Below are 144,179 nucleotides of genomic sequence, written 5' to 3' on the forward strand. Positions count from 1 at the left end.
AGTTCCATTGAGAAGTTAAATTTAACCAATAGTGAGACGAATCAGTTATTCCGTATGTGGTTACCTCAGCATTTCTTTAGACAATTGGCATTAAAAAAGTCTTCTGACAATGAGACATTTGATTGTTCAAATGATAACGAAATCATAAAGCTGAAAAATCTCATCTTCTGTGCAAGGAATGAATCTGATCCAAATTATGAGATGTTAAAGGAATTACAAATTGAACAGAATGAGAGTACGTTCTCATTTATGTCCGTTTTTGAACGTTTGTTACTGGAGAGACAATTTGTATAGGGCGGTCATTCCAAATGTCAGATTGGATGGAATGATACGTTTATTCATCAAGAAATTTAATTTCCTTGATAATGCAGCCTGTGCGGTGGCATTAAATAAAAAGTCCCTATTCGAATGTACGACATTTATCGATTTTGTTAGAAGTCGCCAAAGTCAATCAAAACAGAAATTAATTCTGAAAAACCAACACATAAAAGGGAGAGTTTCCGTGAAAAACCAACAGTGTCTCCCAGATCCAGATATTTCTGCGACAGGGTGTATGAAATTCGGAGGAAGATGCATATGTGTTACAAACCATACAATCCACCCCAATTTTTGTCATCTAAAAGTCTTTTTCCACCGGAAAAACCCTTGTCACCAGTGACGGGATCGGTCACTGGGATTGAGGATTCCAGACAAATGATGAGTAAAAGCTTTGAAAGACAGAAACAGGTGTCTTGTGGAGATCCTCTCCCTGGGTTAGGATCTGATAGTCCGCGACAGCTGGGTGGTCTTTCAGAGAGAGACATTCTCTCTCATTTAACAGAAAACCTTGAATTACATAAGTTCCGAGATTCCTATAAGTTCAAAGTGAATTTAATAAAGCGAATCTTTGAAGAAAAAATTAGGTATGGTCTTCAGTTAAATAAAGTGGATTTCTGGGTAAATTAATTTTATTGTTTGATAAATATGTTTATTCATATACAGTGAATCTATGCATATATATATATATATATATATATATATATATATATATATATATTAAAGGTAGTGACAGTAAATTAAGGTCATATTTTCATTTAGTAAAATGATAGTTTAATGTTATAATTAATAATTTGATCTCTGTATATGAATAATAATATTTAAAATAAAATAATAAGAGAAAGTAACAGATTTTAAGTGTTTCATTTTTATCATAAATATGATAATAATTTTATTCTTTTATTTCCCTCAGAATTTATCAGTAAAGCAGATTGATGAAGTATTAACTTTTTATTTATACATTTGTTCTTGTCCTCAATCAGGTAACATATATTTTATTGGGTAAGGTTAATCGCGAAAGCACGATTAATAATTTTATTTTCTCAGGTACCAATTGCCAGAGAACTATTACTTTAACGTTTCTTTTATGAATATGCATACATCTTCTTTAGAGTTATTAGAAATGTAATCTGAGCTTTGGAGTGTAGTAAAACTGCTTGCTGTTTTGGAATGGTGTTCCTTGCACGTACTAGAGCATGTGACTTGGTACTAAAGCTAATAATAAATGTTTGTTCCATGGTCATATGTACAGTATGTAATACATTGGAATTTGTATTTTTTTTTTTTTCGAGAAGTACTTCAAATTAGTAACATAATTTTTGAAATGCGCATAGAATACTTGGAAAAAAGGGATATGAGTCTGTCAGTTTCTATGTAGAAGTATATGTTAAAGACCCATGACAGTCTTGTGTGCATAGATGTGTCTATGAATGATTGATTGTCTGAGCAGCTGCTAAAGTCAAAGTACTTGGATCCAGAGAAGAAAAAAAAAAAGGGAATTTTTGTTTTAACTTCGAGGTTATAATATATGTATGTATACTATTAGATAATAAGTTATAGTACATAAGTATAAATGAAGGAATTTATACCGGATATATATATATATATATATATATTATTCTTAGACATATTTCTTTAATATAGAGATGTTAGGCTCTTTTGTGTTAGTCACTTCTTTTACTGATACATAAATTGGTAATCATTTTTCTTTTCAAATATGGAAGTGATATTTATAATATGGTCTTGAAGATATACCACACAAATTTTAATTTAATTTAATCTAAACATATTAATTTTTATAATATCATATTTCATGATATTGAAAGGGAGAGGTTTGGTCTCAATCACACACATTTATATTTGATAATATATGTGTTTACAGGATACTTTAATAATTAATATTTCAAGTACAAAGGAAGAATTGGGAATAAAAAAATATATTTGAAGTATATCATAATGCATTTATATACTAAGAGAAGTGTATTATTTGCAAGGTTACATGACTTAATTATTTTTATTGGTTACTGATAGGTTTGGTAATCTTATAAGATACTGGTAATATTAAGGTTATCTGGTAACATTAAGGTTATGTATTATTAAAGACATAGGTGTTATATACATAGAAGGCCTTATTTTTATTTCAAGTTTTATTTTTATTCCGATTTTCATTTTTCTTTTTAGTCCTTTTTTTTATATTAATTATTATTTAATATTCACATTTTTAATCAAAACCTTAATTTAACAATTTTTATTTTTTCTTCAGATTTTAAATATCTCAATTGAGAAAACATTTTAATATTTAGTTCAGTAATATCTAATATAAGAATATTACTTTATTAAATATGAATCATATTAAAAGGGAAAAGTTCCATTTTTTGGAAGAAAAGATACTTCCTTCATCAATATATACAATTGTTTACTTTCTGGTAATACATTATTTTTATATTAGTATGTTAACACAATAAGGATGAAATATTACTTATAGTTACACATTTTCTTATAATAGGTTCTTTAATAAATAATAGACAAATCAAATGATTAAATTAGAGTAATAAAGATGGAAGATCGAGGTACATTTAGGTTTACCTTTCTAAATTTACAAATAATATATATTATATTTTTAATCAATAATAATTTATAATGGGTATTATTGTGTTTTGATGAAATCATCCAGTCTTTTCTAAAAAGGTTATTTGCTTTGGTTTATAATTTTATAAGTGATCTAACTAAATAAGCCACATTGTTGCCTTTCATATTTATAATATGATACATGGTATAGGTACACATTACATTATTTCATATTTTATATTATATTTCGGCTACATTCAACACATTGCCACCTATGGGTTTGGAAGGGTAATGCATCAACGACAAAAAGGTCATTACAAGAAAATACTATTGTCTATACCATTATGCAGTATTTTATCATTCTGAGTATCAATTATATTAATACTTCTACGATAATAATAATGACATGGTATTATAGTATTAGAGTTATGATACGCTGTGACATTTATTAGTGATAGTTATTGCCATATTTGGTATTTAGATTATGGAATGAAGTCTTCAATCAAGATTACAGAAGATAAAAAGACTTTATAATTATCCTAAAGTTAAAAGGGTTTCTGCAAAAAGGTCCAAAAGGTAACGTCTCAAATAAGACTGTGAAACATACAAAATACACTTACCGCGTTTGCACCTCAAACACAGTAATCTAATGGTTCAAGGATGGACAATGACACATGGTCTGTGCATTAAGACCTCCCTAAAGTTACTAAGAAGAGCAATGACGTGTTAAAGTTAACCCCTGTCGTGCTGACCAAGAACGTCTTAACATCTGTTCCAGGATTTGACAACAGGCAGCATGAAGGATAAAAAGGTGACTAATGTAAATTACACTGCACAGACATCAAAGACTTTTGCTATTCTTCTACACTCATGAACTGTGGTTTATCAACATTGGCTATGGACTTTGTAATAAAGAATAAAGTTTATGGACTTTGATCTAACGATGATAAACGCAATACGGGACTGTATAAATTGGTAACCATTCATTTTTATCAAAGGATTTATTTCTAAGAGACTGTGTTTATGCCGGATTACATCGGAGATAAGACGACATCAACTCAGAGGACATCATATGGTGACCGGATTTGTTTTTTGCATTTCTTTTTAGGTCTAGCGAAGTATAGTTTTATATTTTTATATGATTGATCAGTCATGGCCTATCATAACATGAATCCACATTATTATATTATTGAACTTACAACATGAATAATGCAAATTAATTATTATTCATCATTATTATTGATATTAATCCATTATCACCAAATAAGGAAAGAAGATTTGTTATTTTAATGATGTATTAATTAATTTTCGGGGTTACACCACCCGCTTCAAGGGGGGTTTGTAAAAACATAAAAATTAATACATCTAGTTATCAAATATTTCATAGTAAGACATATACGTTCACAGTTCTGTTTATGTTGGAGGGCATCGTTTATTAATTAAGTTTTTAAGGAATAAGTATTAAAATATCTATATTGAGTATACTTGAGTACTGACGTGGAAGGATATATATAAATCCTTCCCGAAGCTTCCAGAAGAGTATGTCATATGGAACTATACGACTAAACCACCCTATATGGACTGAACAGCTGGTATATAATACACGATGGAGGGGGCCACTGCTCGCTCCTACACATTGCCTGCTTTCAGAAGACTCGAGTGCTGCAGGACAAACATACGCTGTCCGGCCTAAGAGATGACACCCCCTGCTTTGCCATTCAGGACTCAAGGAGAGATGGGTAAAGATTTCCCATTGATCAGTATGGACTAAATGAACTCTTTTTACCTAAGCTAACAAAGTATATTATTTTTCCTTTCTGTAACTGAACCCTGGCAACCATTTTTAAATAGATAAAATACATTTATTTTTTACATTTTTGAACTTCTTTCTTTCATGCGCCTTTACGTATTTGAAGAAAAATATATTTAAGTGTATATTTTTTAACAGATGTTCGTCCCGCTTATCTCCGCCCCTCCACTTTGATTGGGCGGCCGCTTAGTGACATCGCTGTGACGTTGCAGTGACACCGAACGCACCTCCCCCTTGAGGGAGGGATTGTTCGGCACTCACAGCGACGTCGCAGAGCAGGTATGTGCGTGTGAAGCTGCCGTAGCAATAATGTTCACTATGGCAGCGATCACCACATATCGTTACAACGACGGGGGCAGGTGCTATCGCGCTCGGCATCGCTAGCAATTTCTAGCGATGTCGTTGCGTGTAAAGTGGCCCTAAGTACCAATGAAAGAAAGTCTCAATGATTCTGCATTCTATGACATTTTGGAAAATTTTAGCTTCCAAGTTTTTGGTAACAGTTTTGGAAAAGCCCTTTTCTGTTCCCCATGAGGATGCCCCAGTGCAAAAAGCAAGGTCCATAAAGACATGGTGTTAGGATGAACACTCTGTGCTGTTCACAAGTTGCCTGCTCCTGACCTAATTAGTGTGGATCAAGTGCATGATTGAAATAATAACATCACACAAAGGGTCAGATGTAACCTGCCCTTGATCAGAGATTGGCACCAAGAGCCTTATTCCAGCTGAACACATAGACTTATATAAACTAGGAAAAGGGGCGTGGTCAGCTCTACAGTGGGCATGTCCAGATGTGTCCATTGATCAGTGGGTTGGTCATTGGGCTAGTCCATGGGCTGATCCATGGGCTGGTCAGTGTGTTGGTCCATGAGGTCATCAATGAGGTTGTTCAATGAGGTCATCAGTGGGGTGGTCCTCTAGGCTGGCCAGTGGGTCTTTTTCCTTATATAGTGATTCTTCTTACATCTGGTCATTCCCTGCATACCAGGGCAGGGTGTGTAGAACAGGAAATGGCGGCCATCTTACATGTGTGTCACATGATGATATATCTGAACTGATTATGTAAGATGAAATAATAAGTTTCATCAGTGATTTCCCACAACCCCCTACATCTCAAGGTTAAGTATTTGATCCAATGGCCCTCCTCAACAGTCCCCCCTAAATACTATATTAACCTTCTGACCCTACCGTGGTCTCCTAACCCATCAACTTCTAATACTTCAATTGCAACTCTTTTCCTTTTGCTGCCCGTTAGATGAACAATGCTAAGCCTTTGCCCCCCTTGGTAGAGACTGTTGATCAGAATCTGATGTACTCGCCCTACTCTGACTGCCTAGTTGGGGACTGTAGAAGACTGGAGGGGGCCTAGCTGTTCTATATCTACAGAATAACTAACCTCATGAGCTAAGAAAGTGGTAACTGATGTCTCTATTCCTTTCTCGATCATCTTCCTTACACAGGGAAGAACAGTAGAAACAATAATAGCTGTTCAAACTTATAAACTGATCACATCCCGAGCACATAGTTCATAAAGATATAGTTAACTTCCCAGTTCTTGGAACAGACTATTTAATGCACAATAGCTCGCCTAGATTTTTGAGATTACTCAATTAGAAGAGTAAGGAAATTGTAAGAATAAGCGTCTTACCGTTATGCTGCAGCTGTTAGCATTACTGTTTCGGAAAGACTGATTCTCAGTCGATATCCAAGTGCTATCCGCATCCTCGGGACTTTCCTACCTGAATACACATAATTGTATCACCACACTAATGGATCTCTTCTTGTCTCGGGTGACGTATTCCATGACTAGAAGTTCTTTTATAGGATTTTCCCTTACATATGAACCTAATTACCTTCAGTAACACAAAGTCGCACTTTTACGGCTTCAATTACCAACAAATAAGACAATACCAGTTATATACAGGTGTGTGTTATCCTTGAAAGTCAATTTAACCCTCAAACTAATAGGTTGCTTCAGGTCAGATAATGTTTTTCCTACTATGAGTCCTTATTTGTGTAATGTTCCTGTAACTATCTGTCACGAGGTCCTTCTCCCATATCACACAGTCAACAGAGCAAGAGATGGGTGAACAATCCAAAGATCCTTTATTCCATGCAATCCAGAAGGTTCAATCCAAAAGAATCCACCACACAGAGGGCAAAATAGGCCAGGAACACAGATACAGTCCAGTAAGCTGAAAATGGCAGGTCTCTCTGGGGAGCCTCAGTTTCTCCTACACAGTATAAGTCTTCCTGCTTCTCTCTTCACCTTCTCAGACAGACTAAATAATCCCCCAGGTAAGCAGAAAATTTGGGTGGATTCCAGGCCCCCTCCCCCACACCTAGGGACAGAAGCACTGCAGGGCATTAACCTGCAGACAGGACAAATAATACATAGAATTGACAGAGCAACATGAACCTACACAAAATTATGCACAACCCTGATGGGTTTTCCCTCAAGCTTCATGGAAGTTTCTCTGGTTGGGAAAAGCTGGATCGGCCCATCTGATCTTAACTCATGGCTCTTTTTTCACTTGTCTTTTTAAGATCACCTAGTTTCCCTGGCTTGAGACCACGTGCTCCTGACACTGATTTAGGATTTGGAATTAGAAAATACACGTTTATCACACTGTATAAGCAGTTGTATAAGGCTCGTACATCACTGGTCAGAATATCACACTATCTGAAGTACCTGTGGGAAATATAATCACGTTCTAGGTGCTAAACCAAAAAGTATCTTATATGGAGATCTATTTATTAAGAAAAAGGAAAACAAGCATCTGCTACATGATTTGCCAGCATCCACCATTATCTTATGGATTGTTACATTTTGATGTTCATTAGCCCTTCCACATTCTCACTGCCTTGTGGATGGTGAGGAGTGTGGAAAGCTGCTAATCCTTAGATACTGGAAGATCTCTATATTGAATCCTCCTATAAAATATGTACTTTTTGCCACTTCAGGAACCCCATTTTTACATACCACCACCATCATGAGTTTTTCAGCACTAACATAGTTTTCCGCACTCGATATTCCTCGGATCACTCCTGAAAAGAAATTCACACAACACGCACAAACTCATATAAACCTACTCATGGTAGATGTATATGATTAATCTGCAATCTCTGGAGCAGTAGAACAGATGAAGGGTGTGTTTCTGCGAGGTCTTTACAGTTTTTCTACCTTGTATTAAGCACACGTCTTACAAGGCTGGGTGAGTCTGGCCACCTGGGTACTGAGCACTGGTGCCACCCATACCTTGTCCAGCACCACATTGATAACGGTCTTTGTCAGATGTATTAGTGCATGGGTTACCTGGGCCATCAGTGAGTAGAGAGCTCATGGCAAAAAAAGCTTACCGCCCTTTTTCCTTAGACCTTCCTCAGTCGCTGGCTCTCTGCATCTCTGTTCCTTGTTGAATCGCTTGTTCCTGTAGGGATTTAAGAACAAGAGGAGTGACAAATGTTATGGATGTGACAGGTGCCACTGAAGTGCAGGTCTGTATTGGTAAAATACGCTCAATTCTAGGCCCATTCGCTACTTCCTCATCAGCTGCATATGTGAAAACATCTCGTCTGGCTCCATCACTCAGCTCAGGTGTGAGTTTTATCTCCACTGTGCCAGGCTCATTTAATAACAGGAGAGCCCCCACCTGGGCTCATACGTACTCTACGGTCTTTATAGGTTTATCATGTCACACTAGGAAAGATCTGCTGCCTATGTACACATTTTACCATCTTACCCCTTTCCGCTCTACGTACCACAGTAATTGCAAATCTTCATCTCTTTCTCCTATTCTGATGGGAGAAGAGCGAGTGGTTCAGCCTTTGTTACCTGCTATTGCGTAACCTCAGCATATCCAATGTAGAATCAACCAGCATCTTGGTATCTGGATCCATCTATGGAAAAACTCAAAATCTGCATTAGCAATGGGCTCATCTTAAGACATGTTCAAACCCTGACATTTCTTGTTACAGAGAGCAATCATGGGATACAGTCATATGAAAAAGTTTGCTACGGGGAGATAAGGTATGCACACCAGTGACTATGTAAGGGGAATACATGAAATAGCAGAAACTGCTGTGTGAATACTAACTTGAAAAATCCAATAGCTATATGTAAGAGTGAAAATGTGAAAAATGGAATCTGCATTACTGCCATGAACATATGAATCAAGAGAAATTTAGCTACTGAATTGATCAATGCAATAGAGCCCCAACACTAAGCCAAAGTATTTCTCTACTTTGAAATCTCACAGATTTTCAATGATATTCAGCTCTGGGGATTGGGATGGCCATTCCAGAACATTGTAATTGTTCCTCTTCATGAATGCCTGAGTAGATTTGGAGCGGTGTTTTGGATCATTGTCTTGCTGAAATATCCATCCCCTGCGTAACTTCAATTTCGTCACTGATTCTTGCACATTATTGCCAAGAATCTACTGATACTGAGTTGAATCCATGCGACCCTCAACTTTAACAAGATTCCCGGTGTCGGCATTGGCCACACAGCCCCAAAGCATGATGGAACCTCCACCAAATTTTACTGTGGGTAGCAAGTGCTTTTCTTGGAATGTCGTGTTTTTTTGCCTCCATGCATAATGCCTTTTTGTATGACCAAACAACTCAATCTTTGTTTCATCAGTCCACAGGACCTTCTTCCAAAATGTAACTGGCTTGTCCAAATGTGCTTTTGCATACCTCAGGCGACTCTGTTTGTGGCGTGCTTGCAGAAACGGCTTCTTTCTCATCACTCTCCCATACAGCTTCTCCTTGTGCAATGTGCGCTGTATTGTTGACCGATGCACATTGACACCATCTGCAGCAAGATGAAGCTGCAGGTCTTTGGAGTTGGTCTGTGGATTGTCCTTGACTGTTCTCACCATTCTTCTTCTCTGCCTTTCTGATATTTTTTTTGGCCTACCACTTCTGGGCTTAACAAGAACTGTACCTGTGTTCTTCCATTTCCTTACTATGTTCCTCACAGTGGAAACTGACAGTTTAAATCTCTGAGACAACTTTTTGTATCCTTCCCCTGAACAACTATGTTGAATAATCTTTGTTTTCAGATCATTTGAGAGTTGTTTTGAGGAGCCCATGATGCCACTCTTCATAGGAGATTCAAATAGGAGAACAACTTGCAAGTGGCCACCTTAAATACCTTTTCTCATGATTGGATACACCTGCCTATGACGTTCAAAGCTCAATGAGGTTACAAAACCAATTTAGTGCTTTAGTAAGTCAGTAAAAAGTAGTTAGGAGTGTTCAAATCAAGAAATTGATAAGGGTGCCCATACTTTTGCACCGGTCAAATTTTGTTTAAATGCGGATTGCACAATTTCTGTTAGTACAATAAACCTCATTTCAATCCAGAAATATATTACTGAGTCCATCAGTTATTAGATATATGAAACTGAAATAGCTGTTAAAAAAACAATTTGTTATAAAGAAAAAAGGTTAACATTAATAAGGGTGCCCAAACTTTTTCATATGACTGTATATGTATGTCTGCTGTATCCTGCGTTAGAGATCAAAAATATAAAGACAACTTTAAATTTTTTTTATTAAAAATAGGTGATTGTGACTTTCTACATCCTCTTTCCCTCCTTTTTGAATCCATTATTCAAAGCATAACTGGATTCAAAAACTGTGTGGCACTGGAGTTCTACATTTGGTGCATAAGAAAGTCACACTGTGTCTAAATTGTAACTGAAAACACTATAAATATTGTGTTATATGTAACTTTATAATGGAAAACCATTTCAATGGCTTTTCAACCTTCGCTTGAACAACAGAAATCTGCATTACAATTTTTCTTTCTACAAAATGAAAGTAGATGATTCAAGACATCAAATATAAAGACAGAATCCCATAAATCAGCCACATACCTTTAACTAAATTATTATAATTATTACTGAACTAGATTATTAATAAAGATTATTATAACTAACGCAACACAACCTCTGGATATAGAGATGTCCGTATTTGCAAAAATTGAGGACATTATCATTGAATTGTCGGCATCTTTGTGATATATACATCTACTATACTATACTATAACATCTTTATGTCCATGGAGGGAGAAAAAAAATAGAAGAAATAAATACTGGCCATCTGGGAACAGATGTATTAAATAAAATTGAATTTTCTAAGCAAATCAACATAAAATGCTGATTTGCCATAGAAAACTATCTTAATAAACAAACTTCTATGCTCCAGTATCTATCAATAAATCTAAACATGGCCAAAATTAATTTAATTCTTTTGGGATAAAATTAGTAAAATAAAAAACTATTGTCAATTACTTTTTCCAATATCCTAAAGTGATGGGAAAATCATTTACAATGAATTTGTAATACTGTTGTATGTTCTGAGGATTTCGATAGCGTTAGGGCAATGACAACCAGAGACGAGTTCTTGGTACAAATATGTTTTATAACAGGTAACCACGATAGGTACACAACGGAACAAACACAATAGAATAATAATACACGAAATACCTTCCCGAATCGGAGCGGAGGGAATTCCCGGGGCCACGCACCGGACTCCCCCAGGGAGACCACCAAGAGCGAACCCCTATACAGGGACTGTCTGGCAATCACCCCGGAAGGCCTAAATGCGCAGCAGCCGGGACACAAGGGGCAAGTAGTAAAGTCCAGAAGTGTCCGTACGGGATGATTGTCCAGAGTGGTTACAAACCGGAAGGTACCGGGCAGAAGTGCTGACCAAAGATGGCAGAACGGAGTCCGGGCACAGCTTGAAGAAACCGGGTACGGTCCAGAGACGGTGTCGGTAGTCTTTCAGGAGGATCCAAAGGCAATCAGGAAGTTAGGAGCAGCAAAGCAGGAGCACACAGCAAGCAGTATACTCAGGCACTGGACTAGGCTTAGAGGCGGCCTTTTAAGCAGCTGGACAGGAAGTAGGGCAACAGAACAGTAACCTCCATGTTAACCGAGGGCAAGCTCTTTCAAAAGAGAACTGGAAATCCCGGAAACCTGACAGAATTGTTAAATGTCGGGAAACCTATGACACATTTGAATCCTATTCCTTCCCCCTACAGCCAAAAATCCTGCTCTACAGATTTGGGAATTTTAAATGCTGCCCCTCCCTCCTGCAGCCAAGACAAAACTTAAGACACAAGCCAAGGTCACACTCTACAAAATACATCTCTCAGACCCATTCACTCCATGGAAATATATATACAGTATTATTATTTTTATCATCATATCTTTCGTTAAGGTACGTTTATTTAAGGTTTTATTTTTTTATTGCTCTTTCCATTTTTTTTATCATATTCAATACTGCAATGGAATTTACTTTGTGTTATTCAGTGGTTGCTGTTTTGTCAGCTTCACTGAGGGCTATAAATGTGAAAAAGATGGCCCCTACAGAACATGGTTACTTTGCTAGGACTGTAGGAGCATGTGGGGGGAAAGGGAAAACTGACATCACATTTGCTCAAACAACAAGTTGAACAACATCTAGTCAAAATCTTTCTCGCCTAATTTCTGTAGTCTGTAGTTTATACATATATATATATATATATATATATATACACACATATACAGTCAGGGCCAGAAATATTTGGACAGTGACACGTTTTGTTATTTTAGCTGTTTACAAAAACATGTTCAGAAATACAATTATATATATAATATGGGCTGAAAGTGCACACTCCCAGCTGCAATATGAGAGTTTTCACATCCAAATCGGAGAAAGGGTTTAGGGATCATAGCTCTGTAATGCATAGCCTCCTCTTTTTCAAGGGACCAAAAGTAATTGGACAAGGGAATCTAAGGGCTGCAATTAACTCTGAAGGCGTCTCCCTCGTTAACCTGTAATCAATGAAGTAGTTAAAAGGTCTGGGGTTGATTACAGGTGTGTGGTTTTGCATTTGGAAGCTGTTGCTGTGACCAGACAACATGCGGTCTAAGGAACTCTCAATTGAGTGAAGCAGAACATCCTGAAGCTGAAAAAAAAGAAAAAATCCATCAGAGAGGTAGCAGACATGCTTGGAGTAGCAAAATCAAAAGTCGGGTACATTCTGAGAAAAAAGGAATTGACTGGTGAGCTTGGGAACTCAAAAAGGCCTGGGCGTCCACGGATGACAACAGTGGTGGATGATCGCCGCATACTTTCTTTGGTGAAGAAGAACCCGTTCACAACATCAACTGAAGTCCAGAACACTCTCAGTGAAGTAGGTGTATCTGTCTCTAAGTCAACAGTAAAGAGAAGACTTCATGAAAGTAAATACAAAGGGTTCATATCTAGATGCAAACCATTCATCAATTCCAAAAATAGACAGGCCAGAGTTAAATTTGCTGAAAAACACCTCATGAAGCCAGCTCAGTTCTGGAAAAGTATTCTATGGACAGATGAGACAAAGATCAACCTGTACCAGAATGATGGGAAGAAAAAGTTTGGAGAAGAAAGGGAACGGCACATGATCCAGGGCACACCACATCCTCTGTAAAACATGGTGGAGGCAACGTGATGGCATGGGCATGCATGGCTTTCAATGGCACTGGGTCACTTGTGTTTATTGATGACATAACAGCAGACAAGAGTAGCCGGATGAATTCTGAAGTGTACCGGGATATACTTTCAGCCCAGATTCAGCCAAATGCCGCAAAGTTGATCGGACGGCACTTCATAGTACAGATGGACAATGACCCCAAGCATACAGCCAAAGCTACCCAGGAGTTCATGAGTGCAAAAAAGTGGAACATTCTGCAATGGCCAAGTCAATCACCAGATCTTAACCAAATTGAGCATGCATTTCACTTGCTCAAATCCAGACTTAAGACGGAAAGACCCACAAACAAGCAAGACCTGAAGGCTGTGGCTGTAAAGGCCTGGCAAAGCATTAAGAAGGAGGAAACCCAGCGTTTGGTGATGTCCATGGGTTCCAGACTTAAGGCAGTGATTGCCTCCAAAGGATTCGCAACAAAATATTGAAAATAAAAATATTTTGTTTGGGTTTGGTTTATTTGTCCAATTACTTTTGACCTCCTAAAATGTGGAGTGTTTGTAAAGAAATGTGTACAATTCCTACAATTTCTATCAGATATTTTTGTTCAAACCTTCAAATTAAACGTTACAATCTGCACTTGAATTCTGTTGTAGAGATTTCATTTCAAATCCAATGTGGTGACATGCAGAGCCCAACTCGCGAAAATTGTGTCACTGTCCAAATATTTCTGGACCTAACTGTATATATATATACACACACACACACACTGTATATGTCCACGGTGCTAGTCCAATTATAGATAAAAACATTTCTGTCTAAGTATGTAGTAGTCCATCCAGTCCTTTGTTCAACCATTCACACAACACATGGTCTTCTTCACACATCTCCTACTTACTTCCTGTCTTTGTCTTAACCATGCTTCTGCCACCATTTTGGATTTGAATACAACTACATGATCTGTCGGCCATTTTAGATTTGGACATATGTGCTTCACCCACCATGTTAAATTTAAACACCAATCTTTCGACAGCCATTTTAAATTTCAAAACACACTTAACATTCTCTGACAATAAATTTCTTCACATTATCTGTCGCTTTCTGTAGCTTTTAATCAGTTCCTGGATCCTGGATGAAGGTATATTTGACCATTCCTCTTTACAAAACAATTCCAGTTCAGTTAAGTTTGATGGTCGCCGAGCATGGACAGCACGCTTCAAATCATCCCACAGATTTTCAATGATATTCAGGTCTGGGGACTGGGATGGCCATTCCAGAACATTGTAATTGTTCCTCTTCATGAATGCCTGAGTAGATTTGGAGCGGTGTTTTGGATCATTGTCTTGCTGAACTATCCATCCCCTGCGTAACTTCAACTTCGTCACTGATTCTTGCACATTATTGCCAAGAATCTACTGATACTGAGTTGAATCCATGCGACCCTCAACTTTAACAAGATTCCCGGTGCCGGCATTGGCCACACAGCCCCAAAGCATGATGGAACCTCCACCAAATTTTACTGAGGGTAGCAAGTGCTTTTCTTGGAATGTCGTGTTTTTTTGCCTCCATGCATAATGCCTTTTTGTATGACCAAACAACTCAATCTTTGTTTCATCAGTCCACAGGACCTTCTTCCAAAATGTAACTGGCTTGTCCAAATGTGCTTTTGCATACCTCAGGCGACTCTGTTTGTGGCGTGCTTGCAGAAACGGCTTCTTTCTCATCACTCTCCCATACAGCTTCTCCTTGTGCAATGTGCGCTGTATTGTTGACCGATGCACATTGACACCATCTGCAGCAAGATGATGCTGCAGGTCTTTGGAGTTGGTCTGTGGATTGTCCTTGACTGTTCTCACCATTCTTCTTCTCTGCCTTTCTGATATTTTTCTTGGCCTACCACTTCTGGGCTTAACAAGAACTGTACCTGTGTTCTTCCATTTCCTTACTATGTTCCTCACAGTGGAAACTGACAGTTTAAATCTCTGACACAACTTTTTGTATCCTTCCCCTGAACATCTATGTTGAATAATCTTTGTTTTCAGATCATTTGAGAGTTGTTTTGAGGAGCCCATGATGCCACTCTTCATAGGAGATTCAAATAGGAGAACAACTTGCAAGTGGCCACCTTAAATACCTTTTCTCATGATTGGATACACCTGCCTATGAAGTTCAAAGCTCAATGAGGTTACAAAACCAATTTAGTGCTTTAGTAAGTCAGTAAAAAGTAGTTAGGAGTGTTCAAATCAAGAAATTGATAAGGGTGCCCATACTTTTGCACCGGTCAAATTTTATTTAAATGCGGATTGCACAATTTCTGTTAGTACAATAAACCTCATTTCAATCCAGAAATATTACTCAGTCCATCAGTTATTAGATATATGAAACAGAAATAGCTGTTAAAAAAACAATTTGTTATAAAGAAAAAAGGTTAACATTAATAAGGGTGCCCAAACCTTTTCATATGACTGTATATGTATGTCTGCTGTATCCTGCGTTAGAGATCAAAAATATAAAGACAACTTTAAATTTATTTTATTAAAAATAGGTGATTGTGACTTTCTACATCCTCTTTCCCTCCTTTTTGAATCCATTATTCAAAGCATAACTGGATTCAAAAACTGTGTGGCACTGGAGTTCTACATTTGGTGCATAAGAAAGTCACACTGTGTCTAAATTGTAACTGAAAACACTATAAATATTGTGTTATATGTAACTTTATAATGGAAAACCATACGCTGTCCGGCCTAAGAGATGACACCCCCTGCTTTGCCATTCAGGACTCAAGGAGAGATGGGTAAAGATTTCCCATTGATCAGTATGGACTAAATGAACTCTTTTTACCTAAGCTAACAAAGTATATTATTTTTCCTTTCTGTAACTGAACCCTGGCAACCATTTTTAAATAGATAAAATACATTTATTTTTTACATTTTTGAACTTCTTTCTTTCATGCGCCTTTACGTATTTGAAGAAAAATATATTTAAGTGTATATTTTTTAACAGATGTTCGTCCCGCTTATCTCCGCCCCTCCACTTTGATTGGGCGGCCGCTTAGTGACATCGCTGTGACGTTGCAGTGACACCGAACGCACCTCCCCCTTGAGGGAGGGATTGTTCGGCACTCACAGCGACGTCGCAGAGCAGGTATGTGCGTGTGAAGCTGCCGTAGCAATAATGTTCACTATGGCAGCGATCACCACATATCGTTACAACGACGGGGGCAGGTGCTATCGCGCTCGGCATCGCTAGCAATTTCTAGCGATGTCGTTGCATGTAAAGTGGCCCTAAGTACCAATGAAAGAAAGTCTCAATGATTCTGCATTCTATGACATTTTGGAAAATTTTAGCTTCCAAGTTTTTGGTAACAGTTTTGGAAAAGCCCTTTTCTGTTCCCCATGAGGATGCCCCAGTGCAAAAAGCAAGGTCCATAAAGACATGGTGTTAGGATGAACACTCTGTGCTGTTCACAAGTTGCCTGCTCCTGACCTAATTAGTGTGGATCAAGTGCATGATTGAAATAATAACATCACACAAAGGGTCAGATGTAACCTGCCCTTGATCAGAGATTGGCACCAAGAGCCTTATTCCAGCTGAACACATAGACTTATATAAACTAGGAAAAGGGGCGTGGTCAGCTCTACAGTGGGCATGTCCAGATGTGTCCATTGATCAGTGGGTTGGTCATTGGGCTAGTCCATGGGCTGATCCATGGGCTGGTCAGTGTGTTGGTCCATGAGGTCATCAATGAGGTTGTTCAATGAGGTCATCAGTGGGGTGGTCCTCTAGGCTGGCCAGTGGGTCTTTTTCCTTATATAGTGATTCTTCTTACATCTGGTCATTCCCTGCATACCAGGGCAGGGTGTGTAGAACAGGAAATGGCGGCCATCTTACATGTGTGTCACATGATGATATATCTGAACTGATTATGTAAGATGAAATAATAAGTTTCATCAGTGATTTCCCACAACCCCCTACATCTCAAGGTTAAGTATTTGATCCAATGGCCCTCCTCAACAGTCCCCCCTAAATACTATATTAACCTTCTGACCCTACCGTGGTCTCCTAACCCATCAACTTCTAATACTTCAATTGCAACTCTTTTCCTTTTGCTGCCCGACACAAAACTTGTGTCACTGTCCAAATATTTCTGGACCTAACTGTACAGTCAGGGCCAGAAATATTTGGACAGTGACACAAGTTTTGTTATTTTAGCTGTTTACAAAAACATGTTCAGAAATACAATTATATATATATAATATGGGCTGAAAGTGCACACTCCCAGCTGCAATATGAGAGTTTTCACATCCAAATCGGAGAAAGGGTTTAGGAATCATAGCTCTGTAATGCATAGCCTCCTCTTTTTCAAGGGACCAAAAGTAATTGGACAAGGGACTCTAAGGGCTGCAATTAACTCTGAAGGCGTCTCCATCGTTAACCTGTAATCAATGAAGTAGTTAAAAGGTCTGGGGTTGATTACAGGTGTGTGGTTTTGCATTTGGAAGCTGTTGCTGTGACCAGACAACATGCGGTCTAAGGAACTCTCAATTGAGGTGAAGCAGAACATCCTGAGGCTGAAAAAAAAGAAAAAATCCATCAGAGAGATAGCAGACATGCTTGGAGTAGCAAAATCAACAGTCGGGTACATTCTGAGAAAAAAGGAATTGACTGGTGAGCTTGGGAACTCAAAAAGGCCTGGGCGTCCACGGATGACAACAGTGGTGGATGATCGCCGCATACTTTCTTTGGTGAAGAAGAACCCGTTCACAACATCAACTGAAGTCCAGAACACTCTCAGTGAAGTAGGTGTATCTGTCTCTAAGTCAACAGTAAAGAGAAGACTCCATGGAAGTAAATACAAAGGGTTCACATCTAGATGCAAACCATTCATCAATTCCAAAAATAGACAGGCCAGAGTTAAATTTGCTGAAAAACACCTCATGAAGCCAGCTCAGTTCTGGAAAAGTATTCTATGGACAGATGAGACAAAGATCAACCTGTACCAGAATGATGGGAAGAAAAAAGTTTGGAGAAGAAAGGGAACGGCACATGATCCAAGGCACACCACATCCTCTGTAAAACATGGTGGAGGCAACGTGATGGCATGGGCATGCATGGCTTTCAATGGCACTGGGTCACTTGTGTTTATTGATGACATAACAGCAGACAAGAGTAGCCGGATGAATTCTGAAGTGTACCGGGATATACTTTCAGCCCAGATTCAGCCAAATGCCGCAAAGTTGATCGGACGGCGCTTCATAGTACAGATGGACAATGACCCCAAGCATACAGCCAAAGCTACCCAGGAGTTCATGAGTGCAAAAAAGTGGAACATTCTGCAATGGCCAAGTCAATCACCAGATCTTAACCCAATTGAGCATGCATTTCACTTGCTCAAATCCAGACTTAAGATGGAAAGACCCACAAACAAGCAAGACCTGAAGGCTGCGGCTGTAAAGACCTGGCAAAGCATTAAGAAGGAGGAAACCCAGCGTTTAGTGATGTCCATGGGTTCCAGACTTAAGGCAGTGATTGCCTCCAACGGATTCGCAACAAAATATTGAAAATAAAAATATTTTATTTGGGTTTGGTTTATTTGTCCAATTACTTTTGACCTCCTAAAATGTGGAGTGTTTGTAAAGAAATGTGTACAATTCCTACAATTTCTATCAGATATTTTTGTTCAAACCTTCAAATTAAACGTTACAATCTGCACTTGAATTCTGTTGTACAGGTTTAATTTCAAATCCAATGTGGTGGCATGCAGAGCCCAACTCGCGAAAATTGTGTCACTGTCCAAATATTTCTGGACCTAACTGTATATAATATATATATTTCTCTATCGTTTCATTGGGGGACACAGGACCATGGGTTATGCTGCTGTCACTAGGAGGCTGACACTAAGTAAACATAAAAAAGTTAGCTCCTCCCTAGCAGCATACACCCCGAGCCGGAGGCGGGCTCAGATCAGTTTTTAGCTTAGTGTCGTAGGAGGCTGATGTGGGCCGTCTCGGCCCCCCTCAGCCATGTATTTTTTTGCGCTTTTTTCTTTTATTTCGGCGCCGCTCATCACTCTCATACCTGTCGTCTTCTTCTCTGCAGGTATTCGCTTCACTCATTCTCCGCAGCCCCGTGGGTACCGCTCCCCAGGGTCGCAGGGGCTTGAGACGTCGGGGCCCTCTACCCCGCCCGTCCCCGTGGTACCACTCCCGGGGGTGCGCGTGTGGGCAGGTTGTTTTGTGGGCACCCCTGATTCGCCCTGAGGTATCACCCCAAAGGGCGTACAGGGGAGTACAGCAGGGATGGATCCTCCGCAGCGTGTGTGATAGGGGGCTGTCTACCCCCATCATGATGTCCACTACCCTGCCTCAGCACGCTCTCCCCCGGAGCCTTCCTGGACGAGCAGCGCTGTTCACAGGCAGGGCAGGGAGCCCTGCCTGCACCGCATCCATCGCTGAGCCGGCGCCGCCGATTGCAGGTAGGACCGACTACCCTGCTCTTTCCCCCGGCCCTCTCCATAAATTTAGTCCCCGGTCTCGGCCTAGTCGCTCCTGCGTCCTAGCCACGCCCCCCTGCAGCGCTATTGGCCGCCGGTCGTCTCCCTCTGTACCTCCCACTGCTCTGCCTCCTGGCTGATGGTGGGGGCTGTAAATCCTCCTGGCTTTTTCGCGCCGGAATCCTGCTCCTCCCCCAACCTCCTCCAGCGTCCCCTCTCCATTTTAGCCTGCCTCTGGTCCCCTGAGGCTGCAGCACGCCGGCGTTCTGAGTTTTCTGGCCAGCTCACTCCTGGACTCCTCTTCTGGACTGGTGGGCAGCACGCAGGACCTGGGTAAGCTCTGCTCCTAAGGAGTAGCCCTCACTAGGTAGCATTCTCTGAGTTTAGGGACGAGTTAACCCTCTCCTGTCTCCTTCCTAGCAGCCACCAGGGAGAGTACCTGTTTGCACCATGCCTAAGGCTAAGCCCACCCAATCCAAGCAGGCCCCCTTTGCACTATTTTTTGCATGCTCCTCCTGCAGCTCCAAATTTTCCCAGGGTCAGGACGCCCCACTATGCTCCGTCTGTTCTACAGACGCGCAGCCTCCGCAGAACTCCGCGGCCGACGTTTCTGATACCGCAGACGCCACAGCGCCATATGCTGCAGGGCCCTGCGTCCCGCCCCCCCCCGACTGGCTAGCGTCCCTGTCCCAGTCCGTAGATTCCCTTTCTGAGGCTTCTCGGACCATCGCGCAAGCTCTACGCCTGCTGCCGACGCTCGCCCAGATTCCCGCAGACCCGGCGCAATTGCCTCCGGAGCAGGTGAGCCCCGTTGCAGGGTCCTCCTCTGCTGCTCAGAAACGGACCCGCCAGGTCTCGTCCTCAGACTCTTCCCAGGTTTCACCTTCATCCCCAGGTCCAGACCGTCAGTCCTCCAGGGAGGCTTCTGACTGCTCCGAGGATGATTCCGATGCGGTACCCCTGCAGGACTCAGAGCAGGCGGCCGATATCCGGCACATGGTAAATAGCCTGATAGAAGCAGTAAACCAGACCTTGAAGGTACAGGTGGACCCAGTCTCCTCCCAGAGCACCCAGATCTCCTTTAAGCGGGTGAAGCGGGCCCAGAACACATTCAGCGGACATCCAGAATTCGCTGAGTTACTGCGCAGCCACAGGCAACAGCCGGACAGGGTATTTACCAGCGGTAAGTCCATCGATTTGCATTATCCCTTTCCTGAGGGTCTTAGAAAGGATTGGGCAGGTTCCCCTGTGGTCGACCCCCCAATCTCCCGCCTGTCTTCTCACACAGTCCTTCCACTCACTAACGGTACGTCTCTCAAAGACCCTACGGACCGTACTATTGACAGGTTGGCCCGTTCCGCCTTCGAGGCAGCGGGCTCATCCCTCTCTCCGGCCTTCGCCTCGGTTTGGGTTGCGAAGGCCCTGATGTCCTGGGCGGACACGCTACGCTGCGGTCTCCGCGCCATTCCTGCCAATCCGGACCTGGTTCCCATCGCCTCGCAGATTTCCCTCGCGGGTGAGTACTTGCTCAATGCAGCCCTGGCGTCTGCAAGTTGCGCGACCCAGGCCGCCAGCAACAATGTGGCCATCCGTCGAGCCCTTTGGCTCCGGTCCTGGAACGCGGATGCGGCCTCTAAGAAGTCACTAACTTCTCTGCCCTTCCTAGGGGAGCGTCTCTTCGGAGATAGGCTGGACCAGCTGATCTCCGATGCAACGGGAGGAAAGAGTACATCTCTCCCCCAATTGCGTCCCAAGCGCTTCCAGAATCGGCGCTCCACCGCTCGTTTCCGGCCCTTTCGCAGCTTCAGCTCCAATCCCCAGCCGCGGAAAAGCCGCTCTCCTCCGAGAGACAGGAAGACCCCGTCATTCAAGGCCAATCCCGCCTGGCGTTCACGCCCCCGCCAGTCCACGAGATCCTCTTCCGGTTACCGCCGTCGTTCATCCAAGTGACTCGCGGTCGGCGCGCAACAGCGCCAGACTTGTGGGAGGGCGTCTGTCTCGTTTTCAGCATGTGTGGATCCCCCTGACCGCCGATGCCTGGGTCAGAGAGATCATCACATCAGGCTACAAAATAGAATTCGAGGCAAAGCCACCGAGACGTTTTTTCCTATCTCGCCCTCCCGAGTCTACCGCGCGGGCTCGCGCGTTCTTTCACTCCATAGACTCCCTCCTCCGAACCGGAGTCGTGGTACCAGTCCCTCCCGCAGAGCGTTTCAAGGGGTTCTATTCCAACCTTTTCGTGGTCCCCAAAAAGGACGGCTCTGTCCGTCCCGTCCTCGACCTAAAGCTTCTGAACAGGTCGGTGAGACCTCGGCCGTTTCGAATGGAGTCACTCCGGTCCGTCATCGCGTCCATGGAGGTAGGCGAATTCCTGGCATCGCTGGATATTCAAGACGCCTATCTTCACGTCCCGATAGCCACCTCTCACCAACAGTTCCTCCGCTTTGCGATAGCGGAAGATCACTTCCAGTTCACGGCTCTTCCCTTCGGCCTCGCATCCGCACCCAGGGTCTTTACGAAGATCATGGCTGCTGCCATGTCCGTCCTGCATGCCAGGGGTGTCATGGTCATCCCGTACTTGGACGATATGTTGATAAAGGGCTCTTCCTTCGAGGACTGTCGTCTTGGGGTTCAGGTCACGATCGACACCCTTTCACGGTTAGGGTGGCTGATAAATCGGAAGAAGTCCTCTCTGATCCCGGCCCGTCGGATCACCTTTTTAGGCATGGTATTCGATACCATCCAAGGGCGAGTTTTCCTCACACAGGAGAAGATCTCCTCCCTACAACGAGGACTCCGCGCTCTCCGGCGTCAGCGCCAAGTGTCCATCAGGTTCGGCATGCGAGTCCTCGGTCGTATGGTGGCGGCGATGGAAGCGGTACCCTTTGCACAGTTCCATCTCCGACCCCTCCAGCTGGCCTTGCTGAAGAAGTGGGACAGATCTCCCTTTTCTCTGGACCGCAGGTTTCATCTTTCGCCGGAGACCCGCCACTCCCTCCGTTGGTGGCTCAATCAGCGCAACCTCGCATCAGGGAGGTCTTTCCTCCCGCTCCACTGGAAGATAGTGACCACCGACGCCAGTCTCCAGGGCTGGGGAGCAGTGTTTCGACATCACACAGCGCAGGGCCGATGGTCACCGAGAGAGAGTTGCCTCCAGATCAACATTTTGGAGATAAGAGCCATCCGGCTAGCCTTGCAGCAGTTTCGGCACCTCGTACAGGGTTGCCCGGTCAGGATCCAGTCGGACAATGTGACGGCGGTGGCGTACATCAACCACCAAGGCGGCACAAGAAGTGTCGGGGCGATGCGAGAAGTCAAGAAGATCTTGCACTGGGCCGAGTGTCATCACTCCCTGATCTCAGCGGTACACATCCCAGGCGTGGACAATTGGGCGGCGGACTTCCTCAGCAGGGAAGGCCTCGCCTCCGGAGAATGGTCCCTCAACCGGGAAGTCTTCAACCAGATCTGCGACAGATGGGGAGTTCCGGACGTGGACCTAATGGCCTCCCGGTTCAACCGTCAGGTTCCGCACTTTGTAGCACGGTGCCGCGACCGCTTGGCTTTAGGAGTCGACGCCCTCACCCTGTCATGGAGCCAGTTCAGTCTCCCGTACATCTTCCCTCCGCTCCCTCTAATTCCGAGGGTCCTCAAGAAGATCAAGGCGGAAGGGATACCGGTCATCCTAGTGGCTCCGGACTGGCCCAGGCGAGCATGGTTCGCGGAACTAACTCAGCTCCTCGCAGACGCTCCGTGGCGCCTTCCAGACCGTCCAGATCTCCTACAGCAGGGGCCTCTCTTCCATCAGAACTCACAGGTCCTAAATTTGACGGCCTGGCCATTGAATCCTGGGTTCTAGCTAAGGCTGGTTTTTCCTCAAGAGTGATTCAGACAATGATTAGGGCCAGGAAGCCATCTTCATCAAAGATTTACCACCGCACGTGGAAGGTTTTCTTCAGGTGGTGTGAAGAGCAGAATATTTCTTCTCCTCTCGCCTTCTCCCTTCCTTCCCTATTGGCATTCTTGCAGTCAGGCCTAGATGCGGGTCTCTCGCTCGCAACACTAAAGGGCCAGATATCGGCGTTATCAATCCTGTTTCAGAAGCCACTGGCCGCTCGTTCACAGGTTAAGACCTTCATCCAGGGAGTTGCCCACCTGGCACCGCTGTACCGGCGGCCTCTAGAACCGTGGGACCTTAATCTAGTCCTAGGGTCACTTCAGGGCTCCCCATTCGAGCCCTTGCGAGAATCTTCCCTTTCTCACCTGTCATGGAAGGTGGTGTTTCTTGTTGCCATCACTTCTATTCGCAGGACGTCAGAGCTGGCAGCTCTCTCTTGTCGTTCCCCCTTTTTGATTTTTCACCAGGACAAAGCGGTTCTCCGGCCAGATCCCGCTTTTCTCCCAAAGGTGGTCTCCCCGTTCCATCTTAACGAGGAAATCGTCCTTCCGTCCTTCTGTCCTGGCCCCTCTCACAGCTTGGAGAGGTCCTTGCACACCCTGGACCTAGTGCGTGCACTTAGAATTTATGTCTCCAGAACCGCGCCGTTCCGTAAGTCAGATGGTCTGTTTGTTCTCCCTTCTGGTCCCAAGAAGGGTGAATCGGCATCCAAGGCCACAATTGCCAGATGGATCCGTTCCGCCATATCAGAGGCCTATCGGATTCGGGACAAGTCTCCGCCGCGGGGGGTAAAGGCGCACTCTACCCGCGCAGTGGGAGCCTCTTGGGCGAATAGGCATCAGGCGTCGGCCGACCAGGTCTGCAAGGCCGCCACCTGGTCTAGCCTGCACACCTTTACTAGGTTCTACCAGGTTCACACCCAAGCATCGGCAGATGCTATTTTTGGGAGAAAGGTCTTGCAGGCAGCAGTTGCACACCTGTAATAGGGTGGCAGCATTCAATTATAGTGCAAGCCCGCCGAGGGAGGTTGTTGTTTTTCTTCCTCTGCGGGTTTTTCGGTATTCCCACCCAGGGACTGCTTTTGGACGTCCCATGGTCCTGTGTCCCCCAATGAAACGATAGAGAAAGTAGGATTTTTGTGTACTCACCGTAAAATCTCTTTCTCTGAGTCTTCATTGGGGGACACAGCACCCACCCTGCTTGGTTTTTTGGTTGATTCAATTGCATTTGCTGGCTATTTTTTCAGTGGTCTTATGTTCATAGACCTCTTGTTTGCACGGCTGCATTGTTTTAGTTACAACTTGTGTTTATGTATGGTGATTCTGGTACTCCTCCTACTGCTTGTGCACCAACTGATCTGAGCCCGCCTCCGGCTCGGGGTGTATGCTGCTAGGGAGGAGCTAACTTTTTTATGTTTACTTAGTGTCAGCCTCCTAGTGACAGCAGCATAACCCATGGTCCTGTGTCCCCCAATGAAGACTCAGAGAAAGAGATTTTACGGTGAGTACACAAAAATCCTACTATATATATATATACACACACACACGCACACACACACACACACACACACTGTATATGTCCACGGTGCTAGTCCAATTATAGATAAAAACATTTCTGTCTAAGTATGTAGTAATCCATCCAGTCCTTTGTTCAACCATTCACACAACACATGGTCTTCTTCACACATCTCCTACTTACTTCCTGTCTTTGTCTTAACCATGCTTCTGCCACCATTTTGGATTTGAATACAACTACATGATCTGTCGGCCATTTTAGATTTGGACATATGTGCTTCACCCACCATGTTAAATTTAAACACCAATCTTTCAACAGCCATTTTAAATTTCAAAACACACTTAACATTCTCTGACAATAAATTTCTTCACATTATCTGATAAACAAAAAGACGGGGGAGATGACTCACAACTGAGATACTAAAGAAAACTTTTAGTCTGCTGCACACACTTCCTATCCGTCCCTGTCCTACCACATGGTCTCTGTCTGATTTCCATGTTCCGTAATTTAACTTAAGGCTAATCTAAGCCTCTTACTAGGCCCTGCAACAACAGGTATCAACAACTTTGAGAGACCGTGGAAACACGTGTCTAACCTCACCAATTAAATCAGTGCTATATCTTGTGTCATTACATACCAGCCTCTTTACTATGCCTTGTACCAAACCTTATCAATAATTTTGAGAGCTCGTGGAAAATACGTTACTAACCTAACCAATTAAATCTGCGTTATATCAATTAGAGAGCGCGTGATAAGCACGTGCCTAACCCGACCAATTAAAACTGCGCAATATCTTGTGTCATTACATACCAACCTGTTTACTAGGCCTTGTAGCAAACCTTATCAACAACTTTGAGAGCCCTTGGAAAACACGTGTCTAACCTGACCAATTAAAGTCTGCGCTATATCAATTTGAGAGCCTGTGGAAACACGTGCCTACCCTGACCAATAAAAAGCTGTGCAATATCTCTAGGCCTTGTACCAAACCTTATCAACAACTTAACACTAGAACTACTGGACTCGTGACACCTATATAGAAATACATAGTGCAAAGTAGTCAAAATGACTACCTCAGTAGTTCTAGTGTTAAGTCTCCACTAGAACGACAAACCGTATCACAGGCGACAACCACAAACCATACCACAGGGAGCATCCTCCACGCCTCCCAATACCACTCAAAAACCTACTTGATCTCCTAACTACCACTCAATCTCACCTCTACACAACAGGCAGCAGGCAACTGAACACGTGACGTTTCTTCTGCAATCAATATGGCCAACAGTGGAAAGACCCTTCTGCTGTCACAGATACCATGAAAACCAGACACGGTCAGGCAATCAGCGCAGCACACCCCGACAGTCACAGGAAAGACTACAGATTATGAATAAATCAGCAGACTTACCGTGTTCTCGTTAGAAGTTGATCAGGCTCCGTGATGGGGTGTGACGGGGTCCTTCTCTCATATCACACAATCAACAGAGCGAGAGATGGCTATACAATCCAAAGAGCATTTATTCCAAGAAACTCAAATAGTCCATAACATAATCCACAAAACAGAGGGTAAAAGTAGTCCAGAAATATGAATATAATCCAATAAGTGATTTTCCAGGTCTCTCTGAGAAGTCCCGGCTTCTCCCAGAGGTTCAATCCTTCTCACTTCAATATCTCCAAACAGACCTCTGCTTACCTGAATCTCCCAGGTAAGCAGATAGTTTACAGTAGGTGGACTCTAGGCCCACCTCTCCCCACACCCAGTGACGGAAGTGTGACGCCCCTGGACTATCAGGTCATCACAGGGTACTGCACAAACTGCCCTTCCGTGCAGTATTCCACCTCCCTCTTGGTTTTGGGTTCCTACTTAAGTGTTGTTGCCTCCAACAGCAAATCAAATCCTAGAGACACCCTGCACCACACCCACCAGACACACCAGTGGACGGCTTGAGTAGAATAGAGTCGCCCACCTGGGTGGGTCATGGAGGGGAGGTGAGGAGTGTAGAGTGAGGATTTGAATCTGAGAGTTGAAGGAGAGAGGTTGAGAAGTAGCCCTCGAGCTCAGAGGAGCTCACAGGAAGTCGGGAGTGGTGACACCTGAAGTAGCTGCCTAGGTTACAGACGGTGGTCTGGGCCTAGAGGAGCCTGACCCCCGGTCGCAGGGGATTTTGGCGAGGTGCTCAGACCTGTCGAAGAGGACAGCCGGCAGCCTAGCACTATCACCGGTCCGCGACCGAAGGCACAACAGGGTACACGGACCCTAGGTCGGGAAGTAGCTTCAGGCAACCCGATAATTCACCTGAAGAGAACGGAGCCTTTATGATTCGTTCCCACCCGCTCCAGAATCGGGGCACTAGCTCAGCGAGGGGGATAGGACTTTCCAACCCAAAACGGTCCAGAAAATCCCAAGCCTGAGCCCTGAGAGCAAGCTCCCATACTTAGCCATAGTAGGGAGTGGGGCCCGGCTAGTTCCATGCTACCGGGCCATCAAGTTGAAGTCAAACTAAGTGCCAGGAGGCAGGTCACAGATCACCAGGTAGCAGCACTTGGGGACGGGACCCGGATGAGCTCCCCTTAGCGGCAGCAGTACCCAGAGACTTGGTTTACACGGGTGTCAGTGTCTGCTTATGAACTGAGTGAAAAACAAAAACGTGAGCCGGAGTATGAGATTTTATACATGGAGCTTGTGAGCTCATGTTCACACTGGCCATAAGACAAAGAGAAACCAAGGGAAAAATTGTGAAAACATACCCTGCTGTAACTAAATAAAAGCATAGTGCATATAAACATAGGGTACTTAGTAAACACTGTTTATGATCAAAAAAAGCATAAAGCTATCCCACCAATGACAAGGTGTACCCAGTTGGGATAGTACCTACACTCTCTAATATTAATACCTTACCATGGGTCTAAAATAGACCTCAATGTGACTAAGGGCGGAGAGTGACCGGGTCCCAACAGGACACACAGTCAGGGGATGCACAGAATTAATTGCCCAGCTCACTGAGAAGGGGGCCACACCCTATTTGTACTGAATAGAAAAAAAACTACATAAAAACAAAAAAAACAAAAAAGTGAGCCGGATCAAAAACAGTCTTTACTAAGTACTCTATCTTTATATGCACTATGCTTTTATTTAGTTATAGCAGGGTATGTGTTCACAATTTTTCCCTGTGAGAGTATGCGGTCTGATGCGTGAGTGTATGCGGTCTGATGCATGAGTGTATGCGGTCTGATGCGTGAGTGTATGCGGTCTGATGCGTGAGTGCTTTTTTCGGGTCAAAAAAAAATATAAGATCGTGTCTTATTTTCGGGGAAACAGGGTATAAGGGCTGCACTTCAGGGTTGTTTTTTTTTATCTGTGTCATCAGAGTTTTCTAGGATGGAAGAACTGTTTGTTAATGAGATTGTCCACTACTAGGACACCCCTTGTCGTTCTCCATTAAATAGCAAAAAACCCTTATTCTCCCCCCATGCCAGCGCTGTTCCAGCGGTGTCGGTGCTCATGTGAAGTTGTTGTGTCACGCGAGCCCTGAGACCAATCAGTGACAGCTTCTCTCTCCGCCTTTACAAGTATAAGTATGTAACGCTTACATACTGCGCCGGCGCAGCAGTCAAGGGGTAAAACGGAACAAAGCTGTGAAAACCACAAAATAATCTAATAGAGTCTAGAAAATAATAAATGGAAAACGGAACAAAATTACAGAACTAAACAAAACCAGGAATACAGGAGACTGCAACCGGGAGCTGGAAGCCGCTGGAGAACACGGTACAGAGATGCTTGCGGGTGGAGACAGGCATCAGATGACCGCTGACAGGTGGCAAGATGACTGGAGACCGCAGGCTGACAGGCAGCAGAGTTACGGACGTGCAGACACAGGATGACTGGACACCACAGGCTGACGGGTGCAACGTAGCCAGGGGCAGTAGTCGAAGATGAGGGCTACAATCCTCAACCCGCCCCGGTTCACTACAGACACAGGGGGCACAGTGGTGTATGGAGTGGGTGTGGAGGTGGTACCTGATTACAGCTGCACATCTTGAGGTTCAGCCGGCTTTCCTGGATCCCATTCACACTGTACAACATCACACGCAGCACTACCAGTGAGGAGTCCACCACGGGTTGAAACTGTAACAGCTTTACTGTAAGCTTGCGTTAAAACTACTTCCATGTACGAAAGACAGGTTTGACACCACAATCTTCACCAGCAATTATTCCCATGTCACATCCCGGCTCTTTTGTCACGGCCACCAAGGAGTGGAGGGATGGGCACCTTATCTTCCTTTTATTCTCCCAACCAACAGTCGCTATGGTTAGACTAACGATCCGGTTCCGCAAAATCTAGAGGACTCCTAAAGCCCTTGCTCCCACCGTGCCAGTGACCCTGCCAGTCAACTATCCGCACTGAAAACGGCCGCCAGCCTAGGAAGGGGCGCTCTCCTCTTCTTCCTCTGGATTTATCTTCCGTAGCTGAGGGGTTGTCACTTGCTTCAATCTCCTTGACTCCCTCCTGCATGTTCTTTCCTTACTAACTTGAACCAGGAAGCTATCTCCCCTATATTCCCCTAGCTGGGGACTGTCGTCCCCCTTTTCAAGGACTCTGTCACCACTTTGACCTTTTTTTACTGTTAATATGGGGATACAGGTTATAGACTGCTGACAATAGTCTGACCTTTATGTCTCATATCAGACGACTTGTTGTATAAATAAATAAATCATCTTTCATCACTTTATGTAAATGAGCTCTTCCAGGCTATGGGGCAGATGCTGCCTAGAAGATACCTCCACTTCCAGAGATTATTTTAAATAAAAGGGGTGTTACTAGTGTGAGACAAGTAACTGACATAGAACAGAAGTGAAATTTGTCTTCTTTCAAACACATTTTTTAAGGTTATACCAAGTTGTCTACAGACAATTGTTAGCGCTTGACCCTAATAACCATTAAATCTGCAGCTAGGTTTATAAGCAAAAATCCCCTTTAATTTGCCTGGAATCAGAAATGAATTTTAATTGAGATTTTTTTGGAATTAAAAAATCCCCAATAAACCAGCGCTGATAAGAGGTTTTTTTGTTGTTAATGTTTTATACTTTTTATTGCTATCCTTGTTTTAGACACAGATTTATTCAAAACAATTCACACAATAGAAGAAAAGAAAAAAAAAAAGAAAAATACACCACATATGGTAGAAATAAAAATAAGTTAAAGAATAAGTAATTAATAGTGCAGCAAACAGATAACAGGTGTCTGGTTGCAGTACCCCGGCTGGTAGTAGAGCAATTATTAAACCTAGTATAGTGTATTAAGTGATGTTTCAAGGCATATGATATTTAATGCCAATTGAAAATATCACTGCAACCTGATTTTTCAGATACCTGTAGAATTTTTCTTCAATCCATAAGCACAAAAGTTTTTACTAGAGGCTGAATATATTATAAGCAGGAGGAAGGGGACCGGTAACGCCCCCGAAATGCGCGTCGGATTGGACATTTGCTCAGCTCACCCTGCAAGGTGCCGATAATCTAGCAGCCTCTCTCCCCCTTGGGAATATCCAGCCCTGTATGTGGCGAACGCCCGGGCTGTCACTAAAGGAGCAGGAGAAGCTGCGTGCCTGATTCAACTACCATCCTGTGAACTAGCACGGAATAGTGCTGTGTGGCTCTGCTCCGTTTAAACTAGGAGCGCAAATAGGAGTCCCTATCACGGAAACTACTCTATATCTCCAGGAGGAGAAAGTTCCGTACAGTTACCCAGCTTATGGAGGTTGATGTCTGAACTTGACTGTAGGAGCGCAAATAGGAGACTCCTGCATGGAAATGACTTTATATCTCTAGGAGGAGAAAGTATCGTGCAGTCACCCAGCATGTGGAAGCTTGATGCCTGAACTTGACTGCAGGTAAACTATTGGAACACTTAATGAGCTGGGGCTCTACCTCATCCTCACTAAAATCTTGAAGTGCAGTTTCTTCAACTTCATTTAAAGGCACTTGGAACGCTAAAATTGCTGCTTATAATATATTCAGCCTCTATTAAAAACTTTTGTGCTTATGGATTGAAGAAAAATTCTCCAGGTATCTGAAAAATCAGGTTGCAGTGATATTTTCAATTGGCATTAAATATCATATGCCTTGAATCATCACTTAATACACTATACTAGGTTTAATAATTGCTATACTACCGGCCAGGGTACTGCAACCAGACACCTGGTATCTGTTTGCTGCACTATTAATTACTTATTCTTTAATTTATTTTTATTTCTACCATATGTGGTGTATTTTTCTTTTTTTTTTTCTTTTCTTCTATTGTGTGAATTGTTTTGAATAAATCTGTGTCTAAAACAAGGATAGCAATAAAAAGTATAAAATATTAACAACAAAAAAACCTCTTATCAGCGCTGGTTTATTGAGGATTTTTTAATTCCAAAAAAATCTCAATTAAAATTCAAACACATTTTTTGCAGCTACTTGAGCTCTGCTTCATTGCAAGAATGTTGCAACACAGTCTGCCTGTGAGATGGAGGCTGAAGCTGAGAGGACCCTGCAGAAGTGTCAGTTATAATCACACACAGCTGTGCAGTGAGAGCAGAGAGCGACCGTCACACATCACACTGGTAACGCCCCTTTTATTTAAAATAATCTCTGGAGGCGGAGTTATCTTCCAGGCAGCATCCACCCCATAGCCTGGAACAGCTCATAAAGTTAAAGATGATATGCCACAACAAGGCATCTGATATGAGACATCAAGGTAGAACTATTGTCAGCATTCTCTAACCTATCTGCTCATATTAACAGTTTAAGGCCCTGTGCGCACTGGAAAATGGAATTTTCTCAAGAAAATTCCGCAGGTATTCAAAGATTACCGCACCCGCGGTAAAAAACCGCGGCAAACCGCACCCGAAAACCGCATGCGGTTTGCTGCGGTTTTACCGCGGTATTGTTCGCGGTATTGCCGCGGTTTTGCTGCGTGCGGGTTGGTATGTGCTTTATTGCATTCAATGCAATAAAGCACATTGAAGAAAAAAAAAAAAGTAATTTCATTCTGAGATAGAGAAATAGACAGAAGAATAGATAGAAGAATAGATAGATAGACAGAGGGATAGATAGAAGGATGATAGATAGATAGATAGATGGATAGATGGATAGTCCCTGTGAGCACACTCTGCATTTCTCACGGTCGGCAGTGAGTTCACATTACCGGCCGTGGGAAATGCCCTGTGGCTACCTCTGCTGTCTCGCTGCGAGGCTGCATTCAGCAGTGTCTGTGTCAGTCGCGGCTGGATGTAAGCATCGCAGGACGCCGGAGCTGTGGATTACGTCGGAGCTTTGTTTCGGGGGGGGGTTAATAAAAGGGTGAACGAGGCTTGTTTGCGTTTTATTTAAAATAAAGGATTTTTCGGGGTGTGTTTATTCACTTTACTTACGGGTTAATCATGTCAGCTGTCTCATAAACGCTGCCATGATCAAGCCTGGAGTTTATGGTGGTGATCCGCCACCATTAACCCCTTGTATTACCTTGACTGCCACTGCTACACGGCAGCAAGAAGAGCCGGGGACACTCCGATACTGCCACATAATGCATGCGACAGTCCTGGGGCAGCTGCAGCTGATAATACTCGGCTGCAGGAGGGGGAGTGAGGCGGGGGACATTAACCCTGCCCCTCGCCCTCCCCAGCCTGGAAGGTAAATATGCAGCGGAGCCCACGTGTTTTGTTTTCTATATTTCCGTTTGAGTTCTATGTGTATTCTATGTGTCTGTGTTCTGTGTCTGTGATGTCTATGTCTGTCTGTGTCTGTGATATGTGTGTGTTTACTCTCTGCTCCGCTTCCTCTTCCTGTAATGACATCACTTCCCTGCAAAACCGCAGGCAAGCGATGTACATTACCGGAGGTAAACCGCGAAATACCGAAGGGAATAACGCAGGAAAACACAGTGAACCGCACAGAATTTGCTGCCTGCATTATTCCCTGCGGGATTTCACGATTACATTGGAGTCAATGGAGTGAAATCCCGCAGCGACGTGCGGAAAAGAATTGACATGCAATTGTTTTTGCTGCGGGAATCCCGCAGCAAAACATGCAGCTGTCAAATTCCGCTTAGTGCGCACAGGATTTTTTTTCCCCATAGGTTTTGCTGGTGATTCACTGCAGAGATGTTATGAACATTTTCTGCAGCGAAACATGCAGCGAAACCGCAGGAAATCCGCGGCAAAATCCAGTAAGTGCGCACAGGGCCTAAAAGGTCTAAGTTGTGACAGATTCCATTTAATTCACGCAGTCCTGCCACTTCATAACTCTAGACTTTCCCCTATCACTAAGGGACCAGGGACAGGTGACATCTAGTGGCAGCCAGCAAACATTACCAGGCGCCCTGCGCCCCATATACAAGCATAATGCCTGTGCAATTTTAATACTGAGCAATCAGCCCCTCCATGAATTGGTAGGTTGTGAGTGGTTGTCTCATCAGTATTTTGTCACTGTGCTGCCCTCATCTTTATCAAGGAGGGCTGCTGCATCCTGTTAGTGCATCAGTTTCTGTGACCTGGGCAGATAAATACGGTTGCCTTTTCGTTTGCTACGTTTAACTTATTGTTGAATCAACCACTGGCCTCAAGCTCGCTCCTCCGGCCAGCAGCTACTCTGTAGATGCAACCCATTGCCTGTGGTAAGTCTCTATCTCTGTACAGGGGTGTAAAAGTGAAGGCCAGGGTTCCTTTGGAACCTGTAGGATAGAATGGCAAGTCTGTCCTAGGAAGCCTTTTTGAGCCGACGGCCTCAGACAGGTCCTAACAAGAGAGTCGCAGTAGACAGTTTTCTCATTTAGGGTTGATTCAGCCACTCTAGCCTCAAGCTCACTCTTCTGGCCAGCAGCTACTCTGTAGATGCAGCCCTGGACCTGTGGTGCGTCGCAGTAGCAGAGGGGTGGGGGCTGCAGTGCCAGGCTCAAGCAGCAGAGGGAAAGGGGACCATTGCCAGGCGCAAGTGGTGTGCTGCCAGGTGCAGTAGGAGAGGGGTGTGGGCTGCAGTGCCAGGCTCAAGCAGCAGAGGGAAAGGGGACCATTGCAAGTGGTGTGCTGCCAGGTGCAGTAGGAGAGGGGTAAGGGGCGGTGGGGCTGTCAGGCACTGCAGCAGAGTGGTGTGCTGCTAGGTGCTACAGCAGAGAGGCACACTGCCTAGTGCAGTAGCAGAGGAGCACGTTCTCAGGTGCAGGCGCAGAAAGGCAAGGGACATGCCGCCCAGTGCAGTAGCAGAGACGTGCTGACAGTTGCCACACCAGAGCGAAGGGGCGAGGGGAATGCTGCCTGGCGTAAATAGCGCAGGGGCAAGGGATGCCCTACCATACGCAAGTAGCAGAGGGGCACCCTGCCAGGCGCAAGTAGTGAAAGATTGGCACATTGCCAGGTGCAGTAGCAGAGGAACAAGGGACACAATGCAATGTGTAGTAGCAAAGGGGTAAGGGTCACAATGCCAGGCACAGCAGCAGCGGCACAAGGAGCACAATATCAGGGAGAGTATCAGAGGAGCAAGGGGCACAATGTCAGGCGCAGTAGCAAAGGGGCACAATGTCAGGCGCAGTAGCAAAGGGGCATAATGACAGGAGCTGTAATCAGGGCCAGACTGGCCATCTAGCAACTCCGGCAAATGCCAGATGCAGGGCCGGCTCCAGGTTTTTATGGGCCCGGGGGAAAGATTCCCAGTGGGCCCCTTTAACAGATACCATGATTCATAATTAGAATATAGAGGTAGCTAGGGGTTCAGCTTGGGGGGGTGAAACATCAGAGTGGGCCCCTAACCAGGTAACCATGATTACTACAGTAGCACAGCCTATTCGTGTGTATAGTGGAACCTCAGCAGATGACACTGATATTACCGCCATATGGTGACTATATAGTGGTAGATATCGGTGCTGCAGGACATACAAGAGATCACAGTGCAGTTATAGATGGTGACTTACAGCTGACGTTCTTTCGGATGGAATTGTTCACTTTTCCCATCTTTTCCATCTGGTTCAGACCGACATAACTTCTTCCAGGAACAACTCATCTGCAGAGATTACAAAAAAAAGACACATTTAACCTCATATTTACGACCCCGTCCCATCTATTCCCAACCTGCACAAACTCCTCATCCTCCTGATACCCCAATACTGAGCCGCTGCTGCGGTATGTGTCCTTATTACTGCCCCAGCTGTGTGGCACAAAAACCGTGCTCCTCTTACTGCCCCACATACCGTGTTTCCCCGAAAATACGACACTGTCTTATATTTTTTTTTGCCCCGAAAAAAGCACTAGGTCTTAATTTTGGGGGAGGTCTTATTTTTGGGTGACATGATTTGGGGTAAGTTTACCCCCCAGGAAATGCAGAGCCCCCTTCCCATTTATGCAGTGTAATGGACACTTATACAGTGTAGAGGGCACTTATACAGTGTAGGGGGCACTTATATAAGATGGGAGCTAATGTGGAGGGCTGTCATATAATGTGGGGACTACTTTGGGGGTTCTCTCACAGTGTGGGATGTGGAGGGCTGTCATATAATGTGGGGACTACTTTGGGGGTTCTCTCACAGTGTGGGATGTGGAGGGCTGTCATATAATGTGGGGACTACTTTGGGGGTTCTCTCACAGTGTGGGATGTGGAGGGCTGTCATATAATGTGGGGACTACTTTGGGGGTTCTCTCACAGTGTGGGATGTGGAGGGCTGTCATATAATGTGGGGACTACTTTGGGGGTTCTCTTACAGTGTGGGGACTACTATAGAAGCCATTATACAATGTGGGGACTACTGTTGGGACAATCAGTGTGTCGGCTACTGTGGTGGCCATTATACAGTGTGTGGACTATTGTTTTTGGCGGAGCTGTGGACCCATCAATGGATAGATAGATAGATAGATAGATAGATAGATAGATAGGATAAACAGACAGACAGGATGGATGTGCCGACAGACAGATAGGAGGGACAGACAGTATACACAGACAGTATACACAGACAGTACACACATACAGACAGTACACACATACAGACAGTACACACAGACAGACAGTACACACAGACATATAATATACACAGACAGTATACACAGACAGTACACACAGACAGACAGACAGACAGTAAGTACACACAGACAGACAGTGCACACAGACAGACAGTGCACACAGACAGACAGTATACACAGGCAGTATACACAGACAGTATACACAGACAGTATACACAGACAGATAGTATACACAGACAGACAGTATACACAGACGGTACACACAGGCAGACAGTATATACAGACAGTATACACAGACAGATAGCGTACACAGACCGTATACACAGATAGCATACACAGACAGTACACACAGACAGACAGTACACACAGATAGTATACACAGACAGATAGTATACACAGACGGTATACACAGGCAGACAGTATACACAGACGGATAGTATACACAGACAGTATACACAGACAGATAGTATACACAGACAGATAGTATACACAGACAGACAGTATACACAGACAGACAGTACACACAGACAGACAGTACACACAGATAGTATACACAGACAGATAGTATACACAGACGGTATACACAGGCAGACAGTATACACAGACGGATAGTATACACAGACAGTATACACAGATAGACAGTATACACAGACAGACAGTATACACAGACAGTACACACAGACAGATAGTACACACAGACAGATAGTACACACACAGACAGATAGTATACACAGACAGATAGTATACACAGACAGATAGTATACACAGACAGACAGTGAACACAGATAGTACACACAGACAGATAGTATACACAGACAGATAGTATACACAGACAGATAGTATACACAGACAGACAGTGAACACAGATAGTATACACAGACAGATAGTATACACAGACAGATAGTATACACAGACATATAGCTACATATTGCACACTATACAGGACACACATACCTTATACATAACACGATTCACATTATACTCACCTCCTTCTTGGCCTCCTGGAGTTCAGGGGGTCTTAAGAAGCAGATTCTCTGGCCGCAGCAGTGCAGGCGCCCCTCCCCCCTCTCTGTGTGGTGAAGACGAGACCAGACATGACACAGAGCGCACACAGGAGGGGAGGGCGCCCTGTGCTGGAACCTGTGTACCGCAGGAGCAGCAAATGAGTGATCTCAGGGGCCCCATCTGCTGTCTTCTGGAAGGGGCCCTGTGCGACTGATGGCCATGGTACTCACCTACACTGCGCTCCCCTGGCGTCCTCCTGCGACGCTGGCATGCCGGCAGTGACCAGCGTGTGTTAAGCGGGCTTCACACGATACGATCTATCGTGCGATTGCACGAGCGATCGTACCCGCCCCCGTCGTTTGTGCATCATGGGCAAATCGCTGACCGTGTCGCACAAAGTCGTTAAACCCCCGTCACATGTACTTACCTTCTAAACGACCTCGCTGTGGGCGGCGAACATCCTCATCCTGAAGGGGGAGGGACGTTCGGCATCACAGCGACGTCACACAGCCGCCGGCCAATAGAAGCGGACGGGCGGAGATGAGCGGGACGTAAAAATCCCGCCCACCTCCTTCCTTCTGCATAGCCGGCGGGTGCCGTGGGACGCAGGTAAGCTGTGTTCATTGTTCCCGTGTTGTCACACGGAGCGACATATGCTGCCATGGGAACGATGAACAACCTGCGTTATTAAGAATAAACGATTTTTTAAAAATAAGCGACGATTACACGATCAACGATTTTTTGCTGATTTGCGATCGCACATAGGTGTCACACGAGACGACGTCGTGAACGATGCCGGATGTGCGTCACGAAAACCGTGACACCGACGATGCATCGCACGATAGATCGTCTCATGTGACGCCCGCATTAGTGTCACGCGCAGCCTCCGACACATCTATCTGAATCAGTGGCTGGGGCCAGCGGGCCCACTGCACCCCGGGCCTGGTCGCAGTGGCGACCTCCGCGACCGCGGTCGTTACGCCCCTGCCTAAGACATTTTGGATAAGTGATATCTAGTTTAAGAATCCAATATGCTTCTTGTTTGAGCAACGCTTTAGTCCAGTCACCCCCCTCTGGTAGGGCGATTAATTCTTTCAATTCCAAGAGAAGTTGTATCACCTTCATGTTTTACCAAGAATATGTTTTAATAACCCATACACAGACCGTTTAATCTTCGATGGATTGGGAATAGCATCATGGGCGTATCCTACTATCCTTAGTTTATGTCGAACAGAATTTTGGCAATATGAGTAGCATTGGAGGTTATAAATGATACTATATTATAAAAATATGTGGAATTGTAAGAAAAAACTTGGATGCTTTTATCCTAAATCTGCATAAACTGCATTTGGATAATCCACATTTAAAATTCACTTTGAAATTTAGCCACGTTTTGGAATCATTAGCGCTCGCCTCTCACAGAAAAAGGCTTGGAGAAAGAAGATCTCCTAATGACTTAGCTTTACAAGCGGAATGTTTAACACCATAGCTAAGAATGTGTGCCAATATATCATCTGGGTAAAAAAAGGGAAAAATCTTCTTTAGGCTATGTGCGCACTTACCGGATTTTGCCGCGGATTTTCCGCGGATTTGCTGCATGTTTCGCTGCAGAAAATGTTCATAACATCTCTGCAGTGAATCACCAGCAAATCCTATGGAGAAAAAAAATCCTGTGCGCACTGGGCGGAATTTGACAGCTGCATGTTTTGCTGCGGGAATCCCGCAGCAAAAACAAGTGCATGTCGCTTCTTTTCCGCACATCGCTGCGGGATTTCACTCCATTGACTCAATGTTAATCATGAAATCCCGCAGGGAATAACGCAGGCAGCAAATTCTGTGCGGTTCACTGCGTTTTCCTGCGTTATTCCCTGCGGTATTTCGCGGTTTACCTCCGGTAATGTGCATCGCCTGTCTGCGGTTTTGCAGGGAAGTGATGTCATTACAGGAAGAGGAAGCCGTGCAGAGAGTAAACACACACACATCACACACATACAGACATCACAGACATAGAACACAGACACAGACACATAGAACACACATAGAAAGAAAACGGAAATATAGAAAAAAAAGAACGTGGGCTCCGCTGTATATTTACCGTCCAGCCGAGGTAAGCACACAGCGGCGGCCCGGTATTCTCAGGCTGGGGAGGGAGAGGGGCAGGGTTAATGTCCCCCGCCTCACTCCCCCTCCGGCAGCCGAGAATATCAGCCGCAGCTGCCCCGGCACTGTCGCATGCATTATGCGGCAATATTGGCGTGTCCTCGGCTCTTCTTGCCACCGTGTAGCAGTGGTGGCAAGGTAATACAAGGGGTTAATGGTGATGGGGGACCACCGCCATTAACTCCAGGCTTGATCATGGCAGCGTCTATGTGACAGCTGATATGATCAACCCGTAAGTAAAGTGAATAAAACACAGACACCGAAAAATCCTTTTTCCCAGTGCGCACAGAGCCTAAATATGGAAAGAATAGCCTGATAGTCAGTACTATATGAAGTAATGAATGTAACTCTCTCAGAAAGATTATTGTGCGTATATGATTTTTTAAAAATTATATTTAATAGTTGTTGGTGCGGTTTAGATGCGGCTATTGATTGGGCTTGATTTACTATTGATTTGCTATATCCTCTGGACATTAATCTATTAATAATATTATGACATTCTTTTTTCAAGCTTGATGAGCCCTGATGAACTCCACTACTGGTAGGTTTTTAGGTCCTGCCATACAGCTCCGTCAGCAAAAAAATATAAAAGCTATAGCTCTCAGAATAGAGCAATGAAAAAACAAGTTTTTTTCTTCTAGAAAATTGTTTAAAAAAATATATAAATGTGGTATTGCTGTATTTGTACTGACCTGAAGAATAAAGCTGTCATCACTTTTTAAGACATGCTGAATGGTGTAAAAACAAAAAAAGCAAACAAATCCTGTTTCTTCTTGATTCTGCCTTTACAAAAAGCAGAGTAAAAAGTGATCAAAAAATAATATATGGCTCAAAATGGGACCAATAAAAACTCCAACTCATGTCGCAAAAAACAAGCCCTCACATGACAGTCATCAGAAAAATAAAAAAAATATACCCTTCAAAATTTGATGATGCAGAAAAAACTTTATTTAGTAAAAAAAAAAAAACTTTTTAGTGTGATAGTAGCCACAAAAAAACACTATATAAGTCTGTATCGCTGTAATCGTAGTAACCTGAGGAATAAAGCCACCCTATCACTTATACCGCAAGGTGAACATTGTAAAAAAGAGAATTTTGTTTACTTACTGTAAATTCTTTTTCTTATAGTTCCGTATTGGGAGACCCAGACCATGGGTGTTTAGCTTCTGCCTCCGGAGGACACACAAAGTACTACACTTAAAAGTGTAGCTCCTCCCTTTGAGCTTATACACCCCCTGGAGAACCAGATCTAGCCAGTTTAGTGCAAAAGTTGAAGGAGAATAGCCACCCACAAGTAAAACAGAGCAAGAACCGGAACAACCGGAGACTCTGTCCACGACAACAGCCGGTGATAACACGCGGAACAAGAAATTGCCAACAGGCAACAGGGAGGGAGCTGGGTCTCCCAATACGGAACTATAAGAAAAAGAATTTACGGTAAGTAAACAAAATTCTCTTTTTCTTTATCGTTCCTATGGGAGACCCAGACAATGGGACGTCTCAAAGCAGTCCATAGGTGGGAATAAACAGAAAAACTAAGAAGTAGGCGGAGCCTAACTTCACAAATGGGCGACAGCCGCCTGAAGGATGCGTCTGCCCAAGCTTGCATCTGCCGAAGCATGAGCATGCACTTGGTAGTGCTTTGAAAAGGTATGCAGGCTAGTCCAAGTGGCAGCCTGACAGACTTGTTGAGCCGTATCCTGATGCCTGAAAGCCCAAGAGGCACCGACAGCTCTGGTCGAGTGTGCCTTGATCCCCGGCGGGGGAGGCACCTGAGAACACTGGTAGGCATCCGAAATGGTCGACCTAATCCAACGGGCTAAGGTCGGCTTAGAAGCAGAGAGGCCCTTGCGCCGACCTGAGGTTAGCACAAAAAGAGAGGTGCACCGCCTAAGAGCAGCGGTGCGAGACACATAGATCCGGAGAGCACGCACCAGATCCAGAGTATGCAACGCTTTTTCAAAGCGATGAACAGGAGCCGGACAAAAGGAAGGTAGGGTAATGTCCTGGTTAAGGTGGAAAGGAGAGACCACCATAGGAAGAAAGTCCGGAGTCGGACGGAGAACCACCTTATCTTGATGAAAAAACAAAAGAGTTGACTCCGAAGAGAGCTCAGCCAAATCGGAGACTCTCCTGAGGGAAGTTATGGCCACTAGAAAGACCACTTTCTGTGAAAGACGAAACAAAGAAACCTCCCTAAGAGGCTCAAAGGGGGGTTTCTGCAAAACCGTGAGAACCAAATTGAGGTCCCAGGGGTCTAAGGGCCGCCGGTAAGGTGGAATGATGTGAGACGCGCCCTGCATGAAGGTGCGGACCTGAGCCAGCCGGGCGATACGCCGCTGGAACAGCACTGACAGAGCCGAGACTTGTCCCTTGAGAGAGTTGAGGGACAGTCCCAGCTGCAGACCGGACTGTAGAAAGGACAGAAGGGTCGGCAAGGAAAAAGGCCAAGGAGGATGGCCGGAAGAGCGACACCAGGACAGGAAAATTTTCCAAGTCCTGTGATAGATCTTGGCGGAGGAAGACTTACGGGCCCGAGTCATAGTGGAGATGACTTCAGGAGGGATACCAGAAGCTGTCAAGATCCAGGACTCAAGAGCCACGCCGTCAATCTGAGAGCCGCAGAATTCTGGCGGAAAAACGGACCTTGTGAGAGAAGGTCTGGACGGTCCGGAAGATGCCACGGCACCTCTACGGACAGATGGAGCAGGTCTGGGTACCAAGTTCGCCTGGGCCAGTCCGGAGCAATGAGGATGACTCGACGGCCCTCCATTCTGATCTTGCGCAGGACTCTGGGCAAGAGAGCTAGAGGGGGAAACACGTAGGACAGACGAAACTGGGACCAGTCTTGAACCAGAGCGTCCGCGGCAAATGCCTGAGGATCGTGGGAGCGAGCCACGTAAACGGGAACTTTGTTGTTGTGACGGGATGCCATTAGGTCCACGTCCGGAGTGCTCCATTTGCGGCAGATTGACTGAAAAACTGCCGGGTGCAGGGACCACTCGCCACTGTCCACGGTTTGACGGCTGAGATAATCTGCCTCCCAGTTTTCCACGCCTGGAATGTGGACTACGGATATGGTGGACTTGGAGTCCTCCGCCCATTGAAGGATGCGTTGTACCTCCAACATTGCCAGGCGGCTGCGTGTCCCGCCTTGGTGATTGATGTAGGCAACCGCTGTCGTGTTGTCTGACTGGACTCGGATGTGCTTGCCCGCCAACAGGTGGTGAAAAGCTAGGAGAGCCAGAAGCACAGCTCTGGTTTCTAGCACATTGATCGAAAGGGCTGACTCGGACGGAGTCCAAGTGCCCTGCGCTCGGTGGTGGAGACATACCGCTCCCCAGCCGGATAGACTGGCATCCGTGGTGAGGATCACCCAGGACGGGGCCAGAAAGGAGCGCCCCTGAGACAGAGAGAGGGGCCGAAGCCACCACTGAAGAGAGCTCCTGGTCTGTGGCGACAGAGCCACTAACCTGTGCAAGGAGGAAGGCCGCTTGTCCCAACAGCGGAGAATGTCCAGCTGCAGGGGACACAGATGGAACTGGGCAAAGGGAACAGCCTCCATTGACGCCACCATCTGACCCAGCACCTGCATCAGGCGCCTGAGGGAATAACGGCGGGGCCTCAGCAGAGAGCGCACCGCCAGTTGGAAGGACTGCTGTTTGACTAAGGGCAACTTCACAAGTGCCGGCAGAGTCTCGAACTGCATCCCTAGGTACGTGAGACTCTGGGTCGGAGTCAGAGTGGATTTGGGAAGATTGACAAGCCACCCGAATTGGGCTAGAGTGGCGAGAGTGAGCGAGACACTCCGCTGACAGTCCGCGCTGGATGAAGCCTTGACTAGAAGGTCGTCCAGGTAAGGAATCACTGCCAACCCCTGGAGGTGCAGAACCGCAATCACTGCTGCCATGACCTTGGTGAATACCCGAGGGGCCGTGGCTAACCCGAAGGGGAGAGCCACGAATTGGAAATGTTCCTCTCCAATTGCAAAACGTAGCCAACGCTGGTGTGAAACTGCAATTGGCACATGCAGATAGGCATCTCTGATGTCGATGGATGCCAGGAAATCCCCTTGGGTCATTGAGGCAATGACTGATCGCAGAGACTCCATGCGAAAATGCCGCACCTGAACATGCTTGTTGAGAAGCTTGAGATCCAGGATGGGCCGGAAGGAACCGTCCTTTTTGGGGACTAGGAAGAGATTTGAGTAGAAACCTCTGAACCGTTCCCAGGCGGGAACCGGTACAATTACTCCGTTGGCCTGCAAGGATGCCACGGCCTGAGAGAAGGCGGCGTCCTTGGAGCAGGGGGGAGTTGACAGAAAAAATCTGTTTGGCGGGCTGTAAGAGAATTCTATCCTGTAGCCGTGGGAGATGATATCCCGCACCCACTGATCGGAGACGTGTTGAAACCACGCGTCGCCAAAGTGGGAGAGCCTGCCACTGACTAAGGATGTTGCTGGAGCGGGCAGATAGTCACGAGGACGCTGCCTTGGCGGCAGCACCTCCTGCGGTCTTTTGTGGACGCGCTTTTGGGCGCCAGTTGGATTTCTGGTCCTTGGCTGAGTTAGTGGACGAGGCCGAGGGCTTAGAGGACGACCAGTTGGAGGAACGAAAGGAACGAAACCTCGACTGATTCCTGCCCTGGACAGGTTTCCTGGTTTTGGTTTGTGGCATGGAAGTACTCTTCCCGCCAGTAGCTTCCTTAATAATTTCATCCAGCTGTTCATCGAACAGCCGGGACCCAGCAAAAGGGAGTCCAGCAAGGTAATTCTTTGAAGAGGCATCTGCCTTCCACTCTCGAAGCCACAAGATCCTGCGGATAGCGATGGAATTAGCCAAAGCCACCGCAGTGCGGTGAGAAGCCTCCAGCATGGCAGACATGGCATAGGATGAAAAAGCTGAAGCTTGGGAAGTTAAGGTAACCATTTCGGGCATAGATTCCCTGGCGAGGGAATGCATCCCCTCTAGAGAAGCAGAGATGGCTTTGAGAGCCCACACTGCTGCAAAAGTCGGGGAGAACGAGGCCCCTGCCGCTTCATATACAGATTTGGCCAGAAGGTCAATCTGGCAGTCAGTGGAATCCTTAAGAGAGGTGCCATCAGCCACCGATACAACGGTCCGGGCTGAGAGTCTAGACACCGGGGGGTCTACCTTTGGGGAATGAGCCCACTCCTTGACCACCTCAGGTGGGAAGGGAAAACGGTCATCAGAACCACGCTTTGGGAAGCGTTTGTCAGGACAGGCCCTGGGCTTGGTCACAGCGGCCTGAAAACTGGAGTGGTTAAAGAACACACTCTTTGCCCTTTTAGGTGAGGTAAACTGGTGCTTTTCTGCCAGAGAGGGTTGTTCCTCTGATACTGGCGGATTGAGATCCAGTACAGAATTAATGGACGCAATCAAATCACTAACATCTGAGTCACTTTCGGACAGATCAATGGGGTACATGGAGTTAACCTCCGAGCCCCCCGTAAAGGCATCCTCCTCGTCCTGCGAGTCAGCTCCTGAATCAGAGCTGCGGGACGAGGAAGGAGAGGGAACCCTGTGTCTCTTCTTAGAAGGACGGGGTCTGGGACCAGATGATGAATCCTCTGTGAGCTCCGGTCCTGAGAGACCCCTAGCAGCAGAGGCACCCTGTGAAGGGGGCTGATGCATATTCAGCAAAGTCCTGGACAGAAGTCCCATGGAGTCGGCAAAAGACTGGGAGATAGACCTAGAAAAGGATTCTACCCAAGCCGGGGGTTCAGCCACAGGAGCAGGAGCAGCCTGAGAGACCACTGGGAGTGAGACTCCATGCTGAGGCACCGTCAGGTTTGAGCAGGCGTCACAATGTGGATAGGTGCTCGGTTCAGTCAGTAGGAGCTTACATGCAGCGCATACTGAATACAGCTTTGGAGCCTTGCTCCTCGTGTGAGACATGCTGCTGGAGTGGGGGCTCTGCCAGAGAATGACACCCAGAGAGTATATACAGAGGTCCACAACCAGAGGTTGTGGCTTACCAGACCGCTGGAGCGGTGTTGTGTGCCCTCCAGATCCCGAAGCCCGGACCCCCAAGCACAGCACCTCAGCAGGGATGCTGCAGACCAGCGCTGCAATGACTGATCGCAGGGGGAACGCTGAGAAAATGGCCGCCGGAGCGAAGAGAGGGGGGCGGGACTTGCTTGGGAGCGGGATCTGGAGGGCCATAGAGACCTACAGGGGAGGGGACATACACTACAGTGAAGAGTGTCCCTCCCCTGTGCAGAACGGCCGCCGGGCGGAGCCGAGCCTGTCCCTCTGCATGAGTGACATGCGAGGGCAGAGAAACTGAAACTAGGCCTCTGGCGAAGCCGGGGCCTAAATTTGAGCGGTGCGGCCGGCGCGCAGGCACCATCGGAAAAGGTTCTCAGGCGACAGCAAGAGAATCCGCCGGAAATGTCATAAAACACAATCAGCACACTCTCCCACAACAATAAAGTACAGGGACCCTCAATATATAAACGCCTCAGGTACTTAGCTTGCTGAGACGCAGGGTTCCAAGTCCCTGGGGATGAGTGCTCCGGTCCAGCAGGATCCTGAAGGGCTGCGGATGGAGACCGGTCTCCTGCCAAGCATGGAGAACCGTGCTGGCTCCCACTTCAAGCCAGAGCCCAGGAGGGATGGTGAAGGAGCGCGGCATGTAAGGCTCCAGCCTTGGAATCAACCTTAACAACACCGCCGACACAGTGGGGTCAGAAGGGACATGCCGGGGGTCCAGACTTGGACCCGCTTTTCTTCAAACTCTTTCCAAAAATCAAAAATCAGATGAGAATACATGTGTGGATGTATGCCTCCTGAACACAAAGCGATAAACTGGCTAGATCTGGTTCTCCAGGGGGTGTATAAGCTCAGAGGGAGGAGCTACACTTTTAAGTGTAGTACTTTGTGTGTCCTCTGGAGGCAGAAGCTAAACACCCATTGTCTGGGTCTCCCATAGGAACGATAAAGAAAAATAGTAATAAAGCCAATTATTCATCTGCTATTAATTTGTTTATTCTGCCTCCCCAAGATCGCAGTAAGGCTTCGCTCACATTTATCCTGCGCTCTACTAAACCGGGAATTTTGTGTAATCTCTGAAAAACATGATTCAGGCAAAATTCCCAATGGAAAGTTCACCGTAATTAGACAGAGAGAATCACTTTGAATTCCTGTCTGGCCTGTGGTCCAGCGGTATCCATGTTTTTAGGTATGAACAAAAGTGTCGCCAACAACAGTTTTGTGCACCTTTGAAAAGAAGGACACCGCTGAACTAAGGCAGAACAGAGTTCGGAGTAACTCTGCTGCCTCATTAAAATGAGAGAATCCGTCTGGGTTTCACTTAAACCACATATAGCATTTCGGAGATGTAGATGGAAAAAACCCTGATATAAGTGCTCAGCATAGAGCACAGGATAAATGTGAACTGATCAAAAATGTTCTGTACTCAAATTCTCACTAGCTTTTAATTCAATCCACAAAAAACAAGTCCACAGTCATGTCCGTCATCTCTTAATAGAAATGTAGGGGGTCTTCACGTTACTAGTATCATGAAGGATCTGGAAAAGCACAATAGCAAAATCTGAGCTCCCAAAACCAAATGCCCCCCTACGTTCTGAGCCTCACAGTGTGTCTAAACTCGCGTTTATATCGACTTATTTGGCATTATTGTAGTGACGAGAGCCTACTTAATTTATGGGGTGTGTGTCTCCAGAAGCACAAACTGGGCACAATGTACGGGCACTAGAATGTACTGGACATGACAAGGATTGATTTGCAATTTTTTATTGTGCAAAATTCACTGAATTCGCAGAGGGGTGTAATTTAAAAATGTGGTCACTTGAGGGTGTTTCTGCCATTCTGGCCCTTAAGGGTTCTGCAAATAATAGAGTCCGCAAACTAGTCTAGAAAAATCTGTACTCCAAGAGTCAAATGGCGCTCCTTTTCTCCTGAGCCCTGCCGTGTGGCCTAACAGTACTGTACAGTCACATGTGAGGTATTGCCACATTCTGGAGAAATTGTGAAACACATTATGGGGCCTTTTTTACCTATTCCTCTTGTGAAAATTGGAAATCTGAGGTAAAATCAACATTTTAGTGGTAAAAATGTAATTATTTTTGTTCACCGCCCAATAGTATAACATTTTTTGATGCACCTGTAGTGTCAATATGCTGACTGCACCCCTGGATTAATTCATTGAGGGGTGCAGTTTGTAAAACGGGGTCACTTGTGGGGGGTTTCTGCTGTTCTGACACCTCAAGGGCTCTGTCAATGTGACATGGCACCTACAAACCATTCCAGGAAATTCTGAGGTTCAATATGGCGCTCCATCCCTTCTCAGCTTTTCCCTGTAACTATGAAGTAGTTCCCAATTACATGGAGGGTATTCGCGAACTCAGGAAAAAATACACAACAAACTGTGGTTGATTATTTTTTTTCTTATTAGTCCTTATAAAACTTGGGGCTAAAATTTATTCTTTCTTCATCACTTACGGTAATTGTGTAAAATTCAGTGTGACACGTGGTGTTAATATAACCCATCGCAGTTCAACATGAAACATTTGGTGAAACAACCTCTTATAATTTGTCGTAGGCCTTTTTCACACATCCGTGAAAATTACGCACGTTTTCACGGACGTGTCAAAGGTGCGTATTGTCCTCCGTGAGCCGTGTTTATGGCACAGGTGTGTTCTGCGCGGATTAGCCGTGATAACACACGGAAAACGGGAACTTTCTGCTCACCTGTCCCTGGCGCTGCTGTCCGTGGTGCTGATCTTTGGTCTCCGGTCCTGCCGACTCCCCGCTGCTGCTGCTTCCGACCACAGTGGAGTGAATATGCAATGAGCATAATGAGCGGGGGTCGGAAGCAAGTGACAGCAGCGGCAGAGACAGCAGGGCTGAAGGTGAGTATAGAAATTCTTTTTTTTTTCACAGACACGTGTGTTTTCTCAGGTGCGTGTCACACATCCGTGCGGTCAGTATGACACCCGTGATGCCAGAGAAAAACGGACATGTCTACGTTTGGAGCACACAGGCACCACACAGACCATGGCAAAACACGCATGTGTGCGCAGACCCATTGATTTTAATGGGTCTACGTGTGCCCGTGTCTCCGGCACATGAGGAAACGGACCAAACACGTACCGGAGACACGGACGTGTGAAGGGGGCCTAACAAAGTAGTGATGTGTCGGTCGCGAACAATCCGACACAAAGATCCGGCTCCCCGCTGTGACCGACAGGAGCCGGATCACTAGTGTGAGGCACTAAAATAGCTAAACGGCTCTTTTCGCTGCTAAAACCACGCCCACCCATGGCTAAACTCCGCCTACTCAACAATCTAATTCATCAGTTGGAAGTGGGCGGGGTTTAGCAGCGGGTGGGCGGGGTTACTATAAACTTAAGTATGTGTTCACCTGGTGTGAACACAAATTTAATAAGGAGCTGAGAACGATCTAAAAGATCCGGCTCTTTTTGGTGAGCGGAGCCATGGGAACCGGATCACCAAAAAGAGCCGGACTGCCTATCACTATAACAAAGTGCATAAGTGCAGCATAAAGGTGCCCCTGCCCTCCTGTCCTTTTCTGCCCCCCCCCCGTCCTTTTTCTGACCACCCCCTTGTCCTTTTCTGACCACCCCACTGTGCTGTTCTGCCCCGCCGTCCTTTTCTGACCACCCCATCATTTCTGACCACGCCGTTGTCCTTTTCTGACCCGTCTTTTTCTGACATCCTTCCTGTCCTTTTCTGACCACCCCCGTCCTTTTCTGACGACCCCCATGTCCTTTTCTGACCAACCCCCCTTGTCCTTTTCTGACCACCTCCCTTGTCTTTTTCTGACCACCCCCGTCCTTTTCTGACCACCCCACGTACTTTTCTTACCCCCCTTGTTTTTTTCTGACCATCCCGTCTTTTCTGACCCTTAAAGGGGCTCTCCAGTGAGCACGGGTTTAGCACCCAAAGTGTGAGTTACAGATTGGCGGGGATGTGACCACAGGGACTGTCAGTGACGGGCAGAGCTGGGGGCTGGCATGCTCCATTCATTCTCTATGGGGCTGCCCAGTGCTGCGCTCTCTTTTTCCATAGGAGTGAAAAAAGCAGTGAAAATGCAGATGCATTCAGAAATAGGGGATCTCACAAGTCCCTGAACGGGGTGTAAAGACCAGTGAGTGAATGCAGTAGTGCTGGGCGTGTGGTCGCAGTGCCCCTATACACAGGTAATGGGGTGGTATTTGCACGGGCTCACTGGTGCTCCATTCACACAGCGCACTCTGCTGAGTCCCAGCGGTCAGACCCCAGTGGAGACCATAGAGCCGCACACGTGCTCTCAGGCTGGTGCACACTGCTGCTTCCTGTAGATCAGAGTTTTTTCTTTCGTTTGCATGGAACAAAAAACCGCATGTGAGAAACCAGACCTTAGTGGGAGGAGCCTCATACTGGTGCACGCCCCCTCCCTGATGTCCTGTCCTTCCGGTGTGCAGCCGCTAGGTGGCAGCGCTGCTTACTGGACGGCTGTGATGGAGGCTGTGCGGCTGGTGACAGTCCTCACTACTTCCGGGTGACGAGCAATCGCTTCCCGAGCACAGGACAGGGAAGTCATCCGCCTGCAGCCTGCGAGTGTTCTGCCGTACGCGCGGTGTGCTCTGCTGACACTGTACGAGCGCCGTGACGCAGCATCTGGTGCTGTGCGCTGCCCGTACCGCCAGGTCTGCTGCATTGTACGTGCGCCGCCCGCCCACATCACCTGTGGACACTCCTGCAGGTCAGCCATATAATACCGCTGTGTCGGGGGCCCTCTCCCTGTCCTTTTCTGCCTCCCTGTCCTTTTCTGCCTCCCTGTCCTTTTCTGCCTCCCTGTCCTTTTCTGCCTCCCTGTCCTTTTCTGCCTCCCTGTCCTTTTCTGCCTCCCTGTCCTTTTCTGTCCCCATCACCCCATGTCCTTTTCTGACCCCCCCCCTTTGTCCTTTTCTGACCCCCCCCCCCTTTGTCCTTTTCTGACCCCCCCCCTTTGTCCTTTTCTGACCCCCCCCCCTTTGTCCTTTTCTGACCCCCCCCCCCTTTGTCCTTTTCTGACCCCCCCCCCCCTTTGTCCTTTTCTGCCCCCCCCCTTCTTGTCCTTTTCTGACCCCCCCCCTTCTTGTCCTTTTCTGACCCCCCCCCCTTCTTGTCCTTTTCTGACCCCCCCCATCCTCCCTGGCGTGTGGAGGACATGCCTCCTGCGGTGAATGGCCAGGTTCTCCCCACTTCTGCAGCATGTGGAGAAGATCCATGTGTTCTGGAAAATCTGCATGAAGAAAACGCGAAATGCGTGTAGTGTAGATCCGCAGTGCAGCCCCCAACATTGCAGGGAGGATTTTGTCCCAAATTGCCCAATAATCCCCATCTATTGTGCACCCCACATAATTTGGCCTCAATTCATCACCTGTTTTTTTTTTTTCTTCATCTTGTGATATTTGCTGACCTTTCTTGCGTCAGATCTTAAAAAAAGGCACAGGCGGTTCATGAATTTGGCACTTTCTTTTTGTCTTTCATTGTGGGGGTGGGGGTTTAGTGGAGCATATGTGCGCAAAACACCAACTTTAAAGGGAACCTGTCACCAGGCTTGTCCCCTGTAAGCTGCGGCCACCACCTGTCAGCCCTTCTATACAGCATTCTAGAATACTGTATATAAGAGCCCAGGCCACTGTGTATAACATAAAAAACACCTTTATTATACTTACCAATGGGTGTTGCTTGTCTCGGTCTGGCATCTCCTTCATCTTCTGCAAAATCCGCCCTCCTGCCCAGCCTCATGCATGACGCGTCCTTCGTCATTCACACAGAGGCCTCCATTGTGGTCCTGCGCAGGCGCACTATGATGTGCCCAGCTGAGAGGGCAGAGCAAAGTACTGTAATGTGCAGGCGCAAGAAAGCATCAAAGACCGCATCCGCACTACAATACTGTGATATGCCCTCAGCCGGACAGACCCAAGTGTGCATGCACCGGAGCGCAATGGAGGCCTCTGTGTGAATGATGTTGGATGCGTCATGCACACGGGGCTGGGCAGGAGGACGGTGATCGCTCAAGATGGAGGAGGCGCCAAAGAGAGAGTGGCAACACACATAGGAACCGGACAGCGCTCTAGGTAAGTATATAGAGTGGCCTGTGCCCTGATATACAGTATTCTGGAATGCTGTATATAAGAGTTCACTGGTGGCTACAGCTCATAAGGGAAAAACCTGGCGACAGGCTCCCTTTAAGGCCCCCTTCACACGTCGGTGAAAAACACTGACGTTCTTCACTGACGTGTAAAACACGCACATGTCCCTCCGTGATTCACGGCACACGTGGGTTGTCCATGTGCGATCCGTGATCCGTGATTGCATATGGACATTACTCACCTGCCCTCGCTCCTGCTGTCCATGGTGCTGAACTCCTCAGCTCTGCAGCGTCCACCCATTGCTCTCTGCAGCTACTTCCGGGTCGGCTGTTCCTGCTTTCATGAATGTTCATGAGCCAGGCATTAGCTGCAGAGAGCGGAGGCTGCAGAGCGAATCGCAGGCAAGGTAAGTTGAAAATGTTTATTACTTAACCCCTTCAGCCCCGGGGCACTTTCCGTTTTTGCGTTTTTGTTTTTTGCTCCCCTTCTTCCGAGAGCCGTAACTTTTTTATTTTTCTGTCAATCTTGCCATATGAGGGCTTGTTTTTTGCGGGACAAGTTGTACTTTTAAATGAAACCATAAGTTTTACCATATGGTGTACTGGAAAGCAGGAAAAAAATTCCAAGTGTGGAAAAATTGCAAAAAAAGTGTGATGGCACAATAGTTTTTGGGATGTTTTATTCACGGTGTTCACTATATGGTAAAACTGATGTGTGGGTATGATACCTGAGGTCGGTGCGAGTTTGTAGACACCAAACATGTATAGGTTTACTTGTAACTAAGGGGTTAAAAAAAATTCACAAGTTTGTCCAATAAAAGTGGCGCACGTTTTGCGCCATTTTCCGAAACACGTAGCGTTCTTATTTTTTGGGATCTATGGCTCAGTGACGGCTTATTTTTTGCGTCTCGAGCTGATATTTCTAATGGTAGCATTTTTGCGCAGATGCTACGTTTTGATCGCCTGTTATTACATTTTGCGTAAAACTTGCGGCGACCAAAAAACGTAATTTTGGCGTTTGGAATTTTTTTGCCACTACGCCGTTTACCAATCAGATTAATTGATTTTATATTTTGATAGATCGGGCATTTCTGAACGCGGCGATACCAAATATGTGTATATTTATTTATTTTTTAACCCTTTAATTTTCAATGGGGGGAAAGGGGGGTGATTTGAACTTTTAGGTTTTTTGTTTTTTTTTTTAATTTTTTAAAACTTTTTTTTTACTTTTTTTATTTTATTTTACTAGTCCCCCTAGGGGGCTATAGCAATCAGCAATCCGATTGCTGATCGCTATCTGCTGATTACAGCTATACCGCTGTAAACAGCAGAAATAGTCACTTTCTTTCTTCCTCTGCTCCGTGCCGAGGAAGAATGAAAGTGAAACCTCATAGCATCAGGCGTCATCACATGACCCTGTGCTACGATGGCAACCACCGAACGTCACGTGATCACTCACGTGATGTCCGGAGGGGGCGGCGGTAAGAAAAAAAGATGGCCGCGCGCATATAGATCTCGCTGCCAGACTTTGGCAGCGAGATCTAAGGGGTTAATGTTCCGGGTGGAATGCGATTCCACTCGGAACATGTAGGCACACATGTCAGCTGTTGAAAACAGCTGATATGTGTGCCGATCCACGCCGCCTGCCCGCGGCAGGGGGCGGGGCTTACCGGGACACGATCCATGACGGATATATCCGTCCATGGTCGTGAAGGGGTTAATATGTCAGTGTTTTTCTGGTACGTGTTTCACGGATCACACCATAGTGTGGTCCGTGGGTCATCAGTGATGCCAGAAAAAAAACGGACTTGTCTTCGTGCCGAATCACGGCCAAGGGTGCACGCTGCACAGAGACACGTTCAGTGAAAAATCGCTGATGTGATTTATTTGTCCCAGCTGCAGATAACATCCATTATGGTCTTTTTTTCCCAGCAATGATGGTGTTTAATTGATTGACTAAAGCAATTGTTAAATTTCAATTGATGAATGTTTAGTGAACCTTAAGCGGGCTTTACACGCAACGACATCGCTAACGAGATGTCGTTGGGGTCACGGAATTCGTGACGCACATCCGGCTTCATTAGCGACGTCGTTTTGTGTGAAACGTACGAACGACCGCTAACAATCAAAAATACTCACCCAATGGTTGATCGTTGACACGTCGTTCTAATCCCAAATATCGTTGCTTTTGCAGGACGCAGTTCGTCATTCCTGAGGCAGCATACATCGCTACGTGTGACACCCCAGGAACGAGGAACAACACCGTACCTGCGTCCTTCAGCAACAAGGTGGGCATCACTTTCTTTTGGCTGCTCTCTGCCCCTCCGCTTCTACTTGACTGCTTCCGTGTGACATTGCTGTGACGCCGCACGAACCGCCACCTTAGGAGGCAGTTCGTCGGCCACAGCGACGTCGCTAGGAAGGTAAGTCCATGTGATGGGTACTAGCGGTGTTGTGCGCCATGGGCAGCGATCTGCCCGTGACGCACAACCGACGGGGGCAGGTGCTTTCACCAGCGACATCGCTAGCGATGTCGCTGTGTATAAAGCAGCCTTTAGTGTATGGCAAGGCAATGTGGCACCATTGTGAGACAAATTCAGAGGTTCAGTTGTACCGTGAGGCCCAAACACTCATAGTTGAACTTAACAATATTCAACGACTTTAGTCTAATTTGAAGGGAATCTGTCAGCAGGATTTCACCCTAAACTATATGTGCATGTAGCTTTTCCAGCGTTTGTACTGATATGCAAATGAGGCTGCAGAGCTATTTGTAGATCTGAAGCCTCTGCCGCTCCAGCTCTGTTCTCTGCCCAGTGTCGCCTCCTCTTGCTTCACTGGCAGCCTCTATGTTGTGTGACTGCAGGCAAGAGAGTCATCAGTGAAGCAGGGGGAAGTGTTGTGGGTGGGTAATAGAGCTGGAGTGACACAGGCTTTAGCTCTATACTACTGGTAGTTCTTCAACTTCATTTGCATATTAATTAAAATGCTGAGTTCTCAGTAATGGAGGAGCGGACTGGCCATGTAAAAAGGTGTTGCTGGACTTGTCTTTGAAACAGCTATATGAACATATAAATTGTCGGTAGGATCTCACTATCAAACTGATTGCTTTTGAAAGGAATCGGTCACCAGATTTTTGTCACTTAACCTGAGAGCAGGATAATGTAGAGATGGAGATCTTTATTCCAGCGCTGTCCTATATTTTGGGGATATATTACTTGACATTTAATTCATATTATTATTTTAGTACATATTAACCCCTTAGTGACGGAGCTAATTTTCACCTTAATGACCAGACCAAATTTTGCAATTCTGACCAGTGTCACTTCATGAGGTTATAACTCTGGAACGCTTCAACGGATCCCGGTGATTTTGAGATTGTTTTTTCGTCACATATTGGACTTCATGTTAGTACCAAATTTAGGACAATATTTTTTGCGTTTATTGAAGAAAAAAATTGAATATTGGCAAAAATTTTGAAAATTTAGCAATTTTCAACTTTTGAATTTTTATACCGTTAAACCAGAGATTTGTGACACAAAATAGTTAATAAATAACATTTCCCACTTGTCTACTTTACATCAGCACAATTTTGGAAACAAAATTTTTTTTTGTTAGGAAGTTAGAGGGGTTCAAAGTTTATCAGCGATTTCTCATTTTTACATCAAAATTTACAAAACCATTTTTTTAGGGACCACATCACATTTGAAGTGACTTCAATAGGCCTAGATGACAGAAAATACCCAAAAGTGACACCATTATAAAAACTGCACCCCCCAAAGTACTCAAAACCACATTCAAGAAGTTTATTAACCCTTCAGGTGCTTCACATGAACAAAAGCAATGTGGAATGAAAAAAAGCAAAAATTAAATTTTACCTAAAAATGTTGCTCTAACCCAAATTTATTCACTTTTAGAAGAACTAACACAACAAAATGGACCCCAAAACTTGTTCCCCACTTTCTTATGAGTGCGCCGATACCCCACATGTGGTCAGAAACCTCTGTTTGGACAAATGGGAGGGCTCGGAACAGAAGGAGCAATATTTGAATTTTGGAAAGCAAATTTGGCTGAAATAGATTGCGAGCACCATGTTGCATTTACAGGTCCGCTAAGGTACCTAAACAGAAGAAACCCCTCACAAGTGACACCATTTTGGAAACTAGACCCCTCAAGGCTTCTATCTAGGGGTATAGTGAGCATTTTAGATCCACAGGTACTTCACAGATTTTGTTAACGTTACGTTGTCATATTGAAAATTTTAATAATTTTCTCAAAAATGTTGCTTTAGCATCAATTTTCTCACTTTTTCAAGAGGTAATTCCAAAAATTTGACCTCAAGGTTTGTTACCCATTTTTGTATGAGCGCGGTGATACCTCACATGTGGTCTGAAACCTTTGTTTGGACAAATGGGAGGGCTTGGAACGAAAGGAGCAATATTTGAATTTTGGAAAGGAAATTTGGCTGAAAAAGATTGCGGGCACCATGTCACATTTGGAGGACCCCTAAGGTACCTAAACAGCAGAAACCCCACACAAGTGACCCCATTTGGAAACTAGGCCCCTCAAGGAATTTATCTAGATGTTTGGTGAGTACCCTGAACCCCCAGGTGCTTCACAGAATTTTATAACGTTGAGCCATGAAAAAAAAAAAAAAACATTTTACCACAAAATTGTTATTTCAACCAGGTAGCTTTTTTTTTTACAAGAGTAAAAGGAAAAAATTCAGCATAACATTTATTGTGCAATTTCTCCTGAGTTTGGCGATACCTTATATGTGGTGGAAATCAACTGTTTGGGCGCATGGCAGGGCTCGGAAGGGAAGGAGTGCCATTTGACTGCAAAATTGGCTGGAATCAATAGCGGACGCCAGGTTGCATTTGGAGAGCCCCTGAGGTGCCTAAACAGTGGAGGTCCCCCACAAGTGACTCCATTCTGGAAACAAGACACCTCAAGGCTTTTATCTAGGTGTATAGTGAGCAGTATGAATCCACGAATACTTCACAGAATTTGATAAGCTTAGGTTGCCATATTGAAAATTTTCATTTTTTTCACAAAAATGTTGCTTCAGCATCAAATTTCTCACTTTTTCAAGAGACAACAACAAACCGTGGACCCAACAGGTTGTTATCCAATGTCTTATGAGCACAGGGATACCCCACATGTGGCCAAAAACCTCTGTTTGGATAAATGGGAGGGCTTGGAATGGAAGCAGCACCATTTGAATTCTGGAAAAGTTGAAATAAATTGCGGGCACCATGTCACATTTGCAGGGCCACTTGGGTACCTATACATCAGAAAACCCCCACAAGTGACCCCATTTTGGAAACTGGATTTTATTCAGGAGTATAATAAGCATTTTGAATCCACAGGTACTTCACAAAAATGTTGCTGTAGCAACCAATGTCTCACTTTTAGGCTATGTGGCCATGAGCCAGCGACACGGCGTCTAGTACACAGTGTCAGCCTCCTGCAGAGATGTGAGTGTTGTCCACGGGAGAACGCAGCTGCCCATGCCCACGATTTGGGTTCAGGCCGCTGTGGAGCTCTATGCTACCTGCAGAGAACACTCATCTCCGCAGCATAAATTGACATGCTGAGGCTCGGGAAGCTGCGCCACAGGTCGGTTTATGTGGCGGAGAAAAGAAGCACTTTGGGCAAGCACATTGGGCATGGGATTTCTAAAAATCCTTCCACTGTGCTTCTACTGCACAATGCAGCGTTATGGACGCAGGGAAAACACTCTGCGCCCAAAACGCTGCAAATCCCGATTGTGGGCGCACAGCCTAAAATGCTACAATGGATGAATGGATAGATGTCAAACAAATATAACGTCCCACCCCCTGCATATTCTAAGCTGGCGCCCTTTAGTGCCTTTCATGTGGCACTAAAGGGTGCCTAGCCTTGTATTTAGCCCCCCAAAAAAATAATTAAAATAAACGACGTGGGGTCCCCCCCATTTTTGATAGCCAGCTAGGGTAAAGCAGACAGCTGTAGCCTGCAAACCACAGCTGACAGCTTCACCTTGTCTGGTGATCAATTTGGAGGGCTCCCCAGGCGTTTTTTTTTTAAAAAAAAAAAAACGTGGGGTCCCCCCCAAATTAGATCACCAGCCAAGGTGAAGCGGACAGCTGGGGTCTGGTATTCTCAGGGTGGGAAGAGCCATGGTTATTGGACTCTTCCCAGCCTAAAAATAGCAGGCCGCAGCCGCCCCAGAAGTGGCGCATCCATTAGATGCGCCAATCCTGGCGCTTCGCCCCAGCTCATCCCGCGCCCTGGTGCGGTGGCAGACGGGGTAATATATGGGGTTGATACCAGCTGTAATGTCACCTGGCATCAAGCCCTGGGGTTAGTGATGTCACGGCATCTAAACAGATACCCGACATCACTAACCCAGTCAAGTAATAGACAAAAAAAAAAAGACAAAAAAAAAATTTATTTGAAAAAAAAACTCCCCTAAACATTCCTCTTTCCCCAATTTATTGAAAATAAAGAAATTACGGTCGCTGTAATCCGCTGTAATCCGTGAGGTCCCACGCCGACTCTGGATCTTCTAGAATATGGGGGGCACGTTCAGGGAACGTATCCCCCATTTTCTGGAAGAGCAAGCTCTCCATGAGCAGTGTGGGTGCAGTAATCTGAGAATACTGCACTCACACTGCCCCGGTCCAACTTAGGGCAGAGTGACCTGCAGTAACCTCATTCCAGAATATGAGGGGCACGCTCACAGAACGTACCCCCCATTTTCTGGAACAGCAGTCTCTCCATGTGAGGACCACACTCCTCACATGGAGAGACTGCTGATTACTGCACTCACTCTCCCCCGGTCCACAGTGGAGCAGCCTGTGCATCAGCGACGTCAGCGTCCCTGCAAGACTGACGTCGCTGATGCACAGGCTGCTCCACTGTGGACCGGGGGAGGAATCCAGCTGACAGCCGCTGTCTGCGCATGCGCCGTCAGCATTCAAGAAGGAGGCGGCGTGATCGCGGGACGGATCACCAGACAGGTAACGTATGACCGGGGGCTCGGGGGCTGGGGGGGGGGTGATGGGGGGTGACCTAGTGGGACCTGGGGGGACCTGGGGACACCTTTCTGCCGCATGTGACGTGTCACATGCGGCAGAAAGAGCAGAATGAATGCGGGGGAGGGGGGTGGCTCTGGAGACCCGGAGGGGGCTCCGGTGACCAGAGGGCTCCGGTGGACCGGAGGAGGGGTCAGGGGGAGGACATTTCCCTCCGATGTGAAATGTTTGATCATTTCAGATCGGAGGGAAATGAATGCAGAGGCGGCGGCGGCGGGAGTTTTCAGCGCGCGTCGGCGCCATCTTGGATTTTCCGGAGGGGGGGGGGGGGTTGGATGGATTTCTCCGGTACCGGGGGCTTTGGGGGCACTAAGGGCTCACATTTATTTCTCATCTGACATGTTTGATCACGTCAGATGAGAAATAAATAAATTTTACCAGCCATTTTTTTTTTTTTATGTTGTCGCCGGTATACGGTGTATACCGGCGATCGCATTAACGGGGTGCATACAAAACACCCCGATTCATAATCTGGGGGGTCTCAGCTACCCCCGGTAGCTGAAACCCCCGAGATTTTTCGTCACTGGGGGGCGCTACAGGGTTTTTCCGGCCTGACGTCTCAAGACGTCGGAACAGAATAAGTACCCTGTTTTTCCGACGTCTTGAGACGTTAGGCCGTCGCTATGGGGTTAAAACTACAAAACACATGCTGGTTGATGACCCCTGTCACCCACAGTCTGTGGTGAGAGCGAATGTTGAACAATCACATTTCCAGTGACTCCTAATCTAATGTGACTGTCTAGAGCAATCGTCTGTCACATTTAGAGGAAGCTGTTACTGATGTAAAAATCACCTTCCCACCGTGCAATAATCTCCTGTGTCCCTGCGCAGTATCTGATGTGCAGTAGCCTCCACGGGTCGCTGCGCAGTGCTGCTGCGTGCATTGCTGACACCTGGTGACAGTCGGAGCTGCTGGCAGCTGATCGGTGCGGTTGCCAGCCTGCAGACACCCACTAGTGTGATATTGATCCTGAGGATAGGCCATCAGTACCATATACCCAGAAACCCCTCTATTTAATGCATATCTCTCTTGATAATTATGATTTAATTGTACAGTCATTGTAACGAACACTACACTTAAACCTAGTCTGTAAATGTTATGTTAATTTGTGAGTCGGTTAAAGCACCACTCCAGAGTTGTTCTTTTTTTCACCACTGGAGTGATGCTTTAAATCTAAGTCTCCTGACCCTAGTGTTATACTCGCCTTCTGGTGGCTTCACCTTTTTTTTTAGCGTCACTCCAGTCTCACGGCGTCATTTTGTGCCTTAAAGGGGTTGTCCACTACTTTGACATTGATGGCCTATCCTTAGGATATGTCATCAATGTCTGATTGGCTGGGGTCCAAAACCCCACACCCCCGCCGATGAGCTGTTCTTGGTCTCGGTGGCGGCAGCAGGCAGCCAGAAATGCTCAGTTCCGGTGATGCTACGTCTTTTGATAGCGGCCGGGTACTGCACATCCCTCTCCTATTGACTAGAATGGGAAGCGGATGTGCAGTACCCGGCCAAGACAACTATCAGAAGATGGAGCAGCTCCAGAACTGAGCATTTCCGGCTACCTTCTGCCACCGCCAGGAATGAGAACAGCTGATTGGGTGGGGTCCGACACCCTGCACCCCCGCCAATCAGACATTGATGACCTATCATAAGGATAGGCCATCATTGTCAAAGTAGTGGGCAACCCCTTTAACTTATGACTGATTGGAGATTAGAAGTTATATCACAAGTTCTCAATGCAAATGTAGGAGAGCAAGAATGAGGCTCTCATAGACTTGTATTGAGTTGTGACCTCCAGCACTCCATGAAAAACATTGGAGCTGCCGGGAGGTCACAAATCGCCGAAGACCAGCGGGTGCAGCGGTGATAACAGAAGACGCTGGTAGGTGAATATAAGATGGGGGCAGGGGGCTTGGATTTAAAGAACCACTTTTGATGTTTTTATTTGTTTTTTTTAATTACTATTGTAATATTGCACTTCTCTTACTGTAGATAAACCATCCTTTCCAGAGGACATGACATGTCACTGCCCTAAAGTGTCCGATGGTGCTTGCGACATGGAAGTGAGCAGTGACTACTCTGAGGAGCCCAGGCGATTGGCATCATTTGCAGATTTTCCAAGCACCTGTCCTATCTCGGCAGCAGCCCTGGCCCGTGCCGGCTTCTACTATACCGGGGTAGAAGACAGAGCAGAGTGCTTCAGCTGTAAAGCGATAGTAGAAGGCTGGCAACATGGAGACACCGCGATTGGCAAGCATCGGAAAATCAGCCCAAACTGTAAATTTATCAATGCGTATAACGCGAGAAGTGAAAACATACAAACTCAGGCTCCCGTCAGTCAAAACTTGGGTTCTCACATAGGAAATAACTGTGCCCCCTATGACTTGGGTCAGAGCTCCAATTGTGATTTTGACGCGGATTTCTTGTTGAGGACGGGAAGGGTGGTTGATGAATCCGAGCCGAATTTCCCCCAATATCTAAATATGTGCAGTGAAGAAGCACGACTAAAGACTTTTAAGAACTGGCCTTGCTATGTGCGCCAGACGCCAAAAGAGCTGGCCAGCGCAGGTCTCTTCTACACAGGAAAGAATGACATGGTGAAATGCTTCTGCTGCGGAGGAAAGCTGATGAACTGGGAGCCCAGCGACGTGGCGTGGACCGAGCATCGCAAACATTTCCCAGACTGCTTCTTTGTGTTGGGTCGAGATGTTGGAAATGTATCTTCTGAGCCGAGCAGCAGTGCACGAAGAGACTCCGAAGTCCCAGAAAATCCCACCATGAGTCAAGCGAAGGCTCGGCTGGAGAGCTTTTCTAATTGGGCATACGCCATCAACAAGGAGCTGCTGGCCAAAGCCGGCTTTTATAGCACTGGTGAGGACAAACTGCTACTTAATAGTAAACTATAAGCCACATTTATTGGGCAATTTTAGTTGTATTTTTTCTGCATATGTGACACTGCTGTACCCGGCTAGTAGTCACACCAGTCCATGGCCGGACTGGAGCTCAGGAGCTGGTTTCCCTGTATAGATACCATACGCAATACATTAATGTTGGCCAAACTTGCTTTCAGTATGAAGGCCAACAGTAGACTCATGTATGGGGGCGTCTGCGCTCTTCCACATCAGATCATATTGGTGGGGAGGGGACCATGTTAAACTTTAACGCCCAGTATGTTCGATCACATTTGGGGTAAAACGCCCCCCTGAGGAGCAGATAGTGAAGTGTTTCTGCTGTCATACACCATATTTATCGTGAAGAAAACTAAAACTGTGCATGAAGACATTGGTCCCTCTACATCGAACAGACCACCGTCTTGTCAGTGTGTGTCTGCACAGGTCCTTATAGAGAAGTGTGTTTTCCCCATGCAGAAGGCCATAGCAAAAATAGTATACTTTTTTAATTATATCATTGGATCCTATAGCAGACAGATGCCATCCATGAAAACCTGCGGCCACTGGCAGACATATTCTTTATAAATGTCTATGCCTTCCGTAGGTGCAAAAGCAATGTACACTTTGCTAAAGTCTCCTTTCTGCATTAAAAACACATGCGTGCTCAGCCAAATCGAATGTGCGTATATAGCTATTTCTGGACAGTTTTTGAAAGTATATAGCCAGATAGAGACGCTTACAAAACGGCCAATCATAGAATGCCAATTATCCGATCATTGTTATCGAAGTGTGGAAAGAACCTAGAGTATCCAGAAAACCGAAAGTGTCGAGAGAGCGTAAAAAACACTTGTGTGTGAGCACGATTCAGTCCCAAGAGTCCAGAAATCCCATAATAGATGTCAACGCCCCTTTAGGCTTTTTTCCCCAGGTTCGTATAGTTTTAATGGGTTACAAAGTCTTTTCATTCTGCTCCAGTGACCAATTAGATACTACAATAATCTTTTGTCCGTCTTATTGTATGTCCTTATATAAATGTTGATTTTACATGCTTCTAATTGCTTTTGCAATGCAATAATCACAGTAAAACTGCATATATTGTTTTCAGATACACTTTTTCGTGCAGCTTTTATTTTTACTGTATGAGCAAATAGTGCATTTTCCATAATCTGCACATACCCAAAGAGTAGCGACTTCCAGGTCTTTGTTCACACGTTGCGTGTTTGCAGTTTTTGTTTATGACAGCATAACATGCTCTCGGCAGTAAAGAAGCTGCTTACAAAAAGCAGGTTTTAGGCTATGTGCGCACTTACCGGATTTTGCCGCGGATTTTTCGCGGATTTGCTGCATGTTTCGCTGCAGAAAATGTTCAGAACATCTCTGCAGTGAATCACAGCAAATCCTATGGAAAAAAAAATCCTGTGCGCACTGGGCGGAATTTGACAGCTGCATGTTTTGCTGCGGGAATCCCGCAGCAAAAACAAGTGCATGTCACTTCTTTTCCGCACATCGCTGCGGGATTTCCCTCCATTGACTCAATGTTAATCATGAAATCCCGCAGGGAATAACGCAGGCAGCAAATTCGGTGCGGTTCACTGCGTTTTCCTGCGTTATTCCCTGCGGGATTTCGCGGTTTACCTCCGGTAATGTGCATCGCTTGTCTGCGGTTTTGCAGGGAAGTGATGTCATTACAGGAAGAGGAAGCCGTGCAGAGAGATCACACACACACAGATCACACACACACACAGACATCACAGACATAGATCACATAGAACACACATAGAAAGAAAACGGAAATATAGAAAAAAAAGAACGTGGGCTCCGCTGCATATTCACCGTCCAGCCGAGGTAAGCACACAGCGGCGGCCCGGTATTCTCAGGCTGGGGAGGGAGAGGGGCGGGGGTAATGTCCCCCGCCTCACTCCCCCTCCGGCAGCCGAGAATATCAGCCGCAGCTGCCCCGGGACTGTCGCATGCATTATGCGACAATACCGGCGTGTCCTCGGCTCTTCTTGCCACCGTGTAGCAGTGGTGGCAAGGTAATACAAGGGGTTAATGATGGTGGGGGACCACCGCCATTAACTCCAGGCTTGATCATGGCAGCGTCTATGTGACAGCTGACATGATCAACCCTTAAGTAAAGTGAATAAAACACAGACACCGAAAAATCCTTTATTTTAAATAAAACCAACAAGCCTCGTTCACCATTTTATTAACCCCTCCCGTACCAAAGCTCCGGCGTAATCCACCGCTCCGGCGTAGTCCACAGCTCCGGCTCCTGCGTCCTGCACTGCTGACATCCAGCCGCGACTGTCACAGACACAGGCTGAATGCAGCAGACAGCAGAGGTAATTACCGGTCATTTCCCACGGCCGGTAATGTGAACTCACTGCCGACCGTAGGAAATGCAGCGATCTGTCATCTATCTATCTATCTATCTATCTATCTATCCCTCTATCTATCTGTCCTCTATCTATCTATCCCTCTATCTATCTGTCCTCTATCTATCTATCCCTCTATCTATTCTTCTGTCTATCTACTATCTCAGAATTAAATGACTTTTTTTTTTTTTTTTTTCTTCAATGTGCTTTATTGCATTGAATGCAATAAAGCACATCCCAACCCGCACGCGGCAAAACCGCGGCAATACCGCGAATAATACCGCGGTAAAACCGCGGCAAACCGCATGCGGTTTTCGGGTAAGGTTTCCCGCGGTTTTTTACCGCGGGTGCGGTAATCTTTGAGAGCATGCGGAATTTTCACAAGAAAATTCCATTTCCCAGTGCGCACAGAGCCTTACGGGTTTTTTGTGTACAGATTTTCATTTCTTTATTGTCCATATTTAATAAAATTAGTTTTATTCACCAAAAATGCAGCAATAACGCATGGTTGTGTTATTGTACAGCGTTTTTGCACTTATTGCTCCCTATGGTGAAAAAATAAATGAATAAATTCGGAAAGAATTGACATGGTGCAGATATAAAAAACCGCAGCAGGTTTCCGAGGGGGGAGAGCAACCATGTGCATGAGGTTCCTGAAATCTCACAGCTATTGCTGGTACTGTAAAAAGCGGCTTTTAAAGGGAACCTGTCACCACTTTTTTGGCCTATAAGTTGCAGCCACCACCAGTGGGCTCTTATATACTGCATTCAAAGATGCTCTATATAAGAGCCCAGGCCACTGTGTAGAACATAAAAATCACTTTATAATACTCACCTAGAAGGTCGCTCCAGTGCACATCAGTCGGATGGGTGGTGCCGTTCTCTGGGACTGGCGCCTCCTCTTTCAGCCATCTTGGTGTTCCTTATTCTGACGCCGGGGTGCATGACGCGTCTACATCATACACACTTGCTTGCACTGAGGTCCTGCGCAGGCGCACTGTGATCTGCCCCTTCTCAGGGCAGATCAAAGTATTGTAGTGCACCTGTGCAGGACCTCAATACCAGCCTGTGTACATGACATAGGACACGTCATGCACCCCGGCTTCAGAAGAAAAAAATGTTTGTAATGAGTACAGCATAATTAATATTAATACATTATAGTATACTAGCTGGTAATTTATGAACTGGACTAGTCATAGGACATTTACAACAAGGTAGACAAGAAAAAGAGAGAAGACAGCGAACAAGGTCCTAATAATGACTTTATTATACAAGGAACAAGTACAAATATGAATACAACGTATATAGATAAGGTGGCGAACACTTACTCAATGTATTCATATTTGTACTTGTTCCTTGTATAATAAAATCATTGATTATTAGGACCTTGTTCGCTAGCTTCAGAAGAAAGAAGACCAGGATGACCGAAAGAGGAGGCGCCGGCACCGGAGAACGGCACCACCCATCCGACTGTTGTGCACCGGAGCGACCTCCTATGTGAGTACACTGGAACCTTGGCTAACGAGAACAATCTGTTCTGGGAGTGTGCTTGTTAACCAAGTTACTCGTCTAGCAAAGCAAGATTTCCCATAGGAAATCATTGCAATGCAGACAATTCCTTCCACAACTTGTTAAATGTCCCATCCTGGTCCCCTATTGTGCCATTCCACACACGTTCAAACATGCACACACACGCACAAGCACGCACACACAAATATTATGCTCACCTTACCTTCCGTTCCATCACCGACCTGCTGGATCTTATAGCTCGCCGGTACGTGCTGTGTATCGGGTAACCAAGATGACCAATGTGGGACCTTCAGCGCCCAGCGCACTGACGTCAATGGCAGGAGCCGCTTGTATCTGATTGGCCAGCGTGCTGCCTTTGAGTAGTGCCTGACAGGGGAAGTTCCTTCCTAGTCGCTGATGGTTACCGGATACACATCCTGGAGCGGCGAACTACAAGAGCCAGGAGGCTGGCGATGGAACGGAAGGTAAGGTGAGCGTAATGTGTACCTTCCGTTCCATCGCCGGCCTCCTGGGTCTTGTAGTCCGCAGGTACAGCATGTGTATCGGCAACCATTGCGACGAGGGAGGACCTTCCCCTGTCAGGCGCTACTCAAAGGCAGCGCGCTGGCCAATCAGAGGCAAGCAGCTTCTGCCTTTGACGTCAGCACTCTGGCAGCAGAAGGTCCCGCATCGGTCGCCTTGGTTACCCTATACAGAGCCCGTACCGGCAAACTACAAGATCCAGCAGGCCGGCGATGGAAGGTAATGTGAACATAGTGTTTGTTTGTTTGTGCGTGCTTGTGTGTGTTTGTGTGTGTGTGTGTTTGTGTGGACTGCAAGAGTGGGTTAGAGTGCGGTGGATGTACGGAACCGGAAGTGTGTGCGGTGAGTATTTGCTCGTACAGGAAAGCTTGCTCTTAAATCGAGCTACAAATTTACAGCAAGTTTTGCTCGTTAGGCGAAATACTCGCTAACTGGGTTACTCGTTAAGCAAGGTTCCACTGTATTAAGTGTTTTTTATGTTCTACACAGCGGCCTGGGCTCTTATATACAGCATGTTAGAACGCTGTATATAAGAGCGCCAATGGTGGTGGCCGCAGCTTATAGGTCGAAAAAAGTGGTTCCCTTTAATTTGCACAAGAAAATGCAGCAAGAAAAGTAACGTGAACATAACCTAAAGAGGTTTCGGCCATTTTTTTTTTTTTTTTTTTTTGCATTCAAAAATTTTTTATGGCAGGGCTTGTAATTAACTGGTTATTGTCTGTGTATCATAGGCGATCGTGACTCCGCAAGATGCTTTTACTGTGGCGGGGAACTAAGGGATTGGAAAGTAAGAGATGACCCGTGGGAATTACACGCAAGATGGTATCCAGGGTAAGATGATGTGATAATAAAACAACTAAACAATGTATTCCCCAGCCCCCTCCTATTCTCCATGTTATAGATCACATTCACTAAAGGATTAGAGATGAAAAACAAATAGAAGTTATTTTTATACTTTGGAGGGAAAACAGGTGAGACTAGCGCCCCACATACACTTTACATAGCAGTTGGCTAATGGCGGAGCGCCGCGCCAAGCTGACATGTTTGGGGGCTTTTAGATCCTGTGCAGTGTAGCACAAAGCCTGATGACCCTCCATATTATTTCAAAAGGCATCACACTTTCCTCCACAAGTAATGTGACATCTTGGAGCTTGCGGCAATAATTTTTTTTCTTCTGAAGCCTCTAGCAGATCTGGGGGCCATAGTTGAGCCCCCTTCTGTCAAAGTAAAGCACTGCTTATTTCTGCTGCATGAATTTCGGTCAGAAAAGTCAAACTATTGTCTAAGAAGTATCCGTTTTTTAGCGATTGCGCCCATCCTCACTGGCTGTCATTGTGACTGCTTGTTGCGGGTGGGGAGAGAGCTATGGCACTATTGGTGTTGAACCTGCGGGCACCTTTCTTTAACCCCTTCAGCCCCGGGGCACTTTCCGTTTTTGCGTTTTTGTTTTTTGCTCCCCTTCTTCCGAGAGCTGTAACTTTTTTATGTTTCCGTCAATCTTGCCATATGAGGGCTTGTTTTTTGCGGGACAAATTGTACTTTTAAATTAAACCATAAGTTTTAGCATATGGTGTACTGGAAAACAGCAATGAAATTACAAATGTGGAAAAATTGCAAAAAAAGTGTGATGGCACAATAGTTTTTGGGATGTTTTATTCACGGTGTTCACTATATGGTAAAACTGATGTGTGGGTGTGATGCCTGAGGTCGGTGCGAGTTTGTAGACACCAAACATGTATAGGTTTACTTGTATCTAAGGGGTTAAAACAAATTCACAAGTTTGTACAATAAAAGTGGCGCACGTTTTGCGCCATTTTCCATAACACGTAGCGTTCTTATTTTTTGGGATCTATGGCTCAGTGACGGCTTATTTTTTGCGTCTCAAGCTGACGTTTCTAATGGTACCATTTTTGCGCAGATGCTACGTTTTCATCGCCTGTTATTGCATTTTGCGTAAAACTTGCGGCGACCAAAAAACGTAATTTTGGTGTTTGGAATTTTTTTGCCACTACGCCGTTTACCAATCAGATTAATTGATTTTATATTTTGATCGGGCATTTTTGGACGCGGCAATACCAAATATGTGTATATTTATTTATTTTTTAACCCTTTAATTTTCAATGGGGTGAAAGGGGGGTGATTTGAACTTTTAGGTTTTTTGTTTTTATTTTTTAAAAATTTTTATTATACTTTTTTTTTTTTTTTTTAATTTTACTAGCCCCACTAGGCGGCTATAGCGATCAGCAATCCGATCGCTATTATCTATCTGCTGATCACAGCTATACAGCTGTAAACAGCAGATACAGTCACTTTGTTTTTCCCTCTGTTCCGTGCCGAGGGAAAACGAAAGTGAAACATCATAGCTGCAGGCGTCATTACATGACCCTGTGCTACGATGGCAACCACCGATAGTCACGTGATCACGCACGTGACTTCCGGTGGGGGCGGCAGTAAGTAAAAATCATGGCTGCGTGCATTTAGATCTTGCTGCTAGACTTTGGCAGCAAGATTTAAGGGGTTAATGGCCGCGGGTGGAAGCAATTCCACCCGCGGCTAGCAGGCACACATGTCAGCTGTTGAAAACAGCTGATATGTGTGCCGACCGCCGCCGCCTGCCCGCGGCAGGAGGCGGGGCTTAACGGGACACGCTCCATGACGGATATATCCGTGGATGGTCGTGAAGGGGTTAATGTCCTAATGGAAAATGGTGCTTCCATTACAATGTGAAAGGTGGTGTAGTGATGAGAAGCAGTTAACCTATTATATCCTGCAGTTGATAGACAGCACCATACTGCACTATCCACAGTATAGGTGATAACTTATTGATTTTGGGTGGGAGGGGGCGTTGGATGCAACCACTGCAGCCTGCATCGATTGTTAGAACAGGGAACTTTTACGGCCATTTGAATGTTTTGGTAGTGTTCATGCTTGTGTGCCACTCTATTCATTCTCTAAAGGGGTTGCTGAGTGCCGTGCTTACATTTTTTTTTACGCCAGCTTGTAAAGAATGAAAGGATCGGTGATCGTGCAGCCGACCTTATTCTTATAACAAAAATAAAAGTTCCATATTCTATGAAATAGAGGGTCCCAATGGTCAGAATCCCACCGATCAGTAAGGGCTTTTTCACACGTACGGCTTTTCGCCTGTTTGCCGGATCCGGCGCACTCCAGTACAGTGTGATACAGTACAATGGCAGCGCGGCAACTTCCGGGTCACATGCTGCGGTCACATGACAGCATGGGACCGGAGCTTGTCGCGCTGCCATTGTACTGTATCACACTCTACTGGAGTGCGTCGAATCTGGCGAAAAGTCGGACGGGTGAAACGGCCCTAAGTTCTCATCTATCCTGCTGATTAGTAATAACTAGAGATGTGAGAACTGATTCACGGGCACGACAGGTCCATCCGCTATGTCAGCATTGTGTCCGCTGGACGAGAAGCCTGTGAATTTCCTCACCTGGCATTCCTGGCTCTTCTTTGGATTAGCCAGGCTCGGGTGACGTCAGGTATGCTCCGAGCTGCAATGATGACTTTGTTTCAGCCTGGCTAATCAAAAGAAGAGCCAGGAATGCCAGGAGGTGAGGAAATTCACAGGCCTCCCGTCCAGCGGATAGACCAGAGTCCTGCAAATCCATTCTCCATCTCTGTTGATAACTATTGATAACTAGAGATGAGCGGACCTGAACAGTAAAATTGGTGTTCATACCAAGAAATCAGTGTTCGAGTTCAGGTGCTTCGTGTATGCAAACCACTTGAGTGAGCATCGCTGTGCTCAGACCAGTGCAAGCCGCTCGCTTGTTTGACTGGCTCGCATTGGGGGTAACGAGAGTGTTATCAGATGTAGTATGCACAAAAAACAAAGGAACCCCTCCCTCCCCCGGAAGTGATGTGTGTATGGCTGGCTGCATGTGGGCAGAGACCCGAACTGCTTAATCAGTGATATCCATTGGAGTTCAGGTCAAATTGTGGTCCAGAGCAGAACTTTTTTCTAAAGACTGGCTGAACCAAATTTCAATGGGTTTGCTCATCTCTAGTGATAACTTGTTTTCTCCAGACAACCCCTTTGATATAAAAAGTAACCAGCAGCTTTCAACGTGGTGTCTCCATCACCTGCTGTTGGTGTGAATCACTATCCAGTTTGTCCACTAAAGTATTTTTAGAGTAATATGTCGTGTCAAACACAAAATTCTATAATAGCATGGGATTTGTATGTAACTGATCCTGGAAAACTCATTATAGATGAGCGGACCTGTAGATGTTTGGTTCGGTGGGTTCAGCCAGACTTTAGATACAGTGCGGTTTGGGACCCGGATTTGACCTGAACCCCAGTGGAAGTCACTGATTGGGCAGTTTGGGTCTTTGCCTACATACAACCAGCTATAAACAGATCACTTCGGAGGGCCAGGTTTTTTTCCATTTTTTTTGTTTGGTACACACTACATCTGGTTGTTACCATCAGTGTGAGCCATTTAGACACTGCAAGCAGCTTGCACTGAGCCGAGTACCGAGCGTTCCCGAGCACAGGGATGCTCCAGCGAGTGGTTTGCATACATAAAGCACCAGAGTCCAAATTCAAACTTTGTGTTTTTGTTTTTTTGTAGAGTTTCTGTTCGGAGTGAGCACCAAACTTAGGGTTCACTCATCTCTACTCACTACAGTTCTGTTTAGCTAGAGGGCATGTCTATAGACTCCTGCATGATCTGTTGGGTTTTCTTTGTGCCTCTCCTTGACCTCTTAGATATGTAAAACCTCAACGAAGTGTGACCAAAGCTCAAGGGTACATTTCTGCATGTTTAATCTTCTTGATGTAAGACGCCTTTCTCTCTATTTTTCCGTCACTGTAGGTGCAGATTTCTAGTTGATGAGAAAGGGCAGCATTTTATTAACAATGTGCAGCTGACCAGGCCCCTGCCAAGCTGTCCGGTAAGTCTTGTTTCCTCCTGACTAACCTGGATGCCTGACAGCGGAGTCACTGACAGTCACACGTGTGATCGCTGTCATTATGTAGGCAGAAGGACGTGCCCAACCTTAGGGCGTGCCCGCTTTGTGGATACAGCAGTTTATGCTCGACAACAGCTGACTTTTTTTTTTTTTTTTATACTGTCGGATTAGCAGATTTTACCATTTTTTTTCATATGCAGGCATTGGATGTCCATTCTTTCATACCTGACCATCTAGTAGATGTGGTTACATGGAATCACCAGATTTCAAGGGTGCAATTTTTTTATTCCCATGGAAGATATGTATCTGTCGGTGGTGTCTAGCAGCCACTTCTTCCCCTGTCTCTACCTATAGACGTAAACATGCCCGCTCTGCTCAGAGTCCACAGAAAGACGTCTGATGGGTATGTGATGACAGTCTGTATATGCAGCAGGTTTCCTGGATGAGAAATCAGAATATTTCCGCTGCATTTTGAATGAGACTCAAGAAAATCCGCTGCATAAAATTGACCGGCACTGTGGATTTGCAATGCAAAGCATGGAATGTGCTGCAAATCTGCTACATCTCATGAAAACATACCATCAGTCTATGAAATGCTGCCAAAATATCATTTTATATTCCACATTTAGATTCTGCTTCATTGCTTTGAAATTTATTAACATCTCTCCCTTGTGGGATTTATAACCTAGATTCATTGCCTCACCCACATACATAATTACTAGATCCAAATTTATAGACCTTCAATTAAAGGAGCACTAATATAATGGAGTATTTTTTTTTTTTTTGTTAATTTATGACTTGCACCGTAATTGTCATGTGTTGTCGTTACTTTTTCCTCCTTGTCCGATAAGTGAGCATAGCTTCACTGGAATGGGTTGTGGCCTGAATCTAACAACCCGCTCCAAAAATGATCGAAAACTTGGGTTCAAGCCAAGCTAATTGGTGTAAATTTGGGCTAGACAGTCTGAAGATCCATCAGATTTATGAAGCACCATGTGATGCTGTGATAAATTTGCTTTTAAAGGGAACTTGTCAGGTCACATATGCATTCTGACCTACAAGCAGGGTGATGTGAGGCCTAGTTAACCCTTCCTACCCATCCCTGTGTTGTAATATTGTGTAATATGAATGTATAAAAAGAAGTTTTATTACTTGTGTTCCCTATGTAAATGAGCTGAGGTTCTAGCCCCCTGGGCGCTGCATTGCCCTGTGGGCGTTTGCATGCTTTCCGTGGTATTATGCCCCAGTGGACGTTTGCATGCTTTCCATGGTATTATGCCCCAGTGGGCGTTTGCATGTTTTCCGTGGTATCACGTCCCCGTCGCCCCTTGAAATCCCGTGTGTGTGCACTTGCCATTCCCGCAGCCTTGTTATCTGGGTGCTTGCTTCTCGGCTTCAGACACGCACTCCACATGCTCAGAAGACTCCTGCGGTTCCAACCAGGCGCATAGCGTGTCTGAAGCAGTGAAGCAAGCACCCGGATAACAAGGCTGCGGGAATGGGATCTCAAGGAGCGACTGGGACGTCGCTCATGTAAATCCATGGTATGACGCCCACAGGGGCGTGATACCATGGACACCATGCAAACACCCACAGGGCGATGCGATGCCCAGGGGACTAGAGCCTCTGCTTATTTATATAGGGAACATGTAAGTAATAAAACATTTTTATACATTCATATTACACACTATTACAACACAGGGATGGGTAGGAAGGGGTTACTAGGCCACACATCACCCTGCTAGTAGGTTAGAACACATATGGGACCTGACAGGTTCCCTTTAAGTGTCGTGCCCAGTAAAAAAACTTTTGGAAGACATTTAGTCATTGACAATGGTATCATGAAATGAGATTTGTACAGTTGCTATTAAAATTTAACAATGGGTTTCTGGGTACAGTAATGTAATTATTCAATATTTTTTTTTTCTTTAGGAAAATGACATCCCACCTGCTTTACCTGAAGGTAACAAGACGGCTTTTGTATACAATTACTACCAAAATTGCTTTGGCCTTGAACGTACAGTGTATGCATCCGGTATCCTGGTTGCATTACTTTACCTCAGATGATTGTGGGGTCCTGTGGTATTCCGAGAGTAAAGAGAAGTGACAACTAAGGATGAGTGAGCATGCTTGGCACTGCTCGGGTACTCGTGATGCTTGGCCGAGTATCACGGGTGCTTGGATGTTTCGTCCATGAAACGATAAACACAAAGCACAGGCTAGCGTCATTGTATGGTGAGAGCCAGGCGCAGTCTCTGAAGGACTCGCTAGGAGTTAAAACAACATTTTTGGATGTACTGTGCCGAGAAAAAAAAAAAAAAGCACTCCCTCTCCTCGGAAATACTCTGTATATAGTGTAATCTGTATATAGCTGGCTATGTAGGCAAAGAGCCAATCTGCCCAATCACTGACTTCCATTATCCTAGTTACTCAAGCTGAGCCCTTTCAGAGCGTCTGAGCTGCCCGGCTCGAGTAACGAGCACTCGCGCATTTTAGTGCTCGACCATCACTAGTGATAATCTTTGCTGTAAAGACTCCCTTTGGCAGGTGATTCTTGCGCAGGAGCAGGAATATACCATTTAGGCTAGTAACTTGGATCTGGCATGAGAACGCAGTATTGGTACATGAGACAAGGACTATTGCTGCTTGGCACTGGTTTGGGGTTACACTGCTATCTTTACAGTCTTGCTCCTCTCTTGATGCAGCCATGCAATGGATTTTATTAGAATGACTGTGTATGTTCACTATAATGGAAGTTTTCAGGCTACATTAATTTGTGACCGCTTGACTCTTTCCCTCAAAATCCTCTACATGCCCATTGCTAACATGGTTTCTGCCCTTGCACATAATGGTGATGGCAAGGCCTGTGTGATCATGTGCTGGAGCGTGGCTATGATTGATGGCTCATGTCCTATCAGCAAGTTACTTAAGTGAGGAGGCACCTATTAATGTCACTGTACTAAGACGGGGATTGTACTCAGTTAATATTGGATCTTCATGGATCCTCAGATCTGGGATGGGTGTCTGGCGTTCACCCTTATATAATATAGTATATAGTGACTGGAAGCGGTAAATGTTAAATAGCGCCGTGAGGGCAAATAAGCGCATGTTGTCCTGGGCACTGTGACCTTCCCTCACATCCTCTATAGTAGACCTGGGCAAAATGTGGCCTGTGGGTCAGACTGGAACAGCCAGAGAGCTGGATGTGGCCCGAGACAGCTGATGGCCTGAAAACAGTGGCCGACCCGTCTTGCCATGATCTACGCGTCCTGATATCAATATCGGCATCCTCTTTCTTCCACCAATTAGCATATGCAACTGAGAAAGCAGAATTAATGACGTCACTACATTATGTCTGCTGTACCAATAGTCCTTTGCCGCTATATTGAGGGATGTGTTAGGGCTCATACTCAATATAGGGAGGCTATGTAAGGATTCAGACTGTATATAGGGGCTATGTGCGGGCTCATAGTGTATATAAGAGGCTATGTGGGGGTTCAGACTGTATATAGGGGCCTATATGAGGGCACATAATTTATATAGGGGGCTATGTGGGGGCTCAGTGTATAAGGCTACTTTCACACATCCGGTTTGAGCCGTGCGGCTCAATCCGGCTGTGAAACCTATGCAACAGATGCGGCGAAAACACCGCATCCTTTGCATTAGTTTTTACATGGGGTCGGTCCGTTTTTTTCCGGTTGCGGCACGCTACTGAGCATGCGCAGTGGATAAAACCGCATGCGGCGGCCGGATGCGTTTTTTTTCCGCACCGCGCCGCATTCGGCATCCATAGGCATGCATTGAAAATGCGCTGTTGCGGTTTTTCTGCAGAACGCCGTATTGTGCCGCAGAGCAAAAATCCGGATGTGTGAAAGTAGCCTAAAGGGGACTATGTGTGGGCCCTCATAGTGTATAAAGGAGGCTATGTGTGGGCTCAGACTATATAATAGGGTATGTGAGGGGGCTTTATACTGTCTATAGAGGGCTGTGTCTGGACTCATACAGTGTATAGGGGAATGTCAGTATACTTTTGCACAATATTAAGTTACACAATTAATATCAAATAATTATTATGGTAATATTAATATTGAGCAGAATTAAGCCTATTGATTTGACCCTCCACAACAGTCGCGTGTCTTATGTGGCCCCTGCTAGATAGAATCCACATATACCAAAATTATCATCATAAATGCATCCCCTGGTAATCGATGAGTTAAAAGCAGATCTAAAACCATCCCTTCATTACTTTCCCTGCATTTTAATAGATCTGTGTCTTTCCAGACAGTGAATTAGTGAAGAAACCCTTAGTGATTCATGCTCAGCAAATGGGATTTCATTTAGAAGAAATTAAGAAATTGATGTTGAAAAGAATAAAAAACACCGGACAAAACTACGCATCTGTCGAAGTTCTGGTCTCAGACTTATTAAATTCTCAGCCTGCGAATGGAAGTGCTAAGCCAGCAGAAAATGGTAAGGAGATATATATAATATATATATGGGGAATTGGCAATTAAAATCTGTTCTTGGTACAGAGAACCAATCTACAGATTTGTAAAGGGCTTATCCAGCCATATCTAAGCAGATGACTAGTCTGCCATATACAGTTAGGTCCGGAAATATTTGGACAGTGACACAATTTTCGCGAGTTGGGCTCTGCATGCCACCACATTGGATTTGAAATGAAACCTCTACAATAGAATTCAAGTGCAGATTGTAACGTTTAATTTGAAGGTTTGAACAAAAATATCTGATAGAAATTGTAGGAATTGTACACATTTCTTTACAAACACTCCACATTTTAGGAGGTTAAAAGTAATTGGACAAATAAACCAAACCCAAACAAAATATTTTTATTTTCAATATTTTGTTGCGAATCCTTTGGAGGCAATCACTGCCTTAAGTCTGGAACCCATGGACATCACCAAACGCTGGGTTTCCTCCTTCTTAATGCTTTGCCAGTCCTTTACAGGCGCAGCCTTCAGGTCTTGCTTGTTTGTGGGTCTTTCCGTCTTAAGTCTGGATTTGAGCAAGTGAAATGCATGCTCAATTGGGTTAAGATCTGGTGATTGACTTGGCCATTGCAGAATGTTCCACTTTTTAGCACTCATGAACTCCTGGGTAGCTTTGGCTGTATGCTTGGGGTCATTGTCCATCTGTACTATGAAGCGCCGTCCGATCAACTTTGCGGCATTTGGCTGAATCTGGGCTGAATGTATATCCCGGTACACTTCAGAATTCATCCGGCTACTCTTGTCTGCTGTTATGTCATCAATAAACACAAGTGACCCAGGGCCATTGAAAGCCATGCATGCCCATGCCATCACGTTGCCTCCACCATGTTTTACAGAGGATGTGGAGTGCCTTGGATCATGTGCCGTTCCCTTTCTTCTCCAAACTTTTTTCTTCCCATCATTCTGGTACAGGTTGATCTTTGTCTCATCTGTCCATAGAATACTTTTCCAGAACTGAGCTGAGTTCATGAGGTGTTTTTCAGCAAATTTAACTCTGGCCTGTCTATTTTTGGAATTGATGAATGGTTTGCATCTAGATGTGAACCATTTGTATTTACTTTCATGGAGTCTTCTCTTTACTGTTGACTTAGAGACAGATACACCTACTTCACTGAGAGTGTTCTGGACTTCAGTTGATGTTGTGAACGGGTTATTCTTCACCAAAGAAAGTATGCGGCGATCATCCACTACTGTTGTCATCCGTGGACGCCCAGGCCTTTTTGAGTTCCCAAGCTCACCAGTCAATTCCTTTTTTCTCAGAATGTACCCGACTGTTGATTTTGCTACTCAAAGCATGTCTGCTATCTCTCTGATGGATTTTTTCTTTTTTTTTTCAGGCTCAGGATGTTCTGCTTCACCTCAATTGAGAGTTCCTTAGACCGCATGTTGTCTGGTCACAGCAACAGCTTCCAAATGCAAAACCACACACCTGTAATCAACCCCAGACCTTTTAACTACTTCATTGATTACAGGTTAACGATGGAGACGCCTTCAGAGTTAATTGCAGCCCTTAGAGTCCCTTGTCCAATTACTTTTGGTCCCTTGAAAAAGAGGAGGCTATGCATTACAGAGCTATGATTCCTAAACCCTTTCTCCGATTTGGATGTGAAAACTCTCATATTGCAGCTGGGAGTGTGCACTTTCAGCCCATATTATATATATATAATTGTATTTCTGAACATGTTTTTGTAAACAGCTAAAATAACAAAACTTGTGTCACTGTCCAAATATTTCTGGCCCTGACTGTATCTCTAAGCAGACGACTAGTCTGTCATATATCTCTAAGCAGACGACTAGTCTGTCATATATCTAAGCAGCATCAGATGGGTATAACCTTCTCCCATAGTGCATTCTGTTTTTTGTGCTTTAGTTTTTTTCCTCCCTGTCTTCCAAGAGCCATTATGGGTTTTTTTCCCACCCACATAGTTTTGAGAACTTGCTTTTTGAAGGACAAGTTGTAGTTTTAAATGACGCCATTCATTTTACCATTCAATGTACTGAAAAGTTGGATGAAATTGTGACAAGAAAACCCAATTGATTTTTGTTTGTTTTATTTTTTGTTTAAACTGTGCTCATTATGAAACCTGACCCGGCAATATGATTCTTCAGATTAGTTTAATTAGTGGTACCAAATACCTTTTCTCAGTGTCATAACATTTAATTATTCAATATTTGCAGAGGTGGGAGGGTTTAATTATTGCACTGTAAGGTAATATTAATGGTACCATTTTGGGGTTTATACATCATTTTTGATATTTGCTTTCTATTTCATTCTTTTCTTCTTTACTTGTGTAGTACCCCTCCATGGCTACTCGACCCTGCGATAGTTTACTCACTTGTTGCACATACTGCAGTACCGTAGTAGAATTCCTGTATGTTTAGCAAATGACGTCCTCCTTTGAATCCCAGCCACACACTGGATTTCACAAGAGGATGTGGGTGGCATCTAGGGGGGCATTCAGAAGGCCCCAGCTGCCATGATAAAGCACTGGTGAATTGCGTTATTTGAATGCCGCAGTATTTGAGTGACAGCGGCATTTCTTCATCGTTCCTTATGGGAGACCCAGACCATGGATGTATAGCTTCTGCCTCCGGAGGATACACAAAGTACTACACTCAAACGTGTAGCTCCTCCCTCCTAGCATATACACCCCCTGGTAGCCAGTCCTAGCCAGTTTCAATGCTTTGTGTTCAGGAGGTCACACACACACATGCATTCTCTGATTTTTGATTTTTTGGATTTCAAAGATTTGGAAGCAAAGCGGGTCCAGTCTGGACTCCCGGCATGTCCCTTCTCACCCCACTGTGTCGGCGGTGCTGTTAAGGTTGATTTTATAAGGCTGGAGCCTTCACATGCCGCGCTCCTTCACCATCCCCTGGGGCTCTAGCATGAAGTGGGAGCCATCACGGTTCTCACTGCTTTGCAGGAGACCGGTCTCCATCCGCAGCCCTTTCAGGATCCTGCCGGACGGAGCGCTCACCTCCCAGGGACCTGGCACCTGCGTCTCACAAGCTAAGTACTGAGACGTTTTTACCACAGAAAGTGGTCTTTCCAGGGGTCCCTTGTACTTTATTTATTGGGGAGAGTGTGTTATATGACTGTGTTAACATTTCCGGCCGGTTCTCCAGTTTTCACTGGAGAACCGCGCCGATGGTGCCTGCACGCTGGCCGCATGTTTAAATCTAGGCCCCGGCTTCGCCTGAGGCCTAGTTTCGGTTTCACTGCCCCTGCATGTCAGTCATGCAGAGGGACAGTGCGGCTCCGCCCAGCGGCTGTTCAGCACAGGGAACGGACACTCCTCACTGAGGAAAGATTCCCTCCCCTGTATACCTCATTTGCCCGCTCTCAGAGTAGGCCCCGCCCCCTCTCCTCGCTCCGGTCGCCATTTTCTCAGCGTTCTCAATGTCTGCATAGGCACAGAGATACCACATTGTGACAAATGGGGGCCTGGGCTGGGGGACTGGAGGGCACAGAAATGTATGTTAAACGGTCTGGCAAGCCACAACCTCCGGTTGTGCAGCTGCTTATATTCTCTGTTTATATACTCTGCTGGGGGTCATTCTGGACAGAGCCCCCACTTCTGCAGCATGTCTCACATCAGAGCAAGGCTGTTCTTAATATGCACTGCATGTAGACTCGTACTGCCTGTACCGAGCACATAAACACAGTGGTCCCTCAGCCTGGAAGCTCATCAGTGGTCCCTCCAGCTGCTCCGGCTCCGGTGGTGCTGAGCATGCATTAGCCCCCTTCTCAGGGCGCTTCTGCTGCTACGGCTCGCTCAGCAAAGCTCACAGAGGACTCTTCATCTGGTCTCGTACCCCGTCCTCCTAAAATGGAGACGCAGGGTCCCCCGTCCTTCCCCGTCCCGCAGCTCTGATTCACGAGCTGACTCACTGGACGAGGAGGATGTCTTTACTAGGGGCTCGGACGCTACTTCATGTACCATTGATCTGTCCGAAGGTGATGCAGATGCTAATGATTTGATTGCGTCCATTATATTTGTACTGGACCTCAATCCGCCTGTATCAGGGGAGCATCCCCCTCTGGCAGAAAGGCATCAGTATACCTTAAAGAGAACAAGGAGTGTGTTCCTTAACCACTCCAGTTTTCAGCCCACTGTGACCAAGCCCAGAGTCTGTCCTGACAGACGCTCCCAAAGCGTGGTTCTGATGACTGTTTCCCCCTTCCACCAGAGGTGGTCAAGGAGTGGGCTCATTCACCAAGGGTGGTCCCTCCGGTGTCTAGACTTTCAGCCCGGATAGTTGTATCAGTGGCTGACGGCACCTCTCTAAGGATCCCACTGTACATTAATTCTGTACTGGACCTCAATCCGCCAGTATCAGAGGAGCAACCCTCTCTGGCAAAAAGGCACCAGTTTACCTTGCCTAAGAGAACAAGGAGTGTGTTCCTTAACCACTCCAGTTTTCAGGCCACTGTGACCAAGCCCAGGGTCTGCTCTGTCAAACGCTTCCCAAAGCGTGGTTCTGATGACAGTTTTCCCTTTCCACCAGAGGTGGTCAAGGAGTGGGCTCATTCACCAAAGGTGGTCCCTCCGGTGTTTAGACTCTCAGCCCGGACCGTTGTATCAGTGGCTGATGGCTCCTCACTTAAGGTTTTGCTGTCCGCCAGGTTGTCCTTCTGGCCAAATCTGTATGGAGGCGGCAGGGGCCTCGTTCTCCCCAGCTTTTGCAGCAGTGCGGGCTTTCAAAGCCATCTCTGCTTCTCTAGAGGAGATGCATTCCCTCACAGGGACTCTATGCCCGAAATGGTTGCCTTAACTTCCAGACTTCAGTCTTTTCATCCTATGCCATGTCTGCCATGCTGGAGACTCTCACCGCACTGCGGTGGCCTCGGCTAATTTCCTCGCTATCCGCAGGCTCCTGTGGCTTCGGAAGTGGAAGGCAGATGCTTCAAAAGAAGTTCCTTGCTGGGCTCCCTTTTGCTGGGACCAGACTATTCGGGAACAACTGGATGAAATTATTAAGGAAGCTCTTGGCGGGAAGAGTTCTTCCATGCCACAAACCTAAACCAGGAAACCTGTCCAGGGCAGGAATCAGTCGAGGTTTCGTTCTTTTCGTTCCTCCATCTGATCGTTCTCTAAGCCCTCGGCCTCGTCCACTAGCTCAGCCAAGGATCGTAAACCCAAATGGCGCACGAAGCCGCGTCCTCAGAAGACCGCAGGAGATGCTGCCACTAAGTCAGCCTCCTCCTGGCTATCTGGCCACGCCAGCAACGTCCTTGGTCGGTGGCAGGCTCTCCCACTTTGGCGACGTATGGTTTTAACAAGTCTCCGATCAGTGGGTGCGGGATACCATCTCCCACGGCTACAGGATAGAATTCTATCCAGCCCGCCAAACAGATTTTTTCTGTCAACTCCCCCCTGCTCCAAGGCCGCCGCCTTCTCACAGGCCGTGGCATTCTTGCAGGCCAATGGAGTAATTGTACCTGTTCCCGACTGGGAACGGTTCTGAGATTTCTGCTTAAATCTATTCCTAGTCCCCGAAGAGGGCGGTGCCTTCCGACCTGGATCTCAGGCTTCTCATCAAGCATGTTCAGGTGCGGCATTTTCGCATGGAGTCTCCGCGATCAATCAATGACCCAAGGAGATTCCCTAGCATCCATCGACATCAGAGATGCCTATCTGCATGTGCCAATCGCAGTTTCACACCAGCGTTGGCTACGTTTTGCAATCGGAGTGGTCCAATTCGTGGCTCTTCCCTTGGGGTTAGCCACGGCCCCTCGAGTATTCTCAAGGTCGGGGCAGTTGTGATTGCGGTCCTGCACCTCTAGGGGTTGGCAGTGATCCTTTTGTCCTGGACGGCCTTCTAGTCTGGGCTTCATCCAGTGCAGACTGTTAGCGGAGTGCCTCGCTCACTCTCGCCACTCTAACCAATTCGGGTGGCTTGTCATTCTGTCCAAGTCCACTCTGACTTCGACCCAGAAGTTCACGTACCCAGGGACGCAATTCGAGACTCTGTCGGCACTTGTGAAGTTGCCCTTAGTCAAACAGCAGTCCCTCCGCTGGCGGTCGACGTCGTTCCATCAGGCACCTAATACAGGTGCTGGATCAGATGGTGGCGTCAATGGAAGCGATTCCCTTGCCCAGTTCCATCTGCGTCCTCTGCGGCTGGATATTTTCCGCTGTTGGAACAAGCGGACTTCCTCCTTCCACGGGGTGGTGGCTTCGCCACAGACCAGGGGCTCGTTTCAGTGGTGGCTTCGGCCCCTCTGTCTCAGGGACGCTCCTTCCTGGCCCCGTCCCGGGTGATCCTCACCAGGATGCTAGTCTATCCGGCTGGGGAGCAGTATATCTCCACCATGGAGCGCAGGGCACTTGGACTCTGTCCGAATCAGCCCTCTGGATCAATGTGCTGGAAATCAGAGCTGTGTTTCTAGCTCTCTAAGCCTTTCACCATCTGTTAGCGGCCATGCACATTCGAGTCCAGTCAGACAACGCTACAGCGTTTGCCTACATCAACCTCCAGGGCGGGACACTCAGCCGCCTGGCAATGTTGGAGGTTCAACGCATTCTTCGGAGGACTCCTAGTCCACCATATCCGCAGCCCACATCCCATACGTGGAAAACTGGGAGGCAGATTATCTCAGCCGTCAAACCGTGGCTCCACGATCCTCAGGTTTTTGCGGCACACGCACTGGTTCAAGTTTGGTCCCAGCTCCGTCTGTCTTACGTGTTTCACCCTCTAGCTCTTGCCCAGAGTCCTGCGCAGGATCAGAAAGGAGGGCCGTCGGGTCATTCTCATTACTCCAGACTGACCCAGGCAAGCTTGGTACCCTGACCTGCTCCATCTGTCCGTAGAGGTGCCATGGCATCTCCCGGACTGTCCAGACCTTCTCTCACGAGGTCCGTCTTTCCGCCAGAATCCTGCGGCTCTCAGATTGACGGCGTGGCTTTTGAGTCCTGGATCTTGACGACTTCTGGTATCCCTCCTGAAGTCATCTCCACTATGACTCGAGCTCGGAAGTATCCTTTGGCCTTTTGGCCTTGCCGACCCTCCTGTCTCTTCTACAGTCCGGTCTGCAGCTAGGACTATCCCTCAATTCCCTTAAGGGACAGGTCTCGGCTCTGTCAGTGTTGTGCCAGCGACGTATCGCCCGGCTGGCTCAGGTGCGCTCCTTCATGCAGGGCGCATCTCACATCATTCCGCCTTACCGGCGGCCTTTGGAGCCCTGGGACCTTAATCCGGTCCTCACGGCTTCCGGAAACCCCCCTTTGAGCCTCTTAGGGAGGTTTCTTTGTTTCGTCTTTCACAGAAAGTGGTCTTTCTAGTGGCCATAACTTCCCTTAAGAGAGTCTCTGTTTTGGCTGCACTCTCTTCGGAGTCACCCCTTTTTTGGTTTTTCATCAAGACAAGGTGGTTCTCCGTCCGACTCCGGACTTTCTCCCTAAGGTGGTTGCTGCTTCCACCTTAACCGGGGCATTTTCCCTGCCTTCCTTTTGTCTGGCTCCTGTTCATCGCTTTGAAAAGGCGTTGCATACTCTGGATCTGGTGCGGGCGCTCCGGATCTATGTGTCTCGCACCTCTGTTCTTAGGCGGTGCACCTCTCTTTTGTGCTGACCACTGGTCAGCGTAAGGGCCTCTCGGCATCTAAGCCGACCCTGGCTCGTTGGATTAGGTCGGCCATTTCCGATACCTACCAGTGTACTCAAGTGCCTCTCCCGCCGGGGATCAAGGCACACTTGACCAGAGCTGTTGATGCCTCTTAGGCTTTCAGGCCCAGGCTACGGCTCAGCAGGTCTGTCAGACTGCCACTTGGATTAGTCTGCATACCTTTTCGAAGCACTACCAAGTGCATGCTCATGCTTCGGCAGATGCGAGCTTGGGCAGACGCATCCTTCAGGCGGCTGTCGCCCATTTGTGAAGATAGGTTTCGCCTACTTCTCAGTTTTTCTGTTTATTCCCACCCATGGACTGCTTTGGAACGTCCCATGGTCTGGGTCTCCCATAAGGAACGATGAAGAAAAAGAGAATTTTGTTACTTACCGTAAATTCTTTTTCTTATAGTTCCGACATGGGAGACCCAGCACCCTCCCTGTTGCCTGTTGGCAGGTTTCTTGTTCCGTGTGTTTTCACCGGCTGTTGTTGTTGTAGACAGAGGTTCCGGTTGTTCCGGGTTTTGCTCTGTCTCTACTTGTGGGTAGATGTCCTCCTTCAGCTTTTGCACTAAACTGGCTAGGACTGGCTACCAGGGGGTGTATATGCTAGGAGGGAGGAGCTACACGTTTGAGTGTAGTACTTTGTGTGTCCTCCGGAGGCAGAAGCTATACACCCATGGTCTGGGTCTCCCATGTCGGAACTATAAGAAAAAGAATTTACGGTAAGTAACAAAATTCTCTTTTTAAATGTTTAAAAGGCATCTATTTAAATGGCTCAACACAATTTTTTTAGTACTTAGTAGAGCACATTTTGTCTGTTATGATCTGTTGCAAACATGAAGCATTGCCAGACACCAACTTTGGGCAGTATTCCGAAGGTCTCTTGCAGTCATTTCAAGGTTTCTTTTTTTTTTTTTTACGACCTTTGGTCTTCAGGAATGATAAACGTCCAATCTGTCTTCTCTGCATTCCTTAGTGACAGTTATAACGTCACTACATAGTAGCGCAGCTGCAGGTAGCAGGCTGTGAGACACAGCCAGACTTTCCATAGAGAAAGCAGAGATGGTTTATTACTGTCTCTGCCTTCCCTATGACTGTATACACACACTGATAGCACTTCCGCCTTCAGACCCAGTGGTCATGCCAGGAGGAGGGTGTAGTAGCTGCTTGGTCCTAGGAGACCTAATAAGCTCTGTTATGCAGCCTTGAAGCTGAAATTCCCCTGTAATTGAGGATGTACCTAATGGATGTAATGTACCAGCCCAAGTTACAAAAAAAATCTGATTAAAAAAAAAAAAAGTATTTAACTGTTGCTCTCCAAAGGTCTTGTGTGACCTTATTGGCAGCATAATGTGTAAAATAAATAGCATTACATAATCAATAATAAAGCAGGAAAAAATATTTCCCTACCAATAATACCCTATAATGGCAGAAAAATAGGCAAATATGAAAATAACAAAAATTTAGGCCTCATGTATCATAAAATAGATTCAAAGACTGTGTGCATTTCCAAACACAAAAAAATACAGCCCTTTCAAGGGAAGGTGCCGCGATTGTAATTTTGTGTTAATATTTACTGATTATGGAATAAATTTAATTTTTTATTAAAAATTAATTGTTTATTTAATTCTATGTTTACTCAAACACTGGGGGCTGCCATCTTGGATTTGCAGTGTGTAACGACCGTTACACACCTCAAATACGGCAGCTCCCCGTGCATAGAGATATATCGGCATCTGACCCTATCTCCTGCACTGTAGCTGCTCCTTGCTGTAATCTGGCTTGTCGAGATCACAGCTCTGGGAGGAGGCCCCCGCAATCTCTGGAGCCCACAGCATATAATGTGCGCTCTACTTTCTCCCGGAGCATGAGGCCGGCAGCAAGCGGTGATCTGCAGTCTGGTATTGTACTATAGATGTCACACTGCGATCATCGCTCCCCCCTGCCTCGTACCTCCACTCCTGGCAGTTCCTCCTGTCACTGCTCCGCGCGTTAATAGGAGGAACTGCCGAGACACCAGGCTGACAGGAGGAATTGCTAGGAGCGGAGGTCCAAGGATAGTTACATGGGAGGGGAGCGGTGATTGCAGCGTGACATCTATAGTACAATACTAGGCTGCAGATCATCACCGCTCCTCGCTGCATATACTCACCCCGGACCTTCACTCCTAACAGGAGGAGCTGCTGGAATCTGAGGTGGTACAATAGTATATGGGCACATTATATAGTGGAGCACTATGCCAGCAGTCCTCAGTGACTCTTTACACCGTTCAGCATCACTTTGCAGTCACTAACAAAATGGCTCCGCACTGTGATCCTAAACTTCAACTTCCCTCATCCTTTTTGTAAACACCCAGAAGGGAAGGGGAGGTGTGACATCACACACGAGAAGATTCCGCCCACTTTTACTGCAGTTGTAATGTGAGCTAGTTCTACACTTGGTTTTCAGCAGCTGCCCCCCTAGTGTTTAAGAGTGGAAAATATCAAACTTTTTAAATTATTTTTTATATTTTGTTCATTTAAAAACAAATGATAATATTGAAACAAAACTTTAACACTTTACATTTTTTCAGTTATTGAAACTTTTTTTTTTTATGGCACCTTCCCTTTAAACCGCATGTACAAAAAAACACCCCCGAAAGTGCCTGGTCTTAAACTGGTTGAAGTGTCATTTTGAGTTGAATTTGGAGAAATCGCTTGTTATATTAGTTGTGTTGAGCGATTTTATATTGTTCTTGTTTGATTGGTTTATTGCAAACAAAATGTTGGTATATTTTACTAATGAACTTGCTTGCGGTGAGGGTTGAATAATTTTGAGTGTATCTATAGCTCCTATGCAATTTCTCACAATACATTATGTTTTTTGCAGAGAACAGTATAGAAGAAAAGTTGAGAAAACTGGAAGAGGAGAAGATATGCAAAGTGTGTATGGACAAAGCGGTGTGCATTGTGTTTATCCCCTGTGGCCACCTCGTTGTGTGTGCTGACTGCGCCGGGGTCCTCGATAAATGTCCTATATGTTGTACTTTTATAGAAAGACGGCAGAAAATTTTTATGTCCTAAAAGTATCTTTTAATCTTAGATTTTAGTCTAAAGGTTGAGTTTTCTGCTGTTTAAATTTATTTTATTTTTTTATAACATTTTAATATATAAATGATTTCAGTCCCCTCTTTGCACTGCATAATATGGAGAATCCCAAAGATGTGTCCTGTTATGCAGCATATATACAGTAAACAAGGAAAAAACTTTGATCATAAAGTGAAAACGACTTTTAGAATTATTTTCACCATTTTACCCCACCACAATTTGAACATTGCTGATGTATAAAAATATTTATATTCAGTGGAACCTTGGTTAGCGAGAACAATCTGTTCTGGGCGTGTGCTTGTTAACCAAGTTACTCGTTCAGCAAAGCAAGATTTCCCATAGGAAATCATTGCAATGCACACAATTTGTTCCACAACTTGTTAAATGTCCCATCCTGGTACCCTGTTGTGCCATTCCACACACGTACAAACACACACACAAGCACGCATGCACATATTATGCTTACCTTACCTTCCGTTCTATCGCCGGCCTGCTGGGACTTGCTGTTCGCTAATACGGGCTGTGTATCGGGTAACCATGACGATGAGGGAGGAACTTCCGTACCCAGAGCGCTGACGTCAAAGGCAGGAGCCTCTGATTGGCCAGCGCGCTGCCTTTGAGTAGCGTCTGACAGGGGAAGTTCCTGCCTCGTCGCTGATGGTTACCGATACACAGAGTGGAGCGTTGAACTACAGGACCCAGGAGGCCGGCGATGGAATGGAAGGTACACATATTATGCACACCTTACCTTCCGTTCCATCGCCGGCCTCCTGGGTCCTGTAGTTCGCCGCGAGGATTCCTCCCTCATCGCGATGCACCGGCAGACTACAAGAACCTTGAGGCTGGCGATGGAACGGAAGGTAAGGTGAGCATAATACTGTATGTGTGTGCGTGCGTGTTTGTTTGTGCGTGCATGTGTGTTTGTGTGGACTGCAAGAGTGGGTCAGAGCGTGGTGGATGTACGGAACCGGAAGTGTGTGCGGTGAGGATTTTGCTCGCACAGCAAAGCTTTCTCGTAAACAGTTACAAATTTACAGAAAGCTTTGCTTGTTAAGGGAAATTCTTGTTAAGTGGGTTACTCGTTAAGCGAGGTTCCACTGTATTAATTTATTTTAATATTTAAAAGGCTTGTCCAGTTCTTTCATATTGATGGTGTAGGTCTAGGATGGTTCGTCAATCTCAGATAATTGGAGGTGCTACACCAATAAGCAGTTACTGGTTCCCGCAGGCTGGATGCGATCAAGCTACATAGCTCTGTCAACTGCACAGTGGACGCTAAGTGATTAGTGCAGATCTACTACCCTGTTTTTCCAAAAATAAGCTCTCCCAAAAAATAAGCCTTAACTTGATTTTTAGGGATTTTTGGAGAAGGCGTTAAATATAAGCCCTACTCCAAAAATAAGCCCTTGTTAGTCAGCGCCTCCAGCGTTAGGTTATGTCACGTGATGCTACGCTAACATCACTATTATGTCATGTTATTATTATTATTTATTATGACAATATTATATGTCACGTCACTAACATCACAGAGACATAATCTAGTGCTGGAGGCACTGGGAAAGGGATAATGTAGCTCCCAAATCGTCCTGCCGCTTTTTCCTACCATGGCAGGGTAAAATCTACTTACCTGCTCCTGAGTACCACCTCCTGAGTGTTGTCACCTGGTTCCCGCCACCTGGACGCTACTGCACTATGATGCTCATTTAGTTGCTGCTCCAGAGTCCTGCCTCCCAAATGCTGCCTCCTGGGTACCACCTCCTGGCCACTACTGTGCTAGTAGTGGCTGGGTGGGTCCTGCTTCCCGAGTGCCACCACTTGGATCCTACTTCCCGGCCGGCCCTGCTCGCTCCCGCAGAAGAAGCCATGTGTGACCTCACAACCACCATTGCAGAGTCCCACTCCAAACTCTCGACTTCTGCCTCTTGGCCGCATAGAGAAGAAGAGTGCCACTGCCACACAGTGTTTTGAGAGTGCCAGTAAGTGTTACCATGAGACACTGACACTGCACCAGCAATTGTGAATGTAAGTTATGGTTAAGGTTACTAACTCTAAAGCTGACCATACACCTGGGAGCTGGCCGTACACCTTCAAGCTGGGAGCTGGCCGTACTCCTTCAAGCTGGGAGCTAGCCGTACTCCTTCAAGCTGGGAGCTGGCCGTACGCCTTCAAGCTGGGAGCTGGCCGTACGCCTTCAAGCTGGGAGCTGGCCGTACGCCTTCAAGCTGGGAGCTGGCCGTACGCCTTCAAGCAGGGAGCTGGCCGTACGCCTTCAAGCAGGGAGCTGGCCGTACGCCTTCAAGCAGGGAGCTGGCCGTACGCCTTCAAGCAGGGAGCTGGCCGTACGCCTTCAAGCAGGGAGCTGGCCGTACGCCTTCAAGATAAATTGAAGCATAAGGCTATGTGCGCATGTTGCGTAATTTCATGCGTTTACACTGCATATAGCACTGCAGCGTAAATGTATGCGTCCTGCGTCACCAGCACAATCTATGAAGATTGTGCCTAATCCGTGCGCACGATGCTTTTTTGAACGCAGCATTTTGAGAGTCAAAGATCTGACAAAATCACTGTTTAATTTTGCAGCATGTTACTTCTTTCATGCGCTTTGGATTCTGCTCCCACTCTGTCTATGGGAGAGGCAGTATCCAGAGCGCATGAAATCGGCATCTATGCTGCAAACACACTGCATCCATTAAGCAGTGTTTCTGCAGCAATTTGCCGCGCACATGTGCTGCCAAATTGCTGCAGAAATGTCAGCATGTACACGACGCAACGTGCACACATAGGCTAAATGTGTGATTGTTGTTCATGGGGGAAAAAAAATAAGCCCTAGCCTCTTCTTTTTGTAAATAAAAATAATATAAGGTCCAGTCTTATTTTTGGAAAAACAAGGTATTCATTGAAATATGAATAGATGTGCAGTGCCAGGCTGTGGCCACTGAACAGTTGTGCTGGGCAGCTCTGCAACTGATCACATCCGGCAAGCACCAACAACAGATGATCCTCCGGGGTCCTGTGTGTCGCACCCCCACCGATCAGGTATTGATGACGTATCCTGAGGATAGGCCATCAGTGTAATAGTACTGGCCAACCCCTTTAAAAACCACTGCAGCAAGTTCTATCTACTGTATGTACAGATCAGAAAGTATTTTGTTTTGTCTTTTGATCATTTTCTTGTTTTTCTTTAGTTCAAATAATTTTATATTTATTAGTAAATTGATCACTGAATATTGTGGTTTTCACTGAAGATGAGGAGTTCACGTTTATTAATGGATCCAGTGGATAATACTAGGTGGGGAAAAAATGGATCTTTACACTACTAAAGCTTTTCATTTTCCATTTTGCAGTGGCTTAGCATGCTGGTCTTGAAATGTGCTACAGTTGAATTTGCAAAATTTCTTAGTTCATAAACACAGTATCGAGACAACCACCACTTTGGGATGACAACCCTTCTCTAGTTCAGATTTTTTTTTTCTATTTTTTGTGTATATTGGCTTCTTCTTTGAGAAGACCACCAACTAGAAAACTTTTTTTTTTCCTTACTGCAGTTTTATACGTTCACTAGGTTTGCCTTAAGGCTGAATTAACACGATGGTATGGCATCTGATGTGTGAGCATCGGATGTGATATGCTAATGACCTTCAGCTCCCTTTGTGCTGCCAGCGTTAGCTGAGTGTCGTAGAACTGTGATCCGATCCTACAATCGGATCACAGCTGCGGAGGCGAGGGAGGGATTAATCTCCCATCCCCTCCATTATCAGCTGATGTGAGTATCGCACTGCACTGAGATGTCATTTTACTGCAGTCCGATGTTTCACTCGCACCCATAGACTTGTATGGGTGCGAGTGACACGGCTCTCGCTGACAATTGCAGCATGCTGTGACTTTTCGCTCATCAAGAATCTGGATGAGAGAAAAGCTGACCATCTGCTCTTCCTCATTGAATAACATTGCAATGCGAGATTTTAATGTAGCCTAATTGTTAGGCTACGTTTACACTTGTGTTCATTAATTATCTTGTTCTGATTTGTCATAGCAGCATAAGAGCAAAAATAATGGCAGGACTGGATCATATTACAGACCCCATTCAACATAATGGGATTTGCCAGGTTTCTGTCATCAGTAGGGTTTTACTGTGGTATTGCACTTCATAGAACAAGCGATCAGGCGATCACAGCTTCAAGTCCCATATGAAGACTAAAGAAAAATGGAGTCACATGAAACAAAAAATGACTGAACAAAAAATGTACATAGTGTTCTCACATCTGCAACAGTCTGATCTATCAAAATATAACATTTAATCTAAACTGCAGAATTGTCATTTTTCGCTCACCAATTCATCCCCACCCAAAATGTAATGTATGTCCCCTAAGATGGGATGAATTAAAAAAGCCCTTTTGCATTTTTAAAACAAAGTTATAGGTCTAAAAAAATGACACAAATATGGCAAAAAAACCCCACTGCATGTGCCAACTTGTCCGGTTTTCAGATGAGACTCGCCCATTCAAGTCTTTGAGTGCACAAAAAAAACCCATCCCATACAGGTCATCCGTGTTGCATCCGGGTTTTTTTTGTTTGTTTTTTAAGGATACGTTGCAATTATTAAAGCAATGTTAATGGATAAAAATGGATACCATACAGATGTGGAAAATGGATGAAAATAGTCTGGGGTTTTTTGTTTTTTTTTTTTTTTTTTTGAGAGCGGGGGTTGAAAGTTGGACAATTAAAGCAATCTTCAAATCTTCTAAACCTGGCCTAAAATGCACTTGTCTCCTCGCAGACGCACTAAGGGTATCGTGGCATTTCTTTTCACTTCGTCACTTCTTCAGTAACTACTGTTATATTTTCTTGGTCTATATTTTCATGTCCATTTTAAAATATATTTTTAATATATTTCTATGTATTTTATGAGAATGAGGCAATGTCTGTAAATTTGGTAATTTTACAAACTGTTGTGTTAATTGTCAATTGTTCTTATACCAGTAATGCTGCTAATATACTGTATGTAATAATTACCATTTATGCTTTTGAGATGTGTGCAGTACAATCACTGTATAAATAAAAAATGTAATCTAGCCATTCTTGGATTTTTATAAGTAACATTATGTTAGTCTTGTTTCTATTATTCTTTTTTGGTTTTTATATTTATTTATTTATTTTTTATCTAGCCAGCATTGTTGAACCTTTAACCCCTTTACGACCCTTGACGTACTGGGTACGTCATGGTGACATGGTGCTAAACGACCCATGACATACCCAGTACATCATGGCGAAATCGCAGCCCCGGAGCCCCCGTGAGTGTGATCGGTGTAATCAAATAGTAGATTCGGGAAGGAGGGGACCTCTGCCTGACCTCAGGAGGGGTGGTGCCTCCTCCCCGAACCTACAGGGGCTGTGATTGGCTGGTTAACGCCGCTCAGCCAGTTACAGTCACTGTAATGTTCCAGCCATTGAAAATGGCTGGAACATTGAAATCCAGCCCTGATCAGAGCAGCTGTAGCTCTGATCATTGGCTGGAGCTGGGTGATCTGTGCTTCACCCGCCCCCAGCTCTGATTGGAGAGACCGGTCTTGTGACCGATCTCTCCAATCACCGTGGATCTGGTGCCGGTGACCTGTGTCCGTCCCTGAAAGCTGAGGAGAGCGGTCGCCCATCGGTAAGTTATATCTCCCCAATCCACCACTGTCCCCGCCCCGCCGCTGTCCCCGCCACCGCCAGCCATGCCGCTCACCCCGCCGCTTTCCCCGATCGCCACCGCCAGCCACGCCGCTGTCCCCGCCGCTACTGCCAGCCACGCCGCTGTCACCGCCGCTGTCCCCACCACCACCAGCCATGCCGCTGTACCCGATCACCCCGCCGCTGTCCCCGATCGCCACCGCCAGCCACGGCGCTGTCCCCGCCGCTACCGCCAGCCACGCCGCTGTCACTGCCGCTGTCCCCACCACCACCAGCCATGCCGCTGTCCCCGATCGCCACCGCCAGCCACGCCGCTGTCCCCGCCACCGCCAGCCACGCCACTCACCCCGCCGCTGTCCCCGATCGCCACCGCCAGCCACGCCGCTGTCCCCGCCACTGTCCCCGCCAGCCACGCCGCTGTCCCTGCTACTGTCACCGCCGCTGTCCCCCTCCCTGATCTGCTGCCTGCTCTCTCCCATCCTCTTCATCTACTGCCCCCTCTCACCCTCCTCAATCTGTTGCTTCCTTCATCTGCTGCTTCTTCTGTCTGCTGTGATCCTGCTGCCTAGATCATTCCTGTAAGGTAGCTATTCCCAATCTCACCCCCCCCCATCCTCCGCCGCTCCTCTATTCGCTGCGCCCTTTCCCATCCTCTGCCGCTCCTCCATTCGCTGCGCCCTTTCCCATCCTCTGCCGCTCCTCCATCCGCTGCGCCCTTTCCCATCCTCTGCCGCTCCTCCATCCGCTGCGCCCTTTCCCATCCTCTGCCGCCCCTCCATCCGCTGCGCCTTTTCTCATCTGCCGCCCCTCCATCCGCCACCGCGCCCTCTCGCATGGCATTATCCAGCGCAGTTGCTCATTTCCAGACTGCAGCGGATGATGCGATGCGAGACTCGTGCATTGCTCTCACGTTTGGCACTGGTCTTAGTGGCAGGCGCTCATATATTTTTTTTTTTTTTTTTTTTTTTTTTTTTTTACTGATGTCCGTATTTTTTATTTCGCCAAACTAATTTTTTTGTATATGGCGGGGGGTGGGGGGGTCTAGTTTCCAAAATGGGGTCACATGTGGGGGAGCTCCATTGTTTAGGCACCTCAGGGGGGTCTCCAAATGCAACATGGCGTCTGCTAATAATTCCAACCAATTTTGCTGTGAAATGGCGCTCCTTCTCTTCTGAGCCACGCCGTGTGCCCAAACAATTGATTTCCACCACATATGAGGTATCTTCGTACTCAGGAGAAATTGCACAATACGTTTTATGGTGCATTTTTTTCCTGATACCCTTGTGAAAAAAAACTACCTGTTTGAAAAAACAATTTTGTGGTAAAAAAAAAATATTTTCACGGCTGAACATTACAAACTTTTGTGAAGCCTTCAGGGGTTCAAAGTGCTCACTAAATAGCTAGGTAAATTCCAGAAGGGCTCTAGTTTCCAAAATGGGGTCAATTATGGGAGAGCTCCATTGTTTAGGCACCTCAGGGGGTCTTCAAACCCAACATGGCGTCCGCTAATGAGAGCAGCTAATTTTGCACTCAAAAATTCAAATGGCGCTCCTTGCCTTCCGAGCCCTGCCGTGTGCCCAAACATTTGATTTCCACCACATATGAGGTATCTGCGTACTCGGGAGAAAATGGACAATACATTTTATGGTGCATTTTTTCCTGATACCCTTGTGATAAAAAAAGCTACCTGGTTGAAGCAACAGTTTTGTGGTAAAAAAAATGTTTTTCTTTTCACGGCTCAACGTTGCAAACGTCTGTGAAGCCTCCAGGGGTTCAAAGTGTACATCAAACATCTAGAAAAATTATATGAGGGCTCTAGTTTCCAAAATGGGGTCACTTATGGGGGAGCTCCATTGTTTAGGCACCTCAGGAGGTCTTCAAACCCGACATGGCGTCCGCTAATGAGTGCAGCTAATTTTGCACTCAAAAATTCAAATGGCGCTCCTTGCCTTCTGAGCCCTGTCATGTGCCCAAACATTTGATTTCCACCACATATGAGGTATCTGCATACTCAGGAGAAAATGCACGATACATTTTGTGATGCATTTTTCCTGATACCCTTGTGAAAATGCTAAATTTTATAGCTAAAGTAACTAAAGTAAGTAGTTTGTGTAAAAAAAAAAAATATTTTCATTTTTCCTTCTACATTGCTTTGGTTGCTGTGAAGCGCCTAAAGGCTTAATAAACTTCTTGGATGTGGTTTTGAGCAGAGTGAGGGGTGCTATTTTAGAATGGGGTCACTTTTGGGTATTTTCTGTCGCCTAGGTTTCTCAAATCACTCCAAATGTGATGTGGTACCTAAAGAAAAACATTTTTTTGTAAATTTTGTTGGAAAAATGAGAAATTGCTGATGAACTTTGAACCCTTCTAACTTCCTAACGGAATTTTTTTTCTTCAAAAATTGCGCTTGTGTAAAGTAGACATGTGGGAAATGTTATTTAGTAACTATTTTGTGTGACCTATCTCTCAGATTTATGGGCATAAAATTTCAAATTTTGAAAATTGCAAAATTTTAAAAATTTTTGCCAAATTTCCGAAATTTTCACAAACGCAAAACATATCGGCCTAAATTTACCACTGCCATGAAGTATATGTCACGAAAAAACTGTCAGAATCGCCAGGATCCGTTGAAGCTTTCCAGAGTTATAACTTGTCAAAGTGACACTGGTCAGAATTGCAAAAAATGGCCGGGTCTTTAAGGTGAAAACAGGCTGGCGGCTGAAAGGGTTAAATAGGTTATCCTCTTTCAGATAATATATCATGGCATGTATAAGAAGGTGCTCTGGTCAGATGAGACCAAAGTAGAACTTTTTGGGCCAAATGCAAAGCGCTATGTCTGGCGGAAAATACCACCCCCATTGAGAAACGTGGTGGCAGCATCATGCTGTGGGGAGGCTTTTCTTCAGCAAGACTGGGAAGACGGTCAGAGTTTATGGCAAGATCGATGGAGCTAAAAACAGGGCAATCCTGGCGTGAAACCTGTTAGAGGCTGCAGAAGACTTAAGACTGCGACGTAGGTTCACCTTCCAGCAGGACAAAAACCCTAAACATCCTGCCAGAGCTACAATAGAGTGGTTTATATCAAAGCATTAAATTGAACCTGTCACCAGTTTTTCAGCCTTTAAGCTGCGGCCACCACCAGTGGGCTCTTATATACAGCATTCTAACATGTTGTATATAAGAGCCCAGGCTGTTGTGTAGAACATAAAAAAAACACTTTATAATACTTACCTAACAGTCGTGCTGCGGTGGATTTTAGTCAGATGGCATGTCCTGTGCCAGCGCCTCCTCTTTCTTTGTCGCTCTATTGGGAGACCCAGACAATTGGGTGTATAGGCTATGCCTCCGGAGGCCGCACAAAGTATTACACTCAAAAGTGTTAAGCCCCTCCCCTTCTGCCTATACACCCCCCGTGCTCCCACGGGCTCCTCAGTTTTTTTGCTTTGTGCGAAGGAGGCAGACCTGCACACATAGCTCCACAGATTGGTCAGCAGCAGCTGCTGACCAGGTCGGATGGAAGAAAAGTGGGCCCATATAGGGCCCCCAGCATGCTCCCTTCTCACCCCACTCTTGTCGGCGGTGTTGTTAAGGTTGAGGTATCCATTGCGGGTACGGAGGCTGGAGCCCACATGCTGTTTTCCTTCCCCATCCCCCTCAGGGCTCTGGGCGAAGTGGGATCCTATCGGTCTCCAGGCACTGAGACCGTGCTTCATCCACAACTCCTGTGGAGCCTGCTGGATAGGAGCCGGGTACCGTTCAGGGACATGGCCCTGCTACTTGAAGGTACTCTGTATCCCTGTGGGGACCGCGCACGGCAACACCTCAGCTTTGCTGGGTGTGCTAGTGCACCGGGGACCGCGGCGCTGACCGGTTTAAACTGTGCCATTACACACTCAGCGTCGCTGAGTGTGTTTATATGTAGGGGCTACCGCGCTAACCGCCGCTGCCATGGGAAACTGCGGCGCGGCTGGGACTTGTAGTTCGCCGGGGACTTCGGCGCCGGCCGCGCTTTTACGGCGGCCACGCTTATACTCGAGTCCCCGGCTTTCTTGCGGCCTAGTTTCCTTTTCTCCCGCCCTCAGCCCTGACAGGCAGGGGAAGGGCGGGACGCTGCACGGAACGAGCAGCACTGAGGGCTGGAGTATGATTTTCATTCTCCACCCCCCTCACTGTGCACAGTGTGAGCACCAGTTCCCGCACTTTTTCGGCCACGCCCACGGCTCCCTCCTCTCGTCAGGACGCCGCAGCCATTCCTGTCAGCTCCTCCGACGCTGCAGAGAGGGACAAACCCTGGGAGACCCAGACATGGTCTCTGGTGGCCTCACAACCGCTTTAGGCGGGTGGTAAGCAGCACCTGTTGGTGTTAGCCCCATGGTGCTGTAGTGTATTGATACATTATTTGTTTATAGTATACTCTTTCACTGTATGAGCACAGTTCATTCTGGCTATATACCCTATTGTGTTACTCAGGGAAAACAATAGCATGGCGCCCACAAAGGCAGGGGTGCCAAAACACAGGCTTATTATGCTGCCTGCGCCGCTTGTACGACCCAGCTGCCGGCAGGTTCCACTGACCCTCATTGTGTGCAATGTTCGGCCCCTGTGGCACTTCTTCAGCCAGAGCCTCTGCTAAGAGGGGCCCAGGGGGAGCCACCTGTTGACACTGTCCAGGTGACGGGGGCTGAGTTTGCAAAACTCTCTGAGACTATGGCTAAGATACTAGAAGCCTTGCAGTTCAGGCCGGTATCTCAGCAAAGGGACTCTGTTGAATCATTGTTCCCTGGCCCCCCTCAGTTGGACCAACAATGTCCTCCCGGGGTATCTCACACATCCCAGGCTGAGGGTTCTGACTTAGACCCCAGTCCCAGACCGACTAAGCGGGCTCGCTTAGAATTTCCCTCGACATCATATTGTTCAGGGTCTCAGCGGGGGGAATCTCTGGTTGATGATGCGGAAACAGCTGATCCGGATTCTGATCCTGAGGGCGCTCTCAATCTTAATACTCCAGACGGGGACGCCATAGTGAACGATCTTATTGCGTCCATCAATCAAAGGCTGGATATTTCTCCCTCAACTCCTCCGGCGGAGGAGTCAGCTTCTCAGCAGGAGAAATTCCGTTTCAGGTTCCCCAAGCGTACACCGAGTATGTTTCTAGACCACTCTGATTTCAGAGAGGCAGTCCAGAATCACCATGCTTGTCCAGATAAGCGTTTTTTCTAAGCGCCTTAAGGATACACGTTATCCTTTTCCCCCTGACGTGGTTAAAGGTTGGACTCAGTGTCCCAAAGTGGATCCTCCAATCTCCAGACTGGCGGCTAGATCCATACTTGCAGTGGAAGATGGGGCCTCGCTCAAAGATGCCACTGACAGGCAGATGGAGCTCTGGTTGAAATCCATCTATGAAGCTATCGGAGCTTCTTTTGCCCCAGCATTCGCAGCCGTATGGGCGCTACAAGCTATCTCAGCAGGTCAAGCGCAAATTGGAGCAGCCACATGCACGTCCGCGCCACAAGTGGCATCCATTACCACCCAGACCTCGGCATTTGCGTCTTACGCTATTAATGCTGTCCTGGACTCTGCGAGCCGTACGGCGGTTGCGGCCGCCAATTCGGTGGTACTCCGCAGGGCCTTGTGGCTACGGGAATGGAAGGCAGATTCTGCTTCCAAAAAAGCGCTTAACCAGTTTGCCAATTTCTGGCGACAGGCTGTTTGGCGAGCGTTTGGATGAAATCATCAAACAATCCAAGGGAAAGGATACATCCTTACCCCAGCCCAAACAGAACATACCCCAACAGAGGAGAGGGCAGTCGAGGTTTCGGTCCTTTCGGGGCGAGGGCAGGTCCCAATTCTCCTCGTCCAAAAGGTCTCAGAAAGAACAAAGGAACTCTAATGCATGGCGGTCTAAGTCACGTCCTAAAAAGACCACCGGAGGCGCCGCTAACAAAGCGGCTTCCTCATGACTTTCGACCTCCTCTAGCAGCATCCTCGGTCGGTGGCAGGCTCTCCCGCTTTTGCGACACCTGGCTGCCACAAATAAAAGACCGCTGAGTGAGAGACATTCTGTCTCACGGTTACAAGATAGAGTTCACCTCTCGTCCCCCGACTCGATTCTTCAGGTCATCCCCGCCTCCCGAGTGAGCCGAGGCTCTTCTGCAGGCGCTGCGCACTCTGAAGGTAGAAGGAGTGGTGATCCATGTTCCTCTCCAGCAACAGAGCCACGGTTTTTACTCCAACTTGTTTGTGGTCCCAAAGAAGGACGGGTCTTTCCGTCCGGTCCTGGACCTGAAACTGCTCAACACACACGTAAAAGCCAGATGGTTCAGGATGGAATCCCTCCGCTCCGTCATCGCCTCAATGTCCCAAGGAGATTTCCTTGCATCGATCGATATCAAAGATGCTTATCTCCACGTACCGATTGCTCCAGAACACCAGCGCTTTTTGCGCTTCGCCATAGGAAACGAACAACTGCAATTCGTGGCACTGCCGTTCGGCCTGGCAACAGCCCCACGGGTTTTTACCAAGGTTATGGCTACTGTAGTAGCGCTCCTACACTCGCAGGGTTACTCGGTGATCCCGTACTTGGACTATCTGCTAATCAAGGCACCTCTCAAGAGGCATGCCAACGCAGCCTCGACGCTACCCTGGAGACTCTCCAGGGTTTCGGGTGGATCATCAATTTTCCAAAGTCAAATCTGACACCGGCCCAATCACTGACGTATCTTGGCATGGAGTTTCATGCCCTCTCAGCGATAGTGAAGCTTCCGCTGATCAAGCAGCAGTCACTACAGAAAGGGGTACAATCTCTCCTTCAAGGCCAGTCACACCCCTTGAGGCGCCTCATGCACTTCCTGGGGAAGATGGTGGCAGCAATGGAGGCAGTCCCTTTCGCGCAGTTTCACCTGCGTCCCCTTCAATGGGACATCCTACGCAAATGGGACAGGAAGTCGACGTCCCTCGACAGGACCGTCTCCCTCTCTCAGGTGACCAAAGCTTCCCTTCGGTGGTGGCTTCTTCCCACTTCATTATCGAAGGGGAAATCCTTCCTACCCCCATCCTGGGAAGTAGTCACGACGGACGCGAGTCTGTCAGGGTGGGGAGCGGTTTTTCTCCACCACAGGGCTCAGGGTACGTGGACCCAGCAAGAGTCCTCGCTTCAGATCAATGTTCTGGAAATACGGGCAGTGTATCTTGCCCTGAAAGCGTTCCAGCAGTGGCTGGAAGGCAAGCAGATCCGAATTCAGTCGGATAATTCCACAGCGGTGGCATACATCAACCACCAAGGCGGCACACGCAGCCGGCAAGCCTTCCAGGAAGTCCGGCGGATTTTGATGTGGGTGGAAGCCACGGCCTCCACCATATCCGCAGTTCACATCCCAGGCGTGGAAAACTGGGAAGCAGATTATCTCAGTCGCCAGGGCATGGACGCAGGGGAATGGTCCCTTCACCCAGACGTGTTTCAGGAGATCTGTTGCCACTGGGGGGTGCCGGACGTCGACCTCATGGCGTCCCGGCACAACAACAAGGTACCAATGTTCATGGCACGGTCTCAAGATCCCAGAGCTATGGCGGCAGACGCCTTAGTTCAGGATTGGTCGCAGTTTCAGCTCCCTTATGTGTTTCCTCCGCTGGCACTGTTGCCCAGAGCGTTACGCAAGATCAGGGCCGACTGCCGCCGCGCCATCCTCGTCGCTCCAGACTGGCCGAGGAGGTCGTGGTACCCGGATCTGTGGCATCTCACGGTCGGCCAACCGTGGGCACTACCAGACCGAACAGACTTGCTATCTCAAGGGCCGTTTTTCCATCTGAATTCTGCGGCCCTCAACCTGACTGTGTGGCCATTGAGTCCTGGATCCTAGCGTCTTCAGGGTTATCTCAAGACGTCATTGCCACTATGAGACAGGCTAGGAAACCAACGTCCGCCAAGATCTATCACAGGACGTGGAAAATTTTTCTGTCGTGGTGCTCTGCTCAGGGTTTTTCTCCCTGGCCATTTGCATTACCTACTTTTCTGTCCTTCCTTCAATCTGGACTGGAAAAGGGTTTGTCGCTCGGCTCCCTTAAGGGACAAGTCTCAGCACTCTGTGTTTTTCCAGAAGCGCCTAGCCAGACTTCCACAGGTACGCACGTTCCTGCAGGGGGTTTGTCACATAGTTCCACCTTACAAGCGGCCATTAGAACCCTGGGATCTAAACAGGGTGCTGATGGTTCTTCAGAAACCACCATTCGAGCCAATGAGAGATATTTCCCTCTCACGACTTTCGCAGAAAGTGGTTTTTCTAGTAGCAGTCACTTCTCTTCGGAGAGTGTCTGAGCTAGCAGCGTTGTCGTGCCAAGCCCCTTTCCTGGTGTTTCACCAGGACAAGGTGATTCTACGTCCGGTTCCGGAATTTCTCCCTGGGGTGGTGTCCCCCTTTCATCTCAATCAGGATATTTCCTTACCTTCTTTTTATCCTCATCCAGTTCACCAATGTGAAAAGGATTTGCACTTGTTAGATCTGGTGAGAGCACTCAGACTCTACATTTCTCGTACGGCGCCCCTGCGCCGCTCGGATGCACTCTTTGTCCTTGTCGCTGGCCAGTGTAAAGGGTCACAGGCTTCCAAATCAACCCTGGCTCGGTGGATCAAGGAGCCAATTATCGAAGCTTACCGTTCGGCTGGGCTTCCGGTTCCCTCAGGGCTGAAGGCCCATTCTACCAGAGCCGTGGGCGCGTCCTGGGCTTTGAGGCACCAGGCTACGGCTCAGCAGGTGTGTCAGGCGGCTACCTGGTCGAGCCTGCACACTTTCACGAAGCACTATCAGGTGCATACCTATGCTTCGGCGGATGCCAGCCTAGGTAGACGAGTCCTTCAGGCGGCGGTTGCCCACCTGTAGGAAAGGGCCGTTTTACGGCTCTCTTACGAGGTATTATTTTACCCACCCAGGGACTGCTTTTGGACGTCCCAATTGTCTGGGTCTCCCAATAGAGCGACAAAGAAGAAGGGAATTTTGTTTACTTACCGTAAATTCCTTTTCTTCTAGCTCTAATTGGGAGACCCAGCACCCGCCCCTGTTTTTTTGTGTACACATGTTGTTCATGTTGAATGGTTTCAGTTCTCCGATATTCCTTCGGATTGAAGTTACTTTAAACCAGGTTTTTAATTCTTTTTCCTCCTTCTTGCTTTTGCACCAAAACTGAGGAGCCCGTGGGAGCACGGGGGGTGTATAGGCAGAAGGGGAGGGGCTTAACACTTTTGAGTGTAATACTTTGTGCGGCCTCCGGAGGCATAGCCTATACACCCAATTGTCTGGGTCTCCCAATTAGAGCTAGAAGAAAAGGAATTTACGGTAAGTAAACAAAATTCCCTTCTTTGGCCATCTTCGTTCTCCTTCTGAAACCTGTGTGCATGACTCAGCTTACGTCCACACTCGCCGTTCCCGCTCAGGCGCACTATAATACTTTTGATCTGCCCTGCTCAGAGCAGATCAAAGTGCGCCTGTGCAGGACCTCAATGCTGATGAATGTGGATGACGTAGCACCGGACAATGGAGACGTCCATCTGACTCAAATCAACCGCAGCACGACCGTTAGGGAAGTACTGAAGTGTGTATTATGTTCTACACAGCGGCCTGGGCTCTTATATACAGCATTCTAACATGCTGTATATAAGAGCCCACTGGTGGTGGACGCAGCTTAGAGGCCGAAAAACTGGTGACAGGTTTCCTTTAAGGTGTGTGACTGGCCCAGTCACAGTCCAGACCTAAATCGCACTGAAAATCTGTGGCAAGAAATGAAAATTGCTGATCAGACGCTTCCATCCAATCTCACTGAGCTATAGATATTTTGCAAAGAAAAACGGCAAACATTTTCACCCAATATGCAGTGCTGGTGGAGACAAATCCCAAAAAGACTTGCAGCAGTAATTGCAGCAAAAGGTGGCCCTATAAAGTATTGACTTCAATGGGGAATACAAGTGGACGGCACAGTTTTCAGATTTAAATTTTTCATATGTTTAGAAAACCATCCATCATTTCCTTTACACTTCACAAACCCTTATTACTTAGTGTTGGCATATCACATAAAATCCTAATGAAATACATTTTGCTTTTGTCGGTGTAATGTGCAAAAATGTAGAAAAGTTCACCCTTTTTCAAGGCATTGTATATGTTATCGAAGCAGCCCACTTCCTCCAGTGGCCATTGCCCCACTTTCAGAGTGCCAATGTTTGACATAGTAGCCATTTATTAGAAAAGTGAACATTTCAGGCTTATAATGGGACAAAGCTAAAAAAAACACCCCAAAATAGACAAAGTATGAAAAATGTTTTGCCACTAAAAAATATTGTCATGTAAAAACAAAAGTTCTCAATAAAATTGACCTATTATTTAGCCCCTTAAGTGAACATCTTATGAAAAAAAAAGCACTAGTTTTTTTTTCTATCAAACTGACCAAGAAAAATGTAATTCATGATTAAAAAGTCATGCATAAAAGCTATCTTTGAAACATCACATTGTCCCACTAGTTGTTATAGATCTAAGAATATTATGTAAAAAAAAAAAATTATTTGCTGTAAAATATACTTTGTGTAAAAAGTATCACTGTGATTCTGCAGATCTTAGGAATACAGTCTTCTTATACTTTTTACTGCATGGTAAATAGAGTAAATTAAAATCTAAACAATTCATGGATAGTGTTGTTTTATGTTTACCCTTAAAAAAAAAAAAAAAAATGTAATGTACCATTACTGTACTGGATGCTGTCAAGACATTCCCACCCGGACACAGGCACAGTCCAGCGCTCCTCACATGTCCCCTGACCTCCTCTTGGCGACTAGTCACGTGACACCCCAGTCCACGGTATAACAAATACACGGTCCAGCCACCTTACCGTGATCAGCTGTGGTTGCACTCTCTACCCTGACCTTCCAGGACATTCTTCTGGACATAACACACTGTACCATTACATTGGGCCCACTTCGACCCTGCAGTACATGCACAGACTACACATTAGTCTCTCACCTCCTAAAGACTTTGTAAATACGGCTCCTCCCGTTTTCCATAAAATTATCGTGGTGCATAACCTGGGTTATACAGTCACAGTACCCAACCCTACATTTATACGTTTTTGACGATTCCATATGTTGTCCGTTGGTGCATTTTTATTCATTATCTCCAGTACTTTAGTCTGATAGATCCCTTGAAAAAGGTCCTATGTGGACCAATACGTTGGGACAGACTTTATTCCTTTGTTTAATAAACATTCATTCAGCACCACCCAAGACTTTCTGCATTTTTATTCTCTAAGGTGTGCCGGAGCTACATTTTATTTATCAAATGGCTATTTTTTCTCCAGAGCACCCAACCAGACAGTGAGCCAGGCTTATCTCTTCTATTAAACAGGCAAACCTGGCCAACGACGCAGCAGCGATACGGACCTGCAGAGCAACCTAGCTGGTCGTTGGGGACGTTTCAAAGCAGCTATTTGAAAGGGAAGTCGCTAACGAAGTCGTTGTAACGATGTCAAACATAACGATGCTTGCTGCGCAGCGGGAAACAAAGGACCAAAAAATGTTCCTGAGAGATGTGTAGCGATCAGCGACCTCACAGCAGGGGCCAGGTTGCTGATGCGTTTCACACACTGCAATGTCGCTGGGGAGGTCGCTATTACATCACAAAACCGGTGACGTTACAGTGATATCGCTAGTGATGTTGCAGTGTGTAAAGGGGCCTTTAGTGTCAGCCTCCTGGAGGCAACAACGTACATTGATGGACTCTTGTGACTCTTAATGAATCAAGCGAGAAAATAGGTGTTTCATTTTACTAAAGAAATTAAAACGGCTCTTAAAAAAAAATCAATGCATTAAAATTGATACTCCAACAACCAGTTTCCTTGCCTTTTGAGCCCTACAAAATTCCCAAACCTCAGTTAATTTTGATTTGTACAGTATTGCTATAGTGGGGAGCACCCAATTAAAGCTGTTCTACAGGACTGACGAACTATTTATATGAAATCAGTGGAGTCTAAAAATTATCACACCCACTGGTAAGTTGAAAACTGCTCTGGTAGTAGCTGGGGCCATTTTCGAGTTGGGAGTCTGCTTTTTTGGCATATTGGGAATACTGCAAATGCAAGATGGCATCTGCTGTCTAATTCAGGAAAATTTGTGTCAAACAGCGATCCTTCCATGTCATGGCATCTCTAAACAGTTAATGTAGATTCTGTCTGCATATGGGGGTATTGCGGCAGTCAGGAGCAATTTGGTAGCAAATTATAAGGTCCATTTTCGCCCACTACCATTTGTGAAAGTGAAAATTTTTTAGCTAAATCAATATTTTAAAGGAAAAATTAGAATTTTTATTTTTGCTTCTCAATGTTAAACTTTTATGATACACTTTTCGATTCAAAATGTTCACTACACCCTGTAAGAAGTCCACCAGAAAAGTCCAGAAAGGGAGATATGTATCATAGAGGTTCATAGTCTTGGTGATGTAAGCCCGGCGGCAAGCTCTTACATGTTAAATACTGAGAGGGTTAATAGGGGAGAGACAGATCCGAGTTTACTAGCAGTCAGAGAGATGGGTGGGAATGGCTGCTCACAAATCCCCAGCCTGTGGGGTATGATACTTCAGGTAAATTGAAGACCTTTAATCTCAGTCAATGTCTGTGTGAGGCGACCTCCAGTGGTGTTACTCTGGTTAGAGTCAGATGTTACCCTGAACAGGTGTCCTCCATAGTACCTTATGAACTTGTTCTTTTGTGTTTTGGTTCATTATTTTGTACTTGAGAAAAGGCGGTTTATGTTTATCTTATGGAACGGTTTATGAAGATTGAATAAACTAGTTAACATTTAAATAAAAATGGTTGCTATCTCTAGCTCCACAAGCAGTGGAGTAAGTCATACCCTCACATTTGGTGCTAGAAGTGCGAGCAACGTTCCCAGGAAACGCGTGACTCTTATTGACGGACTGCATATCCTGGGTGAATAACCTAAGGGGAGAAGGATAGGGGAAAGCTCACCATTACCTCTGCAGACCTACAGGTGCATGGACGTGGCTGGTAACCATGAGACCGCAAACAAAAAGGAAGGTCCAGCACCAATATTATCTTTTAAAATGTTCAATTCTTCTTTATTGAAAAAAATCACATACACAATGCTAAAATCATGTGCATACCCATGATGTGGACCCCATCAGGTCCCCCACCTTAGGCGTTTTGGAAAAGATCCTTATTCGTAGGCATATGATAAAGAATCTTTTCCGAAACACGTCAAGTGGGGTGCCTGATAGGGTTGACATCATGGGTATGCACTCGATTTTAGCATTGTGTATGTCATTTTTTTTTTCAATAAAGAAGAATCAAACATTTTAAGGAATATAGGAATATATTGGTGCTGGACCTTCCTTCCTTTCTTCCTTTTTGTTTGATGTACCGGGTGAAGGCGGCCATAAGTATGAAAGCATGGTGAGACAAAATGGAGGAGCTAATCAAGCAGCTGGTCCAGGCTAACATCCAGCTACAGCAACAGCAAGCCCAGCAGGAACAACAGCTAGCCCAGCAGGAAAAAAACTTGCTGAAACAGGTCCAGATTCAGCAACAGTAGTTACAGCAGCAGGCGCTTGAGCGGCAGATGGAACTTCTAGCAGAGGCAGTCCATGGCAGCGCGACTGCCCCACCCCGAAATCAAGGAAGGTGGTAAGGAAAGCCATGCAATAAGTTACCCCAGGTGACGATGTTGAGGTGTTCTTGATCGTGTTTGAAAGGGTCGCCGAATGGGAGAAATGTCTGCTGAAGCAGTGGGCAGAGGTGCTGGCACTGTATCTAACCAGGGAGCCACAAAAGGCCTATTAAGGCCTTACAGGATGCAAAAGGATACGGCAAACTAAAAACCAAAATATTTGCTCACTTAGGAGTGACTATGAGTGTCAAGGCACAATCGGTATACCTCTGGGCATATTATGGTGACAAATCCCCTAATCCCCTCGCTTTCAAATCTTTGACTTGTTACATCTTGTCCAAAAGTGATTGTAGCCAGAGTCCTCCAGCCCCGATAATCCAGTGCATTGTTATGGACTGATATATTCACTCCTTTCCGAATCCGATGAAGACCCGCAGTTGCCCAAGGAAATTCCCGGAATGCTGAGGACCTTGCTTGCTTAGTGGAAAGGTACCAGGCAGCCAGGAAGTCCTTACAGAAACTGGAGGTCATAGCTTATCCATCCTGGGATTCCCAAATGGAGTCCAACTCTCAAAATAAGGGTATTAGAGCCACAAATGGTGGAAGTCCAAGGTCCCAGGGGGGCCACTGAGGAGTCTAAGGACTTAATTTGCTGGAGGTGTCACAGCCATGGGCACATAGCTGCTCATTGCCCCATGACCACCAAGCAGATGGATTGCAGCCTAGGGCGGCACTGTTCATATTGCGCCTATCTGGCCTGCAGTGTGGACTTTCCACTCAGCAAAGGGCCGCAGGAATGTCTCTTGACACTAAATGGCATACCACTGACTGGACTCTTGGACTCAGGGAGTTTGGTGAGGGCTACACTCCTTCACCAGTTGATCCCCGGAAAGATCATAGCCATCCACTGTATCCACTGGGATGCCAAGGGATATAAGGTGACCAGAGTGGTCATTGAAACCAGCGGTGGCTCCAAATGCCATGAGGTCGACATGGTGAAGGACCTTTTACACCTAATTATAATAGGGTGGGACTTTACCCTATGCTTAGACTCATGGCAAAAGATGGGGTTGCCCAGTTACTCAGATGCCGACCCATGAGGCCAACATCCCTGAGTTGGGGGTTTCCGGAGGGAAATTCGGGGCCACTCAACTGAGGGACCTAACTGTCATCCAAGGTATGGGGAAGTACCACACGTATGGTGACTGGGAAGGGAAACCCTGTGTCTAGGGATGGGGGAAATGGTGACCCCTGACCAAACCTTCCGCTAGCCTTGGCTTACCCTGAACTTGACCCTAGGTATGAAATGGATGGGATGAGTACTTGGTGAACCCCACTAAGTAAAGAACACACAAGGAACACACACACAAGGGAAAGAATATGAGCAACGTATAGCCAGGAGGACTCTGGGAGAGGTACAGCAACAAACAACAATCTTTCTTCAGATGAATACAAGCCGAATGCTTGCATCCAAGGCCTGTATAGGAATATAACTATCACCAGCAAACATCAAGGGGAAATGTGGGTATTTAAATGTAATCTGTCACCGGGTTTTTACTACCCCATCTGAGAGCAGCATAATGTAGAGACCGAGACCCTGGTTCCAGCGATGTGTCACTTAGTGAGCTGATTGCTGTCATTTTGATAACTTAGCAGTTATACAGAGCTTATGAATATGCTGGACTACCTAGCAGCATGCCAAGTAGTCCTCTAATGATATTCTCCTGCTGATTAAACAATCATTCTATCAAAACTACACTAAGCAGCTCAATAAGTGACACACTCTGATAAGTGACCCTGATTCCAGCGATATCACTTACTAGGCTGCATGGTGTTGTTTCAATAAAATCATTGTTTAATCAGCAGGAGATTATCACTGGAGGACTAGTTGCCTTGTGCCATGTAGTCTTCTGCTTTGTGTAACTACACCCCATCACTGATTAGCAGCTTTCCAGTAATGTACATTATACACAGAAAGCTGCTAGTCAGTGGTGTGGGTGGATTTATAAAGGGCTCAGTTTCATCTACAGCAGAAAAAAACAGTGATTTAATCAAAATTCCAGCCCAGCATAGGACGCATGGTTGAAATCAGCGTTTCTGCCCCCGCATTGCGCTGCTCTCAGATAACATAAGAAATACCTGGTGACAGATTCTCGTTACCTGTGATCCCATCAGGGTGTATTCCATGAATTACCATCCTGTGTTTACGATCACTAAGCCAATTAGTAACTATATTGCACATATTTTCTCCTCGTATCATTGTTCTTATGTCATGCATCAATCTTTTATGTGGCACAGTATCAAATGCCTTTGAAAAGTACAAAAACATAACATTCATGACATTACCATGGTCCAGTCTATAACGTAACTCATGCTGAGAACATATTGAGGTTCTGACAGATTCCAGCTGCTTCATCAGATGCCGTGTTACAGGCAATGCTTCTAAAATTCTTTTCCGTCTAACCTGTAAGGTGTAATAAGGTTCTGCACAGAAAACTATATGGCGGTACTTTGAGCTAGGTAGGCTGCCTGCACTGCACGGCCGAACCTGCAAAATGTAATGGCAACGTCCCCGCCCCCTGCCGCTGGGGCCTGGTGAGCAGAAGAATGAAAGGGGAGGGGCCCGGGCTGTCAGCGGCCGGGCCTCCCCCGGGCCCCTCCTCCTGGCCTGGTACAGGTGTGGCGCCCCTGACCTGGTCAGGCACCACTGAGTACTGCACCCATGCTGGGGACAGTACAATACAGGTAATCCAGAAGGCTGACTGGGGTGTGGTACACAGGCGCATAGTGATCAGGTCTCACACATGTACCCATGAGGGGACCCCTGGGGATCCCAGGAGGGGGCAAAGCCTATACCTCCACTGGAATAGTGGCAGGGGGTCAAAAGCCTCCATCTCCTCTCAAGGGGTGTGGTGGAGAGTCTGGTTGCTAGGTGGCGTAGGCAAGAACAGGAGAGGAGGGGCAGTGAGTCAGTTAGAGGAGAACTCCAGAGGGCTCAGTGAGGAGCAGACCTGTGGGGTTGATGCTGTCTAACAGCGCCCGCGCAGTGGCTACTGACGGGGGAGAACGGTCAACTAGGAGTGCTACCTGAAAGCCAGCTCAGCTAGAGAGAAAGCACGGAGTGGGAAGTAAGGAGACTGCTAGAGAGCACCAGGCCCAACCGGGCGGCAGATCCCGAAGCGAAGATAGATCCAGCTTTCTTCTGCTAAACCTGCCGGTGTGGGGCTCTCAAAGCCCACACCACAACACCACAAAAGCCGCAGCCACGTAACCGCAGTGAGGGCCCATAGGTCACAGGAGGCAAGCAGCTGGAGTGGCCTGGTCCGGGGAACAAGCAAACGGCAAACAAAAGGGGGAGAGAGGCTGCAGCATCTTCCCTGGGTGACCCCCATAGGGACTCAAAGTCGGGGTCACCCCAAACCTCCAAGGGCTAAGGAAGGCGAGTCAGTAGTCACCCTCATAAAGTCAGCCTGAAGGATACCCGGTTCCCATCTGGTTCATCCCAGCTACGCCCGGGCTACTCACCCTGCCATCAAATGTGAGTAAAGCCCTTGAAAGACAGTTCTGCCTGTGTGAGTCATTCTGCGACTTGTGGTACTACAAACCTACACAGGGCCCTGGGGCTTGCCTCACTCTCAGGAGGCTACTACATCCGACTGCACCCACCATCAGCCCCAGGCGTCCCCTAACCTGCAGTGGCGGTCCCCACTGACCGCAATACTGGGAGTGGCGTCACGACAAGAAGAAGATCTCCTACCTGTGACCAGATCCAGCTACGTGGAGTCCCTGAAGGTAATGCACCGACACTACACCTGTGGGGCTTCACATCTGGCGTCACGAACAGGATAAGGACTAGACCTGTTCAGACAGGTGACCATGTGCCTGGGCGGTCCGCTTGAAAAATTGGAAGCGCCGCCATATTGCCACCATGAAAAGCGCGCTGAAAAACAACAGCAGCCCGCGCTGGGAGAAGTTACCGCCCACGAAGAGGTGTGGCTACCCAGAGATCCCCTGCAGAGTTCGGAGCTTGCCAGCAAAGAGAGCGGAAGCGTCCGGAGACGGCGGAGCAGAAGAGAAGCCAGGAGCTTGCTAATGAAAATGGCGTCTGAGTGCAGAGACCCAGAGCCAGGCTCCGCTGCCTGGTGGTGTCGGGAGCTTGCTGAGTTCTGCGATCAACTGGAAGCCAGGGTCGGAAGGTTGATCAGAGAGGGACGCGAGGAGTTCCTATGGATGACCGCGGCGGTTCGGGCCTACGAGGAGAGAGCCGCGCACCGAGTGCCAGATCGGGCGGTGACAACTCAGACCCCGATGCTGCCAACGATGGGTGAGTCGAGTGATGCCCCGGCTAGCGCAAGTGCCCCGACCCCTACTGCCACGCCCGCGGTCCCTGAAGAGGCGCCCGGCGCGGCGACGCTGAACCAGGCCGCAGCCACGCCAGGTGCGGCCCGCCAAGACCCGGCCGCCGCAGCGATGCCCTGCTCGGCCCACCAAGACCCGGTCCCTGCAGCGATGCCCAGCCCAGCCTGCACAGACCCCATCGCAGCTGCGACGCCGATCCAGGCCGCCGCCATGCCAGGCGCGGCCCGCCAAGACCAGGCCGCCGCCATGCCAGGCGCGGCCCGCCAAGACCAGGCCGCCGCCATGCCAGGCGCGGCCCGCCAAGACCAGGCCGCCGCCATGCCAGGCGCGGCCCGCCAAGACAAGGCTGACGTACCATTTACCCCGGCCTGCAAGGCCAGAACAGACAAGGCTCCCCAGGTTCAGGAAGTCCCTGCTAGGCAATCCCTGGTAGGTGAGGACTCCGCATACTGGCAGCTAAAAGCCGACCTGGAAGCTAAGTTCCCACGGGAGATGGTGGAGCGGTACATGCTCCCTCCGCACACCCCGAAGAGTATCCCGACAGCTCCTGCAGCAACCACGGCAAAGAGTTCCCCACCTGGGCCGACAGAAAGAAGTCCATCCCCAGCACTGCTACCCAAGGAGTGCCAGGAAGAACTAAGGGGGGGAGGAGGCCAGGAGGTTGAGGGGCTGACTCCAGAGCCATACCCAGAGCCAGAGATGCTGCCCTATTCTCGCTGGGATGAGGAAGACCTGACACCATCTGCAGAAGAAGAACTGCCCAAAAGCCTTACCTGGGAGTTTGTGAGCTGCACCCTACAGAATCCAGCCCGTAAGACACACCGTAACAGAACGCAACTATCCTCTGCACCGTCATCTCCAGAGCAGAGAGAAGTCACCGTCAGAGACCTGCAAGAAAAACGAGCCCTGAGAAGGTCCAAAGCCCAGGCCAGAGGACCCCTTTTCAGAGGAGTAGTGGAGGATTTTAATCTGAGAAGTGGATACGGATTCATCGTAGCACCTGGTATCAAAGAAGGGATATTTGTCAACAGAAGAGATGTGAGAGCTCATCTGCCTCGAGGACACCCTGGCAGAAATCTAAAGATGGGAGATTCAGTCCAGTTTACTATGCATCAAGGCGAAAGAGGATTGTATGCCCTGGACGTAACACAAAGTCCTAAAGAAAGAGAAGGAAGACAAAGCAGAGAAAAAGAACCTACGGATGAGACGACCACAGACGACGATAAAGAGCAGGAAAGCAGCAGGTGCCACCGCCATACAGGCTCAAGCCCTGGTAAAGAGGAGTAAAGTAAAGTAAAGTAAGAAGTACAGAAGTTAAAGTTTTGAAAAAGTTTGTTTTGCAACGTTCTCAAGTTTAAGCATGTGCCCACAAAAACTATTGTGAGAAAAACCATAAACCTTAAGGCTATGAACTGGCTATAGCCACAAACTCTCGCAGTGTAAATAGTTACACCAGAGGGCACCACCGCCACCAGAGTCAGCCTGTTTAGGGGCTTGGCTCGTCTGCAACCAGGAGGAGCCCGTCCGTATATAGGGCCTTGGCTCACCTGCAACCAGAGAGCACGCCTGTTTATGGGGCCTTGGCTCACCACCACAAAGAGGGTACCTGGTCAGCACCAACTGTGGAGGCCGCCTCTACATCCTGCCAGAAGAGGCTGAAGGCGCGGATCCACCAGGCCAGGTATACCCTGAAACCACCAGCCCATGAAAGCCGCCTCTACATCCTGCCAGAAGTGGCTGAAGTCGCGGCCAACGTGAAAGGGTTTTGGGTGGGTTAACGGACTTGTGGGTGGAGGGTGGTGATGTATGGTACCTGGTGCTTTTAAAAATGTTTTACATGTTTTAATGTTTTATGCATTTTAAAATGTTGTCTTGCAGCCCGAGGACGTGCTGGTGATAACTAAGGGGGAATGTGGCGCCCCTGACCTGGTCAGGCACCACTGAGTACTGCACCCATGCTGGGGACAGTACAATACAGGTAATCCAGAAGGCTGACTGGGGTGTGGTACACAGGCGCATAGTGATCAGGTCTCACACATGTACCCATGAGGGGACCCCTGGGGATCCCAGGAGGGGGCAAAGCCTATACCTCCACTGGAATAGTGGCAGGGGGTCAAAAGCCTCCATCTCCTCTCAAGGGGTGTGGTGGAGAGTCTGGTTGCTAGGTGGCGTAGGCAAGAACAGGAGAGGAGGGGCAGTGAGTCAGTTAGAGGAGAACTCCAGAGGGCTCAGTGAGGAGCAGACCTGTGGGGTTGATGCTGTCTAACAGCGCCCGCGCAGTGGCTACTGACGGGGGAGAACGGTCAACTAGGAGTGCTACCTGAAAGCCAGCTCAGCTAGAGAGAAAGCACGGAGTGGGAAGTAAGGAGACTGCTAGAGAGCACCAGGCCCAACCGGGCGGCAGATCCCGAAGCGAAGATAGATCCAGCTTTCTTCTGCTAAACCTGCCGGTGTGGGGCTCTCAAAGCCCACACCACAACACCACAAAAGCCGCAGCCACGTAACCGCAGTGAGGGCCCATAGGTCACAGGAGGCAAGCAGCTGGAGTGGCCTGGTCCGGGGAACAAGCAAACGGCAAACAAAAGGGGGAGAGAGGCTGCAGCATCTTCCCTGGGTGACCCCCATAGGGACTCAAAGTCGGGGTCACCCCAAACCTCCAAGGGCTAAGGAAGGCGAGTCAGTAGTCACCCTCATAAAGTCAGCCTGAAGGATACCCGGTTCCCATCTGGTTCATCCCAGCTACGCCCGGGCTACTCACCCTGCCATCAAATGTGAGTAAAGCCCTTGAAAGACAGTTCTGCCTGTGTGAGTCATTCTGCGACTTGTGGTACTACAAACCTACACAGGGCCCTGGGGCTTGCCTCACTCTCAGGAGGCTACTACATCCGACTGCACCCACCATCAGCCCCAGGCGTCCCCTAACCTGCAGTGCCGGTCCCCACTGACCGCAATACTGGGAGTGGCGTCACGACAAGAAGAAGATCTCCTACCTGTGACCAGATCCAGCTACGTGGAGTCCCTGAAGGTAATGCACCGACACTACACCTGTGGGGCTTCACATCTGGCGTCACGAACAGGATAAGGACTAGACCTGTTCAGACAGGTGACCATGTGCCTGGGCGGTCCGCTTGAAAAATTGGAAGCGCCGCCATATTGCCACCATGAAAAGCGCGCTGAAAAACAACAGCAGCCCGCGCTGGGAGAAGTTACCGCCCACGAAGAGGTGTGGCTACCCAGAGATCCCCTGCAGAGTTCGGAGCTTGCCAGCAAAGAGAGCGGAAGCGTCCGGAGACGGCGGAGCAGAAGAGAAGCCAGGAGCTTGCTAATGAAAATGGCGTCTGAGTGCAGAGACCCAGAGCCAGGCTCCGCTGCCTGGTGGTGTCGGGAGCTTGCTGAGTTCTGCGATCAACTGGAAGCCAGGGTCGGAAGGTTGATCAGAGAGGGACGCGAGGAGTTCCTATGGATGACCGCGGCGGTTCGGGCCTACGAGGAGAGAGCCGCGCACCGAGTGCCAGATCGGGCGGTGACAACTCAGACCCCGATGCTGCCAACGATGGGTGAGTCGAGTGATGCCCCGGCTAGCGCAAGTGCCCCGACCCCTACTGCCACGCCCGCGGTCCCTGAAGAGGCGCCCGGCGCGGCGACGCTGAACCAGGCCGCAGCCACGCCAGGTGCGGCCCGCCAAGACCCGGCCGCCGCAGCGATGCCCTGCTCGGCCCACCAAGACCCGGTCCCTGCAGCGATGCCCAGCCCAGCCTGCACAGACCCCATCGCAGCTGCGACGCCGATCCAGGCCGCCGCCATGCCAGGCGCGGCCCGCCAAGACCAGGCCGCCGCCATGCCAGGCGCGGCCCGCCAAGACCAGGCCGCCGCCATGCCAGGCGCGGCCCGCCAAGACCAGGCCGCCGCCATGCCAGGCGCGGCCCGCCAAGACAAGGCTGACGTACCATTTACCCCGGCCTGCAAGGCCAGAACAGACAAGGCTCCCCAGGTTCAGGAAGTCCCTGCTAGGCAATCCCTGGTAGGTGAGGACTCCGCATACTGGCAGCTAAAAGCCGACCTGGAAGCTAAGTTCCCACGGGAGATGGTGGAGCGGTACATGCTCCCTCCGCACACCCCGAAGAGTATCCCGACAGCTCCTGCAGCAACCACGGCAAAGAGTTCCCCACCTGGGCCGACAGAAAGAAGTCCATCCCCAGCACTGCTACCCAAGGAGTGCCAGGAAGAACTAAGGGGGGGAGGAGGCCAGGAGGTTGAGGGGCTGACTCCAGAGCCATACCCAGAGCCAGAGATGCTGCCCTATTCTCGCTGGGATGAGGAAGACCTGACACCATCTGCAGAAGAAGAACTGCCCAAAAGCCTTACCTGGGAGTTTGTGAGCTGCACCCTACAGAATCCAGCCCGTAAGACACACCGTAACAGAACGCAACTATCCTCTGCACCGTCATCTCCAGAGCAGAGAGAAGTCACCGTCAGAGACCTGCAAGAAAAACGAGCCCTGAGAAGGTCCAAAGCCCAGGCCAGAGGACCCCTTTTCAGAGGAGTAGTGGAGGATTTTAATCTGAGAAGTGGATACGGATTCATCGTAGCACCTGGTATCAAAGAAGGGATATTTGTCAACAGAAGAGATGTGAGAGCTCATCTGCCTCGAGGACACCCTGGCAGAAATCTAAAGATGGGAGATTCAGTCCAGTTTACTATGCATCAAGGCGAAAGAGGATTGTATGCCCTGGACGTAACACAAAGTCCTAAAGAAAGAGAAGGAAGACAAAGCAGAGAAAAAGAACCTACGGATGAGACGACCACAGACGACGATAAAGAGCAGGAAAGCAGCAGGTGCCACCGCCATACAGGCTCAAGCCCTGGTAAAGAGGAGTAAAGTAAAGTAAAGTAAGAAGTACAGAAGTTAAAGTTTTGAAAAAGTTTGTTTTGCAACGTTCTCAAGTTTAAGCATGTGCCCACAAAAACTATTGTGAGAAAAACCATAAACCTTAAGGCTATGAACTGGCTATAGCCACAAACTCTCGCAGTGTAAATAGTTACACCAGAGGGCACCACCGCCACCAGAGTCAGCCTGTTTAGGGGCTTGGCTCGTCTGCAACCAGGAGGAGCCCGTCCGTATATAGGGCCTTGGCTCACCTGCAACCAGAGAGCACGCCTGTTTATGGGGCCTTGGCTCACCACCACAAAGAGGGTACCTGGTCAGCACCAACTGTGGAGGCCGCCTCTACATCCTGCCAGAAGAGGCTGAAGGCGCGGATCCACCAGGCCAGGTATACCCTGAAACCACCAGCCCATGAAAGCCGCCTCTACATCCTGCCAGAAGTGGCTGAAGTCGCGGCCAACGTGAAAGGGTTTTGGGTGGGTTAACGGACTTGTGGGTGGAGGGTGGTGATGTATGGTACCTGGTGCTTTTAAAAATGTTTTACATGTTTTAATGTTTTATGCATTTTAAAATGTTGTCTTGCAGCCCGAGGACGTGCTGGTGATAACTAAGGGGGAATGTGGCGCCCCTGACCTGGTCAGGCACCACTGAGTACTGCACCCATGCTGGGGACAGTACAATACAGGTAATCCAGAAGGCTGACTGGGGTGTGGTACACAGGCGCATAGTGATCAGGTCTCACACATGTACCCATGAGGGGACCCCTGGGGATCCCAGGAGGGGGCAAAGCCTATACCTCCACTGGAATAGTGGCAGGGGGTCAAAAGCCTCCATCTCCTCTCAAGGGGTGTGGTGGAGAGTCTGGTTGCTAGGTGGCGTAGGCAAGAACAGGAGAGGAGGGGCAGTGAGTCAGTTAGAGGAGAACTCCAGAGGGCTCAGTGAGGAGCAGACCTGTGGGGTTGATGCTGTCTAACAGCGCCCGCGCAGTGGCTACTGACGGGGGAGAACGGTCAACTAGGAGTGCTACCTGAAAGCCAGCTCAGCTAGAGAGAAAGCACGGAGTGGGAAGTAAGGAGACTGCTAGAGAGCACCAGGCCCAACCGGGCGGCAGATCCCGAAGCGAAGATAGATCCAGCTTTCTTCTGCTAAACCTGCCGGTGTGGGGCTCTCAAAGCCCACACCACAACACCACAAAAGCCGCAGCCACGTAACCGCAGTGAGGGCCCATAGGTCACAGGAGGCAAGCAGCTGGAGTGGCCTGGTCCGGGGAACAAGCAAACGGCAAACAAAAGGGGGAGAGAGGCTGCAGCATCTTCCCTGGGTGACCCCCATAGGGACTCAAAGTCGGGGTCACCCCAAACCTCCAAGGGCTAAGGAAGGCGAGTCAGTAGTCACCCTCATAAAGTCAGCCTGAAGGATACCCGGTTCCCATCTGGTTCATCCCAGCTACGCCCGGGCTACTCACCCTGCCATCAAATGTGAGTAAAGCCCTTGAAAGACAGTTCTGCCTGTGTGAGTCATTCTGCGACTTGTGGTACTACAAACCTACACAGGGCCCTGGGGCTTGCCTCACTCTCAGGAGGCTACTACATCCGACTGCACCCACCATCAGCCCCAGGCGTCCCCTAACCTGCAGTGCCGGTCCCCACTGACCGCAATACTGGGAGTGGCGTCACGATCAAAACCGAAGATTCCCTACCTGTGACCAGCACCAGCTACGTGGAGTCCCTGAAGGTAATGCACCGACACTACACCTGTGGGGCTTCACACAGGAGTCACAGTAGTAATGCCCTGATGGCGGCCCTGGCAATCATCCCCTCATTGTCAGCCTGTATCTCGCTCTGTACAGAGTGATGAAGCAGAGCTGACTTGGCTCTCTGTGCTTCTCTACTAATTCGAACCTCCCACTCCCGAACCAAGACTTCTTCCAAGCTGCACCAACCCTCTGGAACGCTCTACCCCAAGAAGTTAGGACGAATCACAACTTACTCAGCTTCAGACGCAACCTAAAAACGCATCTTTTTAGGGCAGCCTATGACACTCCCTAGCTAAACTAATTTCACCTAATCCCTCCACAACTTCTCAGAAAATAACCCCATGTCAAAGTCCATGGCATCCAAATGCATCTCAAGGCTCTGGCCAACTGGTCCAGGCAGCCATTATCTATCCCCCATTTCCTTGAGATGGTTGGATTGTCATTGTAAATAAGCACTTGTAACTTGCCACCCACCCCCATCTCATTGTAGATTGTAAGCTCTCAGGAGCAGGGTTGTCTTTTTTCCCTTTAAATATTGTATTTTCTAGAACTGTTACTTGTTTGTATATGATCCTCCTGAATTGTAAAGCGCTGCGGAATATGTTGGCGCTATAGAAATAAAGATTATTATTATTATTATTATTATTATTCTCACTGTGAATAGACTGTGTCTGTACAGAGTGATGAAGCTGACATTGCTGTCCCTGTGGATTACGTCAGACTAACGATTGTTTTTATAATAAAGATAGAATCTTTAAAAAAAATTTTGTTTTATTTCTAATAAAAAAAAAAATAAAATTCTGTGTTGTGTTTTTTTTTACTGTTTACTAGAAATTCCTGGTGGCCACGTCTAATTTGGCGTGACACCATGAATTTCGGGCTTAGTACCATCTGAGAATACAAAACTGGTTTTAACCCCTTTATTACCCAGTATGTCACCGCATTAGGGCCACTGGACGAGTCGGGTAAAGCGCCTGGAAATGGCACAAAGAAACAATACGCCATTTCCAGGGGTGGCTGCGGGCTACCGAGAATCCCAGCCCCCAGCTGCCTGGCTTTACCTGACTGGCGATCAAAATATGGCGGGAGCGCACGCATTTTTTTAATTATTTATTTATTTTTTTAAAATAATTAAAAAAAAAATTAATGGGCTTCCCTGTATTTTGATCGCCAGGTAGGTAAAGCCAGGCAGATGGAGGTGGCAGCCCATAGCCGTCTGCTTTATCTGCGCTAAGAATCAAAAATACTGCGGAGCGCTACGTCATGTTTTTAAATTATTTATTTTTATGCAACTATATATTGTGTATATTATATATATATATACAGTTATATGAAAAAGTTTGAGCACCCCTATTAATGTTAACCTTTTTTCTTTATAACAATTTGGGTTTTAGCAACAGCTATTTCAGTATCATATATCTAATAACTGATGGACTGAGTAATATTTCTGGATTGAAATGAGGTTTGTTGTACTAACAGAAAATGTGCAATCCGCATTTAAACAAAATTTGACCGGTGCAAAAGTATGGGCACCTCAACATAAAAGTGACATTAATATTTTGTAGATCCTCCTTTTGTAAAAATAACAGCCTCTAGTCCCTTCATGTAGCTTTTAGGCCTGAAACACACTTCCGCACGTGCCGCGTGTTGCGTGTGGTAAGTACGTGTCTCAGGTACGTGCGGTCCACATGTGTTCTACGTGTGCTATCCGCGATAGCACACGTAGAACCGGTAATTTGCATACTCACGTGGTCCGCGCTGCTGTCCGTGGTGCTGATCTTCGGTCTCCAGCCCTGCCGTCTCCCCGCTGCTGCTGCTGCCGGCCGCAGTGAAGTGAATATTAAATGAGCATAATGAGTGACGGTCGGCAGCAAGTGGCAGCAGCGGAAGAGACAGGAGCGCTGGAGAAGGTGAGTAAATGTTTTGGGTTTTTTTACTAACGTGTATGTTTTCTCCGGGATCGCATCCTCACTACATCCGTGTGGCACGGGTGCGGGCCGTGTGACACCCGTACTGCCGGAGAAATATGCACACACGTACAAACGCACATGGACACATGTTCCGTGTGGTTTTACGTGTGTGTGCCTGCTACAATAGGGTAGCATTGCTGAACGTGTCTCCGTGTCGCCGGTACGTGCAAAAAATGGCAAACACATACCGGCGGCACGGATGTGTGTCGGAGGCCTTAATGAGTTCCTGGATTTGGGCACCCCTATTAATGTTAACCTTTTTTCTTTATAACAATTTGGGTTTCTATAACAGCTATTTCAGTTTCATATATCTAATAACTGATGGACTGAGTAATATTTCTGGATTGAAAGGAGGTTTATTGTACTATCAGAAAATGTGCAATCCACATTTAAACAAAATTTGACCGGTGCAAAAGTATGGGCACCCTTATCAATTTCTTGATTTGACCACTCCTAACTACTTTTTACTGACTTACTAAACCACTAAATTGGTTTTGTAACCTCATTGAGCTTTGAACTTCATAGGCAGGTGTATCTAATCATGAGAAAATGTATTTAAGGTGGCCACTTGCAAGTTGTTCTCCTTTTTGAATCTCCTATGAAGAGTGGCATCATGGGCTCCTCAAAACAACTCTCTAATGATCTGAAAACAAAGATTATTCAACAAAGTTGTTCAGGGGAAGGATACAAAAAGTTGTCTCAGAGATTTAAACTGTCAGTTTCCACTGTGAGGAACATAGTAAGGAAATGGAAGAACACAGGTACAGTTCTTGTTAAGCTCAGAAGTGGCAGGCCAAGAAAAATATCAGAAAGGCAGAGAAGAAGAATGGTGAGAACAGTCAAGGACAATCCACAGACCACCTCCAAAGACCTGCAGCATCATCTTGCTGCAGATGGTGTCACTGTGCATCGGTCAACAATACAGCGCACTTTGCACAAGGAGAAGCTGTATGGGAGAGTGAAGCGAAATAAGCCGTTTCTGCAAGCACGCCACAAACAGAGCCGCCTGAGGTATGCAAAAGCATGTTTGGACAAGCCAGTTGCATTTTGGAAGAAGGTCCTGTGGACTGATGAAACAAAGATTGAGTTGTTTGGTCATAAAAAAGGCGTTATGCATGGAGGCAAAAAAACACGGCATTCCAAGAAAAGCACTTGCTACCCACAGTAAAATTTGGTGGAGGTTCCATCATGCTTTAGGGCTGTGTGGCCAATGCCGGCACCGGGAATCTTGTTAAAGTTGAGGGTCGCATGGATTCAACTCAGTATCAGAAGATTCTTGACAATAATGTGCAAGAATCAGTGACGAAGTTGAAGTTACGCAGGGGATGGATATTTCAGCAAGACAATGATCCAAAACACTGCTCCAAATCTACTCAGGCATTCATGCAGAGGAAAAATTACAATGTTCTGGAATGGCCATCCCAGTCCCCAGACCTGAATATCATTGAAAATCTGTGGGATGATTTAAAGCGTGCTGTCCATGCTCGGCGACCATCAAACTTAACTGAACTGGAATTGTTTTGTAAACAGGAATGGTCAAATATACCTTCATCCAGGATCCAGGAACTCATTAAAAGCTACAGGAAGCGACTAGAGGCTGTTATTTTTTCAAAAGGAGGATCTACAAAATATTAATGTCACTTTTATGTTGAGGTGCCCATACTTTTGCACCAGTCAAATTTTGTTTAAATGCGGATTGCACATTTTCGGTTAGTACAATAAACCTCATTTCAATCCAGAAATATTACTCAGTCCATCAGTTATTAGATATATGAAACTGAAATAGCTGTTGCAAAAACCCAAATTGTTATAAAGAAAAAAGGTTAACATTAATAGGGGTGCCCAAACGTTTTCATATGACTGTTGTGAGGTAGCGACCACCAATGTTGTGGATGGTCACAGTGGAGAAGGATCCCCCTGTGATATTGAACTGAAGGTGTGACTGTGGGACTTGTAGTTCCACAGAACTTGGGTTGTAATTAAGGGTTAGGTTCCCTTTAAACTGTGACCAGTGTGATGGACAGAGGTGGAGAATCACATACCTCCACCTGTGGGTGTATCCGGTTGGGTTTTAAGAGACTGTTAGTTTTAGAAACAGGGGGAAGCCTGAGAGTGCTGCACATGGAGGATGTGTGCTGGAGATCTCAGTCTGAGTGAAGACTGAAGAGAGACTCCTGGAAATCAGTCCCGGTGATGACTGGGGAAAAATACTGCAGCCTGGCTGGAGAGGGCTGGAGGCTGCAGGAAGCAACCACAATGACTTGTGTTCGCTGGCTGGAGCCAGAGTGTGGAGAATCCACTATGGACACTTAATTGGACTGGAATCCCACGGTATGTGGATGTCATATTTTCCTTTAAGCCAGGAGAGGCTTCATTGTGTTTTGGAAGGGCAGTTTATGTTGGTTACTAATAAACTGCTGCATTTTTGAGAGAGACTGTGTTGCCTGTGTATGCCTAAGCTACCCTGCACCGCTGCAAGCGAGTAAAACCCCCGGGTTGCGGTAAGCAACGTTCACACTGTATATATATATTGTACACAATATATAGTTGTATAAAAATAAATAAATAATTTCAAACGTAGCCTTCCGCTGTATTTTTGATTCTTAGCGCACATAAAGCAGACAGCTACAGGCCACCCCATCTGCCTGGCTTTACCTTAGCTGGCAATGAAAATACAGGGAAGCACATTTTTTTTAGTTATTTAACAAAATAATAAAAAAAAGTGCGTGGGCTGCGGGTGCATTTTCTATTGCTAAGGGTAATCCAAGCAGCTACTGGCTCCTAACCCCCACTGCTTGCTGTTACCTTCACTGGAAATGGAAAATCCAGGGAAGCCCCTTTTTTTTAAGTTTTTTGCCCAAAAAAACAACAAAAAAAAATGACGTGGGCTTCGCCATACTTGTGTATGCTAGCCAGGTGCATTAGGCAGGTACAGGCTGCCCCTAACCCCTAGCTACCTATGTGTACCCGGCTGGGAACCAAAAATATAGGAAAGCCCTTTTTTTAATTGTTTCATAAATTTCATGAAATAATAAAAAAAAATGATGTGGGCTTCGCCCCTTTCTTTGTGTCCAGCCAGGTACAATTAGGTAGCTGGGGATTGGAATCCGCAGAACAGGATGGCCCAAACTTTCTGAGCCCTGCCCGCTGCGAATTGCAGTCTGCAGCCACCCCAGAAAATGACGCTTTTATAGAAGCGCCATCTTCTGGCACTGTAGCCAACTCTTTCAGCGGCTCTGGTGCCAGGTGGCATGCTGGGTAATAAGGGGTAAATACCAGCTTTGTTTTAACAGCTGCTATTAAGCCAGAAATTCTTAATGTCAGGCCAAGTTTGACCCAGCCATTAAAAATCTCCAATAAAGTGTTAAAAAAAGTCACCACACAGAGAAAAAATACTTTATTAAAAATAAATACACAGACACACTTAGGAACTCCATGTTTATTACTCCCTCTCACCCCTCCACGATCCTGGTCTTTTTTCTTCTTCAACCAATCTAGCTCTGCTATATCAGATAGCACAGGGGAGGAAGAACGCTTCTGCTCCCCCGTGCTGTGTAATCACTCAATGAGTGAGCAGAGGCTGCGGGTTGGTAAGCGGTGACGTCACTGCTGCCACCGTTGCCATAGTAACCTGACGGGCGGGTTACTATAGCAACGGTGATCTCCGTACACGGCGCTCGCCGAGTATACTGAGTACTGAGATGCTTGGGTGAGCACCAAGTACCGGTGAGTTACACTGACAGGACCTAGCATGACATCAAAGCCATGTGACCCAGTCTGTAGCCAATGAGATAATACAACATTCACACGTGACTGGTCACATGCTATGACGTCACAGAAGGTCTTTTTGTTACTGGGCGGCACAGTGATGATTGGACTCGGAAGGAGAAGCGGCGGGAGACAGAGTCTGCAGGACTTGTCACGGGACCTGTAAGTATAATGACAATGTTTCTTATTAACTGTATTCTTTATTTTACAGCCCCCCCTGCCCCATCCCATAACTGTAAAGTCAAAGATCGGTGATCGGACTCAAGATCGTGCCATCTCGATCACGATCTTTACAAAATGATCAGATGAGTCTCCCCGATCCTGACCATTGGGGGGATCGTCCATCGCTACTCTTTTTTTTTTCTGTAAATAATTTTATTGGGTTTAAGAAAAAGTGAACAAAGCATTGCTTATAACATATAACACGAATACGATGTAATCAAACAAAAGTCAAGGTTGATCCAAACATGTGGATCAAGCATGTAGCACTGTAATGTAAGAGAACTTTTATCAGGATAAGAATGGTCACATAAGAGACCATAACAGATAATGCAGTTAAAACAAGACAATTCAGGTTATACCGTATCATGGTATGTCAACTCAAAGCAGTATTACGGAAACTATTTTAACTATAAAGACTGAGTGAAGGTTAGAAAGAGAGACGAAGGAGGAAAAAGATAGGTATAGGAAAGAGAGGAGGGTATGAGAGGAGGGAGGGGGGGGAGGTATGGATAGATAGGTAGGAGAAGGTTGGGTGTCCAAAGAATTCCGGCGTCAGGTAAACGAATCCTCTTAGAGATTGCAAATATCAACTAAAGGAACCCAAGGAAGGAAAGACCCGTGTAAAGCCCCTTATCTGAGCCAAGACGTAAATCTCGGAGTCTCCCGGAAAAGGAGCCAGGAAGACCACGTGCCAGCATGTTTATCCCATTTGTCCCCATCATCTGCCATCAGGGACTCCATACGCTCCAATCTATTCATCTCCTCCAAAAATTCCCTTACAGAGGGGGTTGAAGTTGTCTTCCAATGTCTTGGAATAATCATACGAGCAGCAATGAGAAGAAAGCGTAGGACACCTCTTTTGGTCACAGAGACAGATCCAGGGATTAGGGACAGTAAAGCTATTTGAGGAGTAGGAATTACCCGAATACCCGACAGTTGAAAGTATATTTCAAAAATGGAATCCCAGAATGACCTTATCAAGGAGCAATCCCACCATATATGTTTCATAGTACCAATTTCGTCTCCGCATCTCCAGCAGGAATCTGGTACTGTGGGGTAGATCTTATGCAATACGTCAGGGCATCTGTACCAGCGTGTAAGAATTTTAAACTTTTTCTCCTGTGCACTACAGGAAATGGACATTTTATGAGAGAGTGTAAAGATTTTGAGATGATCTTGTTCCGACAACATGATCTGGAGCTCTCTTTGCCAGGCCTCCAAATATGTTGGGGCACCTTTATATTGGGCTGTACACAAGAGATTGTAGATCAATGCGATGGCATGTTGCGGCACGGCATTTAATGAAATTAGGGTCTCAAAGTGTGTAGATTTGGATAATAGTGCATTTCCCGGGAATTTCCTTTTTATAAATGTGGTCAGTTGAGTATATTCCAGCCAGGATAGTCTCCTCCCCTGGCATGACTCCTGCAAAGCTTCAAAAGATGCCGTTCCAGATAGCTTCCCAGCAACCTGTCCCAGGGTAACTCCGTCTGCTGAGTCCCAACATAAGAAGGTAGATCTCTCCGACGCAGGGGGGAAGTCGAGATTATTAAAGAGTGAGCTCATACTCCCCGGTCTATGGGATAAGTTTAACGTCTCCAGATGCCTGTCCCAAAAAAGCATGAGCGCCTGAGTCAGAGGTTGAAATCCCGAAACCGCCGGTCTCTGTTGAAGGGGGGCCCTTAGAAGCCATGCCAGAGGGAACGGGGAGAGATGGGACTCAACGCCCACCCACTGTTTATTGAGATCGTTAAATCTCCAATCCAAGACCCTCTTGAGGAGGACACTCTGGTAATACTTTTCAAAATCAGGTAAACCAGTGCCTCCCCTGGATTTGGGTCTCACCAGTGTGGCGTATCGAATCCGAGGTCTCCCCGTCCCCCAGACGAATCTGCTACATGCCCTCTGGAGTTGTCTGAAATATTGTTTAGTAACTTTGATCGGGACTGTTTGGAATAAGTAAAGGTGTTGAGGATAAAGAATTGAGTATCCAAAAATACTTAATTCAGCCATTTCATAGACTCAGTTATATAGTTCAGTAGATGTGAACTAACACACATATTTGTGAATGCTTTTGTTTCTTACTAACATGTATATATGTATATTGCATATTCAGTGTATTTTCCTTAGACACAGTATATACCAGCACATGTAATTGTAAAGATGGCTGCAATTTCCTGTTTTGCACCCAAGACAGATGGACAAAGGAAATTCCTGGAGTCTGGACTGACCAATCCAAGGAGGATGTGTAGATCTCTCTACGTCATGAAGCCCTGCCCTGCGATACTTGATTGGACTAAAACTTTTGTTTACACCCCCTTACTGCTCGGTCTAGAGTTTTTTCAAATAATAAAGATTACTTGGTCAAGAGCCAGTCATGGAGATAGATGTAACTGACTTGCTGTCCAGTTATTTAGTCTCGAAGTGCACTCATGATATTTTAATTAGAAACAGCAGCCAGATCCCGAGAGATCCTTTGAGTCTCATCATCATCGTCATTTTGAACTTGACAGTTGGCGCGCCAAGTGTGGGGCCACCGAGAAGGGTGAGTCAGAGCTTCCATTTTCCGGATGTCTGGGGGCTACTCCACAAGTATCCAGGTGTCGCTCGATAGGATTGATCGCCCTCCATTCCACGGTGAGCATCATATACATTGTGTGTGCTGTTTTACTTGTGGTTCGAGAGACACCTGGCGAAAGGGGGTGGTCACTAGTCCGGAGAATGGTAGTGCACCGGAGACCTAACAGTGTGACTGTCACTCGCCGGTGATCTAGAAGGACCCAGTCCCCATAGGGGCTAGGCGTAGGTTTTAAAGGATCCGGCTGTCTGTATTTCTGAGCTGTAAGTAAGGTAGAAATGGGGGGCTTTTTGAGTAGCTGTTAATTTGTATATAGTGTATGGTTAATCAGGCTTGTGATTACTCTGTTTGGTTCTCGGAGAGTTAATTGTCTGTTATTGTTCACGGAGGGAGAGGAAACGGAGGCTAGGGATGCAGCTGCTGTCTTTGTTCTGTGAAAAAGAAGGGGGGTCAGTCCCTCACTGGCTGCTTACACGGGAAAGAGAGCGGGAGTTGTATTATGCGCTGTGCCTGGAGTCTCTTACACAAAGAAAGCAGGGGGGGGAAGTTAACAATCACCCACTGCCTGCAGTCTTTACATTGAGGGAAAGGAAAAAAAAAAAAAAGGGGTGGGGGCCATATGTCCACCGGCTGCTTGAGACAGAGCGGAGATCAAATTACACAGCTACGTCTCTGCTGTCTTTTAGCTGAGAAGCAAGGGGGGGTCAAGGAGTGAAGAGGCAGAGACCAGGGGTCAAAACAGCGCAGCTCTTTGGAGTGAGTAGAAAGAAGGGGTCAGTGGAGGTGGCTGCAGCCTTTGTATAGTAAAGCAAACGGAGGAGTTGTAATGATTTGAAAGAAAGACAAGTGTTATTTTGGTTTGGATTAGAGAGAAATGAACGGGTTCATGCGTTTTTCAGTCTTTTTAAATTGTTTGTTTTTGAACAGAAGTATGAGAACTAGCGATTCCCCTGTGTTGCGGATGACACAGCCACTGTTTGTTAAATATTGAATATTGAATATTGGATAGATAATAAACGAGGCGGGCAGGGTTCTGTTAACTTAAAGTGGAATTAGCGTATTCCCCTGCGGTTCAGGCGCAAGTCACTGTTTGCGTAGCAGACGAGACGGGAAAGGATTTCATTTTAGTTAAGTTAAGGGTGCTGGAGTTAGCGGATTCTCCTGCGTATTAGACGCAAGTCACTGTCGGCGCATTACAAACGCGGACGAGGGGAGAAAGGACTCCGTTGGAACGGCCGGTCCAATTAGAGCACTGTATACTCTGTTCAAAAGATAAATATGTTGTTTTTAGTAGGAGCTGAGAACGCTGTCGCCCTAGTTACAAAAAAAAACGGAAAAAATATAAAAGATTGCAAAAAGTTGTGTAAAATCGTTGGACTACCACTAGATGGCAGGCTGCAACCCATGTATTGAAGTTCAGATTAATCTCCAGTGAGAGTATACTGGAGGACAAAGACCCTATTCACTGTGTGTTGCTGTTTGTAGAATCACTATATGTTTTTCTCTAGCTGTGCCTCATGGTTTTCCTTTAGAAGTCATCATATCTGGTGTTAATCAAATCTCTCCTTTGTATGCTGGAATGCAAATTTACAGGCACCAAAAGTATCCCTGGTTTACTACGTAGTTCCAGCCACTCCCAGTACACCCAGGGAGTCACAACATGGATGCTACACCTGGAAGTCAGGTGCTTGGAACTTCCTGTGGCAGCCGTCTTGCTACACCCACTGATGGCAGTACACCTCATAAGCCACACCCCTCGCAATGGCTCTTTGTTCAAAGCTCTCCACCCATCCCCGGTGGGAGGTGTTCTGTGGTATAAATGACTAACACATTTGAATAAGTATAAATTGTATATTTGTTTACTCAGCTATCCCATACATGCAAGTCAAAGATAAGTAAGTGAAATTTTTACTGAATTGATGAATAGTCAGAGATAAGAATGGAATGTGTCTTTCCCCAATAGTGACGTAAGTTTGGTTTAACCCTTAGAGTTCAGGATTTCCCATTTTTAGTTTACTGTTTATACCTGAATAGGGAATATTAAATTTCATGGGATGTGCGATTTAATTTCTGTGTTGTTTTGTATTTTAATGGCGATTTATTTGAACAATATATTTTTATTTTTTGACTCTATCACCTTTTCTGTTTTTATGATTATTTCTAAACAATTTATATATTTTTGCAGGTTAGTTGCCCAGTCACAGCTGTCATTTAATCATGTCTCAGTTATTTTTACTATGAAAGGTTTTTCTTTTCTTTATGGATACAGTGTTGTTTATCGTAAGGTTTTAAAATTCCCCAGCAACGTATATTGTTGTAAGATATACGTTATTTTCAGTGTTTGTTCATTTTAGGTTTTAGTATGTGGCTAATTTATTACCTGCTGTTTTATCTTTTCTTTTAGGGAATACCAGTATAAAAACTCTGAATTTTGCCATATTGGTAAATAAACAATTAAACAAGGGGGGAATAAGGTATCTACAGTTAGGTCCAGAAATATTTGGACAGTGACACAATTTTCGCGAGTTGGGCTCTGCATGCCACCACATTGGATTTGAAATGAAACCTCTACAACAGAATTCAAGTGCAGATTGTAACGTTTAATTTGAAGGTTTGAACAAAAATATCTGATAGAAATTGTAGGAATTGTACACATTTCTTTACAAACACTCCACATTTTAGGAGGTCAAAAGTAATTGGACAAATAAACCAAACCCAAACAAAATATTTTTATTTTCAATATTTTGTTGCGAATCCTTTGGAGGCAATCACTGCCTTAAGCCTGGAACCCATGGACATCACCAAACGCTGGGTTTCCTCCTTCTTAATGCTTTGCCAGGCCTTTACAGCCGCAGCCTTTAGGTCTTGCTTGTTTGTGGGTCGTTCCGTCTTAATTCTGGATTTGAGCAAGTGAAATGCATGCTCAATTGGGTTAAGATCTGGTGATTGACTTGGCCATTGCAGAATGTTCCACTTTTTTGCACTCATGAACTCCTGGGTAGCTTTGGCTGTATGCTTGGGGTCATTGTCCATCTGTACTATGAAGCGCCGTCCGATCAACTTTGCGGCATTTGGCTGAATCTGGGCTGAAAGTATATCCCGGTACACTTCAGAATTCATCCGGCTACTCTTGTCTGCTGTTATGTCATCAATAAACACAAGTGACCCAGTGCCATTGAAAGCCATGCATGCCCATGCCATCACGTTGCCTCCACCATGTTTTACAGAGGATGTGGAGTGCCTTGGATCATGTGCCGTTCCCTTTCTTCTCCAAACTTTTTTCTTCCCATCATTCTGGTACAGGTTGATCTTTGTCTCATCTGTCCATAGAATACTTTTCCAGAACTGAGCTGGCTTCATGAGGTGTTTTTCAGCAAATTTAACTCTGGCCTGTCTATTTTTGGAATTGATGAATGGTTTGCATCTAGATGTGAACCCTTTGTATTTACTTTCATGGAGTCTTCTCTTTACTGTTGACTTAGAGACAGATACACCTACTTCACTGAGAGTGTTCTGGACTTCAGTTGATGTTGTGAACGGGTTCTTCTTCACCAAAGAAAGTATGCGGCGATCATCCACCACTGTTGTCATCCGTGGACGCCCAGGCCTTTTTGAGTTCCCAAGCTCACCAGTCAATGCCTTGTTTCTCAGAATGTACCCGACTGTTGATTTTGCTACTCCAAGCATGTCTGCTATCTCTCTGATGGATTTTTTCTTTTTTTTTCAACCTCAGGATGTTCTGCTTCACCTCAATTGAGAGTTCCTTAGACCGCATGTTGTCTGGTCACAGCAACAGCTTCCAAATGCAAAATCACACACCTGTAATCAACCCCAGACCTTTTAACTACTTCATTGATTACAGGTTAACGAGGGAGACGCCTTCAGAGTTAATTGCAGCCCTTAGAGTCCCTTGTCCAATTACTTTTGGTCCCTTGAAAAAGAGGAGGCTATGCATTACCGAGCTATGATTCCTAAACCCTTTCTCCGATTTGGATGTGAAAACTCTCATATTGCAGCTGGGAGTGTGCACTTTCAGCCCATATTATATATATAATTGTATTTCTGAACATGTTTTTGTAAACAGCTAAAATAACAAAACTTGTGTCACTGTCCAAATATTTCTGGCCCTGACTGTATATATATAATTGCCTTATTCTGTCTGTCTGTCTGTCTGTCTTGTTCCAAAATTGTGTCCTTATGGTGACACAAAGCTGATTGGCCACTGGGCTCGCCATTGCCCAGCCCCCCCGCACGGATTGGCCGCTCGCCCAGGCTCCTCCCCCACACGGATTGGCCAGCCGCTCGCCTAGGCTCCACCCCCCACACGGATTGGCCTCTTGCCCCGGCACCCTGCAGGCATTGGCAACTCGCCCACGCCCCGGCCCCCTCACGCAATGCACGCTCGCTCTGGCCCCGCCCCCCGCACGCATTCCCCGAACCGACCGACACGGAGCCACGACTCCCAGGTGAGTACTGTAACCCCGGGAGCCCACATCAGCGTACGCCGCCAACCCAGCCGACACATACCCTCGCATTGCTGGGGTTGCCGCCGTATGCTGTTGTGGGCTCCCGTGCGAGCGGGGGACGGGATACGCTGGTAACCATGGTAGCATAGTTACCAGCGCATCAAGGTCCTGCAGCGGCGGAACATACACACACGCACGCACTCACACATCAGATCACACTCACTCTCACACACACCTCACACACACCCCATACACACATCACATCGCATCCACACACTCACAACATCCTGGGATATCGCTTGCTTCTCGGCGGCGATACTGTGCAGTGAACTTCCAGGACCTGCCGGAGGATCACATGGCCAGAAGCATGTGGTATCTCCGGATGTTGTGAGTGTGAGCGCGTATGTGCGATATTGTCAGTGTGTGTGTGAGTGTATGCGATCGGATGTGTGTGAGTGTATGCGATCGGGTGTGCGTGAGTGTATGCGATCGGGTGTGCGTGAGTGTATGCGATCGGGTGTGCGTGAGTGTATGCAATCGGGTGTGCGTGAGTGTATGCGATCGGGTGTGCGTGAGTGTATGTGATCGGGTGTGTGTGAGTGTATGCGATCGGGTGTGCGTGAGTGTATGCGATCGGGTGTGTGTGAGTGTATGCGATCGGGTGTGTGTGAGTGTATGCGATCGGGTGTGTGTGTGTGTGTGTGTGTATGCGATCGGATCTGTGTCAGCAGAGGAGCACGGCGTGCTGGAGGAGGCTGGGAGGAGAGAGGCTGATCCTGGGGAAGGCTGGGAGGGGGAGGCTGAGAGAAGAGAGGCTGATGCTAGGGGAGGCTGAGGCTGGGGTAGGCTGGGAGGAGAGAGGCTGATGCTGGGGACAGAAAAGGCTGATGCTGGGAGGAGAGAGGCTGATGCTGGGAGGAGAGAGGCTAATGCTGGGAGGAGAGAGGCTGATCCTGGGGAAGGCTGGGAGGGGGAGGCTGAGAGAAGAGAGGCTGATGCTGGGGGAGGCTGAGGCTGGGGTAGGCTGGGAGGAGAGAGGCTGATGCTAGGGACAGAAAAGGCTGATGCTGGGAGGAGAGAGGCTGATGCTGGGAGGAGAGAGGCTGATGCTGGGAGGAGAGAGGCTGATTCTGCGGGCAGAGAGGCTGATGCTGCGGGCAGAGAGGCTGATGCTGGTGAAGCATGGGGGATGGAGCACGATGGGGGGTGCGCAGCATGGGGGATGGAGCACGATGGGGAGTGCGCAGCATGGGGATGGAGCACGTTTGGGAGTGCGCAGCATGGCGAATGGACCACGTTTGGGAGTGCGCAGCATGGGGGATGGAGCACGTTTGGGAGTGCGCAGCATGGCGGATGGACCACGTTTGGGAGTGCGCAGCATGGCGGATGGAGCATGTTTTGGAGTGCGCAGCATGGCGGATGGAGCACGTTTGGGAGTGCGCAGCATGGCAGATGGAGCACGATGGGGAGTGCGCAGCATGGGGGATGGAGCACGATGGGGGGTGCGCAGCATGGGGGATGGAGCACGATGGGAGGTGCACACCTCCCCCCAACACACACACACACGCGCGCACTGCACAACACACACACACACTGGGAACCACAAACACCACCCTACACAGACACCCACACACACAGACAACGCTGCACACACACAACACCCAACACACAAACACCGCGGCATAGATAAATATACGCACATACCGCACAACACACACACATTGCACAAAACATACCTCCCCCCAAAACACACCACACACACACAAACCGCGCAACACACACACACACACAGCGCTCCACAAACAACGCAACACACAAACAACACCGCTCTCACCCCCCGCCACGCCCAGACAACACCCAGAACATGTACAGCGCCTACACAAACACTTGGTAAGTACACACAACAACATCTATATATATAACAAAAATCATACATGAACTACACAATACGTAAATTCTAGAATACCCGATGCGTAGAATAGGGCCACCTTCTAGTTAATTATATTCTCCAGTTTCTTCGAGGGCGCAGTAGACATATTATTTAGGTTTTGAAGTTGACCTTTTTCCCATAGGTTATGTTTACTAGATTACTATGAGGTATATCTGTTAACTGAAATAGGAAAGTCTTGTCTTATATGTTTATTTGTTTGTTTATTTATTTAGTATTCTCAGTCATGTGAAGTATAGATGACCACTAACTGTATTATGATCAGAGATAAAGTTATAAGAATGATCTAATGTATATTTTTTAGTTTTTGTTTTTATAGATGAAACCAGATGGTGGTCGATTCTGTACTGGATATGCTGCTGTTTACACCACATGAGGTAGTCTAAATTCGACCACTCCCTCCAATCCTATTGATACAGGAGACAGTGATGCATTAATGCCTCTCTAGATGGGTAGAACAGGAGTGGGTAAGAGTTTTTAGAGGTGTATGTAGGTTGTAGATTTTTTTCCTGTTGTCAAATGAATTAGGTATGCCAAAAAGAAAGTCTAGATCTGAGCTGATGGATTCGGATGGAGATCCTCGCACAGGTGCAGCTGACCAAGAAGCAGTGAACGGGCCTAGAGTTGAGAGTCTTTCACCAATACCGACCATGCCTTGGTGACACCGGTCACGTCAGTGACTTCTGTCACTCCTTGTGTTCTTAAATCCCTACAGGAACAAGCAAAACAACAAGGAATGGAGTGTGACATGCAGGGAGCCAGCTGACTGAGGAAGGTCTGTGGACAAAGGGTGGTAAGCTTTCTCTGCCATGAGAGCTCTTCTTAATGATGGCCCAGGTAACATCTGTGAAAGACAATTGTCAGTGTGTGCTTTGGTGACGCCAGGGTTCAGTACCCAGGTGGGTAGACTCACCCAGTCTTGTAAGACAAGTGCCTAGAACAAAGTGAGAAAAAACTGTAAAACGTCCGCAGAAACACCCTGCACCTACTCTACCCATTCTTAGAGACTGCAAACTGATTATAGATGTATATCATGACCACGTTGTATGCACGTCTGTGCGTGTTGTGTAAATTTCTCTCCAGGTTTGGTCAGAGGCATTCCAGTGCAGAAAACGACATTATTGTTAAGAAGCACATGATGGTGGTATGTAAAGAAAAATGTGTTTACAAAAAGTGTATATTTTATAGAAAAGTGGAAACTAGTAAATCGTGAATAAAATGTATATGTTTTGTTTACTTTTTGTAATAAACAGGTCTTTATGTAAGATGTTTTTGGTTTAGCACAGACATGTATATTTTTATATAATTGACTGAATAGTGTGATAATCAGGTGTATTTTCCAATTCCAGATCTTAAATCAGAGCTATTAGCATATGGTCTCCAGTCAGGAGACTGATTGATCCTAAAGGACAAGCGAGAAAGAGCCATGAGCCAACACTAGAGGAGCTGATCCAACCACAGAAACATCTATGGATCCACACCTCGCATTGTAGAAGGGTTAATCAACCAGAGCTGCACTGAGCGTTCTGCTCATACTTATCCTTTTCAGAAAACCCTGTACAGTCTTAGACCAGCATTGCCAGAACAGTTAGAAGAGAGGACTTAGAGAACCTTGAGACATGGGGAAGTCCAACTACAAAGGGTGAGGACTCGCCTAGGAGTCCTTGGTCTCAAACCGGTGAAGAAAACCCCTTTCCCCTTTCCGCCCATGTTTCAACGTTCAGTTAGGCAGGTTTCTCAACAGATCTTTCTACCTCTCTTCCTAAGGGAACACAGTACCCTTAGAATTTAGAAATGGCAGAAGTAAGTCTTTAGAGGGGGACTGTTGAGGATAAAGAATTGAGTATACAAAAATACTTAATTCAGCCATTTCATAGACTCAGTTATATAGTTCAGTAGATGTGAACTAACACACATATTTGTGAATGCTTTTGTTTCTTACTAACATATATATGTTGTGATAACACGCTCCGGGATCGCCTTTGCTGGGTTCAAAGGGCACGTATTCCCCTCAGGCAGACAGCCGAATTCAAGGTGTAACTGACGCTTGGTCAGGTTTATTGCAGTGAAGCATAAACAAAAAGAAAAAAAACACCAACAAAATAAATCCTTGCCTGTCCGGCACTAACTATACACGGTGTTATCCTAACTACCAACTGGAGGGCTTCTCCCTTCCAGCTAAACCATACAAACATCAGGCACTGCTCCTCACAAGTGTCTCCTACACAGACAGGCTTACTGTGTTCCCAGATGGAGACCCTCCCCCAACTTCCCAGATTCCTTTTACCTCCGTCCTTCACCTCCCATTAATCCATTAGTAGCCAGGTGATCCTGGCCAGGCTAAGTCACATAGGACCGATACCGGGGTGAGATATACCTGCCCTCATCCACTAATCCCACATGAGTCTCACATATCCCCCCCCTCTGCTCAGACCACTGCAGCTGAGCAACAGCACCCACAAAACAGTGCACACGAGACAGGGCATCAGCATTCCCCATCCGCACCCCCGGGCGGTGCTCCACTGTAAAACGGTAGGCCTGAAGTGCAAGGAACCACCGGGTCACTCGGCCATTCCGTTCCCTATTCAAGTGCATCCACTTGAGAGGGGCATGGTCAGTGATCAGCCGGAACTTCCTTCCAATAAAGTAATATTTAAGGGACTCTAGAGCCCACTTAATGGCTAAGCATTCTTTTTCCACTATGGCATAGTTGCGTTCATGCTTATTAAGTTTCCGACTAAGATAAAGGACCGGATGTTCCTCTCCGTCCTTCAGTTGTGACAATACAGCCCCTATACCGGCATCAGAAGCGTCCGTTTGGACCACGAATTCGCTGCGGAAGTCAGGAGTCATTAGCACAGGTTGAGAGCAAAGAGCTAGTTTTAAGTTATGGAAGGCTTCTTCGGCTGCCGTGGTCCATTTGATCATGACAGAGTCTTTCCCTTTGGTAAGGTCCGTCAGGGGAACAGCGGTAGCCGCAAAATTGGGAATGAACCGTCGGTAGTAGCCGGCTATTCCCAAAAATGCTCTCACCTGCTTCTTGTTGACTGGTTGCGGCCATTTCTGAATGGCTTGTATCTTGTCAATCTGGGGTTTAACAATTCCCCTCCCAATTACGTATCCCAAATACCGGGCTTCTTCCAGCCCGATATGACATTTCTTGGGGTTTGCTGTTAGACCCGCCTCCCGCAGGTCCTCAATCACAGCCTCTAGTTTCTGGAGGTGCGTCTCCCAGTCCAGGCTGTAAATGACTATGTCATCCAAATACGCAGAAGCATACTGCCTATGGGGCCTCAGGACTCGGTCCATCAACCTTTGAAAGGTTGCCGGTGCCCCGTGTAGTCCAAACGGCATATACACATACTGGTATAAACCTTCCGGTGTAGAAAACGCGGTTTTCTCTTTAGCGGCCTCTGTTAGCGGGATCTGCCAATAGCCCTTCGTTAAGTCTAGGGTCGTGATATACCGGGCTTTTCCAAGCCGATCTATTAATTCATCGACCCGTGGCATAGGGTATGCATCAAATTTGGAGACCGCATTTAATCTCCTGAAGTCATTGCAGAATCTAATGGAGCCGTCTGGTTTCGGTATTAACACAATCGGACTTGACCAGGCGCTATGCGATTCCTCGATTACACCTAACTCTAACATGGTCTTCACTTCTCGGGAGACAGCTTCCCGCCGAGCCTCCGGTATTCGGTAGGGCTTTACCTGAACTGTTACCCCAGGCTCTGTTATGATGTCATGTTTAATGAGAGTGGTCTGCCCGGGCTTTTCCGAGAAAAACTCGTGATTGTTGATTACAAACTGCTTGACGTCGGTCTTTTGCCGCTCCGACAGAGTCTCCGCCGTCCCGACATCCGGTACGGTCTGCTTGCAGACCGGAAGGGCCAGACCTGCTGACAGAGCTGGACGGTCCTTCCAGGGTTTTATCAGATTCACGTGATAAATCTGTTCAGGCTTCCTTTTACCAGCCTGGTACACTTTGTAGTTTACCTCACCCACCCGTTCCTTAATTTCAAAGGGGCCTTGCCACTTTGCCAGAAATTTGCTTTCTGCCGTGGGGACCAGGATCAACACCCTATCTCCGGGTGCAAAAGTACGGATCTTGGCCCCCCTATCATAAATCCTTTTCTGTGCTCCTTGAGCCTGTATCATATGCTCTTTAACGATGGGCATCACCGCCGCAATACGGTCCTGCATTTGGGTTACATGGTCTATTACGCTTTTGAACGGGGTGACCTGTCCCTCCCAGGTTTCTTTAGCGACATCTAACAGTCCACGGGGACGTCGGGCGTACAGAAGCTCGAAAGGAGAGAACCCGGTGGAAGACTGGGGCACCTCCCGGATGGCAAAAAGCAAATACGGGAGTAAGTAGTCCCAGTTCTTCCCGTCCTTGTCTATCGCCTTACGGAGCATCTGTTTCAAAGTTTTGTTAAACCGTTCGACCAGTCCGTCTGTTTGAGGGTGATACACGGAGGTGCGTAACTGTGCTATTTGTAACAGCCTGCAGAGTTCTTTCATTACTTTAGACATAAAGGGGGTTCCTTGGTCTGTGAGTATTTGTTTTGGGACACCAACCCGACTAAACACATGGACCAGCTACTTGGCAATGGTCTTGGTGGCCGTGTTACGCAAAGGGATGGCCTCGGGGTAACGAGTGGCATAATCCAAGATGACAAGGATGTGCTGGTGTCCTCGTGCAGACTTGGGGAGGGGTCCAACTAAATCCATCCCAATTCTCTCAAATGGGATCTCGATGATAGGCAGAGGTACTAAGGGGCTACAGAAACGGGGCCTAGGCGCAGAGATTTGGCAGTCGGGACAAGACTCGCAATAGGTGCGAATATCGTGATGCATGCCGGGCCAAACAAAACAGTGTAATATCCTTTCGGTAGTTTTCTGGACCCCCAGGTGTCCCCCCATCATGTGTCCGTGTGCCAGGTCCAGCACTCTCCGCCTGTAGGCTCTCGGCACAACCAATCGTTGTACTGTGTCATCCCCCTTCTTCTCTATCTGATAGAGAAAGTCATTCTCCAGTGCCATGTAGGGGTAAGACAGCCTAGTACCTGCATCCACCTGCACCCCGTTTATCATTTTAACATTTTTTATAGCCTGAGAAAGGGTAGGATCTCTCATTTGCTCACTTTGGAAGTCATCTTTCTGGACTTCCAAATTCAGCCAAGAGGAAGGGGGACAGCCACCCGTGTCCGCCTCTGCCCCGGGTTCATCGGAATCACCCGCCAGAACTGAAAAGGGGAACTGGGGGTTGTTTTCAGCGGATTCCTCCTCTGAACCCTCTTGTGGGGCATCCTCTAGTGGCTCCGGGCCCACACAAGGTGTGGGAGAAGGATCATCCGTGCGGCTACCCTGGGGTACTAATTGGTTCTCCCACAACTGCCAGAAGTGGGGAAAATCCCTGCCCAAAATGATATCATGCAATAGTGCTGGTACTAGTCCCACCTTATGATGCACAGACCCATAGGGCGTAGTAATGCAGGAGACCGTTGTGAGGTACGAGCAGGTGTCTCCATGCACACATGTCACAGAAAATTTATCTGACGGTCCCATTGGGACTGCTACCAGACTGGCCTTTACCAGAGTCACCACACTTCCCGAGTCTAATAGTGCAACAACAGTATTGCCATCAATGGACACTTCACACAGGTGTTTTTTCATATCGCCTTGACATGCAGCAGCACACACTACCCGTGCAACCATAGCCCTGCGTTTTTCAAAGTCCGTGACATCACACTGCATCGGTTCTGCAGTTACTGGACAGTTTGCAGCAATGTGGCCCACCTCCTGGCAGCGGAAACACCTCACGGGCCCCTTGCTAAGACCATAGTTTGGCACCTTAGCCCTCACAGGGCCAGCAGTCCTGTTTTCCTCCTCCACTGCCTTAGGATATTTTCCTCCTCCCCATGACCCTGGAACAGTCTTACCAGATCCTCGTCGAGAAGGGGAAGAGCGAGGATGTGTAGCATCGTCCATCAGTCCTTCTGCCAAGGAATAACGCTCCACTAGATCCACTAGCTGATCCGCTGTCGTGGGGTTTCCATGGCTTACCCACCTCTTCAGAGATGGCGGTAGAGCTCTTAGGTATTTATCAAGAACGATTCTTTGTACCATCTCTGGCGCCGTCAAAACCTCGGGCTGTAGCCATTTCTTGGTCAAGTGAATGAGGTCAAACATCTGTGACCGCGGTGGTTTATCGGGCTGATAAGTCCATTGATGAACTCTCTGTGCTCGCACGGCCGTCGTCACTCCCAGCCGGGCAAGGATCTCGGCTTTTAGTTTATCAAAGTCATGCGCTGCTTCAGGCTCAAGATCAAAGTAGGCTTTTTGGGCCTCACCTGCCAGAAACGGTGCAAGCAAGTCGGCCCATCGCTCCTTTGGCCACTTTTCCCGCTCCGCCGTCCGTTCAAACGTGGTCAGGTAAGCTTCCACATCGTCCTCTGTGGTTAATTTCTGCCAGCACCGACTCACATGAATCACCCTCTGGTCAGCCTCCGCATTACTCTCCGGTACGGTCGCCAGACGCTGCGCCACCTGCTGCAAAAGGTGGCGGTCTTTAACCGTCGATTCCACCAGTTCCTTCAACTGTGCCGACATCAAGCGATTAGCCTCCTGCTGCACAGCTGCGGATTGTACCAGCGCTTTCACCACGTCATCCATTATGATGCGCTGTAACGTGCTGCCCGCATTCTCCACCACAATATGATAACACGCTCCGGGATCGCCTTTGCTGGGTTCAAAGGGCACGTATTCACCTCAGGCAGAAAGCCGAATTCAAGGTGTAACTGACGCTTGGTCAGGTTTATTGCAGTGAAGCATAAACAAAAAGAAAAAAAACACCAACAAAATATATCCTTGCCTGTCCGGCACTAACTATACACGGTGTTATCCTAACTACCAACTGGAGGGCTTCTCCCTTCTAGCTAAACCATACAAACATCAGGCACTGCTCCTCACAAGTGTCTCCTACACAGACAGGCTTACTGTGTTCCCAGATGGAGACCCTCCCCCAACTTCCCAGATTCCTTTTACCTCCGTCCTTCACCTCCCATTAATCCATTAGTAGCCAGGTGATCCTGGCCAGGCTAAGTCACATAGGACCGATACCGGGGTGAGATATACCTGCCCTCATCCACTAATCCCACATGAGTCTCACAATGTATATTGCATATTCAGTGTATTTTCCTTAGACACAGTATATACCAGCACATGTAATTGTAAAGATGGCTGCAATTTCCTGTTTTGCACCCAAGACAGATGGACAAAGGAAATTCCTGGAGTCTGGACTGACCAATCCAAGGAGGATGTGTAGATCTCTCTACGTCATGAGGCCCTGCCCTGCGATACTTGATTGGACTAAAACTTTTGTTTACACCCCCTTACTGCTTGGTCTAGAGTTTTTTCAAATAATAAAGATTACTTGGTCAAGAGCCAGTCATGGAGATAGATGTAACTGACTTGCTGTCCAGTTATTTAGTCTCGAAGTGCACTCATGATATTTTAATTAGAAACAGCAGCCAGATCCCGAGAGATCCTTTGAGTCTCATCATCATCGTCATTTTGAACTTGACAAAGGAACCTCGGGAGTATGTCCATCTTGAGGGCATTGATCCGGCCAAACCAGGAAAGTCGTCCCCGATTATATCTATTTAGATCAGCAAGAGTTCTAGTAAGCAATGGGGAGTAATTAGCCATAAACAACTCATCTGGATTGGCCGAAACAGATATCCCAAGATACTTGATAGATTGGATCTCCCACTTAAATGGGAAGGCGGATTTCAGTCTATTGACTTGTGTGGTAGGGAGAGTAATATTAAGGGCCTCTGTCTTTTAGTAGTTTACTTTGAAGTTAGAAACTATGCCAAAACGTTGGAATTCCTGGATGAGAATTGGAAAGGCGATTTCCGGATTTGTTAGATATAGAAGGAGGTCATCAGCGTATAAGGCAAGTTTATAATCTTTCTGACCTACATCAAAGCCCTTTATATCGGGGGAGTTTCGAAGGGATATAGCCAAATGCTCCATGGCAATTACATATAGAAGGGGTGAAAGGGGGCACCCCTGTCTAGTGCCATTAGATATTTGCAGGGGAGAAGATAGAGTATTGTTGGCTCGAACTCGTGCTGAGGGCTTATGATACAGGGCAAAAATTCTCTCTAACATAGTTTGGCCGATTCCCAGCTGCCTCAGGGAGGAGCGTAGAAAGGTCCAGTTGAGACGATCGAATGCCTTCTCGGCATCGATCGATAGAAGGCAGGCTGGAGTACCTTGTCTGTACATATGTGAGGTCAAAAGTAGAGTTTTAATAGTATTATCGCGCGCCTCTCTACCTCGGACAAATCCAGTTTGGTCAGTATGGATTGAGGCAGGCAACAGCGGGGACAACCGGTTAGCTATTAATTTGGCGAAGATCTTGACATCTACTCCTATAAGAGAGATAGGGCGGTAGTTGGAGCATAAAGATGGGTCCTTCCCAGGCTTGGGAATCACCGTTATGGTAGCCGCAAGGGTTTGCGCGGCAAAGGGGCAAGCTGAGGATATGGAGTTAAAGGTCTTAGTCAGGAAGGGCGTCAGTTCCAAAGCAAATTGCTTATAGAAGTTGGCCAGGAATCCATCCGGACCGGGGCTCTTACCATTGGCCAGACTCTTAATAACCTCAGTGACCTCTTGTTCACTAAAAGGGTCATCTAGCATGAGAGAGTCCACATGGTTCAATGGGGGGAGAGGGGTACCATCAACATAGTTGTCCACTTTCGCTTGGAAATTTGTTGGGGACATGTTCACCACTGGGCCACCTAGGTTGTATAACCCGTCATAATAATCTCGGAATACATCTGCTATTTCATGAGGTTTGTGTGCTGAATGTCCAGATGGTGATTTAATGGTAGGGATAAATGTAGAGGGAAGGCGAGGATTAAGAAATCTAGCCAGAGCTCTGCCTGGCTTGTTAGAGAATTCGTACATAAATCTCCTACCTCTATCTCGATGATGGGCAGACGCTGCATCTAAGAGGGCTCCCAAGTCTAGTCTAGCCTTGAGCAAGTCTGTTAAAATCTGAGGGTCATGAGTCCGTTTATATGTCTGTTCTAGGTATTGAATGGAAGTCAGTAATCTGTCTATTGCGCAGGCTCTATCTCTTTTAAGTCTGGTTCCCTGTTGAATTAAGGTCCCCCGAATCATCCCCTTCAGGGTCTCCCATTGGAGAGGTAAGGGTGTTAGGTCATTGGCATGAAATTCGAAGAAGTCTGTGATGGTCTTCCTGATGGCTAACTGACACGTCTGATCTTTTAATAAGTGTGGGTTTAAAGACCATAACCATTCCCCGGGGCGTAGGTCTGTCAAAAGGAGAGAAAGTGACACCAAGGCATGATCGGACCATACCATAGGGTCTATAGTACAGGCCGGGTCATGTGAGAGTAGGTGGTGACTAATAAAAAAAGATCTATTCTACTGTACATATCATGGACAGGAGAATAGAAAGTGTAGTCCCGTGTTTTAGGGTGTAGGGTACGCCAGACATCGATGAGTCTCAAGTCTAGTAATTTACTTCTGAGACCTCGCAGTTTCACTGCAGGAACAGAAGACCTACCCGAGGAGGAGTCAACAGCCTGATCAAAGATGAGATTGAAATCTCCTCCAAGAATCAGGGAGCCTTCAGCGAATTCAGAGAGAGTGTTCAGGTATTTTTGGCAAATCCGGGCCGGGTCCTGGTTGGGGAGATAAAGATTAGCAATGGTAAATAATAGTGATGAGCGAGTACTAAAAAGCTCGGGTGCTCGAAGCTCGGGCCGAGCCTCCCAAGATACTCGTGTACTCGGCCCGAGCAACGAGCCCAATGTTATCCTATGGGAGACCCGAGTATTTTTGTGAAATGACCCCCCGGCAGCATGGAGAAACCCTAAAAATGTCACAAAAGTCTCAGAAGAGTGCTCAAATGACATGGCAACAGCATGGGGAAGACCCCTTGAAGCATTTATCACTGAAAAGTCACAGCTGTGAACAATTTTGTCCGCGTTTTACGCCACTTTTACGGACTCACCAGAAAACCTTCCAAAATGACCCCAAAATGATTTTTCATGGCGGAAATGTTAAGGGCACATACCCAATAGTGAGATAGAGCTGGTGTATGTTACTTTTTGAGATTAATACATGAAAGATTTTACGTGAAAACATTGTGTGGCACTCCGATGTCCCTGAGAAGAGACGTACATGAAGGCCTCTTGAGTCTAATGTGCCCATTTTGAGGAAGTGAGTCTTTGTAGTATTTTCCTTTGCCAGGGCAGTCCAAAATTGTGAGGTTCACCAATGCCCCTGCATACAGACGTGCATGAGGGCCTGTAAACCTGAAGTGCCCATTGGAAGGAAGTGGGTCTATTGTAGTATAGCCCTTTGGCAGGGCAGCCAAAAATTGGGAGGCTCCACGTTGTCCCTGGATAGAGACGTGCATGAGGGCCTGTAAACCTGAAGTGCCCATTGGAAGGAAGTGGGTCTATTGTAGTATAGCCCTTAGGCAGGGCAGCCAAAAATTGGGAGGCTCCACGTTGTCCCTGGATAGAGACGTGCATGAGGGCCTGTAAACCTGAAGTGCCCATTGGAAGGAAGTGGGTCTATTGTAGTATAGCCCTTAGGCAGGGCAGCCAAAAATTGGGAGGCTCCACGTTGTCCCTGGATAGAGACGTGCATGAGGGCCTGTAAACCTGAAGTGCCCATTGGAAGGAAGTGGGTCTATTGTAGTATAGCCCTTAGGCAGGGCAGCCAAAAATTGGGAGGCTCCACGTTGTCCCTGGATAGAGACGTGCATGAGGGCCTGTAAACCTGAAGTGCCCATTGGAAGGAAGTGGGTCTATTGTAGTATAGCCCTTAGGCAGGGCAGCCAAAAATTGGGAGGCTCCACGTTGTCCCTGGATAGAGACGTGCATGAGGGCCTCAAAACATTGTTCCCATTGCAAAGGAGCGGGTCTCCTGTCGTTGTAATGTCCATTCTGCAAAGAATGGGCGAAAAAATTTACCACTGGGGGTATACCTGAAACAAAGGCCTAAGTATTGCAATTTGTAACGGTCATCATGGTGGCGCATGAGGAGAAGGAGGAGCAGTCCAGTGATTATCCAAAGTCCAGAAGTGTGTACCCATGGGTGAGTGGAGGTACATGGCAAACTTTAAATTCCGCTCTCATTTGCTGGTGGTGTGGTGAAGTCTGGCCCAATCCAACCCTTGTTCATCTTGATCAGAGTCAGCCTGTCAGCATTTTCAGTTGACAGGCGGGTGCGTTTATCTGTAATGATTCCACCTGCGGCACTAAAAACACGCTCTGACAAAACGCTAGCGGCAGGGCAGGCCAGGACTTCCAAGGCGTAGAGAGCCAATTCATGCCACGTGTCCAGCTTGGATACCCAATAATTGTAAGGCACAGAGGAATGTCGGAGTACAGTTGTTCGATCTGCAAGGTACTCCTTCAGCATCTGGGCAAACTTAGGATTTCTTGTGGCACTACCCCGCACCTCAGGGGCTGTGGTACGTGAGGGGCTGAGAAAACTGTCCCACATCTTAAAGACTGTTCCCCTACCTCTGGCGGATTGGACTTGTGCCTCTCTCGGCTGTACGCCTCGGTTGTCCACTGATTCCTGACCTATGCAGCTAGCGTTTTGTGAGGGGAATGCTTTGCCTACTTCCGTGACTATGGCCTTCCGGAACTGCTGCATTTTGGTTGACCTCTCCTCCACGGGAATAAGAGACAAAAAGTTCTCCTTGTAGCGTGGGTCTAACAGTGTTACCAACCAGTAATGATTGTCGGCCAAGATGTTCTTAACGCGAGGGTCACGAGACAGGCAGCTTACCATAAAGTCAGCCATGTGCGCCAGACTCTTAACAGCCAGGACTTCAGTAGCCTGACCAACAAGATGACTGAACATGCTGTCCTCCTCCTCCTCCTCATCTACCCTGTCCTCTGGCCAGCCACGCTGAACCGAGGATATGACTGGTGTGCATGTCATATCCTCAATTTGGCCGGAGAGTTGCTCCATGTCTTCATCCTCCTCCTCGTCATAGTCCTCCACTGCACGTTGTGATGAGACGAGGCTGGGCTGTGTGTTATCATCACCCACACCCACTACTGTTTCTTGCTGCAACTCATCGCGCTCCGCCTGCAATGCATCATGTTTGTTTTTCAGCAGAGACCGTTTTAGAAGGCAGAGTAGCGGTATGGTGACGCTAATAATGGCGTCATCACCACTCACCATCTTGGTGGAGTCCTCAAAGTTTTGGAGGATGGTACATAGGTCTGACATCCATCTCCACTCCTCAGGTGTTATGTGTGGAATTTGAACCATTTCCCGACGGCTTAGGTGATGCAGGTACTCAACAACTGCCCTCTTCTGCTCACATATCCTGACCAACATGTGCAGAGTTGAATTCCAACGCGTGGGGACATCACACACCAGTCTGTGAGCCGGAAGATGCAAACTGCGCTGAAAGCCGGCAAGGCCGGCTGAAGCAGTAGGTGACTTTTGAAAATGTGCAGACAGGCGGCGAACTTTTACCAGCAGATCAGACAGCTCTGGGTATGACTTTAGAAACCGCTGAACCACGAGGTTGAGCACATGGGCCACGCATGGAACATGTGTCAGCTGGCCTCGCCTCAAAGCCGCCACCAGGTTCCGGCCATTGTCACACACGACCTTTCCTGGCTTTAGGTTCATAGGTGTGAGCCAGTGATCTGCCTGCTGTTTCAGAGCTGTCCACAGCTCTTCTGCATTGTGGGGTTTGTCACCTATGCAGATTAGCTTCAGCACAGCCTGTTGCCGCTTCGCCGAGGCAGTGCTGCAGTGCTTCCAGCTTGTGACTGGTGTGGAGGGTACAGTGGATGAGGATGCGCAGGAGGAGGAGGAGGCTGAAGAGCATGACATTCCGGAGCTGTAGAGTGTGGGTGAAACACTGACTGAGGTAGGGCCTGCAAACCTTGGTGTGGGAAGGACGTGTTCCGTCCCTCGCTC

The 144,179-nt window shown here is 46.9% G+C and overlaps 1 protein-coding gene across 3 annotated transcripts; it reads left to right on the top strand.

Moving 5' to 3' along the window:
- Positions 1-49,766: 49,766 nt before the first annotated feature.
- Positions 49,767-86,614, top strand: XIAP (X-linked inhibitor of apoptosis). 3 transcript variants are annotated; one of them, XM_075323909.1, is made up of 8 exons: positions 49,767-49,963; positions 53,535-53,628; positions 60,409-61,287; positions 66,469-66,568; positions 70,583-70,661; positions 72,612-72,642; positions 74,961-75,149; positions 85,675-86,614. In XM_075323909.1, exons 3-8 carry the CDS (start codon positions 60,432-60,434, stop codon positions 85,866-85,868), a joined length of 1,449 nt encoding a protein of 482 aa, XP_075180024.1. In that variant the 5' UTR covers positions 49,767-49,963; positions 53,535-53,628; positions 60,409-60,431; the 3' UTR covers positions 85,869-86,614. The 3 variants fall into 3 exon arrangements, with proteins under 3 accessions (XP_075180024.1, XP_075180023.1, XP_075180025.1); XM_075323908.1 differs by lacking the exon at positions 53,535-53,628; XM_075323910.1 differs by lacking the exon at positions 53,535-53,628 and having other exon boundaries at positions 49,767-49,814.
- Positions 86,615-144,179: the final 57,565 nt, after the last annotated feature.

The sequence above is a fragment of the Anomaloglossus baeobatrachus genome, chromosome 9, assembly GCF_048569485.1.
Source record: "Anomaloglossus baeobatrachus isolate aAnoBae1 chromosome 9, aAnoBae1.hap1, whole genome shotgun sequence".
Classification (NCBI taxonomy): domain Eukaryota; kingdom Metazoa; phylum Chordata; class Amphibia; order Anura; family Aromobatidae; genus Anomaloglossus; species Anomaloglossus baeobatrachus.

Coding starts and splice junctions, on each gene's coding strand:
- XIAP (XM_075323909.1), top strand. CDS start 60,432: ATGACATGTCACTGCCCTAAAGTGTCCGATGGTGCTTGCGACATGGAA. Junction 61,288..66,468: donor AGCCGGCTTTTATAGCACTG/GTGAGGACAAAC, acceptor TGTGTATCATAG/GCGATCGTGACTCCGCAAGA. Junction 75,150..85,674: donor TGCTAAGCCAGCAGAAAATG/GTAAGGAGATAT, acceptor TGTTTTTTGCAG/AGAACAGTATAGAAGAAAAG.